A 135,803-nucleotide genomic window follows, 5' to 3' on the forward strand; every position below is an offset into this window, starting at 1 on the left:
CAATCGATCCTAGCATATCTGGACTCTGGAGCTGCCGGAAATTTTATGGTCTGGAGAACTGCTTCTTCTATGAAGCTTACCCTTTCTCCCCTCGCTACGCCACTGGCAGTCTCGGCAATTGATGGCACTGTGCTCCCAGGGGGTCCTATCCGTTTCCAGACGCTACCTATTAGGATGTCGGTAGGGATACTCCACCAGGAGTGGATCTCCTTCCTCATCCTTCCCAAGGCCTCTACCCCCATTGTATTGGGCCTTCCTTGGCTACAGCTCCACTCGCCACATGTGGACTGGGTCTCTGGGCAGATCCTGGCTTGGGGTCCTTCATGTTTCTCGTCCTGTCTTCTCAAGGTGAGCCCCAAGAGGAAACTTCCCATTGCTACCACATCCGTATCGTCTGATCTTCCCGCGGCATACAGCGATTTCCAGGATGTGTTCTGTAAGAAGTCTGCTGAAGTGCTTCCTCCCTATAGATTTTTTGACTGTGCTATTGACCTTGTCCCTGGAGCAACCCTGCCCAGGGGTCGTACCTACCCTCTGTCCATTCCAGAGACCCAGGCCATGTCTGAGTATGTGGCCGAGAATCTGGAGAGAGGTTTCATCGCCTGCAGGAGCAGGGTTCTTTTTCGTTGCCAAAAAGGATGGTACCCTCAGACCCTGCATTGACTATAGACTAACTGATACCCCTTACCTCTAATATCTGAGCTATTCGACAGGTTGAAGGGGGCTTCTATTTTCACTAAGTTGGATCTCAGAGGTGCATACAATCTCATTCGAATACGGGAAGGTGATGAATGGAAGACTGCGTTTAATACTAGGGATGGGCATTACGAATACCTGGTTATGCCTTTTGGTTTGTGTAATGCTCCAGCTGTGTTCCAGAACTTCGTCAATGAAATATTCAGGGACCTACTGTACCAGTTTGTTGTCATCTATCTGGATGATATTCTCATCTTTTCCGAAAATCTGCCTGCTCACAGAAAACATGTACGCACCGTACTTCAGCGCCTTAGAGAGAACAATCTCTATGCCAAGATGGAGAAATGTTCCTTTGAATGTTCCGAGGTCCTGTTTCTGGGATGTTTTGTTTCTAGTGCGGGTCTTCGCATGGATCCCGGAAAGGTCTCAGCCATTACCAACTAGCCCCTTCCCGCTAGCCTCAAGGCCACACAGGGCTTTTTGGCTTCACAAATTATTATAGGCAGTTCATAAGGAATTACTCTTCCATTGCCGCGCCTATTATCGCTTTGACCAAGAAGGGTGCGAATGCCAAAGACTGGCCTCCCGAGGCTGTCTCTGCATTTCACGATCTGAAACAGGCCTTTGTCTCCGGACCTCTCGAGAAAACCAAATCCTGAGGACCCATTTTATATTGAAGTAGACGCTTCTTCAATGGGGGTGGGAGCTGTGCTTCTTCAGGACTTTGAGAAGAAATGTCAACCATGTGCGTTCTTCTCCAAAAAAAATTTGCAGGCAGAGAGAAATTATGCCATTGGTGATCGGGAACTTCTCGCAAATTAAATTGGCGTTGGAGGAGTGGCGTCATCTCTTGGAAGGTTCCCCTCACTCCATAACGATCTTTACTGATCATAAGAATCTACAGTACCTACAGAATGCTAAACGTCTGAACCCCAGACAGGCCAGGTGGAGTCTCTTCTTTTCCCGTTTTAAATTCACGATTACGTACAAACCTGGTTCCTGCAACGGTCGAGCTGATGCGCTCTCTAGGTCATTTGACACTTTGGACGAGGAGTCCAACCCTGATCCTGAGCCAATCATTCCTACCTCATGCATTGTTGCCCATTCTACCACCCTGGAATCTAAAATTCCTCCTGGTAAGACCTTTGTTCCCACAGAGCTAAGAACTAAGATCCTTCGTTGGGGACATGATTCCAAGGTGGCAGGTCATGCTGGGTTCCTCCGATCCTTCCTGCTCATCAGTCGTCACTACTGGTGGCCTAATCTCCACTCGGATGTTAAAGACTATGTTAAGGCTTGTCACGTCTGTGCTCAGTCTAAATCTTCCACTCAAGCCCCTGCTGGTCTTCTCATGCCCTTGCCCATTCCTAAGGAGCCCTGGTCTCATATCGCCATGGATTTTATCACTGATCTTCCACTGTCGGAGAATAATACGGCCATTTGGGTAGTAATTGATCGATTCTCCAAGATGGCTCATTTTGTTCCTCTTCCTGGTCTCCCTTCTGCCCCTGCCTTGGTTCCCATTTTTGTACGAGAGATTTTCCGCCTTCATGGTGTTCCTTCTCATGTCGTTTCGGACAGGGGTGTGCAGATTACTTCTCGTTTTTGGAGAGCCTTTTGCAAATCCCTCGACATTACCTTGGATTTTACCTCTTCTTATCATCCCCAATCCAATAGCCAGACTGAGAGAGTTAACCAGGAGTTGGAGGTCTTTCTCTGTACCTTGGTCTCTGCCCATCATGATGATTGGGCATCACTATTACCGTGGGCTGAGTTCTCCCACAATAATCATGTCAATGTCAGTTCTCAGAAAACACCCTTTGTCACTGTTTATGGAAGACATCCTCAGCTTCCTCTTCCTATGACTTGTTCTTCTGACATTCCAGCTTTGGCTACTGTTCAGAAATCATTAAATTCCATGTGGGCTGACGTTCATGATTCCCTCCAGAAAGCTGCCAACAAATTCAAGAGCTTTGCTGACCGTCGCAGGCATAAGCCACCTTCTCTTCAGCCAGGAGACTGGCTCTCCATCAGGAACATCAAACTCCGGGTTCCTTCTCTCAAATTTGCCCTAAGATTCATTGGTCCGTACACCATAATTTCTAAACTGAATCCAGTTTGTTTCAAGCTCCAGATTCCCAAAAGCCTCAAAATCTCTAACTCCTTCCATGTTGCCCTTCTGAAGCCTTTAGTCCTCAATAAGTTCTCTCGTCCTCTCTCTACCGTAGCACCGGTCTCTGAAGATGATCAGGAGTACGAGGTTAGCCAAATTTTGGATTCTCGACTCTGTAGAGGCATTCTCCAGTACCTCGTGCACTGGAAAGGTTTTGGTCCTGAGGAGAGGTCGTGGATTTTGGCTTCCGAGGTCTTTGCACCTCGTCTGTTGAGGAAGTTTCATTTGAAGTTCCCCTCTAAACCTGGTCCCAGGCGGGGAAGGGGGAGGCCTCGTAAGAGGGGGGGTACTGTCATGGTTATGCAATAGAGTTCGTCTGCTTACCTGTCTCCATGTGTTCATTTCTAGAGACCAGCCGACCCTCACCTGACTGCTTTTATATCCATCCTCTGGCATGGCTCCACCCTAGCTCCTATAAGAGATCTCTATATTAACCTGTGCACTGCAGGCCAGCCCTGCTGATCAACCTTTGTGTGTTAGCTTCCTGTTACCTGCCGTGTGCTCTGCTGTTATTCCGTTACCGACTTTGGCGTGTCCTTGACCATCCCTGTTTGCCTGTGATCCTGACCTTTTGTCGTGTCTCCGACTATTCCTGTCTGCTTGTGGCCTGTCTGCTTGTGGCCCCGACCTTGGCTTTGTCCCTCACCATCCCTATCCTCCTGTTGCCTACTGTGGGTGTGAGCTGATGGACCCTGGGCCAGTTGCAGCCAAGTCCATCCTCACCACTCGAGGCTCTGGTGAACACCTGCTGGCTCTTAGACTCCGCGCCCCAGGGAATCTTATGCTCTAACCCCGGTGGGATCCATCTTGGTGTTCTGGCGGCCCTGCCTTCCTATCACCTTGACCCCCATCCGCAGCAGTCAGCCGTAGGGTCCACAACCTTGCGGTGCACTCCTAATCCCTACGGTGTGCATCTGTCACCTGGCCTCAAGGTGACCTGACAAAAGCCTTCTGCCCGAAGTAGCTACACGATGAAGTCCATTGATATCATCTTCCAAGGTCTTTCTGGGACAGGTAAGGGTCTTAGTAAGCCCCAGCTTCTTGCCAGGCTAGTCTTGCTCCGGGCACAGGTGGTGCAAGATTCCACATAGCTCTTGCAATCGTTTGTCAGCTGAGGCCACCAGAATGCACGCTGCACCAACTCCACCGTTTTCAGAGTGCCGAAGTGTCCGGCCAACTTGTGATCCTGGCAGAGTTCCAGAATTGCCACTCTCAAATTCTCCGGGACCAGAATTTTGTCCTTGTACCACACCATCCTGCGACCTTACATCGTTTTCAACCGATGGGGTCCATCCACAGAGGCTTGCCTAATTCGAGACAGGAGGTCCCCCTGGAGTAACAGGAAATTTCCAGCAGGAAGGATGGTGTCTGGGGGTAAAGATTCTTCAGCATCATGGAACATGAGGGAAAGAGCATCCGGTTTTTTGTTTTTGGAACCAGGTCTGTAGGTGATGTGGAACTGAAATCTGGAGAAAAACAGGGCCCATCTTGCCTGTCGTGGTTTCAATCTCTTGGCTGTTCTAAGATACTCTAGGTTTTTGTGGTCGGTATAGACCAGGATGGGATGTACAGCAACCTCTAGCAAGTAACGCCACTCCTCCAAGGCTGCCTTGATGGCCAGAAGCTCCAGGTCTTCCACATCGTAATTTTTATCTGCTGTGGAGAGCTTGGATAGAGGCCACTGGATAGAGGAGGTAAACAGCTCTTTCAGTTTTTCGAAGGTGACTTGGGCCTTAGGGGACCAACAGAATCGATTCCCCTGCTTGGCTAGTTCAGTGATGGGGACAATTATTGCAGAGAAGCCCCTGATGCACTTCCGTTAAAAATTGGCGAAGCCAATAAAACGCTGAACTCCCTTTTTATCGGTAGGAGCAGGTCAGTCCAGAATGGTGGACACCTTTTGGGGGTTCATTTTGATACCATCAATGGAAATGATCAGGCCAAGAAACTGTGTCAGGGAAATAGGCGTAACCTCGCGAGGTACGATCGTTTTAACGCGCGTCAGCGCACACGGAGGAGCAATGTGGTTCCTAGACGAACGCCCGATGTTGCGTCTGATCGAGTGCGAGTACGCGGTGTAGGACGAACGCATAACGTTACACGTCGTAGGCGTACGAACGCTATGGCGCGCACACGACGTAACCCAGGCACCTTGCCTATTTAAACGTTCACCTGACAGTGCCGCATCGCTGGATTATCGTCAGCTTCTCCTGAGTACCTGTGCCCGTGATTCCTGCTGTCTGATCTCCTGTTTACCGACCCGGCTTGTTTGACCTGCTTCTGTTGTTCTCCTGGCTCCGACCTCTGGCTTGTACCCGACATTCCTTGTCTGCTCCCGGCTTGGCTTGGCTCCTGCTCTCCGGTCTTCAGCACAGGACCCGTTGCTCTGACCTCAGGACTGATCTCCCGTGTTTGACCCTCGGCCTGGCCTTGATCCTGCCATTGGACTTCCTTGCACAGTTGCCCCCAGAGACTGGTCTTCTCAGCTCTTTCATCTGCTGCTGCTACCTGGCAACCTGTGCTACTGTGGGCACTGCATCCCTGTGTCATCTTCAGGGTTGTACTGCACTCGGCCGCAAGGCGAGCCCTCTAAGCATCTCGGCCTCCCTACCTCGATTGTGACAGTATAATCCAGCCATGTCAGAGGCCGACAGAGGTAACTCCCCGATGGAGGCCATCCTACAGGAAGTTATGGCCCTTACCCCAGCGATTGAGGGACTCCAAGAGAGGTATCTCCGGCTGAAGGAACATCTGCAGCACTCTCCTGAGTCGCCCATCCCCTCCGGCCAAGGTTCTACTACGATAATTACAACCTCTCCAGAGCCACGAGTCCCTGCACCAGAGTATTTTCATGGGGACCGAAGAAAATTTAGATCCTTCAGGAACTCATGTTATTTATACTTCTCCCTGCAACCTCAGACTTTTTCTTCTGAAGTAACCAAAGTGGGTTTTACCATTTCCCTACTAAGGGACGATCCCCAGACGTGGGCCCACGGCCTACTAGAGCAACGCAGCTCTTTCATTAATACTTTGGATCAGTTTTTTCAAGCTATGGCTCGCTTATATGATGACCCCTTTCGGACAGCTACAGCCGAAGCAACCTTGTACTCCCTTCGCCAGGGTGAGCGGCCTGCGGAGGACTATACAGTGGAGTTCCGTACATGGTCTACAGATTCTGGCTGGAATGAGGCAGCTCTAAAATATCAATACTGGATGGGGTTGTCTGAAGTTCTCAAGGACGAGCTAGCCAGATTAGAGGTTCCCCCAACACTTGAGGATCTTATCCGACTTACCATTCAGCTTGATAGGCGTCTTCGGGAACGCCAGTCTGAACGCGCTCGGACTCTTTATCCTATCCAGGCTCCACCTTCGGTCTGCCCGACGGCAACCTCTTTTCCCGAATGGCCTGTTCCGTCCCTCCTTAACCACTGAAGAAAGACTCCACCGCCGACAGGCACACCTTTGTTTCTATTGTGGGGAGTCAGGACATCTTATAAACAACTGTCCCACAAGACCAAGTAAACCGATCCTCTGTACTCCATTTCACCTCCAAGTAACGAAGCCCGCTTCGGCCCATATCACCCTTCCTGTCACGTTGATGGTGGCAGGTCAAGAAGTTCACTTACAGGCAATACTTGATTCTGGGGCCTGCAGCTGTTTTTTGGATTTAACCTTAGCTAAGAGTCTTGCTCTCCCACTTCTTCTCAAAAAACAAAGACTGACTGTCCGTCTGGCCGATGGCTCCCTACCTAGCTCTGGCCATGTCACCAGGGAAACAAGACCCATTCTAACGACCACAGATTCGGGTCATCGGGAGTTTCTCAAGTTTGATGTCCTGTGTTCTCCTATGTTTCCCGTCATTCTAGGAATTCCATGGCTGCAGGCACACAACCCTCGGATTGATTGGTTCAAGAAAGAAATATCCTTTACTTCCGCCTACTGCCAACAATATTGTCTGGATTCCGAATCTAGAGACTTGTCCAGTTGTTTGACCGTCCAACCCATACCCAGTCCAGCTCCTAACATACCAGCAGCTTACCAGGAATTCAGAGATGTGTTCGACAAGAAGAAGGCAGATATCTTACCTCCACATCGTCCCTATGATTGCCCCATCGAATTATTACCAGGAGCTCCCATTCCCTTTGGCCGGATATTTCCTCTTTCTGAGACTGAACTTGGGGCCCTGAGACAGTATATAGACGAGAACCTGGCAAAGGGATTCATTCGTCCCTCTTCATCCCCTGCCGGTGCAGGCATCTTCTTTGTAGAAAAAAAAGACAAGACTTTAAGACCATGTGTGTACTACAGGGAATTAAATAATATCACCCTTAAGAACCGCTACCCACTTCCGCTCATCCCCGAACTTTTCCAAAGATTCCACACTTCCCGTATTTTCACCAAACTTGATCTACGTGGAGCCTACAACCTTGTCCGTATCCGGGAGGGGGACGAGTAGAAGACGGCATTCAGAACAAGATTTGGGCATTTCGAATATTTAGTCATGCCTTTCGGATTGTGCAATGCCCCAGCAACCTTCCAGCACTTCATTAACGACATCTTCCGGGAGTATTTAGACCACTTTGTTGTCGCTTATCTTGACGACATTCTTATCTTTTCGACCACTCTGGAACTCCACAGAATACATGTTAGGAAAGTATTATGCATTCTTAGGACCCATGGATTATTCGTTAAAGCCGAGAAGTGCGACTTTGAAAAGGAGTCCATTCAATTCTTGGGACTCATCATCACCACATGTGGAATTGCCATGGACCCCCAAAAAGTGAAATCTATCCTAGACTGGCCCGCTCCTTCTGACAAGAAGGGTGTTCAGAGATTTATTGGGTTCGCAAACTTCTACCGAAGATTCATAAGGAACTTCTCCACCATTGTAGCACCCATCACTCAGACCACTCGTCAGCATACCAAGTTCCTTTGGTCCTCAGCAGCACAGTCCGCCTTTGACCAGCTCAAGACCCTCTTCACTACCGCACCAATTCTGCAGCATCCAGATCCCGCCTTACCCTACGTGCTGGAGGTTGATGCCTCAGAGGTGGCCACAGGGGCGATTCTATTCCAACGTCAAGGCCCCAAGGCATTACTGCATCCCGTAGCTTTTTTCTCACGAAAGATGAGCTCCCCAGAAAAGAACTACGATGTAGGGGACCGGGAACTTCTGGCGATCAAGACCGCCCTCGAAGAGTGGAGGTATCTCCTGGAAGGTGCCGCTCACCCCATTCTGTTTTTTACCGATCACAAAAACTTAGAATATCTCCGCACGGCCAAACGTCTAAGACCCCGACAGGCCCGATGGGCTTTATTCTTCTCGAGGTCCAACTTCCATGTAACCTACCGCCCAGGATCAAAGAATGGCAAAGCAGATGCTTTGTCCCGAATGTTCCCAGATTCCCCAGAAAGAATCCCACCCAGTACAATTTTGTCTCCTCAAAACTTCCTACTAATCCAACCGGATCTAAGAGCTTCAATAGTGCAGGCCTCTAGCCAGTGTACGGAAACAGAAGTTTCTTCCCTGAGAAGCCAAGGAGGTCTTCTATGGCATCAGAGTAAAATTTTTGTTCCTCAGCAAGCCAGGTTACTCGTATTAAGGACCTTTCACGACCATCAACTAGCCGGCCACTTCGGAGTCCGGAAGACGATTGACCTTGTGCAGTGGTCCTTATGGTGGCCTACTGTAAGATCTGACTGTAAGAAGTACGTTGACTCCTGTACAACCTGCCAACGTAACAAGGGGTCTAACGCTAGATCCTGGGGCCTGCTAAGGCCGCTACCAGTCCCAGAAAAACCTTGGAAAGAAATCTCCATGGATTTCATTGTGGAGTTACCTCTCTCTGAAGAGTATACTACCATCTTGGTGGTGGTGGACGGTTTATCCAAAATGGCGCACTTTTTGCCGATGAAAGGGACCCCCTCTGCCTTGGATACCGCAAAAATCTTTATAAAAGAAATTGTCCGATTACATGGTGTGCCTGACAGCATTGTATCGGATAGAGGGGTACAGTTTACCTCCAGGTTTTGGAAGGAGCTCTGTAAGTTGCTGTCCATTAGAATATGTTTATCCTCGGCCTATCATCCACAGAGTAACGGTCAAACGGAAAGAACCAACCAGACACTTGAACAATACCTACGATGCTTCTGTTCTTTTTCCCAGGATGATTGGGTTTCCTTGCTACTTTGTGCGGAATTCGCTTATAACAATTCAGTGCACGCCTCTACCAACCAATCACCCTTTTGGGCAAATTACGGGTTCCATCCTTCATTTCTACCTAATACCATTCCTGAATCCACTGTCCCAGCAGTTCAAGATAGAGTAAACCTCATTCAAGCAAATTATCAAATGCTCCAGGATACCATGAAGAAGGCTCAGGAAGAGTACAAGAGACATTATGACAAGAGGAAGAGAATTAACCCTACCTTTAAGATAGGGGACAAAGTGTGGCTCTCAGCAGCGAATCTGAAATTGTCATGTCCATCTCGGGAGTTGGGACCCAAATTCCTGGGTCCTTTTGAGATTAAACGTGAAATTAACCCTGTAGCATTTGAACTTGCTTTGCCTAAATCTTTTAGAATCCATCCTGTGTTTCATGTCTCTCTTCTCAGACGTGTCATCTTCAGTCCTTTTTCAGGGAGAGAAGAAGTGCCCCCGCCTCCGGTTCAGGTTGGTGACGAAACTGAATTAGAAGTCGAGTCTATCCTTGACTGTCGTCGGAGAGGTAGGACAATCCAATTTCTAATTAAGTGGAAGGGGTATTCTGCTGAAGAGAATTCTTGGGAACCTGCAAGTTTTGTACACGCCCCTAGGCTCATACACAGGTTTCGCAGCCTTCATCCCGAAAAATGGGCTCATTTAGGCATCCGGAGGCTGCCCCTTGGGGGGAGGCACTGTCAGGGAAATAGGCGTAACCTCGCGAGGTACGATCGTTTTAACGCGCGTCAGCGCACACGGAGGCGCAATGTGGTTCCTAGACGAACGCCCGATGTTGCGTCTGATCGAGTGCGAGTACACGGTGTAGGACGAACGCATAACGTTACACGTCGTAGGCGTACGAACGCTATGGCGCGCACACGACGTAACCCAGGCACCTTGCCTATTTAAACGTTCACCTGACAGTGCCGCATCGCTGGATTATCGTCAGCTTCTCCTGAGTACCTGTGCCCGTGATTCCTGCTGTCTGATCTCCTGTTTACCGACCCGGCTTGTTTGACCTGCTTCTGTTGTTCTCCTGGCTCCGACCTTTGGCTTGTACCTGACATTCCTTGTCTGCTCCCGGCACCCGACCTCGGCTTGGCTTGGCTCCTGCTCTCCGGTCTTCAGCTCAGGACCCGTTGCTCTGACCTCAGGACTGATCTCCCGTGTTTGACCCTCGGCCTGGCCTTGATCCTGCCATTGGACTTCCTTGCACAGTTGCCCCCAGAGACTGGTCTTCTCAGCTCTTTCATCTGCTGCTGCTACCTGGCAACCTGTGCTACTGTGGGCACTGCATCCCTGTGTCATCTTCAGGGTTGTACTGCACTGTATGCTTTGGAGCTCAAATTCACACTTCACCAATTTGGAGGAAAAGATTAGGATATCATCCAGGTATACTATAACGTGCAAATCCAGAAGATCATGGAAGATATCATTTACGAAGTGTTGGAACGTTGCGGGTGCATTGCATAGACTGAAGGGCATGACAAGATATTCAAAGTGCCTGAATCGAGTATGGAAGGCTGTTTTCCACTCATTCCCTACTCAAATACGGATCAAGTTGTAGGCACCACGGAGGTCTAGCTTGGTGAAGATGACAGCAGATCCCAGCCTTTGGAAGAGTTTGGGCACAAGAGGCAACGGGTAGCGGTTCTTAATTGTTATTTAATTTAACTCCCGGTAGTCAATACAGGGCTGCAGAGAGTGGTCCTTTTTCTCAACAAAAAAGAAGCCAGCCACAGTCGGAGAGGTAGACGGGTGAATAAAGTCTTTCTTGAGGTTCTCATCGATATAAGTCTTTAGGGTTTCCAGCTCCTGCTCTGTTAGTGGAAAAATTCTCCCGAAGGGGAATTCAGTTCCTGGCAGAAGCTCTATCGGGCAGTCGTAGGGTCTATGCGGGGGTAAAGTCTCTGCCCCCTTCTTGCTGAACACATCCAGAACATCCCAATAGGGTGCAGGAATCGCTTGTTGCAATTCAGGGTTAGTGTCCAGGCAAAGGAGCTGAGTAAGTTTTGCAGGAACTTTGTGCAAACAGTGCTGCTGACAATATCTGGAAAGGAACTCGATTTCCCATGTGGCCCAATTGATGTTAGGATTATGGGCCTGTAACCAAGGCATTCCCAGAATGATGGGAAAAAGAGGTGAGGAAATAGCATCCAGGCATAGGAGTTCTTGATGATCAGAGTCCATGGTAGCCAACAAGGGGACAGTTTCCTGAGTGACAGGGCCGGAACTGAGGATGGAGCCATCAGGTGTACAGCAAGGCTCTGAGGTTATGATCGCATGGGGAAAGCGATGGTTAGCAGCAAAAGTTAGGTCAATAAAACAACTGCAGGCTCCGGAGTCAATTATGACTGGGACTGGTATATCCTTGTTGGGAAGCTGTAGGATGACAGAGAGAGTAAGGTGAGAAGCAGATTTAGGCAAGGTAGATGCATGCTTGGGAGGAATTGGAAGAGACTTACGTGTCTTGTTGGGACAAGATCTCACATAGTGGCTGGGTTTACAGCAATATATGCATGGCTCTTCGGTGTTGTCGTTCCTTCGGAGTGAGGGATGGACGGATGAGACTCAGCTGCATTGGTTTGGGGGTGTCAAGAACAGGAGAAGGAGGAGCAAGAAAGGTCGGCCGGAAAGAGCCGGTTGCACTAGGGACCTTGGGGAGGACCCAGGTGGGCCGAAATTGGCTGGAGGTCTTCTCAGAACGACGTTCCCTGAGGCGTCGGTCAATTTGAATAGACAGATTGATAAGCTCTTCCAGAGACTGGGGGATACCGACCCGTGCCAGCTCGTCCTTAAGCAAATCGGATAGTCCCATGCGGAATTGGTAATGCAAGGCAGCGTCATTCCATTCAGTATCGGAACTCCAGCACCTGAATTTCACCACATAATCCTCAACTGCCCTACGCAAGGTGTGCAAGGCGGCCTCAGTGGTTGATTTTAACTGGGGATCCTCATATAGTTGGCAGCAAAGAAAGTATCCAGATTATCAAGGGAGGTCGACTTCTGCTCCATGAGGCAGTGGGCCCAGGTCTGTGTTTCCCTGGACAAAAGAGAAATTTACGAAGCCCACTTTAGTCGCTTCCAATGAGAAGGTGCGTGGTTGCAAGGCAAAGTAGAGCTTGCAAGCGTTGCGGAATGACCGGTATTTACTGCGATCTCCAGAAAATCTCTCGGGGTAGGTACCCTGGGCTCAGGAGGTAGCATTACTACAGAGGGTGCTGATGCAAGGAAACACCTTGTTGGTGTGTGAGAGAGGACAGAACCTGGATTTGACCTTCCAATCTGGTGTAGCCTTCTTGAAGGTTCTTCACAGCCTGTCTGCACAGCTCCTCCATGGGGGGAGGCTCCCTGCTCGGGCTCGGACATGGCTGTCCGATACTCAGGGCCGCTGATAGGCCAGTACAACTGGCCCTGTTGTACCGGGCCCGGCCAGCAGGGGGGCCTGGGCAAGCTGAGCAGATAAATAATTAATATTAAAAAAAATCCTCCAGCCATGGCCGATCAGAGTCCGAATCAACTACCAACCAAATAGCCCCCACCACCCCCCGGTTATTTTTATGTTTGTTTGTTTTTTTTGTGCAGATAGCTATCTGCAGACTAGGTGGCGGCAGGGGAGGGACTATTTCCTCTATTTCGGGTGCGGAAGAATGCCTCTTCCGCACCCACTCCTCATGCTGGCTGTGGCTCAAGTCCCAGCCAGTGCGTCCTCTATCGTGACGCCCCCCTGGCGCCGTGGAGTGATTCCTCCCCCTCCTCATGAGAGAAGTGTCAGTGAGGCGAGCGGAGGTGGCAGAACACAAAAAAGAAGTAGCTGGCGTTATTGACATCGCATCTGAATGGAATCATTTGTGCACACTCCAGTCCAGGCAGCAGCAGGATCAGGAAAGAAGTGCCTCATGGGGCTGGCTAAAAATTACACAGGTGTGTGCTTGCTTGGGGGGGAATTCAAGATCTACTACTGATGCAGCAGCATATATACATTATGGTATTAACGGCATGGGTGGCACTGTCTGCAGCAGAATATGGCATTGGTGGCATGGGTGGCACTTTCTGCAGGTAGCACATGCGTTATGGCCCATAAGACATGTGCTGCCTGCAGACAGTGCCACCCATGCCTCCAATGCCATATTGTGCTGCAGACAGCGCCACCCATGTCACTAATGTCATAACGCATGTGATGCCTGCAGAGACAGTACCACCCATGCTGCCAATGGCATTATGCCATTGGCGGCATGGGTGGCACTGTCTGCAGCACAATATGGCTTTGGCAGCATGGGTGGCGCTGTCAGCAAGTAGCACATGCGTTATGCCATTAGTGTCATGGCTGGCACTGTTTGCAGCATGTTACGGCATTGGCGGCACTGTCTGCCTGTAGCACATGCATTATGGCCCATAACACATGTGCTGCCTGCAGAGACAGTGCCACCCGTGCCGCCAATGCCGTAATGTGCTACAGACAGTGCCACCCATGCCGCCAATGCCATAATGTGCTACAGTCAGTGCTGCCAATGCTGTAATGTGCTGCAGACAGTGCCACCCATGCCGTAATGTTTATCACTTGTAGACAAACCTGCACTTTGTGTCAAGGCGGAGTCTGGGGAGGGGCCAGGGGCAGGGCGGGGCGGAGCTGAAGGGGGCCCGTCAGATAGGCTGTACAGGGCCCCATGATTTCTATCAGCGGCCCTGCCGATACTGTCAGACTTCATATACCTGACTGATGAGCCCGTCATAGCAGGGGAAGGCCTCACTTACTTGCCTGGTTCGGCCCCTGGTAGTATGGACAGGGGGCACGGGAGCACAGGCACCTGGAAGCTGGCAGCGGATGCAGAGCAGGAGCTGGTGAGGCAAGTCCAGTCACAGACACGGTCGGCAACAGACGGGCAATGCAGTACAAGGGATCAGGCAAGCTCAAAGTCCGGGTCACAGGCAGGGTTGGCAACAGGCAGGCCACGCGGTACAGTGGAGCAGGTAGGTTCAAGGTCACGGACAGGCCAGGGTCAAAGGCAGGCAGCAGACAGGACAATCCAAAGGTCAAGCCAGGTAGTCAGGAAATCAGAAGCTTCAAATGAGGTGACAGGTACACGGGGAGCTGCACATCGGACAGCACCGAGCACATTGCGGGGACAACCTAAATAGGCTGATAGGTGCCAAGCGAAATGCGCACGCGTGCACGCCATGCACTGGCGCACGCTCCCCCACATTAGCATGCACAGGCGCGCGTCTGCGAGCGCCAGCGCCCACCTGCACACCCCAGGTGCCCAGCACCGCGTCCATTCCGGGCATTTCCCTGACAAAACCCCAAATTGGTACCTTCTTCCAAATGTTCTGGGACTGCCCTATCATAGCGACATATTGGGCAGCGGTGTTCAGCTAAATCAATTCTAAATTACAAAAGTCCATCCCGATCTCACCTGAACTTGCCCTACTGGGGGTACATGATGATGAGCAACGTTCCCACCATCTGAAACTGCTTATTTATCTTCTGTTTTATGCCAAAAAGGAAATTCTCCGTAAATGGATTGACTCCTTCCCTCCGTCCCTCCCCGCCTGGGAAGCACAGATCGAGGCAGCCTTGCCCATGTATAGGATCACATATGTGAACCGGGGTTGTCCATGGAAATTTGAGAAGGTGTGGGCTCCATGGACATCTTCCTAATGCCTTCCGATTCACATCCATAGGAGCTTGAGAGGGGGTGGAGAGGGAATACAGGAATTAAGGGACCTATCCTTCCCAATGTACTAGTGCAAATACTTTATGACCCATACCTTGCCTACACCTATCTGATTTCTGTCAGTAACTATGTCTAATTCTCATGTACTGTTATGTACTGTGTCAACTGGTATTCTGTATTTTACCCTTTTATGACAATAAAGCACCTTTGATTGTTAAAAAAAAGAAATGTAATTTTACTGTGGTACTGTTATGAACATGGGAAAGATGTGCTACTTTACAGGCAGACTGATACCCCCCTGGCACAATATTTAACCACTTCCTGACCAGCGCACGACGATGTACGTCGTCAAAATGGCACAGGCAGGCATATTGGCGTACAGGTACGTCCAATATTCAATGCCGCCCTGCCACCGGGGGTGCACCGCCGGCGGCGCGCTCCCGCGCTGGTCGAGACCCCCGTGAGTCCGGTCGCGGGACCCGCGGACTCGATCGCCGCGGGCATCCCCGCGATCGTCTCACGGAGCAGCCGAATGGAGGAAATGCTGTGTAAACAACATTTCTCCATTCTGCCTAGCAACTAGTGACGCTGATCTCTGCTCCATGTGATTGGAGCAGAGATCAGTGTTCACTAAATGAAAGCCCAACCCCCCCACAGTTAGTAACACACCCCTAGGAACACTTAACCCCTACACTGCCACCCACTGGTTAACCCTTTCACTGCCAGTGTCATTTACACAGGAATCACTGCATTTATATAGCAGTGATTACTGTATAAATGACAATGGTCCCAAAAATGTGTCAAAAATGTCCGATGTGTCCCCCACAATGTCGCAGTCACAATAAAAATCGCTGATCGCCGCCATTACTAGTAAAAAAAAAAAAATAATAAAAAATTATTAATAAAAATGCTATAAAACTATCCCTATTTTGTAAACGCTATAACTTTTGCGCAAACCAATCAATAATCGCTTATTGCGATTTTTTTTTACAAAAATATGTAGAAGAATACGTATCGGCCTAAACTGAGGGAAAAAAAATTTTTTATATATATTTTTGGGGGATATTTATTATAACAAAAAGTAAAAAATAATGCGTTTTTTTCAAAATTGACGCTCTATTTTTGGTTATAGAGAAAGAAATAAAAACCGCAGGGGTGATCAAATACCACCAAAAGAAAGCTCTATTTGTGGGAAAAAAAGGACGTCAATTTTGTTTGGGAGCCACGTCGCACGACCGCGCAATTGTCAGTTAAAGCGACGCAGTGCCGAATCGCAAAAAGGGGTCTGGTCTTTGACCAGCAAATTGGTCCGGTCTGCAAGTGGTTAAAGGAATATTTAATTTTTATTGTTTCACTTTAAGCATTATTAAAATCACTGCTCTTGAAAAAACAACCATTTTTAAAACTTTTTTTTGCATTGATACATGTCCCCTGGGGCAGGACTCAGGTTCCCATACACTTTTTATGGCAATAACTGCCATATAAGCCTTTAAAATTATCACTTTTGATTTTACACGTTCGTGTCCCGTAGACACAAATTTTTTGCCTGTTCGAATGTTTTGCTGCGAACCAAACTGGAGGGTGTTCGGCTTATCGCTACACATCATCACTGCGTAATAGAGGGAGTTTGGGACTTTAAAATGAAGCACTAGGATAATGGAGGTAGGTTTTAACCAAATTGAAAAAAAATATATATAATTTTTTATTGATTGTTCAGTAACAGATCATAAAAAATAATAAAGATCGAATTCATAAAGTATATAGGCATAAGTACAGTAGAAGCATGATATATAGTATTCACATATAGCAGCACATAGTAGTAATAAATAAAATAATTGGGTAATATGGCATGGTAGTGCCTATGACAGCAAAACCGACATCAGCAAGTACATCCACATAATACATATGCATCCACTAGATGTAAAACAAAAATAAATTTAGTATGTAGTTAAAAAAGTAAATTCATAACAAATTCATAAAGTATATAGGCGTAAGTACAGTAGAAGCATGATATATAGTATTCACATATAGCAGCACATAGTAGTAGTAAATAAAATAATTGGGTAATATGGCATGGTAGTGCCTATGACAGCAAAACCGACATCAGCAAGTACATCCACATAATAGATATGCATCCACTAGATGTAAAACAAAAATAAATTTAGTATATAGTTAAAAAAGTAAATTCATAATAAAATAAATATAGTTCCATATAAAGTATAACTGGGACATCATTTCAAAAGCTCGACGCGTTTCGTGGGTGTCTCCCCACTCATCAGGAGCTGATGCGACCAAAAAATTCCTATGGAATAGAATAAAGAATAATATAATATACTAACCATATAAATAAAAATAAATTTATGGGGATTTAATGCGTGTAGATGGTTAGCCAGGGCAGACTCACCAATCCGGATGGAAAGTGCAGTGTGCGGCAGTGGGCGTAGGGTGGGCCATGGGCAAGATCCCTCCCCGGGAACTGAGGCGGCATAGACATGGATGCGATATCAGGCGAAACCAAAAAGATACAGCAGTGTTGAAGAGTATCAGATATGGAATGTGTGGCAATTGTTGAAAACATATCTAAAAACAAAATGTTAATAGTATGTATGATTAATGAAAATAATGTGATGCAAAAGTAATTGAAAATTGATAGTGACCCTCAAAGAGTACAGAGAGAGTGCTGGCCATAAGCCAAGTATATACTATGTAGTAAGTATATGCAGATGAATGTAAACAGTGAATGGTGTGCAAAAATTAAAGAAATGTAATAGTGTAAAAAGAAAGTGTGAGTGTGCAGTTTAACAAAAAGTGAAGAAAATTGATGAAGGGGTGTACATAGACCATGATAGACAAGGAGAGTGACAGAATTACCAGTCAGCAAGAAAAGGTGTGAGTAGTAGAAGAAAAAAGATTTTTCACCTAAACATCACTCCTAAAACACCAGCAGACAAGATATTAGGATGAGAGATCCGTCCAGCCGGCGTCCTGCCAATAAGGTCTGCAGACACCGGTCAGGGCGGCTCTGATAATAAAGGCCCCTTTAACTATCCACAGCTGATACTGATTGCACAACCAACATGGAGAGAAAAAAAAAATAATATATAAGGCCGCGTACACAGGGGCGGACTGTTCGTCCAACTTTGTCCGCTGAACAGTGTTTGGGCGGACAGTCCGCTCGTGTGTGGGCTTTCAGCGGACAGTTTCAGCGGACAGTTGGACGGACAAGGTTTTTCGGAAATTCCGTAAAACTGTCCGCTGAAACCTTGTTTCAGCGAACAGTCCGCTCGTGTGTAGGCTTGTTCGTCAAACAAAGTTGCGCGCATGCTCAGAAAGGATTTTCACGCCGAAAGCTATAATGCAGTGTATAGGACGCCGTGTTTTTCGTCCCGTCGTACGTGCCGTTCACGTCATCGCGCACGGTTTCAGCAAACTGTTCGTCCGTCGTGTGTGGCCATGTCCGTCCATGCTAAGTTTGAGCGGACTGTTTGCCGAAACTCTTGGACGGACAAAGTTGGGCGAACAGTCCGCGCGTGTGTACGCGGCCTAAGGTAAACTTTAATGATAGTAATGGTAATATTTATAAAAGCTAGTATAGTGGCTTAAGACAAAAGGTAGTAACCATGAGCATAGGCAGGGTCAAGTACAATCAGAACAGAGATGAAGTGTGAGTAGAAGGAGAAAAGAGATTTTTCACCTAAACATCGCTCCTAAAAACAACACCAGCAGACAAGACGGCCAGTGTGTGCAGACTCCATGCAGAGACCAGCCGCACACACAGCTATCTCCGAGTGGGGTTTAAATATGCCGCCAATGCCACGTGCGTGAAACATAGGGGGAGGAGCCACACCTAACCTGGATAAAAAAACCAGCGACAGGCGCGCCAGATCCCCCCCAATAGAGACACGGAGACGAGAATCACTAAAACGTCGGCGTGATGACGTCAAAGGTGACGTCACATGCACGACGTAGGACGCGTGGTGCCGATGCGCAAAGTAGAGTCCACCCGAACCTCCCAATCAGATGTGAAGGGGGAGGAGGGGAGGACCAACTGGCGCATCGCAGTTCCCGCAAGGAAAGAAAAGAGCCCAGCAACACCCAAATACCCAACCGCCCCACACATAACAATAACTGCAATCGGCCAGCGAGTGTGCACTGGACCCTATTAATTAGATATCCAGGTGGGACGTTTATACGGTGTCGGTAATGCTGTCAATGTACAACATAAACATGAATAGAATAAATGTATGTAGGTACATAAAAAAATACTAAAGACATCAGCAATATATAAATGGACCTCACGCCGGGAAGATAGGGGGACACTATCAATCCCGTATATCCAGGTACTTCCATCCCGATATATATGCAAAAAAGGAGGGGAATTTTGGGACTTTAAATGAAGCACAAGTATGTGCCTCCATCCCGGTAATCGGTACGTAATAGAGGGAGTTTGGGACTTTAAAATGAAGCACTAGGATAATGGAGGTAGGTTTTAACCAAATTGAAAAAAATATATATAATTTTTTATTGATTGTTCAGTAACAGATCATAAAAAATAATAAAGATCGAATTCATAAAGTATATAGGCATAAGTACAGTAGAAGCATGATATATAGTATTCACATATAGCAGCACATAGTAGTAATAAATAAAATAATTGGGTAATATGGCATGGTAGTGCCTATGACAGCAAAACCGACATCAGCAAGTACATCCACATAATACATATGCATCCACTAGATGTAAAACAAAAATAAATTTAGTATGTAGTTAAAAAAGTAAATTCATAACAAATTCATAAAGTATATATGTATATATACATTTCTTTAATTTTTGCACACCATTCACTGTTTACATTCATCTGCATATACTTACTACATAGTATATACTTGGCTTATGGCCAGCACTCTCTCTGTACTCTTTGAGGGTCACTATCAATTTTCAATTACTTTTGCATCACATTATTTTCATTAATCATACATACTATTAACATTTTGTTTTTAGATATGTTTTCAACAATTGCCACACATTCCATATCTGATACTCTTCAACACTGCTGTATCTTTTTGGTTTCGCCTGATATCGCATCCATGTCTATGCCGCCTCAGTTCCCGGGGAGGGATCTTGCCCATGGCCCACCCTACGCCCACTGCCGCACACTGCACTTTCCATCCGGATTGGTGAGTCTGCCCTGGCTAACCATCTACACGCATTAAATCCCCATAAATTTATTTTTATTTATATGGTTAGTATATTATATTATTCTTTATTCTATTCCATAGGAATTTTTTGGTCGCATCAGCTCCTGATGAGTGGGGAGACACCCACGAAACGCGTCGAGCTTTTGAAATGATGTCCCAGTTATACTTTATATGGAACTATATTTATTTTATTATGAATTTACTTTTTTAACTATATACTAAATTTATTTTTGTTTTACATCTAGTGGATGCATATCTATTATGTGGATGTACTTGCTGATGTCGGTTTTGCTGTCATAGGCACTACCATGCCATATTACCCAATTATTTTATTTACTACTACTATGTGCTGCTATATGTGAATACTATATATCATGCTTCTACTGTACTTACGCCTATATACTTTATGAATTTGTTATGAATTTACTTTTTTAACTACATACTAAATTTATTTTTGTTTTACATCTAGTGGATGCATATGTATTATGTGGATGTACTTGCTGATGTCGGTTTTGCTGTCATAGGCACTACCATGCCATATTACCCAATTATTTTATTTATTACTACTATGTGCTGCTATATGTGAATACTATATATCATGCTTCTACTGTACTTATGCCTATATACTTTATGAATTCGATCTTTATTATTTTTTATGATCTGTTACTGAACAATCAATAAAAAATTATATATATTTTTTTCAATTTGGTTAAAACCTACCTCCATTATCCTAGTGCTTCATTTTAAAGTCCCAAACTCCCTCTATTACGTACCGATTACCGGGATGGAGGCACATACTTGTGCTTCATTTAAAGTCCCAAAATTCCCCTCCTTTTTTACACATCATCACTGGAGCCATTTTGGCAATACGCTGTGGCTATGAGAAAATGACTGCCAATTTCTTGTTTATCAGTGTTTTCCCCTCTCTGTAGGCTCATGTTCCTACCTTCTGCAACCTCAGAGTCAAAACCAACATCAGAATAAAGTAATGCCTGTGTATCGTCAAAGAGCAAGTGGCTGACGCTGTGTTTAAATAGCACAGCTGGCTCCTCCATGCATGATGCTGGGGCTATGGCAGGAGTAGCTGTGGACAAGGAGGCAGAATAAGCCACTCTGGCAGCTGCGGTGGACTGCGCACCAGTCTCTGCTTGGGTGATAAAGGATGAGGATGGTTTAGTAAGTCAGTCCACCACCTCCTCTGCATGCTGTGGCTGGATAGCATGAACAGCATCACTAAACAGAGGAAATGGTGCCCTGCCTGAAGACAGACCACGTCTACCTTTGGCTGTGGATGCAGAAGCTGCTGGCCCCCTTATAGTGGCATGGGAACGTCTGCCTCTCTTTATTGGCCTTCCAGACATGAAGGGGGGATTATTACCCAATAGAGAAAGGGCAATGTGTAATTGGATGTACTTTAATGAATGGAAAGTCATGTTTGGTGCACTTTAACCACTTGCAGACCGGACCATTTTGCTGGTCAAAGACCAGACCACTTTTTGCGATTCGGCACTGCGTCGTTTTAACTGACAATTGCGTGGTCGTACGACGTGGCTCCCAAACAAAATTGACGTCCTTTTTTTCCCACAAATAGAGCTTTCTTTTGGTGGTATTTGATCACCCCTGCGGTTTTTATTTTTTGCGCTATAAACAAAAATAGAGCGACAATTTTGAAAAAAAACGCATTATTTTTTACTTTTTGTTATAATAAATATCCCCCAAAAATATATATAAAAACATTTTTTTCCCTCAGTTTAGGCCGATACGTATTCTTCTACATATTTTTGGTAAAAAAAAATCGCATGGTGACTTACTCTGTTCCCAGTGTCAAACATGTTGCCAGAATCAAGGTACAGTCTAAAGAAGGCTGCATGCCTTATTAGTTTAACCACTTGCAGACCGGACCATCAGCACTGCGTCGCTTTAACTGACAATTGCGCGCGACGTGGCTCCCAAACAAAATTGACGTCCTTTTTTTCCCACAAATAGAGCTTTCTTTTGGTGGTATTTGATCACCCCTGCGGTTTTTATTTTTTGCGCTATAAACAAAAATAGAGCGACAATTTTGAAAAAAACGCATTATTTTTTACTTTTTGTTATAATAAATATCCCCCAAAAATATATAAAAAAAATTTTTTTCCCTCAGTTTAGGCCGATACGTATTCTTCTACATGTTTTTGGTAAAAAAAAAAAATCGCAATAAGCGATTATTGATTGGTTTGCGCAAAAGTTATAGTGTTTACAAAATAGGGATAGTTTTATAGCATTTTTATTAATAATTTTTTATAATTTTTTTTTTCCTAGTAATGGCGGCGATCAGCGATTTTTATTGTGACTGCGACATTGTGGGGGACCCATCGGACATTTTTGACACATTTTTGGGACCATTGTCATTTATACAGTAATCACTGCTATATAAATGCAGTGATTCCTGTGTAAATGACACTGGCAGTGAAAGGGTTAACCAGTGGGTGGCAGTGTAGGGGTTAAGTGTTCCTAGGGGTGTGTTACTAACTGTGGGGGGGTTGGGCTTTCATTTAGTGAACACTGATCTCTGCTCCAATCACATGAAGCAGAGATCAGCGTCACTAGTTGCTAGGCAGAATGGAGAAATGTTGTTTACACAGCATTTCCTCCATTCGGCCGCTCCGTGAGATGATCGCGGGGATGCCCGCGGCGATCGAGTCCGCGGGTCCCGCAACCGGTCTCACGGGGGTCCCGACCAGCGTGGGAGCGCGCCGGCGGCGGCGCGCTCCCGATGGCAGGGCGGCATTGAATATTGGACGTACCTGTACGCCAATATGCCTGCCCGTGCCATTCTGTCAATGTACATCGTCGTGCGCTGGTCGGGAAGTGGTTAACTTGAGGACTGCCACTGACAGAAATGTCACTTCAACATACTGCAGTAAAACTGCACTGACACACTTCAATATATTGCAATAAAACTGAACCGACGCACTTCAATATACTGCAGTAAAACTACACCGACGCACTACAATATACTGCGGTAAACTGCATGGACATACTACACTGACACACTGTAATATACTGCAGTAAGACTACACAGGTGCACTGCACTGAAACACCTCAATATAATGCATTAAAACTGTACGGAAGCACTGCACTGACACACTTCAATATGTTGCAGTAAAACTGTACGAACGCACTACACTGACACATGTCAATATACAGCAGTAAAACTGAACTGATGCACTTCAACATACTGCAGTAAAAATGCACTGACGCACTACAGTATACTGCAATAAAATTTCACTGACACACTTCAATATACTGCAGTAAAACCGTACGGACGCACTACACTGACACACTGCAATAAAACGGCATGGATGCACTACATTGACACACTTCAATATACTGCAGTAAAACTGCACCGATGTACTACACTGACACATGTCAAAATACAGCTGTAAAACTGTGCAGACGCACTACACTGACACACTTCAATATACTGCAGTAAAACTGCATGCACATACTACACTGACGCTGCACTATTACTATACACTACAATGACCCTCTACACTCACAATACCACACTAACTTGCTAGTAGCAATGCACAGAGCCCTGTTCTATCTATCTCCACTCCAATATCATGCTGCAAATGGTTCCTCTGGTAAAGAACCTTTTATATTGTGGGATGGGTCTATGAGCAATTAGCCATGATTGGCCTAAGTCAGGCATGTCCAAAGTCCAGCCCGCTTTTCGGTTTCAAACAGTCTGCCTTGTAATATGGACATGTATATCTTTTGTGGCCCTCAACGATTCCCCGAGCATCGGGGGCCATAAAAAATGTATGCTGGCTGCCTTGGAGGGGACAGGGAGGGGGCGGGATGAGGAGACATACAGGAGAATTTCCTGTTTACACGGTGGCCTCTGTAATAGGAAGTCCCATATTAAAGAGGCCGCTGAGAAAACAGATTCTCCTGTATGTAATTTGTTGGCAATTGTTTCGCCCCCTCCCGGTCTCCTCCAAGGCTCAAGATGGGCATAGATCAGGCTGCACTGAGGGCAATGGTGAGTTTGCATTCATGGCAATGGGGGTGCTGCATTCATGGCAATTTGGGTGCTGCATTCATGGCAATGTGGGTGCTGCATTCATGGCAATGTGGGTGCTGCATTCATGGCAACGGTGAGGCTGCATTCATAGCAGTGGTCGGACTGCATTCATGGCACTTGTGAGGCTGCAGATGGGCACTGATTAGGCTGCATTGATGGGCACTGACCCTTATTTTGCTTCATAGTTCTTTATTTATTTATTTTCCTAACACTTGCATCTTAAAGTAAAGGTGCGTGTTATATGTCGATAGATAAGATATATCCAAATAACATGCCCAAGCTCATCTCTTCACCACACAGTCACAAATGCAAGAGAATTCTTGTTGGGCAGTTTATTAGTGCTCAGACGAACACACTTAGACCGAATTTTAATGGTTCAAAGAATGTCAGTAAAGTGGTCGGCCCTCATTTCATCAAATCTGGCCCTCTTTGAAAAAGGTTTGGACACCCCTGGCCTAAGTCATCATGACTTTCTCCAATCATGGCTCAGACAGTGTTCTGTGCCCTAATTGGGCAAAGCCTTCATTGCTTCAGCCAATCAGGGCTTAGAATGCACTGTGCAGTGCGCAGTGTATTGTGGTGCATTTGGTGAGTGAATAAACGGTCAAACGCCCTGCCAATTCAGGTGTTCGCCGAGCGGACGAAAAGCCAATGTTGGGGCGGAACTTATGCTCAACGCAAACCGTTCGCCCAACACTACCCACTACATGGGAGAAAAAAAATTGCCCGGAGTTGGGCTTTAAGGTAATTACACAGGACAAGAGGGACACACTTCATGTATTGTGTCATTTTAGATTTAAAGCTAACGTTTATTGATTTTTTGTTTTAATAGCATCGGGGCAGTACTTACCATGAATGAAGAGTGCCCTGGATGCCTGTGGCTGCTGTGTTGAAATCCCATGATACAAAGCGTTCTATCAATGGAAGATGAGTGGAAAATGTTTGCCTCCAATCACAGGAATCTTTTTCATGTGGGAACCAGTAGTAAGGCTTCTATGAATGGAGCACGGGGGTAGAAAGGGTGGGCTCAGTTGGCACTTGACATCACATGTGCAACCACTTACATTAAACCCACACAACACCGGAAGATCACTACTGTGAGCTGTAATGTTTGGGGTAATTAGCTTTAGTGTAGAGATTACCAGTGAGCTGAGTCCATGCCAGGTATCCATTTTAAGGGTTTGTTGGTCCACATTTATTAAACAAAAATAAACAGTCCATCCAGGATTCCCACCCAAGGGTTTCAACTTTACACAGCAACAATGTTAACAAAAAAACACCAAGCCATCTAGCTCTCTGGTCTAGGGTTGCCACCTTTTCTTCAAGCTAAACCCGAACACTTTAACAGCGCACAGCAAATTTTTACCTCTCCTTAGAGACCCCCCATTAAAACAGAGTGCCCTTATATCAGTGCCCTATTAGATTAAAGACCCCCATTATATGAGAGTCCCTTTATATCAGTGTCCCCTAAAGACTTCCATCAGTTCAGGAATCCCCCTTTCACATTAAAGTCCCCTTTAGATCAGGAGTCCCCCTTCATCAGGTTTTGGGAGTCTGGAGTCCCCCTTTACACCAGGAGTCACCCTTTACATTAGGAGCACTGTACTGAGCATCAATGGTCCCCCTATGAGATCAGAGTCCCCCCCCCCCTTCACATCAGAGTCCTCCCTCACAACAGCAGGGGCTTGTTATATCAGTAACTCCACATATCAAGGGCCCCTTTACATTAGGAGCCCTCCTTAAATCAAGAGACCCTCTTTCAAATCTCAATTTACATTAGTAGTCTTCTTTACATCAGTACCCCGGTGTGAAAGTAGGGGGCAGAGTGATAGGAGGGTAGCAGAGTGTGACAGGGGGGCACATAGTGACAGGAGGGGGGGCACAGTGTGACAGGAGGGGGGGCACAGTGTGACAGGAGGGGGATGCAGAGTTTGACAGGAGGGGGATGCAGAGTGTGACAGGAGGGGGATGCAGAGTGTCACAGGAGGGCGTGCGGTGTGACAGGAGGGCGTGCAATGTGACAGAAGGGCGTGCGGTGTGACAGGAGGGGGTGCAGGGTGTGACAGGAGGGGGAAGAGTGTGACAGGAGGGGGTGCAGTGTGTGAAAGGAGGGAGTGCAGTGTATGAAAGGAGGGGGTGCAGAGTGACAGGAGGGGGTGCAGAGTGACAGGAGGGGATGCGGTGTGACAGGAGGGGGTGCGGTGTGACAAGAGGGGGTGCAGAGTGTGACAGGAGGGAGTGTGGTGTGACAGGAGGGGGTGCAGAGTGTGACAGGAGGGGGTGTGGTGTGACAAGAGGGGGTGTGGTGTGACAGGAGGGGGGTGAGGTGTGACAGGAGGGGGTGCAGAGTGACAGGAGGGAATGTGGTGTGACAAGAGGGGGTGCAGAGTGTGACAGGAGGGGGTGCGGTGTGACAGGAGGGGGGGGCAGAGTGTGACAGGAGGGGGAAGAGTGTGACAGGAGGGGGAAGAGTGTGACAGGAGGGGGAAGAGTGTGACAGGAGGGGGTGCAGTGTGTGAAAGGAGGGGGTGCAGTGTGTGAAAGGAGGGAGTGCAGTGTGTGAAAGGAGGGAGTGCAGAGTGACAGGAGGGGGTGCAGAGTGACAGGAGGGGATGCAGAGTGACAGGAGGGGATGCAGTGTGACAGGAGGGGGTGCAGTTTGACAAGAGGGGGTGCAGAGTGTGACAGGAGGGGGTGTGGTGTGACAGGAGGGGGTGCAGAGTGTGACAGGAGGTGGTGCGGTGTGACAGGAGGGGGTGCGGTGTGACAGGAGGGGGGGCGGTGAGATAGGAGGGGGTGCGGTGTGACAGGAGGGGGTGCAGAGTGTGACAGGAGGGGGTGCAGAGTGTGACAGGAGGGGGTGCAGAGTGTGACAGGAGGGGGTGCGGCGTAACAGGAGGGGGTGCGGTGTGACAGAAGGGGCGCAAATACAGAGGAGGGGGGCAATTACAGAGAAGGGAGGGACAATTACAGAGAAGGGAGGGACAATTACAGAGGAAGGGGGTGCAAATACAGAGGAGAGGGAAAATTACAGAGAGGGGGCAATTACAGAGAAGGGGGGGCAATTACAGAGGAGGGGGGTGCAAATACACAGGAGGGGGTGGCAAACACAGAGCAGCGTGGATCGGAAGGGGAGAATGGGTCAGCCAACTTCACAGACTGACATATACAGCTCTGACATGTACAGTGAGTGGATTGCTTTTAAGCATTTATTTTATTAAAACCTTCCGCACCAGCAGCTGTCTGTCGCCCGCTCTCTCTCATATGTTTTGATTGCTCTGTAATTGCTCCCCCCGCCCGCCGCTCCGATGCCCCTGCTGTCCAGGTCCCCCTGTGTGCTGGGGCTCGTAAAAGGAGGCCCCATGGTACCCCTGTCAGCTGGAAATGGTGTCCGGGTGTGAGGCAGAGGGAAACCCGGGCACAGCCTCCTAAACCCGTACTGTCCGGGTCAAAACCGGACAGGTGGCAACCCTACTGGTCAGCATTACTGTTCAGGCTTTGGGCCTCAGTCCTCTTGACCATGTAACAGTGTCCCTGTTCTGTACACACTCTGTACCTCTGTTGACAGTCTCTTTCACAGCTTCCTTGCTTCTCCAGCCCATAGGCTTGAGCCCGCCGTCTTCTCGATCAGACTGCACCATGCAGATATGCATGCTTCTCCCTTGCACTTGTGAGGCTGCAGTCTTGTCCAGTTACAAACACCATAAGAATAGGCTACTCGGGAGGGTGGAGCCCAGAACCCTGGTCCTGACTTTTACAAAAAGATCCACACACACCCAATATAAATCCTGGCTATTCCCAAATTCTGGTCCCTGGACTGGAGATTTCTTCCCACCCAGATTCACCCAGGAGAAATCTCCAGGCTCCAGGTCCCCAACTGGATTTTACCAACCACAGAGAAAACTGATAAAACAGATTCCTCCAAATTAAACAATCATCATGTAGCCCCCTCAACCCAACTGGTTGAAAATCCTGGGCGACACACCCCATCACAGCTAACTTCACTGTCACATATCATCCCCCCGTTTCAACCTGGATGGAGAAATTCACTTCCCTTCTTTTGGCACCTCTGTGTGCAATCCTGTCTGATCTCACTTCTCCTAAAGGGGAACGCTACCCAATGCCCCCACAGGTGTCTCTCTCTAGGCTCCACTGTCACTCTGCTACGGGCTCTAATGAGACAGTCTCAATTCTTTTTCCAGGTGCACTTTCATAAGCATTTCCTCTCCTGAAAATTAACAGAGCCCCCCTGGTCTTTCTATCGATCTTTCTGCCTCTTTTTTTCAGGCTCCCGGCTTTCTCAATACCTCTCTCAGCATTATTGTCCTGAGGCTATAGGGGGCCTATTCTTATGGTGTTTGTAACTGAACAAGACTGGGCAGCCACTAATTGTTTCCAAGTTTTACCTATACCTTCATGGGTACCCTTGAACAGCAAATTATAATGAACCATTAGAATATTATTATTTTTTGGATATATTCAGGTCAACATTACACCTATCAATGCTATCTTTTCCAGAATGTGTTAAGGAAGTGTCTGCAGAGGGAGGGCTGCCATCACCCACGGGAAACTCACAAGATCCACCTCCCTGGTGTCACCCATCCTGCAGGCAGCTGTCCTATCACCTGACCCATTTTTTTCATCTATATTGCTGGGAGCTGGCAATACATTACAGCTGCAAGCAAGTTTAAATTAATTTTTTTCCTTTAGAAATGTCATTATTGCTGAGGCAGGTTCTACATCACACAAATGTACCACTTTACAGGCAGACTAAGGGGACCCCTGGCCACAATATTTAAAGAAATATTTCATTTTTATTGTTTCACTTTAAGCATCATTAAAAATCACTGCACCCTTAAAAACGATCGTTTTAAAACAGGCTTTGTATCTGGGCAGTACCTGGGGCCCCATACACCTTTTATGGCAATAACTTGCATATAAGCCTTTAAAATTAGAACTTTTGACTGTTCCTGTCCTATAGACTTTAACCACTTAAGCCCCGGACCAATTTTCAGCCAAAGGACTAGGCCCCTTTTTGTGATTCGGCACTGCGTCGCTTTAACTGATAATTGCATGGTCATGCAAAGTGGCACCCAAACAAAATTGGCGTCCTTTTTTTCCCACAAATAGAGCTTTCTTTTGGTGGTATTTGATCACCTCTGCGGTTTTTATTTTTTGCGCTATAAACAAAAATAGAGCGACAATTTTGAAAAAATTCAATATTTTTTACTTTTTGCTATAATAAATATCCCCCAAAAATATATAAAAAAACATTTTTTTCCTCAGTTTAGGCTGATACGTATTTTTCTACATATTTTTGGTGAAAAAAAAATCGCAATTAGCGATTATTGATTGGTTTGCGCAAAAGTTATAGCGTTTACAAAATAGGGGATAGTTTTATAGCATTTTTATTAATATTTTTTTCTACTAGTAATGGCAGGATCAGCGATTTTCATTGTGACTGCGACATTATGGCGGATACATCGGACATTTTTGGGACCATTGTCATTTATACAGCAATCAGTGCTATTTAAATGCACTGATTCCTGTGTAAATGACACTGGCAGTGAAGAAGTTAACCACTAGGGGGCAGTGTAGGTGTTATGTATGACGTTATGTGTTTTTTTTTATTGTAGGGGGCGTGGCCTGCCATATGACATCACTGATCATCCTGGGGCATTTTTCAGGCGCTTTTAGAAAAAATCCTGCAAGCAGAGTCTTTCGGGCAGTGGAGGGATGGTGTATACACCGCTCCTGCCCACTGAAATGAATGGGCACCGCTAATGAAGCGCTTGCAAAGTGCTTCGGCAGCGGCGATACATGGGCGATACATGGGCGCATTTAACCCTTTATTTGGCTGCTAGCGGGGGTCAAAAGCACTCCGCTAGCGGCTGAACAGCACCGCTAAAACGACGGTAAAGTGCCAATAAAACTAGTGGCGTTTTACTGTTAATGCCCACCCCAGTGTGAAAACAGCCTTAAAAGAACAGGATATTAACACTAAAAGTTCATACACTTAAGCTCAAAAGAGATGCTTTTACAGGCGTTTGTGCTTTTTTTTTTCTGTCTCTAAACGCTTCTCCATGTTAGCCTATGTGTCCATGCACATTATAGGCATTTACAGTAGTTCAGAGGTAGGGGTGTTTAGAGGCAGAAAAAAAAAACACTCAATAGTGCCTAAACAAGAGTATAAGCATGTATTATTGCAAGGTGTGTATATGTGTGATTGTGCATTAATACATTCTAATGGCCAGAATAAATTATCATTGTAACCAATAGAATGGATTGAAAGGAAAAAAAAAGTCCTGCGCTACTGCATCTAAAGTAAATAAAAACCACTTTAAGAAAGACAGCAGCAGCTACATTGTTTAACCACAATACTTAAAGTGACTACTAATAAAGTGTTACTCTACTGTAAATAATAGTACACCCTATCACGTATAAAAGTGACTTCAGGAGATGAAGTTATGTGATCCGTGACACAATGCATTTGGCGGAGCCTAGCTGACTGCGGAATGGCAGTGGTATTCAATATAATACAATTGCGGTAGTTTTTAGATTTGTTTTCAAATGTAAGCCCAATTTTAGTTATTGTGAGTGCAGTTAAAACTTAATAAAAGTTACTTGTATTCATACTAGCTCGTTGGAGACAATTTTTTTCTATATTTTGACATGTCATCTGAGCCACCCAATATGGCAATGTGAGAGCCAAGCAGCCTTAAAAGGGATCTATGCCAATACACAGGAAGAGACCCCTTGAGTGGATACGCACACCCTAGTGGACAGGAGGCTTTAACAACCCCACCACAGGGGCACTCATGTGCATCACATGTGTGTATTGACTTCACATGTATTGTAGGTCACACTACCAAGGTAAGAGTGGTGTGAGCACATTGGTGTCAAGGAAAGAAAGAGTCTGTCACTGCACGTTATTGCATGTTGATTGACTATGCATGGCTGGTAACTTTTTCCACACACAAGCAAAGTTCTCAACTGTCCCTAATTTGGAGGGACTGTCCCTGATTTGGAATAAAGCCCCTCTGTCCCTATTCATTTGTCCCTCATTTTGGTCTGATCGATATAGTTGTGCATAAAATGCACTTTTTATCTTTCAAAAAGTGTTTCCCAGTTCTAAACCTTTCATCCAATTTCTAAATTGCTACATCTGTAAATTTCGACATTTCTAGTATAAAGGAATAGTAGTGGTAAAAAAAAGCACTTGTGGGTTTAACTAAATTTTTATTGTATAATTCTAGTTTAAGTGGGTGTGTCCTATGCTTATATAATTTTTGCTAACAGGCGCCCCCTCGGTTCCATCTCAAAAAGTTGTGAGGTATGCATAAGACTGTTTATGGACTTTTATTTAATATATTAATACAGTAAACCCTTGGTTTGAGAGTAACTTGGTTTGAGAGTGCAAAACAAGCAACATTTTAAAATAAATTTTGACTTGATATACAAGAGATATCTTGATATACAAGTAGCGTCATGTCACAACTGAGTAGTATAAAAGAGAAGAGAGGCGGAATGTGTCCGATTGGACCGTTTTGTCGGATATTCCAACTGTGTGTGGTCTACATCGGACTTGACGGACCAAGTTTTCCAACTTGTTGGTACATTTTTCCGACAAAATGCTCCGATCGGACATACTCTGATCATGTGTAGAGAATTCTGATCGGACAAAGTGCCACGCATGCTCAGATCAAATTCCTACACCAAAGCTATTGGCTACTAGTGTGAACGTAGTCCCGTTGTAACGAAATAACGTAATCACGTCGGATTTTCCGACAACTTTGTCTGACCGTGTGTATGCAACAGTTTCGGACAAAATCCGTCTGACAAAATCCGACCGTGTGTACAAGGGCTTAGTGTAGCAAAATGGTTACGTTTAATGAAGGTATAACATTTAGCAAGTCACATGGTTGATGATTAAAACAGGCACATCTAAGTATGCAGGCATCCGGAGTAAAGCTGTCCACATAAACCATCCTCCTCACCGCCATCGACATCATCCCTTCCACTCTGAGCTCCATGAGCGGTTCAAGACATGCTTTCAGAATGCTCTACTGCAAGCTAAATTTTCCGGTCATGATTGCAGACTGACAGCGGGGAGAGCTGGCAGTGTGGGGGATGGTCTATGTCAGGGGTAAGCAACCTCGGCCCTTGAGCTGTGGGGAAACTATAAATCCCATCATGCCTCTGCCTCTCATGGGACTTGTAGTTTCACCACAGCTGGAGGTTGTCTACCCCTGGTCTATGTGGACAGCTTTAACCTAGGTGCATGCATACTTAGATGTGCCTCTTTTAATCATCAACCACGTGAGTTGCTAAATGTTGTACCTTCATTAAATGTAACCATATTGCTACACTAATGCCGCGTACACACGTAGCGGCCTATCCCGCAAACTTCCCGCCGGACTGTCCGCTGGACTTTCCGAACGGGCTACTTGCCCACACACAGCACTTTTCAGCGGACTAATACGGCGTACTAAGTCCGCCGGACTATCCCCCGTACTTTTGAAATGAACGGACTCGCCCACACACGCGGAGGAAAGTCCACTCATTCTCCAGGTAGGCGGGGCCCGCGAAGGATGCGTCGCTGGCCCCGCCACCTGGTATGGACTTAAAGGGGAACCGCAACGCCGAAAAAAATCAGCGTGGGGGTCCCCCCCAGGTCCACATCAGACCCTTGTCCGAGCACGCTACCTGGCCGGCCAGGAAAGGGGGGGACGAGCGAGCGCCCCCACCCTCCTGAGCCGTACCAGGCCGTGTGCCCTCAACATGGGGGGTGCCTTGGGGAAGGGGGGGCCGCGTAGACCCCCACCCCAAAGCACCTTGTCCCCATGTTGATGAGGACAAGGGCCTCTTCCCGACAACCCTGGCCGTTGGTTGTCGGGGTCTGCGGGCGGGGGGCTTATCGGAATCCGGGAGCCCCCTTTAATAAGGGGGCCCCCGGATACCGGCCCCCCACCCTATGTGAATGAGTATGGGGTACAATGTACCCCTACCCATTCACCTGTAAAATAAAGTACAAAAAAACACAACACACAAGGGTTAAAATAGTTTATTGCACAGCTCCGGGGGTCTTCCGTCTTCAGGGGTTTTCTCGCCGGACTCCTCCGCTATCTTCTTCTAGCTCTTTTACTAGCGGAGGAGCCCGGCTTTCTTCCTCCCCACCGCCCTCTTCTTCCGACTTCGGGGGTCTTGTCCCCCTCTTCGGTTCTTCTGCCGGGCCACCGCGCCTTCTTCTAGCTCTTTTACATGACACCGACAGGCACAAGCACGTACATGTACGTGCTCGCCTTCCAGAGCGTGGGGGTCCGATCGGACCCCCTCCCACTGGATGCGGCGGTCCGTTTCGCTGCAGGACCGATCCGGGATGAGGGGATGGCCGTTGGTTTCTGGCCACCCCCTCTCGATCGCTCCTGGCGAATGAGAAGCGTGAAGTGATGTCATTCTCCTCGGGCGGTCTTTTTGACCGGACTACGAGGGCAGTTAGTGTTAGGTCCAGGGTAGCCCCCTACCACCCCCCAATAAAGGTTTAACCCCTGATTGCCCCAAGAGTTAACCCTTTCACCCCCTTTTGCCAGTGTCACTAAGCGATCATTTTTCTGATCGCTGCATTAGTGTCGCTAGTGTCGCTAGGTAGCTAGTTATTTTTTTAGGTTCACCGCCAGGTTTTTATAGCGCTAGGTACCCCGATATACTACCCAATAATGGTTTTAACCCCCTGATTGCCCCTAGTTAACCCTTTCACCCCCTTTTGCCAGTATCACTAAGCGATCATTTTTCTGATCGCTGCATTAGTGTCACTGATGCCACTAGTTAGCTAGTTATTTTTTTAGGTTCACCACCAGGTTTTTATAGCGCTAGGTACCCCGATATACTACCCAATAATGGTTTTAACCCCCTGATTGCCCCTAGTTAACCCTTTCAGCCCCTTTTGCCAGTGTCACTAAGCGATCATTTTTCTGATCGCTGCATTAGTGTCACTAGTGTCGCTAGGTAGCTAGTTATTTTTTTTAGGTTCACCGCCAGGTTTTTATAGCGCTAGGTACCCCCATATACTACCCAATAATGGTTTTAACCCCCTGATTGCCCCTAGTTAACCCTTTCACCGGCGATCACCGTATAGTATAGTCACTGGTGACGCTGGTCAGCCAGTTATTTAGGTTCCCCTTCAGGTTTTTATATAGCGCCAGGGACCCCCATATACTACTACCTAATAAACTACTACCTAATAAAAATTTGAACCCCCTGATTGCCCCTAGTTAACCCTTTCACCAGTGATCACCGTATAAGTGTTACGGGTGACTCTGGTTAGTTTGCTTTTTATAGCATCAGGGCACCCACCATTTATTACCCAATAAAGGTTTAACCCCCTGATCACCCGGCGGGTGATATCAATTAGGTATTAGGGTCAGGGTCTGCGTCGCCCCAGGCAGCGCTAGGTTAGTGCCAGTACCTCTAACACCCACACGCAGAGCATAAACCTCCCGTAGTGGTATAGAATCTGAACAGATCAATATCTGATCTGATCAGATCTATACTAGCGTCCCCAGCAGTTTAGGGTTCCAAAAATAAACATTGTTAGCAGGATCAGCCCAGATACCTGCTAGCACCTGCGTTTTGCCCCTCCGCCCAGCCCACCCAAGTGCAGTATCGATCGATCACTATCACTTACAAAACACTAAACACATAACTGCAGCGATCGCAGAGTCAGGCCTGATCCCTGCGATCGCTAACAGTTTTTTTGGTAGCGTTTTATATTTAAATCCGGAAGGCAGTGCTTGGTTTTCGGGGTCCCGTACACGGCTAGGCTCCCAAAAAGTCCCCCACATGTGGTATCCCCTTACTCGGGAGAAGCAGCAGAATTTATTTTGGGGTGCAATTCGACTTATGCCCATAGCATGTGTGAGCAATATATCATTTAGTGACAACTTTGTGCAAAAAAAAAAATTTAATATTCCTGCAACTTGTGGCAAAATATAAAATATTTCATGGACTCAACATGCCTCTCAGTAAATAGCTTGGGATGTCTACTTTCCAAAATGGGGTCATTTGGGGGGGGGGGGGTTTGTGCTATTTTGGCATTTTATGGCCTTCGAAACTGTGATAGGTAGTGAGGAGTGAAATCAAAAATTTGCACCCTTAGAAACTCTGAAGGCGGTGATTGGTTTTCGGGGTGCCGCACGCAGCTAGACTCCCAAAAAGTCCCACATATGTGGTATCGTTGTACTCAGGAGAAGCAGCAGAATATAATTTGGGGTGCAATTCCACATATAACTATGCCATGTGTGAGCAATATATCATTTAGTGACAACTTTTTGTAAACTTTTTTTTTTTTGTGTCATTGTTCAATCAATTGGGACAAAAAAAAATATTCAATGGGCTCAACATGCCCCTCAGCAATTTCCTTGGGGTGTCTACTTTCCACAATGGGGTCATTTGGGGGGGGGTTTGTGTTATTTTGGCATTTTATGGCCTTTGAAACTGTTAGGCTCAGTTCACACAGGGGCAACACGACTTTTGGAGGCAACTTGGACGTGACTTGAGGTGACGTGACTTGACGTGACTTGGACACGACTTACAGCACTACTTTAAGTCGCCCCAGGCCAGACGACTTGCCGTGGCCAATCAGAGAATGAGCTCTCAGGGGGGAACTCCTTTTGAGAGCTGATAATTCTCTGAGAGTCGCCTATGTATAGACGGAGATCCGACTTGGAGGCGACCTCCATTGAAATCAATGGGTACCAGCCGCCTACAAGTCGGATTGAAGTAGTACAGGAACCTTTTCTGAAGTCGGAGCGACTTCAGTAGTGTGCATTAAGACGGCTCTCATTCACTTACATTGATTTCTACATGTTGTGTGACCTGAGGTGACGTGGGGTGACTTGAAGTCGGATCTGAGTCGCCCCTGTGTGAACCGGCACTGATAGGTAGTGAGGAGTGAAATCAAAAATTTGCACCCTTAGAAATCCTGAAGGCAGTGATTGGTTTTCGGGGTGCCGTACGCGGCTAGACTCCCAAAAAGTCCCACATATGTGGTATCCCCGTACTTTGGAGAAGCAGCAGAATATATTTTGGGGTGCAATTCCACATATAACTATGGCATGTGTGAGCAATATATCATTTAGTGACAACTTTTTGTAAACTTTTTTTTTTTGTGTCATTATTCAATCACTTGGGACAAAAAAAAAATATTCAATGGGCTCAACATGCCCCTCAGCAATTTCCTTGGGCTGTCTACTTTCCAAAATAGGGTCATTTGGGGGGGGGGGGGGTTGTACTGTCCTGCCATTTTAGCACCTCAAGAAATGAGATAGGCAGTCGTAAATTAAAATCTGTGTAAATTCCAGAAAATGTACTCTAGTTTGTAGATGCTATAACTTTTGCGCAAACCAATACATATACGCTTATTGACATTTTTTTTACTAAAGACAAGAATTTTGCCCTAAATGTATGACTAAAATTGAGTTTATTCGATTTTTCTTAAAACAAAAAGTAGAAAATATCTTTTTTTCTCAAAATTTTCGGTCTTTTTCCATTTATATCGCAAAAAATTTAAATTGCAGAGGCAATCAAATACCATCAAAAGAAAGCTCTATTTGTGGGAAGAAAAGGACGCAAATTTCGTTTGGGTACAACATTGCATGACCGCGCAATTACCAGTTAAAGCAGTGCAGTGCGAAATTGTAAAAAGACCTCTGGTCCTTAGGCTGAAAATTGGTCCGGGGCTGAAGTGGTTAATAACTGTATTAACACCGTAGAGAAACATATCTATCACTACTGGCACATTATCACTTTTTATTGATGTGATCATAGATGTTGCTATATTCACCAAGGCATTTCTTGCACTTTATAAGAGCACTATTTGTTGCATTGTACTACTGTATATTGATTTGAAAGTACCATTATATTTATTTAGGTAGTTTGCTTTAATGCATTCTTTATAGGTGATAGGGTGTACTAATATGTATAGTAGCGCTGGACTTTATTAATAGTCACTCAATAGAATTAACTAATGGCCAGATGTGTGAATGTGCAGGCAAAAACGCAGGTTTTTACCACATTTTTCTGCTGCTGGGCCCCTGTAGGAGAAGAGGTGTCATAGAGAATACAGTGTGATTGTGGCCCTAGGACTCTTTCACACTGGTGGATTCCACCAGTTCAGCAGGGGATCTCTCCACTGATCCCCACTGAGCAGGTGGATGACAGGTCCGTGATCACTTCACTGATGCAGACCAGACAAGGACACGGCTGGAGTTGGTCCCCGGTAGGGATGAGCTCAGGCGTGTTTGCATGGAAAACGTGCAGAGCCCGCCAGGAAGTCGGTGCAGCGCTGTGCTAATCACAGGCAGTAAGACATTGCCCCGATGTGCGGCTGCAGAGATCGGGCAATGTCTCACTGCCTGTGATTAGCGCAGCGCTGCACCGACTTCCTGGCGGGCTCTGCACGTGTTCCATGCGAACACGTCTGAGCTCATCCCTAGTCCCCGGTATGTGTATGAATGTGTGGTTGGCTGAGGTGACCGTAAAGGGTGTAGCCACAGGACACAGCCCACGTTCCTATATGGGTGGTCGGATGTAGGTCATTTAGATATGGCTGTCATTCGATCTAATCAACCAGACGGATGAGGAAAGGATCCCTAGCCACCTGTTTTTAGTAAAGAAGATCGGATCAGATGTTGGCGGGTTTCAATGCAAACACCAAGCTTTATCGCATGCAATAAGACTTCTTTCACGCTGGGGAGCTTTTCAGACATTTTAGCGCTAAAAATAGTGCCTGAAAAACGCCTCTCAAGCCAGTGTGAAAGCCCGAGTGTTTTCACAAAGGGGTAGTGCGCTTGCAAGATGGGGAAAAAAAGTCCTGCAAGCAGCATCTTTTGGGCAGTGGGGGAGCGGTGTGTACACCGCTCCTCCACCACCCCTGCCCATTGAAATGAAAGGGCAGCGCTGCTGAAGCGCCGGTACACAGTGGCTATTAACCCTTTCCTCTGCTGCTAGCGGGTGTTAAAAGTGCCCACTAGCAACTGAAAAGGGCCGCTACAACAGCGGTAAAGTGGCACTAAAACTAGCGGCGCTTTACCGCTACCGCCTGCACTGCCCCAGTCTGAAATGGCTCTAAAGGTATCCTGTAACTAATTTGCATAAATCATCGCATGTGGTAAATTAAGTCCAATTCACAAAAAAATTTAAATAAAATAGCAATTATGCAGTGCAGTGTTTAACGAAAAAAAATGCGCTTAAAAAGCTCTTAACCACTTGCCATTTGAGGGTGGGTTTCTCGTTCTGTGTGGACGTTATATGACGGCTTCCCAGAACGGTCGCTTTCACTAGGACACGGCGCGACCCCCATCTCTGTAAAGAGCCACGTCTGCAGCTCTTTAACCATGTGATCAGTCATGTGCAATCACAGCCGCTCATATGTAAACACAGAGATGCCGGTAATCGGCGCTCCTCATCTCACACTGACAGAGTATGAGGTGAGGAAAGCCGATCAGCGGCATCTCCTCGCAGAGGACATCTAGGAATGTAATCAGGGCACTGATCATCAGTGCCCTGATTACAATAAAGCCCCCACAGTGCCAGCAATAAGTGCCCACCAGTGCCAGCAATGAGTGCCCATCAGTGCCAGCAATCAGTAGCCATTAGTGATGCCAGTCAGTGCTATCAGCGCTGCCCGCCAATGCCCATCACTGCTTCCCATCAGTGCCATGTATCTGTGCCACCTATCTGCACCCACCAGTGCCGCCTATCAGTGCCCACAAGTGCCACCTATCATTGCCCACTGGTGCCACCTATCAGTGCCACCTATCAGTGCCCATAAGTGCAGCATATTTGTGCCTCCTCATCAGTGTCCATAAGTGCCGCCTCATCAGCACCCATCAGTGAAGGAGAAAAATTACTTATTTACAAACTTTACTAACAGAAATTAAGAAAAAACTTTTTTTTCAACATTTTCAGTTTTTTCTTTGTTTTTAGGAAAAAAATAAAAAAAACAGAAGTGATTACCACCAAAGGAAAGCTCTATTTGTGTGAAGAAAACGATAAACATTTCACATGGGTACAGTGTAACATGACCGCGCAATTGTCATTCAAAGTGTTGTAAAGGCAGAAGGTTTTATTATCTTAATGCATTCTATGCATCAAGATAAAAAGCCTTCTGTGTGGAGCAGCCCCCCCCCCCCCCCAGCACCCATAATACTTACCTGAGCCACCTCTCTCTCCAGTGATGTTCACAAATGTCTAAGGTGTCCGGGACAATCCTCTTCATTGGCTGAGACACAGCAGCAGCGCCATTGGATCCCACAGCTGTCAATCAAAGTCAGTCAGCCAATCAGGGGAGAGAGGGGCGGGGCCAGGGCTGCGTGTCTGAATGGATACACGGAGCTCTGACTCGGCTCAGGTGCCCCCATAGAAAGCTGCTGGCTGAGGGTGCACTCGACAGGACGGAGGGGCCAGGAGCAGCAAAGAGGGACCCAAGAAGAGGACGATACAGGCTGCTCTGTGCAAAACCACTGTACAGAGGAGGTAAGTATAACATGTTTTTTTTGTTTTTTAAACAAGACTTTACAATCACTTTAAGTTCTGATTCACAAATGGACAAGAGAGTAAAAAAGCATGTGATAATTACCACCAGGGTTTAGCTGGCCAAGGGACCCCCCTGCTGTTTTTTATCAAATACCCGGTTGCTAAGGAGGGGGCTGGGAAAGCCAGCTGCCGAGTCCTTAACAAACGATAACTCATCAGCTGTCCCCGTTGACAGCTCACTGTAAAAATAAAAGGCCTACAATTAAAAATTAATTGGATCTTAAGGGAAACCCCATGCTAAAATGAAAAAAAAAAAAAACGGCATAGGGTCCCACCCAAAAAACATACCAGGCCCTCATCCAAGCATGCAGCCTGGAAGGCTAGGAAAGGTGGGGCAAGCGAGTGACCCCCCCATCTCCTGAACCATACCAGGCCACATGCCCTCAACATGGGGGGTTGGGTGCTTTGGGGCAGGTGCCCCCACACCCCAAAGCACCTTGTCCCATGTGGATGGGAGCAAGGGCCTCATTCCCACAACTGTGGTCGGTGGGTGTGGAGGTCTGCAGGCAGGGGGCTAATTGCAATCTGGAAGCCCTCTTTGAGAAGGGGGCCCCCAGATCCCATGCTCCCCCTCATGTGAATGAGTACCGGGTACATAGTAACCCCTACCCATTCACCAAAAAAAGAGGGCCCCCCTTTGTAAATCCAGTGTCAATCACGCTTCCGCCATCGATGGCTGCTGACTGCCTACTGCAAGCTCCGTCTGACATTTCTTATATAGGTAAGGGGTGGGGCCAGATCACCTGGTGGTATTGCCCTTTGTGGCATCACCAACCCAGCATGTACCAGTCCGTGACATCACAAGGTGTGGGACCGTCAAAAACTCCGTTTTTTTATTATGACTTTTTTTGTGAATGGGTAGGGGTACCATGTACCAAATACTCATTCAAATGGTTGGGGAGGCGCGACCTGGATTCAATACCAATAAGCCCCATGCCCGCAGACCCCCACAACCACCGGCCATGCTTGTGGGGATGTGGTCACACAGGACATCCGGTTCTCCTGGCTAATGGCACAGTGGATAGTATGGACACGCTCTGTATTGCAGCTAGCCCTAGAACAACGCCAGCAGCCCCAGTGCTGGGGGAAAGGCACTTTTACAAGTAAGGAGCCATTTGGCTGAGTACTATTTTTAATTTTTTTATAAAATTTAATTATGCTATGGAGGCTCTCTATCTGTTTTCTATATACCGCACTTGTCTGTGAGGAGGAAGGTTGAAACTATCTACAGGTTAAAAGCATGTGAGCAGGCACAACCCTAAGAGCCCGTTCACACTGAGGCAGCACGACTTGCAGCGCGACTGCCTCAGGCGACCGGGATCCGACTTTAGCGGCGGCTTGTGAAATGACTTCTGTATAGAAGTCAATGCAAGTCGCCCCAAAAGTCGTACAGGAACCTTTTTCTAAGTCGGAGCGACTTGTGTCGCTTCGATTAGAACGGTTCCATTGCATAGAGCGGGACGCGACTTGTCAGGCGGCTAAGTCGCCTGACGGGTCGCCCCTGTGTGAACCGACCCTGAAGAGGCGATTACTAACTTTTTTAATAAAATGGTCAATAAAATCTGGTATGCTGAATCATATTACAACCACTTATTGGGTGTGGATTATCGAGGTTGTGGTGAAGGATCACGTGGAAGGTTGTGGCTATTTTTTTCTACACTAAAGATCTGTCATTGTCTTGTGTGTGGCAATCACATTACATCATAAAGGAACTTTTAACTGGAGCAGTTTGGATCACAAGGACTTTTATATTATAGTTGTTGCAGTAATTACTGCCACTGGGGTGTTATCACATGATATGTGTGAATTGTAGATTTTTTTATATATTTTTTATATATGAAGTTATTATGGGTAGTTGCACATTTGATATTTGTTGAAGAGTGGCAAAATATTGATTGTTGATTAGAGGGAAATAATCACGTTGATAATAATTTTTGCTCAGTAGCGTCCCCTGCATTTTATCTAAATCAATGTGGTAATTACCGCTAAATGGAACAAATACCGCATTTGGTATCTAACTCAAAATTCTTAGTGAACATTTTATTAGCCTTTATTTAACTCTTAGACCCCTTTCACACTGGGGCAGTGTGGGAGTTATTGTTAAAGTGATGCTAGCTTTACCACTTATAGCGGCGCTTTTCATCCCCCCATGGCCAAATAAAAAGGGTTAATAGTGCCCATGTCGTGCCTCTGCTGAAGTGCTTTGGCAGATCTGCCCATTCATTTCAATGGGCAGGGGCAGTTTGGGAGCGCTCCTGCACCACCCCAAAGATGCTGCTTGCAGGACTTTTTTTCCCGTCCTGCAAGTGCACTACACCAGTGTGAAATCACTTGGGCTTTCACACTGGGGTGGCTTGACAGGCGCTATTTTTAGCGCTATTATGCCTGAAAAGAGTCCCAGTGTGAAAGGGGTCTTTGAATTGACCCCTATATACCTTTATAGGATGACCTAACTCCCACTGAAACAAAGCTGTACACTTTAGCTCAGCCATCTGGGCCACTCCTTTCTTGTCTTCACTCTTCAGGAGCATGTTGTTGTTTTTGAATATGCAACACCATTATCAGCCTAAACCCTGTCTTGCACCTCAGTGTAGAAAACAAAATAAACTGTCGTAGCAAGGTAAAATAAATGCAAGGCTTGGATGTGTCAGCTACCCGCCGTGTAACACAAGCTTTCTCAGGCAAACCTTTTTTTTCCGCTCCGTCCCTTTTTTTTTTTTTCTGCTGCAGCATTTGCTGGCTGAAGCTGCCATGACGTCCTGCGACCAGCAGGGGCGGTGTCCGCGTCTTTTTTATTTTATTTTATATTTCTGTGCTCTTTTTTTTTTTCCCTCCATGGTTTCTCCTCCTCGCTCTTGTGAGTAACTTGGCGTTTGGTGTCAGCGGCTTCCACACGTTTCCTATACAACAGAGCGCTCACACTCTTCTCTCCCTCCACACCTCGGGCTGCTGCTCTTTTTTTTTTTTTTTACAAGCGGAGCAGTGTGCAGCCCTCCCACCCCCACCCTGCCAAACTTTTATTTCTCGCTTAGATCACCTAGAGGGGAAAAAAGAGAGAGCGCGAGCTCTATCCCAGATCTGTAGACACAGCGACTAGTGAGGAGCAACGACATGGACATGAAAAAGAGAATTCACCTGGAGCTGAGGAACAGGACGCCGTCTGATGTAAGATCTGATCATTGCATTCACATTGTACACTACACTAGGAGGAGAATGGTGACGGGCACCGCTCACCTTCTTTTCATCCTCCTCCTGCACCTACACGGATCACTTTGTGTTTAGACTTGGAGAGCACATGGGCTCGCCTTATTTATTTATTTCATCTTTGCTGATCGCTGCTGTGACCTCCCTCTCCAGCCGATCTGCTGTGTGTGTAGACGTCATATCATGGACAGATTCTCAGGATTGATGTGTGATCGTGACACACACAGCACTGAGCTGCTGAAGTAACTAGTAAACTTTGTGTTGTTTTTTTTTTTTTTTTTTTTTCGATCGCTGGGATGTTTGTTGGATGATGGTGTGAGTAGGAGGAAGGGATGGCGGTGTGGTGAATGAGATGGACGAGGAAGGAAGGGTGTCTTTGTACAGGTCCCTGTGTATGTGATTGCTTTCTCAGTCCCCATGCTGGGAGCCATGTTTTCAGACTTGTACCTGGTCACTGTGCTGCTCAGAGGTCTGCCTTCCACCATGCTGAGTGTTGGGGAGGGACTGATCTCCACCTACGGAGCTGCTAGTTCCCTCTTCGTGTAATGAGAAGTCTCCTGTGCTGCTGATAATAATAAAGGAGTCAGTGCTGTGTGTTGGCACAGGCAGAAGTGTGCTGGGAAGTTTACAGTGAGAAGTATTTAGGAGGACAGTCCAGGCATGTGTTGTGTGCTCACTCTATATATCACCCATCTGTCATTTCCTGCCACCATATTAGATTGCAAGCTTTACAGGACACTCATTCCGCCATTTCTACACACTTCCCATTTATACCAGAAGCCGGGTGCTGCTCACTGCCTATCCTACACCATGAGAGTAGAAGGTTACTGCCTGTCTGTAGAGGATTTGAATGAGAGTGCACTGGGGGCCCTTTTCATGTGGCTGCTGTGTAAGACTAATCATATCTCCCTATAATAAATGTGTCTGAGGGGAGAGCACGTTACCCCTGGATTATGTGGGGACCCACCCTCTGTGGTCCTTCCATGTATGACACCAAGTGGCCGCTTTCATAAATGTAACGTGTGTGTGTGTGTGGCCCCTGTTTCCATAGATATCCTATTTATGGCATCTAGTGTGGCCCTTGTTTCCAGGCAGCATATGTATGATACCCAGTTATGCCCCTTGTTTTCAAACAGCAAGGTGTGGCCCCCTAAAGGTATGATACCCAGTTGTGGCCCGTTTCCAGGCAGTTTTTTTTTTTGTTGTTGTTGACACCCAGTGTCGTCCCTCTTCATAGACCTTCTATAGAAGTCGCCCAGTGTGGCCCCCTTTTTCCACAGTTGTCCTGTGCTTGACGCTCAGTATGGCCCTTTTCCCCCATAGACCTTCTGTATAACTCGCCGAGTGTAGCCCCTGTATGTATGGCACTTAGCATGGCCCCCTTTTTCCACAGAAGTCTTGTGTTTGACACATAATGTGACCCCTGTTCTTTAGACTTTCTACATAAGTCACACAATGTGCCCCTTATGTGTATAGCACTTGGTGTGGCCTATTTAATTTTTTTTTTTTTTACCCACAGACATCATGTGTTTGACACCTGGTTATATAGCCTTACCATAGAAGTTGCCCAGTGTGGCCCCTTTTGTCCCCACAGATGGCCTGTGTTTGAAACCTAGTATGGTCCCATTATATAGACCTTCCATACAGGTGAAACAGTATGGCCCCTAGTTATCTAGACCTTCTATATGTCACCCAGTATGACCTCTAGTTATATAGACCTTCTATATGTCACCCAGTATGACCCCTAGTTATATAGACCTTCTATATGTCACCCAGTATGACCCCTAGTTATATAGACCTTCTATATGTCACCCAGTATGGCCCTTGTATGGAACTTGGCGTGGCCGCCCCCCCCCCCCCCCCCCCACAGACATCCTGTGTTTGAAACTGTGGCCCCCGTTTTCATAGAGCTTCTATATGTCACCCAGTGAGGCGCCTTTGCCCACCACAGGCATCCTGCATTAGACACTCAGTATGGCCCCCAATTCTATAGACCTTCTATATGAGTCACGCAGTGTAGCATCTATAGGTATGGAACTTGGCCACCCCCCACAGATGGCCTGTGGTTGACACTCGGTGTGGCCCATTTTCATAGGCCTTCTAAAGAAGTCGCCCAGCATGGCCCATTTTTTTTTCCCCCACAGACACATCCTTGTGTTTGACACCCAGTGTGGCCCGTTTCCATAGACCTTTTATATGTCACCCAGTGTGGCCCTGTATGTATGGCACTTGCTGTGACCTGTTTGACTCCCAGTGTGGATTTTCATAGACCCTCTATATAAGTTACCCAGTGTCGCCCCTTTTTCTCCACAGATGTCCTGCATTTGACACCCAGTTATATAGCCCCACTAAGAAGTTCCCAGCGTGGCCCCTTTTGTCCCCACAGATGTCCTGCGTTTGAAACCCAGTATGGTCCCCAGTTATATAGACCTTCTATATGTCACCCAGTGTGGCCCCCAGTTATATAGACCTTCTATATGTCACCCAGTGTGGCCCCCAGTTATATAGACCTTCTATATGTCACCCAGCGTGGCCCCCAGTTATATAGACCTTCTATATGTCACCCAGCGTGGCCCCCAGTTATATAGACCTTCTATGTCACCTAGTGTGGCCCTGTTAGACCTATATGTCACTAAATTATGTAGACCTTCTATAAGTCACCCAGTGTGGCCCTTGTATGGAACGTGGTGTGCCCCCCCCCCCCCCCCACACACCCTGTGTTTTCATAGACTTAATATATGTCACCCAGTGTGGCCCCTTTTCTCCCCACAGGCGTCCAGTCATATAGACCTTTCATACAAGTCGCCCAGTGTGGCCCCTGTAATGTCCGTATTTATGAATGTGTGTTTGGCTGAGGTGACCGTACAGGGTGCAGACCAGCACTGTACAGACAATGTATAAAGTGCGTGTTCTGTGATCGAGAGAACGTGTATATGGAGACATATTCCCCCCTCCTCCCCCTCTTCCTCCTCTGCTTGTCGGGCGGGAAAGCGCTAAGCAGCAGAGGGGGAGGAGAATGTGGCGTCCTAATCACACATACAAACATATAGAGATCTACATAGTAATAAATAAATACAATAACCGTACTAATGGGGATAGTGTGCCCCCGCCCAGGTACACGCAGCGTTAGCCGGCCTGGCGTGTTGTATTCGACGTCCCTCAGTCTGGCAATGTCAGAGGAGGAGACATCGCCATGTTGTCCTCTCGTCTTCCTCCTTGCTCACTGTGCTCCATGTTGAATATGTCGAGCTGTCTGTGCTCTCCTCCTCTGGTGACAGCTGCAGTGCCCGCCTTCCCCCTCCATCTTGCCCCGTTGTGTGTGTGTGTGTGTGTGTGTGTGTGTGTATAGAGCGGGGGTGGCCGGGCATTTCGTCTGTGACTGAGCAGCTCTGTGCCCGGCTTCCCTCCTCTTCTCAGCGTCTCTTTTGTCTTGTGTGCGTGTGTGGAAGGTGGCAGCTCCTGTGAGAGGGCTCAGCACTGGCGGCTGTTCCTTCTTCCCTGCCAGGAGTTTGTAAGAAATGTCCCCACTTGAGGAAACGAGCATTACTATATGATTTTATTGTCTCCTCCTCAACTGGGTGATATCTCCTCACACATTACGTCTATCTCTAAAAAGGGCTGCCATATGATAATCACCTGACTTGTCACATCCCTACCTGGAAAAAAAAAAAAATATATATATATATATATATCTATATATCATTTATAATTAAGGACATTTTTGAACATATTCTCATGACCTACATTTTAAACGTAAAACAAAATCAATGTTTTTACACCCCAAAAAACAAAACAAAAAAACGAAATGCCCAACCTGCATGTATATTGTTGCTGAAATGTATTCCCAATTAATATCCTAAGCAGTGTTCTAAATGTCAATGTTCACTCCTGACGACCCCATGGAGAGGGTTCTGTCTTCTAATTGGACCTTCAGTCTTTGACATGGTGTTTACATGCTTTCCATGTCTGGATCCAGCTACGTCATTGCTGGTTTGCTTTTTCTTTCCTCTACAACTTTTCCTCACAATAATTCTCTTCTCATTCATAGTCTGTAAATCTGGCCTTTTAGTGAACGGCTGGCCTTCATTTGTTCAGTGATCCATTTTTGTTTTCCTCGCTGTCTACAATATTTTTCGAAAATATTTTCTAGCACTGAAGTTCAAAGTCATCTCGACTTTTCCTGTCTTCCTTCTTCATTGTCTAGCTTGCCCATTCATGCTGTGACCAAAAGTTCTATAGTCTGGGCCAGCCCTTCTCAACCTCTGCACTTCAGAGGGCCCATCCGTTTTTCAGATCTCCAGTGACTCCCGTTAAAGTTAATTTATTGGGTCTGTATAAAAATGTCCCCTTACATTGGTGCTCAGGAAGAATTCCCACTTAACATTGGTGCTTAGAAGGAAGAATGCCCCCTTAACATTGGTTTTCTGTGGCAAGAATGCCTCCCTACATATAGTTAAAATGATCTTTGGTTTCATGCAGCTGGCTCTGCCAAATGACATTGAACCTGGAACTATGCAGGCACCACCAAATGGGAGGTCAAGCAGTCATTTCTCAAGGAACCTCTAGCAACCTCTGGAAGAACCCTAGTTGGGAATGGTTGGTCTAGATCAGGGGTCTCCAAACTTGCGGCCCTTTATCTGGCCCTTGGGGCACTAATCCTCCCACTGATAGAAGACCCTATTCTGCCATCTAACACCAACAATGTTGCATCATTTCACTGACACTAATAATAGGGCAATATTCCTCCTTATATCAACAATGGGGCACTATTCCTCTAACCCAGGGATCTCCAAACTACGGCCCTCCAGTTGGTCAGGAACTACAATTCCCGTCATGCCTAGTCATGTCTGTGAATGTCAGAGTTTTGCAATGCCTCATGGGACGTGTAGTCCTGCAACAGCCGGAGGACCGTAGTTTGGAGATCCCTGCCCTAACCTAATACCAAATGTGGTGATGTTTACTCCTACTGATACCAGAAAAATTTCCACTCCCGCTTGCCACGATCTGGCCCTCCTGAAGTCTGAAGGACAGTAAACCGGCCCTTTGTTTAGAAAGTTTGGAGACCCCTGGTCTAGATAATTGTGATCCGTGTTCTTAGAGACACATAGACACCATACATTTAGGCTTCATGCACACAAGACGCTGTTAAACGCGTGTTCAGATGCAGTTGGACACTTTTTTTTCAACTGCCCCTGAACTCATTCAATGTTATCCTATGTGTCCATGCACACAGTCTCGTTTTTTGCCGTTTTTATGCAGTTGCGTTTAACCTCTTTTTTTTCCAGAAGCAAAAAAATGGGTTCAGACGCAAAAATTTCCACGTTTCAGATGCAAAACGCGCCACCCGCATTTAGCCGCGTTTGCGTTTAAGCGTTTTTAAAGGAACCCTATTTTTTGGACCTGAAAACTCAGAAATATGATCTGAGAATGACATTTTGCTACCCGACTTTGGGGGCCCATATCTTGGGGCCACTTATTGCCAGGAACCCCAAATTTGAGGTTCCTATCACCAAGTGACCATGAGATAGGGGGCCCCAAAATCGGGTCACTTTTCTGCATCAGAGAATGACCTTTTGTAACCCGACTTGTCATGTTTGAAATATCCAACAGACATTCGCTGTCCCATCAACGGATGGGTCCAATATCGACGAGCTCTGACTCTGGACCTCTCACGAAATTTGCGACGATGTTGCTGTCTCATCAAGAGCAACATCAGGAGCATTTCCTGACATATATTCAATATGGGATCCATTTCAAAATATATACCACAGAAAGAGAGGCAAATGCAAGTGTAAAACTGCTCTCTATGCTGCTGCTGCTCACTCTGATCAAAATAGCAGAAATAGTTAAAAAAACATGCTTTGAGAGCTTGGGGAAGGGTCTACATGATGTTGTCTTTATAAACGTGGCAAAACGCGTATTTCAGCTTTTTTTGAGCAGAGTTTTCACCTGCGTCTCATGTGCATGAGGCCTAAGACCCCATTGACATTTGAGCATAGCAGGAACTTTTTTTTTTTCATTTTTTTGCATGCGCGTTTTGGAGTGTTTCTGCTCATCGTGCATAGGGCAGTCTATTTACTTGAATGGGCTGCTCTATGTGTGACAAACATCCAAAAGGAGCTCCAAAACTATTTATTTTTGGAATGGAGCATGGTGCGTGTGTAGCATGACAGAACACGTGTCTGCTACCAGCACTTGGCATGCCATCCATTTGCAATACGTTTCTGAAATAAACAGGCATTTTCTGTGGCTCTTTCACACATTCCAGAAACTCCCAGGAGTGAATGCAGCCTTGATGATATTTTGTAGATTTTTGCATAGTGTTTCAAGTTGATACTGTTTCCCTTTTTGGATGCAACAGTGACAGAATAATTATAGGCATCCAACCAGTATCCAACTTGCCTGTCCAGATGCAAAAGATCTGTTGGGGGGGGGTCATACAGGGTGATGTATGTATGTATGTGTGTGTATATGTATGTGGATCAAGGCTTCAAATATTTTAAATGAAATCTTTTTTGTTTGTTCCTGATCTAACAGCATTTGCTACTTAAAACATATAGCTATAACACACACCGATCATCCAAAACCTTACTGACAGGCTACGTGAATAACAACATTTATTATCTTGTATCTAAAAGTCAGTAGGATATATGAGACTGCAAGTAAGTCTGTTGATATGTTGAAAGCAGAAAAAATGGACATTGCAATTTGTTGTATATGGATGCTGAGAAGCAGCAGACTGGTTAGAGTGGCCATGCTGATCTGTGTCCATAGTCCAAAGTGAGCATCAGAACTAGACCATAGCAATTGAAGAAGGTGGCCTAGTCTGATGAATTGCATTTTCTTTTACATCATGTGGATGGCCAGGTAGGGGTGTGTGTGTCACTTACCTGGGGAAGAGATTGCCTTAGTATTAAGCATAGGAAGGAGGCAGTGTGATGCTTTGGGCAATGTCCTGCTGGGAAGCCTTGGTGCCTGCCATCCACGTGAATGTTACTTGACATGTACCACCTACCTCAGGGGTAGGGAACCTTTCAGAGGTTGAGATCTACCTGGACAATATGGAGAAAAGCAGATTCCCCCATAGCGTAGCTGTGTCCTCTGCCCTCCCCCTCCCCCATAGCGGTGTCCTCTGCCCTCCCCCTCCCCCATAGCGGTGTCCTCTGCCCTCCCCCTCCCCCATAGCGGTGTCCTCTGCCCTCCCCCTCCCCCATAGCGGTGTCCTCTGCCCTCCCCCTCCCCCATAGCGGTGTCCTCTGCCCTCCCCCTCCCCCATAGCGGTGTCCTCTGCCGCCCTCCCCCCCCATAGCGGTGTCCTCTGCCCCCCCTCCCATAGCAGTGCACTCTGTCCCTCTTCCTCCCACTCCTCCATAGCAAAAGAATAAGAAGCTGCTTGCCAGGACTTGTTTTTTATTATGTGCTGCCAGTGCAGATGAGGCTTTTTTCAGGCACTTTACAGGTGCTATATTTAGCGCTAAAGCGCCTGAAAAACTCCTCCAGTGTGAGACTGCATTCACACCTGAGCGTAGCGTTTTCAACCGTTTTTTGCGGCGTTTTTACCAAGATTTGACGCAAATTTGTGCAGGGCAAAAGGTCACCAATGTTAAAAGAAGAAAAACGCCCAAATCACCCCTATTAGCTTCAGGCGTAGGGCTTCAGGCGACTTGGAGTGGAGATGTGAACCATCTCCATTGAGAATAATGGATTATTTCCCCTCCAGTGCATCAAGGCCAGTTGGGGGTGCTGCATTAAACAGGCCATTCAAAATAAATGTGCTGTAATACTTCAAAACTTGAAAATGGCTCATGCTGCATTTTTTTGCAGAGCACCAGAAGACCCCTTTCAGACCCCATTCACACCTGAGCGTTTTGTAGCTTGACTGTATAAATGCCAATGGTCCCAAAAATGTATCAAAAATGTCCGATGGGTCCCCCACAATGTCGCAGTCGCAATAAAAATCGCTGATCGCCGCCATTACTAGTAAAAAAAAAAAAAATAATAAAAAATTATTAATAAAAATGCTATAAAACTATCCCTATTTTGTAAACGCTATAACTTTTGCGCAAACCAATCAATAATCGCTTATTGCGATTTTTATTTATTTTTTTATTTATTTTTTTTACCAAAAATATGTAGAAGAATACGTATCGGCCTAAACTGAGGGGAAAAAAATGTTTTTTTTATATATTTTTGGGGGATATTTATTATAACAAAAAGTAAAAAATAATGCGTTTTTTTTTCAAAATTGTCGCTCTATTTTTGTTTATAGCGCAAAAAATAAAAACCGCAGGGGTGATCAAATACCACCAAAAGAAAGCTCTATTTGTGGGGAAAAAAGGACATCAGTTTTGTTTGGGAGCCACGTCGCACGACTGTGCAATTGTCAGTTAAAGCGACGCAGTGCCGAATCGCAAAAAGTGGTCTGGTCTTTGACCAGCAAAATGGTCGGGTCTGTAAGTGGTTAAAGGGTAATTCCACTTTCGTGGAGAAAAAAAAAGCATAAAATAAAACATAATACGGTGTATAAAATTGCGACACAAGTCATATTGTAATTGAATGTTATTAAAAATGACCTTTCCTTTTCAATCTGCATCACTCTAATTTTCTGGAAAATGCAATATGGCAAGCTGGAGGTGTTCTGTATAAAGATGTACAGAACCCCCCCAGGAATATTTCTTGCTTGTGTGATTGGTTCACTGATTTTCCCAGAAGCCTACACTAAGATGCAAGTCAGATTTTTGGCATCCTCTGCAACAAATGTGTTATTTTTGGTAAGATATTCCCAAAGGGAATTCATACCGAAGGGATGCAGACCCTACCACTTTCCTCATTAGAGCCCTTAAGGTACAACAGCTGATTGGGATAATTAAAAAATCACTCCCATACATATTTCACACATGGACACAAACAGTTATTGGTAGGAATCTGCAACAAAGTTTCTCAAAATCCTTGCAATGTACATAATTACCCAGAGGGGAATGATTTTTTTATTTACTTTTTTCTCAACAAAAGTGGAGTTACTCTTTAAGTATCTAAACAACCTTTAGCCTTTACAACCATTTTTTTTTTTTTCTTCTTATTTTGAGAAAAGATAAAATTTAGACACAGAGCACCTGGGTATGCCCACTAGGCTCTGTTCTATCGATACATCACATAAAATAACCTACATTCAACGCCAACTCTAAGGCCCCTTTCACAGTGGGGCAGTGAGTGCGTCGGCGGTAAAGTGCCGGTATTTTTAGCGGCACTTTACCGTCAATTTCACAGTGCTATGCGGCCACTAGCGGGGTGCTTTTGCCCAACCCCCGCCCTCCCCGTGCTAGCGGCCGAGAGTTAAAAGCAGCGCTATGCCAGCGGTATAGCAGCGCTGCCCCATTGATTTCAGTGGACAGGAGTGGTGTATACACCGCTAGCAGGACTTTTTTTTTTATTTATTTATTTATTTATTTATTTTTTAAACCGTCCTGCAAGCACACCGCTCCAGTGTGGGGCTTTCACACTGGAGACACAGCAGCGGCTCTTTCGGGGCGCTTTGCAGGAATATTATTAGCGTTCTAGCGCCTGCAAAGTGCCCCAGTGTGAAAGGGGTTCTTGTGCTTTAACACTAAACTGGTCCGTACAGCCACTTTAAGTGGAGTTCACTTGGTCTTTGGTTCAGTGCAGAGTCCAGATCACTTGGAAAGCAAGTCAAAGTAACTCTCAGTAGTTTTGATCCTAAAACGAGAGCCCCAGCTGCCCCAGCAGGTTTTCCTTGTCCCTGGAAAAGGTGTCACAGCTGACTCCACCCATCAAAGGGTCTGAGGGGATCTGCAGTAGGTGTACTGGATATTTTATTATGCCCACAGACTTCTCCTTGGGCTCAGTTCACACTGATGCAATGTGGGAAACGCATAGGAATTGCTCCTAATATAAGTGATAATAAACTCTCCAGTTTTTTAAGCACTTTCAGGATCTGATTTAATCACTTGCTGAGTATACAGCTTCTTTATTTTTTAGTCCTTGCCTGTGTTTAACCACCTTCAGACCGGACCATTTTGCTGGTAAATGACCAGAGGTCTTTTTACAATTTGGCACTGCGCTGCTTTAACTGGTAATTGCGCGGTCATGCAATGTTGTACCCAAACAAAATTTGCGTCCTTTTCTTCCCACAAATAGAGCTTTCTTTTGATGGTATTTGATTGCCTCTGCGATTTTTATTTTTTGCGATATAAACGTAAAAAGACAGCAAATTTTGAAAAAAAATGATATTTTCTACTTTTTGTTATTAGAAAAATCCAATAAACTCAATTTTAGTCATACATTTAGGCCAAAATGTATTCAGCCACATGTCTTTGGTAAAAAAAAAAGTCAATAATTGTATATTTATTGGTTTACGCAAAAGTTGTCACATCTACAAACTAAGGTACGTTTTCTGGAATTTACGCAGCTTTTAGTTTACGACTGCCTATCTCATTTCTTGAGGTGCTAAAATGGCAGGGCAGTACAAAACCCCCCCAAATGACCCCATTTTGGAAAGTAGACACCCTAAGGAAATTGATAAGTGGCATGTTGAGCCCATTGAATATTTTATTTTTTTGCCTCAAGCGATTGAATAATGACAAAAAAAAATTTTTTTATTTTTTTTTACACAAAGTTGTCACTAAATGATATATTGCTCACACATGCTATGGGCATATGTGAAATGACACCCCAAAATAAATTCTGCTGCTTCTCCTGAGTACGGGGATACCACATATGTGGGACTTTTTGGGAGCCTAGCCGCGTACGGGGCCCCGAAAACCAAGGGCGGTTTGCAGGCGCTGTAGCGTTAGAAATAGCGCCTGCAAAACGCCTTAAAAAAGCTGCACCATTGTCTGTAGTGTGAAATCCGGAGGGCTTTCACACTACAGCGGTGCGCTGGCAGGACGTCAGGGAAAAGTCCTGCCAGCAGCTTCTTTGGAGCGGTGAAGGATCGGTGTGTTTACCTCTCCTCCTCGACCGCTGCTCCCCATTGAAATCAATGGGGCAGCGCCGTAATACCGCTGGCAAAACGCCGCTATTGCCCGCGGTTTTAATCCTTTCGCAGCCGCTAGCGGGGGGTAAAAGCGCCCCGCTAGCGGCCGAAATGCGCCACAAATCCGGCGGTAAAACGCTGCTAAAAATAGCGCCGTTTTACCGCCCACGCTATCGGCGGTGTGGTGTGAAAGGGGTCTTAGTGTCACCACTTTTAACAAAGGTAGCTCCCATTACCATGGGAGTTATGGTATATGAATTGAAATTGCGGGTCTGAGACACATGAAAGTTCAGCTTTAGGTTAATATAGGTCACTACCCGAAGTCTCGCAGATGTGTATTCCTCAAACTGTTCTTCAGGCTTTTTATAACAGGGCCTAATGTGATGTCTTTGGAAGACCTTGACTTAGACCGGGTGCACATGATCCCAATATAGGCCGGTTCAGCAAGAACCAGCTGACATTCGGATAGTGCGTACAGCTGTCTGCCAAACAGAATCCAGTCCAACGACCAGCTTTTTTTGTCAAATTGACATGCTGGAAAACTAGCAACTATGCATCGCATAGAAGTCCATTATGTGTCACTTACTTGACACAGGAGCCAGCGAAGTCACCGCTGTCCCCTGTAGTCCGCAGCATCCATCTTCTCCGTGGGTCTCGCTGCTCCACCGCTGTCATTCGAAGAAGCCGCAATGACGTCACTCCCGCGCATGCGCACGGGGCCACCACTCGCGCCATATCGCCGTTGACAGCGGCGCGTTCAGTGCGCCTGTGCGCCTGTGCGCCGCTGTCTACGGCGTATGCGCCGTAGACAGAGGTGCCTGTCTTTTGGCAAATATCTCCTAAACCGTATAGGTTTAGGAGATATTTCTTGGACCTACAGGTAAGACTTAATCTAGGCTTACCTGTAGGTCCAAGTGGTTTGTAAGGGTTTACAACCACTTTAAGCTGGACTGTTTTTTTTTTTTTGTTTTTTTAATTAAATGTCATCTTGCCTAACACAGATATTTAAAGCCTGCAATTTTTTTTTTTTGTTATCTACGAACTTTGGGGAAAATATAAGTGGTACAGGGCTCAGTACCACTCCCCTATTCTCTTCATATAGTTTGGTGTTTAACAGACCACACTATTGTCATGCTGCAAACTCTGAAATAATGCAATAGGCCCCTTTCACAAGGGGCGGATCAGTAATGATCCGCCCCGTGATGATCCGCTTGCTCAATGGGGATCGTTCCGTTGTCCCCGCTGAGCCGGCGGATAACAGGGCGGTCCCAGTTTTTTTTTTTTTTTTTTTTCACTGTAGGTCATCAGTAATGTACTTGTATCAGCAGGGCGGGCTTACTTCTTTTTGTTGTTTTTTGTAATCTACCTTGCTCTGTTTAAAGAAAATATATTTTATATGTCTTATTGTGGTCGGGACTAAAAAATATAAAAATGCTATATTTTTGTAAATTATGTATATTTTTTTATTTTTTATGCAGCAGCAGGTGGAGCTCTTGGCTTCTAATCACTAAAGAGGCCCAGTCAATACTGAGGCCATACTGCCTCGGGGGGCGGAGTCCAATCTCATGACTTGTTAAAGTAACGTGACGTGTGTGTGTTTGTGGGTTTTTTTTTTTTTTTTGTCATTCAAATGAATATGAATTTATTGTCGGCCCCTTTTTAGTGCAAGAAAAGCTCAAGAAACGTGCATTCTTTTAAACTTTGTGTGTCTTCACACTGGTCCATTGCGCTTCCGTTGTGGTGTTTAAAAATCTTGCTTGCTGTATTTTTGGTCAGTTTTAAAAAAAAAACTAACCAAAAACACACCTTCCTGTTGAAATGCATTGAAAAAACAGCAAGAATAAAAATGTAACGTGTGTGTGTGTTACTGATGCAGTGTGTTTTTTCTCAGTCACCTGACCTATGAAAAACGCACCATAAACATAGTAAAATCGTGTAAATTTCACATGCCTTTTCGGTGCTGTTCTCGGCACCCTATAGACAAAATACTGATTAACACAATTTTCAGCTATGTATCGGTGCATCTCTAGTGTACGCTTCAAGTGCTGCCGCAGCAGCCTGCATTTTATGAATTGCTTGTAAAATTCCAGTGCATTTGTGTGAACACTGTGTTTAGCAGTATCTGCTCTTGGCTTTAACCATCTAAGAACCGAGCCTATTTTTTAGATAAGTTGATATGTTATGTTGTTTACAAGTTAAAAACAGTTATTTTTGCTAGAAAATTACTTGGAAACCCCAAACATCATACATTTTTTATTTTTTCTAACATCCTAGAGAATAAAATGGCGGTTGTTGCAATACTTTCTGTCGCACTGTATTTGCGCAGCGGTTTTACAAGCACACTTTTTTGGGAAAAAATACACTTTTTTGAATAAAAAAAGACAATAGTAAAGTTAGCCCAATTTTTTTTTTATATTGTGAAATATAATGTTACGCCAAATAAATCGATACCCAACATGTCACGCTTCAAAATTTCACCCGCTCATGGAATGGCGACAAACATTTAGCCTTAAAAATCTCCATGGTGATGTTTAAAAAAATTCTACAGGTTGCATGTTTTGAGTTAGAGGAGGTCTAGGGCTAGAATTATTGCTCTCGCTCTACTGATCGTGGCGATACCTCACATGTGTGGTTTGAACACAGTTTTCATATGCGGGCGCTACTCACATATGCATTCGCTTCTGCACGTGACCTCAGCGGGAAGGGGCACGTTAAATGAGAAAAAAAAACTTTTTTAATTTTACCTTTTTTTATTTTTACAATGTGGGGGCCATCTTCCCCTCACTCGTCTCCATGCACAGCCACAGAGAGGACCCGATGGCCTCCGCTGCTGCTGACGGCTCCGCTAAGTGGTGGAGGGCACTAGAGTATGGCGGAAGGGGAGGGGTCCCCCTCTCCTGCTGCCAATAAAAGTGATCTTGCTGTGAATCTGCCACAGAGGCCACTTTTATCTTGTAGCAGACCACTGGCCGAACACAAGGATACTGGGATTATGGTAGCTAGCTGCTGCCATAACGATATTCCTCCTCAAAGTAAGGACATATATTGGCATGCAGCGGTCCGGAAGTGGTTATAGGAAGCAACTTTTGTGCTCTTCAGAAAACCTGTGGTGCCCTGGAAATCCTTTGTCACGGGTGCACTTTATAATGTTAATTTGTAAAACGTATGATTGTGAATAAACTTTAAAAAAGTTAGACTGTTAGTATGTTTAGATTTGAGGAAAATGCAGCTGTAAATTTTTAGCATGACTTATGGTTGGTGATGGTGCGATTAAAGGAAATCAGGATCCTGGAAGTTGCCATCCTTGATTTCACTAGATCAGGGGTCACCAAACGTTCTAAATAAAGGGCCAATTTTCTGTGCATCAGATTTTAAGGAGGGAGGCAGACTGGCCAGTGGGAGTTGAAAACACCCCATCCATTGGTTTTAGTGGAATCGTGCCCCTTTGGTCTCGGTAGTAATAATAATACCTCGTTAACAGTGGGAGAAATGGCACCCCATCATTGGTGTCAGTGGGAGGAATGGGGCCCCATCATTAGTGGCAGTTGTGGATGGAATAGTTCCTCAAGGATCAGATTGAGTTAAGCAAAGGGCCACATGCAGCCCCATGGCTGCAGTTAGGAGACCACTGGATTAGAGCAAGCTCCAGGACAGGCATCCTAATCCTTTTTACTAACTGAATCTTTGACCTGACTTTGAGCAAGTATTGCATCTTTGTCTTCACTTGTTCCAGGTCAGTGACTCACTTTAATGTAGTAAAATAATGAGAACCTTGCAATTTTGAAGTGGCTATAAATCCTAACTAAATAATAATTAGCTTGCTTAAAGCAATGACTATAATTGGCAATCGCCTCTATTTAAAGTGGTTCTAAAGGCTCAAGGTTTTTTACCTTCATGCATTCTTAAAAAAAAAAAACTTCTGATTGCAGCAGTCCCCCGTAATGCTTATCTGAGCCCCTTCTGGATTGGCTCCCACTGCTGTCAGTCACTGCAAGTAAGCCAATCTGAAGAGGGAGGGGGCGGGGCCGAGCCACGGCTCTGTGTGAATGGAGACAGAGCTGCGGCTCAGGCGTGAGCCTGTTTGGGTGCCCCTTGAGCAAGCTACTTGCTCTGGGGGCAGGATGGAAGGGCCAAGAATGCCAGCGGGTGGTCAGAAAAGAGGAGGATCCAGGCTGCTCTGTGCAAAACTACTGCACAGAGCAGGGAAGTAATATGTTGTTTTTCTTTCTCTTAAAAATAACAGACTTTAATATCACTTTAAGTAAAACACTTGGTTTCACCTTTTTTCATCAGTTATTGCATCCTAGTGACACTGATTTCCTGCAGCCACTTTATTCCTTCCTGCAAATGTAATGGGGGTTGAAAGAGTCACTTGTAGGCTCCATTGGGAGGCAATATGACCGAGTGAGAACACAGGGGCACAGTTAAGACTGTCACAGGGGTTGATTAAGGTTAGGCTAGGTTCACACTGTTGCGATGCAGGAACCACAGCGATTCCTGTGTGGGCTCTCGCATCGCATCTGAATCTCGGGCAGATCACACTGCTCTCTGTGAACTGCTGTGGGTGTCAATATAAAGTTGACACCCCCAAATCGGTTTGCAGAACGCAGTGTGAACCGTGAAATCAGATCACATGGGTCTGAACACCCAGGCGATCCGATTCCAGTGCAGACAAAAAAGGGTCCTGCACCATTTTGGTGCAAATGCGATTTTAGCCATGCAATGCCATACCTTGTACCGCATAAGACCTGATTCACACCTATGCATTTTTAGTGCTTTTTGAATTTTGCAGATTTCAACTACAGAATATTTTCCATAGGAAACCATGTTGAATTGATTGTAGTGTAAAAGGCACTAAAAATGCATAGGTGTAAATCTGGCCTCACTAAAATTGGAGAGTGCAAAATCTGGTGCAGCTGTGCATAGTAGCCAATCAGCTTCTATTGTCAGCTTATTCAGTTAAGCTTTGATGGAAAAACCCTGGAAGCTGATTGCAGCTCTGAATAGAAAACAATCAGCTTCCCGTTTTTTTTTCCATAAAAGCTTAATTGAACTACCTGGGGTTCGAAGCTGATTGGCTACTATGCACAGCTGCAGCAGATTTTGCACTCTCCAGTTTTAGTAAATAAACCCCTCAGGTTGTTCCCACCTCAAAATAGCGCCTGTGAAGCACCTCTCCTGTCACTCCAGTGTGAAAGCTCGAGGACGCTTTCAACCCTTTTTCGGTCACTAGTGGGGGTTAAAAGCGCCCCGCTATCGGCCGAAAAGCACATCAAGAACTACGGTAAAGCGCCGCTAAAAATAGGAGCGATTTACCACCAAAGCCCGCCTCAGGGTGAAAGTGCCCTAAGTGTCTGCACAAGGCCTTCATGGTAGAACCACCGGGTATTATTTTAACTTGTTCAGAGCTGCGCTATAGCTGAATGACAGCTGCTTTGCTGGGGGGCTGTCAATAGACCTCCTCCCCTTTGTACGCTCTGATCAACTGAGTTAATGAGACTCGGGTGATCACAGATCGGAGTAAGGGGTCGATCCTGACCCCTTACCACATGATCAGCTGTCAGCCAATGACAGCTGATCACGTGATGTAAAAGAAAGATCGGTAATCGTATTTTTATTTTTTTTTCTTCTCACGCTGAGAGCGAAAGCCGATCACCAGCTTCTGTTGAAGGGACGTTGGTCCCGAAGAGGAAGAGGCAAAGCCGCCTCATATGTGATCACCACTACTGCCTGCCAGTGCCCACCAGTACATAAGTGTCGCCTATCAATGCCCACGAGTGCTGCCCTTCAGTGCTGCCCACCAATGCCACCTATCGGTGCCCATCAGTGCAGCCTCATCAGCGTACATGAATGAAGGAGAAAAATTACCAGTTTGCAAAATTTATTAACAAAATATAAAGCTGTTTTTTTTATTTTTTATTTTTTTTAAGAATTTGGTATTTTTAAATTTGTTTAATAAAAATATCCCAGAGATGATCCAGTATCAAAAGAAAGCTCTATTTGTGGGGGGAAAAAAATGATAAAAAATTTATTTGGGTACGGTGTTGTATGAAAACTGAAAAATGGGCCGGGGGGGGGGGGGGGGTGGTTGGTTAGGTGCCCAGTAAGCAAGTGGTTAAAACCTGCAAATATTACGTTTTGAAGCTTTATTAAAATATCAAAGCTTATGAGATTTTGGCGATTGGGTGTACATACACTAGTCAACAACGGCAGCTTCAGTATTTTTGATCTGACAGATAAATGCCTTTCTTAGCAAGTGGGAAAAAATGGTTATAAAGTTGAGCAATCCTGGAAGTATAGAGTCTGATGTACTAGATATCAAATACTACTCCCACTTCAAGTAGTGCAGCTCTTTGAATAAAAGCATAATGCACATTTATTGAATGGATAAATGTTGCTACAATGTGAATGTGTTTTTTCTTTCATGTTTGAGGGAAGGCGTTCTAGTCCTATTGCGTGGTATGCCTTTTATTTTATGTTTCATTGATCTATAAAACACATGCATCATTTCGGAGGGCAATGAGATTGTTGCAGAAGTAAACTTGTGAAAGGGGATTTAGGTATGGTATGTAAAAGAACGGACTAGAACGCTAAGCTGATTTAATATTTGTTCAGTGCCATTTTTGTGTTGAAAAGTTCAACAAGCTTTTTTTTTTTTTTTTTTTTTTTTTTTTTAATGGAAAAGGTGAAACAGTTATAAATTGCAATCTAATTATAGGTTGTATAAAAAATACAGTAATTATAAAAGTTGCGTTGGTGAAAATCTTAGGTTATGAATTTTGTTTCCATTGCAATATAAAAGTACTTATTTTACCAGTAAAAAAAAAAAGTTTTTAAATTATTACACGCTAAGGCAAATATTGTAATTCAAAATTCCAACTTTAGTTCAAGGGTAACTCTATGTGCAAAATGGCAAAAAAAAAAAAAAAAAAGCATATACTGTACAATTGCTATACAAGCCTAAGGGTCGCCATAGATGGATCGACTTCTTTCCTGCAAACACTGGTTGCTTGATTTCCCCCATCAACATGGTCTGTTTTGATGGGGGAATCCCTCTGGTTGGAGCCATTGTATTCTCCCAGCCGGGGGGCGTGTGGCAAGCTGCCCTCGCTGGGAGAACAGTGGTTATTGCTGGTATAACAGCCACTAGCGATCATATGTAAAATCCGACAGCCTGCCCATACATGCTTTGAATCTTGGCCGATTCCTGCTGAGCCAGCCAAGATTCGACCCTTCTATGGCTAGCTTAATCGTAATTTTAATGTTATTAAAAATAATTTTCCTTTTAATCTGCTGTCTCTGTAATTTTCTGTAAAATTCAATGCAATATGGCCAACTGCAGGCCTTCTGTAAACATATGGTGTACTTCACCAGAAAAGTCACCACCTGGCAAGCCAGCTGCACAGCACAGGACCTGGAAGGTGGTGGAGATCACTGAAGTAGACACTGCTACTCTAGTGGTTTTTAGCTTCCAGGGGCATTGGCCAGGTATGGCATAGTTTTCTTTGGTCCAAATTGAACCCATGTAACTATGAATAAACTTTCTCTACCTGGAATTCAACTTGAACTTAAGGCTGGGTTCACACATGTCCGAATTGTAGCTCAGTTTTCACAGCTGACTGACAAAGTAGTTGTTTAGCGTTTTCACATCAGGATTGGGTCAGGATTGCATCAGTATCTGGTGAGGTTTACATCGGGATCAGGATTTTATCCTGTTCACAATACAATGCATTCTGATGCGTTCCCATAGAAGATAATGTGCTTGAAATTCGCACCGCAATGCCCAGAAAACGCACACTTTTTTTGGGCAATGCGGAGTGCGAATGCAACCCACATATGTGAACCAGCCTCATTCAAATGAACATATTTTAAAATGTCATGTGAATTGGATGCGGTGTGGACCGGGCCTAAAGCTGATCTCCAGGTATGATACCTGAGGGTCCACTCTAGAAGATGACAATTGCTACTGAAATAGTCAAAGCTACTATAGGGATCAGTAAGCCGTTTATGAATGATCAGATTATCGAACGATCGCTTCAAAAAGTGTATTTTATTTGTACGATGTCCTGATTGTGTGTAGTAGGCCTAAGAGGCTTTTTTGAATAAGTATATTGGCTGTACACATTGTGTAGCCTAGTCATATAACATTGCTACAAGTTCATTTACCCCAGGTTAGATTCCACAAAAATACATTGGATAAAAAAATGTATTTTACTATCTTACTGTTTAACACATACTCTTTTACTAACTAATTTCTGATCCACATCCTTAATTTTATTTTTTAATTATTATTCCCGTCCATGTTGTAAAGAGTCGACTTGCAAGGCCCATTTACTATCTGACACATGTCCACATGCCATATCCCAAGTTCCGCCTGTATTCTATCCATTGCCAATTGTGGTGGAGCAAGGTCTGGTGTGCACATACAATCTTCTTATGAAAGGTTAACATGTAAAGTCAGATTATAAAACAAATTCAAGAATGTTTCACTGGTACATGCTAACCTTGCCTATTACAGATCTAAGGACCTGTTGATTGGCTTTAGGCTTGTGTTGATGGCATCCGTTTTGAGACCCTTCTAAGATCATTTAGAATTCATTGGCATGTGCATTTGACTTGCTTCAAGAGGGTTTTGTGTGCCTACAGACTTGTATAGGAATACAAAACCCATTTAACTCAAACAAAAGTCCATCAGCACAGGTCCTTTAACCATTTCATGTACTGTATTTAGCTTATTACATAAGACATGACTTCCTTTAGCTGCCTCTCTGTCACTGGTGCTGTTGTGAACATGGCCGCCAAGTAGCCTGAAAGATGGGAAGCAACATTTACACCTAAATAATGGGTTACAGTAAAGTGTTAAATATTTTTCAATATTATATCTAGTGCAATTATACAGCGACATTGTTTTTGGTAAGCAATAGTCAGTTTTCTAGATCTTAGATTTGTTCTATGCTGTAATGTCATTTTTATAGGTTGCATCAATTCTGTGATGAAATCTTTGTGCCCTATATATACATTTATGGCTGGAGCCCTATGGCCGATACGTATCTGAACAAAACAAGCTTATCATGAGACACCTTCTATGAAATGGACCTGAAAGTGTGCCCTGGTCTAATGGACGGTATACCAAAATAAGGGGGCATACCCAGTAATTAGAATGAATATGATTGAAGAGAAATGTTTTTTGATAAATGCACTAAAAAGGGGATGGGAGGGAGGGTATTGCGCACCGGAAACCGACAACCACCACAGGCGAACGGGCTGGTTAAATACCCCCCGGGCTCCTCCCATAAATTCAGGCCACCATACTGGCCTTCTTACTTATGGCTGGAGCCCTATGGCCGATACGTATCTGAACAAAACAAGCTTATCATGAGACACCTTCTATGAAATGGACCTGAAAGTGTGCCCTGGTCTAATGGACGGTATACCAAAATAAGGGGGCAAAACAGTCAGGTAGGGATAAGAGAGTTTTATTGTTTCCTGGTTAATTTTTATTGAGCCAGTTGAGTGAATGCTCGAGACATCTCCACCTGTGGGTTAGGGATGTACCGAGTGAAGCAGGCCGACTTCCACCTGCCCAACCTTTTGATGACGTGGTCCGGGACCCCATGCCGGGATGCGGATGAAGCTGCTCCAATGCGGAAGGAGTGGCCGGAATACTCACTAGGATTGAGGAGCAGGTTGCGGAGGAGAATCCTGATATGCTTAATAAATTGTTGGTTAGTTAGTGGTTTCACCGGGAAGGGCAAAAGTGGGCTAGAGTCCGGGAGCTCGGGCAGCCGAGCGAGAAACTGTGTAAGCATCGTGACCGGGCACCAGGCATTGTTGGTTTTGTAGAGGTGGATGTCTACGCCGGTGCCTGTCTGCTGGGTCTTGGTTACCGGGAGGTGGAGGATGAAATGGTCCTGGTGACGGAGCAGATGACGTCTGCGGAGGACTGGGCCGTGTAGGCTGTTGTGAGTGAACTCACCGGGCCGAAGGAAGCCATAGAAGGCTAGGTAAATGGCTGCCTGTATGACCAGACTGGGGAGAACACCAAAGGGGTAGCTGTTGAGTATGGTGGACATGTCCCTGAAGATGGCACTGGTGATGGTGAGCCGCTTGACTTTTACTGGCGGCTGTTGCTTTTGGATGCCGCGTAGTATGGCTCGGACAGCGTGGGACGAGAAAACAGAGGGTTTGGTAGGATCCTGGATTGAAAGGAAGTGCTGAACACCAGCTAAGTATAAGCGAATGGTGTTAAAAGACAAGACCAGTTGGTTGTGGCAGTACGAGATGAAGGCTAGAATGTGTCTAGTATCTGTGGGGGTGCCTACTGAGGAGGTGACCAGAAATGCGTTGAAGGTTCTCCAGGCTACCTGGTAGGCTTTGAGAGTATTGTCCGATAACGAACGGTTGATGAGCTGCGTGGCTCCTAGTAAATGCGGCTCTAGTCCAGGGTCAACTGCGACCAATGCGGGATAGGCGCTGACGCGGCATCTGCACTGGGAACCTGTAGAAAGAAGGACCGGAAATTAAAGCGGGACAGGGCGTCAGCTGGCCGGTTATATTTCCCTGGGATAAACATGCAGATGACGTTAAATTGGTGCTGTAGTGACAGCTGCACCAGCCTGCGTAGGAAGGACATCACGGAGGGGGATTTAGACCTGCCTTTATTGACAATTTCGGCTGTGGCCTGATTGTCGGTGGTGAAGCCTACCGTTTGTCCGGACCAGGTAGGGCCCCAGAGCTGGGCGGCTGCAACCATGGGGTAGAGCTCGAAGAGTGAAGAGGATTGACTAAAGCCCGGGATGCTAAGTATCTGAGAAGGCCAGGGTCCGGCGAACCAATGGTGGCCAAAAATTGCTGCAAACCCTGTAGAGGCCGCGGCGTCTGTGACTACCTGTGGTGAGAGAGGTGAAATGCACGGGATGAAAAGGGAGATGCCATTCCAGTTGGACAGGAACTCGTCCCACATTGCCAGGTCTGCTAAGGCTGCGGTGTCTAGGCAAAGGATATGATCCGGGTCTTGAGCCTGAGACAGGTAGACCAACAGTCGTGAGATAAAGGAACGGCCTTGTGGGATAATGCGCATGGCATAATTGAGCATGCCCAACAGTGACTGCAGCTGTCTCCTAGTACATCCCCTGGTCCGAGTGAACTCGTGAAGTGCCGCCCTGATGCGGGTTAGTTTGTCAAGGGGCAGGCTGGCTTTCATGGAGCCGGCGTCTAAAATAACACCAAGGAAGGTGATTGAATGTGCGGGTCCGTCCACCTTATGTTCAGCGATGGGAACATTGAGGTTCCCGAAAACGGTCCTTAACTTGTCGAGATCTCTGGGAGGTGCGCCTGGCCGTTCTATCAACAAAAAATCATCTAAGTAGTGGATAACTTGCTGACAGCCGACCTTGTGTAAGAGAATCCACTCGAGAGATTGGGCAAATATGTCGAACAGCCACGGGCTGCTTTTGGAGCCGAACGTCAACTTCGTGGCGAAGTAGTATTGATCCTTCCACTTAATCCCGTGCCAGCACCAGAGGGACGGGTGGATAGGTAATAGTTTAAAGGCGTCGGATATGTCCGCTTTCGCCAGCCATGCGCCTGTGCCTACTTTAAGGATGGCCTGGATTGCCATGTCCACTGAGGAATATTTTAAGGAGAATTCTTCAGAAGGGATCAATGAGTTTAAGCTAGGGATGTGAGAAGAATGAGGCGCAGACAGGTCATACACTAAACGACTTTTATTGGAAAACTTGCCCTTGACAAGCCCAATAGGGCTAACTCTCCACATATTGAAGGGGGGCTGAGTGAAGGGGCCTATAACGAAGCCTCGATCCACCTCGTTCTGCAGCAGTAGGTCGATGGCCTGTTCGTCAGAGGCTGCTGAGCGGAGGTTTCTGCACTCGTGGGTTTGGTGAGGTAGGGAGATGAGGCCGGTGTGAAAACCTGCGGTGAAGCCGCCTATGAGGAAGGTGGTTAGTGAAGGAGTGGGGTGCGTGTTGAGGTAGAAGCCCAGGCAAAGTATGTCTATACGGCTCAGTCATGAACCTTTGTGCGCTTTGACCTCGCACAAATTCCTGGGGTGCGCCCTGTGGCATATAACGCAGATATGCAGTAGACGGCACTGGCTGTAATTACAAGAACCGTAGTTAAAGTTATTGCAGATGGCCGCACCCCCAATGGTTTGGACCGTGCGTCCAAACTTGTCCACCTGGTTTTTTGGTGCCGAGCCTGATGGGCCTGGGGCTGCGGCAGAGGTGGAGGGGAATTCTACCGGGCGAGTAGCCGGTATGTTGGCGCACCAGGGAGCGGTATGGGTGGAGGACTGGCAGACGGCACACGGGTGAACGAAGGCCGGCAAAATGCCGGCAGAATAGTTCCGTATCCATCAGGCTCCAGTCTGTGAGAGACTGGAACTGTGCCAGTTTGGCGGCTGCTTTCGCTGAGAAGGAACGATGGTAGTCGTAGAATGCAAAGCCACCATATTTGTACCCCAGGTCCACCACCGTGTGGAGATACAAATCTAGTTCAACCCTCCTGGCAGGAGAGGCTGAGCAAACGACATCTCTGAGCATGCCGAAGGCTAGGGTAAACTCGGGGATGGATAGCTTCCGGTTTAGCCTGGGGTCCTTAGCTTTGAGAACTACGGATACATCCCCCCAGGTGTAAGCCTTGTTCTCTGCCAGGTCATGCACCGAAATGAGCAAGGAGGCAAGGTTAACATCCTTGCCGTCCAAGATGTCCTTCCTAATGCTGGCCGGCACAAGATGTGCTGGACAGACCACGGGACATGTGCCTTCGGTACCTGTTGGTAGAGGAGACGGGACTGCATCCGGAACAGTGGTGGCTGTAGCTGGAGGTGTTTCTAAGAGGGTCACTCTGGTTTGAACATCCGTGACCGAGCTGGACAGAGACGACACCATGGTATGCAGTTGACCTATGGCCGAAGAGATGGACTGCAGCGTAGCCTGAGGCGGGGTACTAGGCCCGGCGGTAGCTGGGGGGGCAGAGAGGAGCCTAAACAGCTCTGCCTTCCTAGCTGTGGCTGGGAAGGGAATGCCCCTGCGTCTGAGCTCCGCTGACAGCCTAGGGATAGTCCAGCCCCTGAAAGACTGAATGCTGTCGCCCACTGAAGGCGGGCGAGGTGACAGGGGGGCAGTAAGGTCTTCACTGCTGGTCTGGGACATGGTTCCTGATGGATCGAGCCCCGGGAGTGATGTCCTATCTCTTTTGGGGAAGATAGATGGACGACCGGAACCTGGGAGACGACGTCCAAGCTGGTGCAGGGTGGACCTACTAAGCTTTGACTGACCTGGAGAGAGAAACAACAGATGACATTTGTTTGAAGGAGCCTAACAAGGAAAACTGGCATGTGACGTAAGCAGTTGGCTAACACAACTGAAGTGCACCGGTGAGTAGATATTTCTCCGCCATGATTCCTAAACCATCACGCCGTTATTCCCTCATTGTTTCTGTTATCCTTTTGAGATTTCCGTTTTTTTTTTTTTTTTTTTTTTTTTTTTTTTTTGGCCCAGCGCCAGACAACCTGTGGAAAAAATAAATGAAATGTGGCTGTTCCCTCTGGGGCACGCCGAACCGTATCGATGCATCATAGATGCTACTGGATTCGGATCGGAGCGCTATAAGTGACCATGAAATGAAGCACGATTTGCCGTGACAGAGGCACAAACTGGTCGTGTCGTTAGTACAACTGACAGCAGAACGGACTCTGGAGCACGTACTGAAATGAGGGCAACAACCTGGGGGCGAACCGGAACGAATCGGTGCATCCGATCGTGCGACTGGATTCGAACCGGAGCGCGGAATGTGACAGTGAAATGAATTGAAGGACTACTGTCATGACAGAGGCCTGGGATGGCCGGCCCCAAACTGAGGCTGGAACCAACCCGGATTTCTGGAGCATGCACTGAAATGAGGCCGAAAAAGCTACAAAATGTGGGACCGTCCGGGCGAATTGATGCAAACGAAATGCGACCGGATTCGACCCGGGCGAACTAGATGAGGATGAAATGTTTTCCCATGGTAGAGCTGCGACTCGGAGAGGACGCGACTCGCAACCGTCAACGAACGGGCTCTAGCGCATGTACTGAAATGAGGCCAACGACAACTGGGACACGTCGACCAAACCTGTGCGTTTTTTTTTTTTTTTTTTTTTTTTAAAACGACTGGTATTGATTCGAACGTAGTGGTGACGTGAAATGAATCCCATGACAGGGCCCGGGTTGAAATGGTAACGCACGGGCTCTGGAGCATGTACCGAAATGAGGCCAAGCTATTTGGGACACGTTTAATCGAACCTGTGCGTTTTTTTTTTTTTTTTTTTTTTTTGGCAAACGACTGGTATCGATTCGAACGTAGTAGGTGACGTGAAATGAACCCATGACAGAGACCCGGACGGTTGGAACGAGCGGACTCTGGAGCATGTACCGAAATGAGGCCGAATACCTAGGGGCACCCCGGGACGAATCGGCGCATTTAGGTGATGCAACTGGATTCGAATCGGAGCGTAGTAAGTGACAGGTGAAATGAAGAAATGGCCTACGTGAGCCAGTTTGTGGCAGAGGCATGGGTCGTTGTGCCGCAAGATACGACTGGCAACGATATGACTGCGGAACATGACGAACAAGATTATGCAACCGGTAGCTAACAAGGTATCACAGACAACCTACCGAACGACGCCCGTGAAATGAAGGGCGTGTGCGGGCAAGTGCGACATGAGTGATAACAACCCGGTATCATCCCGAACGATGTGACATTTTTTAGGGTTTTACGACACTCAAATAAAATAGAAATGAATAGAAATGAAGGTCAATCGAGACCCCTACCTGCGGCAGTCGAGCCGGCGAGATTTGTACAAAACCGGACGGAACACGAAAACTACGAGACTTCCAAGAAGGGAGACGTTTGTCTGAATGGTAATCAAATGGTGATCAACACGAGCTGTCGGCCTAGTGACGTGGTATTGCGCACCGGAAACCGACAACCACCACAGGCGAACGGGCTGGTTAAATACCCCCCGGGCTCCTCCCATAAATTCAGGCCACCATACTGGCCTTCTTGCATATATTTCCCATTTAATATTCCATTGTACCATTGTTTTCTCAGTAAATTCTTTCCTTGTGGTTTTAAAGCTTTCATAGAAGGTCACTTGTGAGGCAAAGGAAAAACTTAGCAAGACTATGTTCATGTCCTTTTGACATTTTCTTCACATCAAATAAGAAATCTAAAGTCTTCGGGATACACCCAAGTTGATTTTATTAGGTATGCTGTTAAACAGTAAGATAGTAGTACCTGTTTTTTCCTTTTTAAAATGGGCGCTGTCATCACAAGCTCCTGCTTGTAAAAGCATTGTGGACCAAATTTTACATTTCATCCTATATGGTGATTGTGCACATACAAACTCCATGTGGATAGTGTCCCCAGCACTTTTCCCAGGGCTGAAAGTTACAATAACCACTATTCACACTTGTCTATTCTTGGGAGATGTGGTTTCCATCTAAATAAATGGAAAACCCCTCAAAACATGAGACGCATTACACATGAATGCGAATTGGTGTGTACTGGCATGGATTTTAAAGCGTGGCTATTGGTATTATTGTAAAACAAATGTGTCACAGCAAATGGGGGGGGGGGGGGGGGGATTCTAAATGAGCAGTTGGGCAATTGGCTGCCCATGCTGTGCAATACTTTTGTGCAGAGTAGTACAGCTGGGCTAATATTTATGTTCTCCTTTTGGAGTATGAGGAGGCTAAACCTAAAGCCACTCCCACAGCTGTCAGGTAAAATGTTTTCTCTACACCTTAAAAGCGAAAACCACATTTATCTGAAAATATAAAATATTTTGAGTCTATGTTCGATTAGTAAAATACTCTTAAAGCGGTATTAAAGCTTTTGGGTTTCTTTTTAATAACAGCCGAGGCTATAATTAACATTGCTGGATTGGCGGGAGCTTCGGTAAGGATTGGAGGGGAGGCACTGCACAGTTGTGTGTGTTTGTTTTTTTTTTAACTTCATGCTTTCTTTGCATGAAGGAAAAAAATTCAGCCTATAGAACCACTGTTCATAACTATCATAGAAATTCTTTCTTTGGACTTTGTACAGATTTCTCAGGGAAATATCTGTTTATTTGGTGGTGAGCCTAGACACCAAATCTAAACCGTGTAACTGCAACCTTCATAATTCCCCAGTGCCGTAAAACCTCTTTCCTAGTCCTTGTTGGTACTTCAGCTTTTACTGAATTTTTTAAAATTATAATTTTTTTTTTTTTTTTTTTTTACATTTTAATTATGACATTTCTATGCATAATGTGTAAGTCAAGGTTTTTGTGTGTGTATGTATATGTATATATGTATGTATGTGTATATATATATATATAGTATGTGTGTGCATGTATAATTTTTTATATATAATTTATTTTTTTTTTATTTTTTTTTTGTAGATCTTTCCTTGATATAAACAATTGACCCAAGTGTAATGGTACAAACAGCCTGCTCTGTCCTTGAGCTTTAGTCCAATTTTTTTAGCTATCCAAGAAAATCAGTAAACAAACAGTATTGAAACAGTCAAGAAAAATATGTAGACAGCCATTGCAGACTACTTCTGAAAATAGTAGTTGCTTGGCTGTTTTTGTTTTTCTAACCCGCATGCCTTAGGCCCCTTTCACACGGGACGGATCCATAATGATCCGCCCCATGATGATCCGCTTGTTCAGCGGAGATCGCTCCGTTTATCCCCGCTGAGCCGGCAGATGACAGGGCGGTCCCAACACACTGTGCGGGGACCGCCCTGTCAGATCTCCGCTCTCCTCTATGGGGGGATCGGATGAACACAGACCGTCTGTCCGTGTTCATCCGATCCGCTCTGCAGACGGATACAAAAATAGGATTTTCATCCGTCTGCAGAATCGGACCACTGCGGAGACGGACGATATCGGGTGTCTGCGGATGTTCATCCGCAGACACCCACTATCCCATAGGAATGCATGTATGTCCGTCTTTCATCCGCAAACGGATGGATGAAATACGGACATAATGTCCGCATGTGTGAAAGGGGCCTTAATCTGCTAAGAATGTTTTTTGCAGAATTAGAAGTTTCCTTGATACCATACTTCAATACCATCTGAGGTACTGACCTGGAACAGGTAAAGAGATAAATATTTAGATTTTTCTCTGAATTTTCCTTTTTGCTGTGGTGTGTAGGGTTTTTTGTTTACTGTATTTATTTATCAGTGTATAACACGCACATTCATTTTAAGAGGGAAGTTTCAGGGGAAAAAATAATAATTTTTAAATGAGGAACTTTGAAGCAAAATAAGGGTCAGTGCACATCTGCAGCCTCACAAGTGCCATCAATGCAGCCTCACCATTGCTGTCGGTGCAGCAGCCCTCACCATTGCCATCTGCAGCTTAGAGGGGACAGGGAGCGCCGACAGAATACTTAGTGAGAATCTCCTATGCTAGACAGAACAGTGGCTGCCCAGAAGAAGGGACTTCCTATTACAGAGGCCACCAAGTAAACGGGCAGCTAAAATTGAAGTATTGGCATATAACACGCTATTTGCACCCAATTTTCAGGGTGAAAAAAGTGCGTGTTATACGCCAATAAATATAGTAATTTTTTTTTTTTTTTTTACAGGCCAGTGACTCGGCATTGAAGCTGGTCACAACCAGGCAACTATTAATGTTTTTTGGGTGGAGGGCAGGAATTGCCCACCTTTTTCTCTTTATATATGAGATGTGCTTCACATAATTCCCCTACAACCTAAATGTTAAGCTGTGTATGTCGAATGAAAGGATGTGGTGCTTAGGTTTGTTCATGATTAATAAATTGTGAATTAAATGACAATTGTCAAAATAGCAAGCATAGCAGTGTCCATGTGTGATAATAATCCCAACACTCCTAGTTCTTCCACGCGTGATCAATGGGAAGGTCACCAGCGGTGTTTGACCCTTTTTTACAGGATGGTCAAAATGCGCATTTGGAATACCAGATTCCACTGTCAGCACCACTCCGCTCCAATAGTTGCATAGTTAGTAAGGTTGAATAAAGACTCCAGTCCATCCAGTTCAACCTAAGTGTCTACAATTGTCCCTATCCCTGTACATTGCACACTCACATCAATGATCTCTCAGGATAAAGCTAGGATGTATAAAAGGGACTTCACAGGCAACAAGGGTAAAAGTCTCATAGTATAGTATATTTGTTCAAGATAAAGAAGCAATGGGGTTTAAAAGCTGCACTCAAATGTATATGTGCCTTTTCCTGGCACTAGGTGTTTGCAGAGTGTGCAGATAGGCTATTCCTCCAGCGATGGTATGCTGGCCACGTCCCGCTCTGTGTGGGATGTCATACAGGACCCAGAAATGACGGATCAGTCCTGTATGATGTCAGCTTGTTCAATTAGGCTTTGGCAATAAAATCTGGAAAGGAATTGGTTTCTATGTAGAGCTGCACCAGTGCACACTCCAGGTTTAGTAAATCACCCCCTACGCTTGCTATTTTGACAATTTATTTGATTCAACATTCAGTGTTGGATTTCTATGATATTGTTTTATACATTTTTATCCCAATTTATTTATTACTCATGAACAATCAAAGCGCTACATCCTTTCTTTCGATATACACAACTTCTGGGTGAATTTTTTCACCCCAAAGGGGCAGCTTTTACACAGGTTTTGTTCACTTTCACTTCTAGGATGCCAATCTTTGGCTAATTCTACACTAAATGTTAGGCTAAAGGTGGAAGTTCCAGATTTGTGAGCCAGTCATACTCTTTTTGCATTGTGCAGTGCTGTCCTACTAAAATGTTTTGGTCCTAGGGGTACGATATTATCTTACAAAGAAGGGGGTGCACAGAAAGAACCTTAGCAGTGTGGTAATACTCTTGCGTAGATGCAGGGTAAATGAGGTAATGTAAGTTGCAAAGCTGTATGTTCTGTATAGACTTATTACAGCGGCAAGACTCAACAAAATTATTTTTTTAAATATAATATACAGTAGTTTTACGTCTGCATAGTCCAGCTTTGTAACTAGCTGTTCATATGCAACGTTGTCCTCTGTCATTGCCATTGAATACCCTTCACCAACAAGCAGCAAAGTCATGCATCTCTAAATATGTTGTATCTCTTTACATGCATTGTTTTGTTGGACTGCCATGCCATCTAGGTACTCTTACCACACAATGTTTTTTGTAAAAGTCTTTTGAGTTCAGATGTGGGTAAGGTTATCTCACCACAGAAAGCACTGTGATATGTTACATATTCTTATGGAAGTGTTAGAAGGTGCTTGTTGTGGTGAGGCTTCATAAGAATTCTTCACTACTTGCTATTGGCTAATTGACCACCTACATGTTAAGAGTTTATTCATTTTGTGACCAGAGGCTGTTTATGCCTGGACCCAGGCCAAATGATGTTAGCCAAAAGCTATAGAAGATTTTTTTTTTATTACATGTTTGTGTTTATTTCATGTATTACATGAACACATAAAAATGTAAAAGAAAATCTAAAGTGGATGTAAACCCCCCTCTCATCCTTTCTAAACTACTGCAATATTGGTTATCTAGAAGGATATGCATGCCTCCCGCATGTATACTTATCTGTCAGATGTCTCCCCTCTGTCTGCTATGAGACCCGAAAAACTGCAGATTCTGTGGGTGGGTCTGTTTTCCAGGGCTCAACGGGTGGAGTTGTGATGTCAGTAGACTTCCCGCCAACCTCTACACTCCCCTCATCAACATGCATTTTCTCCTGTGTATTTCTTACACTGAACTTCTGCTATGATCACTAACATCCAGTCAAAACTCAGAAAAGTCCCCCACATGACTTCAGCATGCCAAATCATGCTGAGGTGTGGAACAGCCAATCCTTGCAGAGCAGAAGAAAGGAGTGGGAGGGAATTAAAAAATATTGCATGTCTCTTAGGCTAGTGCATGAGAAATGTAAATAACCTGTCACTCACAGCAAGGGGGAGGATTTGACAAAGTTTTTCTCTGGTTGTCAAGATTTCTCTCGCTGAACAATAAGAGGATTGCTCAGAGCTGGATTAACTTTGTGGCAAGACTGGGCTCAAATGATAGAAAATCTTATACTATACATTATGACATTTAATCTTTTATACTGTAATTAGATCCAACAAATACAGTATTAAACAGAAAAATGCTGCCACCTTCAGGTTGGGAACAGGATGGATTTGATTTTTTCATGATTTAATTCACTAGTAAAAAGGCTCAATTTAACCACTTGACCACTGGGCACTTAAAAACCCTTATTAGCCAGACCAATTTTCAGCTTTCGTTGCTCTCACATTTTGAATGACAATTACTCAGTCATGCAACACTGGACCTATATGAAATTTTTGTCTTTTTTTTTTTTTTTTTTCACACAAATGGAGCTTTCTTTTTGGTGGTGTTTAATCACCGCTCGTTTTTTTATTTTTTGTGCTATAAAAGAAAAAAGACCGAAAATTCTGTAAAAAAATAAATAAATAAAAAAATGAATTTTCCTTCGTTTTTGTTATAAAATTTAGCAGATTAGTAATTTTTCTTCATAAATTTTGGCAAAAATTTATACTACTACATTTCTTTGGTAAAAATAAGTACAAATTGGTGGATATTATTTGGTCTTTGTGAAAGTTAGAGTCAAGTTATTACAAGTTAGTAAAGTTATTATCACACCTGAAGTACTGACGGCCTATTTCAATTCTTGAGACCCTAACTTGCCAGAAAAGTACAAATACCCCCCAAATGACCCCTTTTTTGGAAAGAAGACATTCCAAGGTATTTAGTAAGAGGCATGATGAGTTGAAGTTGTCATTTTTTTTTTTTCCCACAATTCTTTTTTCACAAAATTGTCATATTAGTATATTTCTCACAGCATATGCATACCACAAATTACACCCCAAAACACATTCTGCTATTACTCCTGAGTATGGCGATACCACATGTGTGAGATTTTTACACAGCGTGGCCACATACAGAGGCTCAACATGCAGGGAGCGCCATCAGGCGTTCTGGAGCACCCAGGACAATTCTGACATTTCTCTTCTACATGTAAAAATCATCATTTATTTGCTAGCAAATTACATCGAATCCCAAAACATTATATATGTTTTTTAGCAAACACCCTGGAGAATACAATGGTGGTCGTTGCAACTTTTTATCTCGCACGGTATTTGCACAGAAATTTTTCGAATGCTTTTTTTTTTTGGGGGAAAAAAAAAGATTTTGTGCTTTTAAAAAAAAAACAGTAAAGTTAGCCCAATTTTTGCATTATGTGAAAGATGAAGTTACGCCGAGTAAATAGATACTTAACATGTCACTCTTCAAAATTGCACATGCTCATGGAATGGCGCCAAACGTCGCTACTTAAAAATTCCCATAGGTTACGCTTTAAATTTTTTTTTTACTGGTTACATGTTTTGAGTTAGAGGAGGTGTAGGGCTAGAATTATTGCTCTCGCTCTAACGTTCGCAGCGATACCTCACGTGTGGTTTAAACACAGTTTTCATATGTGGGCGGGACTTACGTATGCGTTCGCTTCTGCATGCGAGCACATGGGGACAGAGGCGCTTTTAAAAAAAAAAATTATTTCTTATTGTTCATTTTACTTTATTTATTTTAGTTTGACATTTTTTTTTCCCCAAAAATAAATTTTTTGATCACTTTTATTCCTATGACAAGGAATGTAAACATCCCTTGTAATAGGAATATGGCATGACAGGTCCTCTTTACAGTGAGATATGGAGTCAATAAGACCCCGCATCTCACCTCTAAGCTGGGAAGCCTGAAAAAAAAAAAGATTCTGGCTTTGATCGTATTGGCGAGTCGGTAGAAGTACCGGCGGGAGGGGGGGGGGGGGATGTCTATGGCTGGGTATTGCAGGGTATCTCCGGGTATTGCAGAGTATTGGCGGGTACTGCAGAGTATTGCCGGAGAATTGAGGGGTTAAATTTTGGTGAGCAGCGATGTGGGCACTGCAGATGCAGCCCACATCGCTGCTGACACCGATCTCTTCCCCCTCCGCTGTACCAATCGGTACAGAGAGTGGGAGGGAGGAACCGACGTCATGTCATTTGACGGAGCGATCATGTGGTAAACGGCCGCTATGAGCCGGACCCGGCGGTCACGGATGCTCTCGAGTGTGCGCGAGAGTGGAATTCTGGGAGGACGTCATATGACGGCCTCCCAGAGTTAAACAACCGCCCAGTAGCCGTCATTCGGCTATGGGCCAGTTGTTAAGTGGTTAAATGAACTCGATTTTACATCATAACTTTTAAAGCGTTAACTGTCATCTCTGTCCCGCTGCGGCTCCTCCTCTGACCTGCTGTTGACTCCCCGACAATCCCATTCACTTTAATGGGATTGCTGGTGATGCGGTAGTGACAAAAGTTGAGGGACATGGTGTCAGCAGGTGAGTGGACGCCCACTAACAGGCGCTGCCATGATCGATCTGAAATGACAGGTGCTCTTTAAGTGTAAGAACTTATTCTTGCTGATAGAATCTTTATTTGCAAACAAAATGAAAGGGGTTGTAAAGGTAAACATTTTTTCACCTTAATGCATGGTAAGGTGAAAAAACATCTGACAATACCTCCACAATTCCCCCCCCCCCCCCCATTTTACTTACCTGACCACCCCTCGAAAGTCCAGCGCTCGCCCCCAACATCCTCTTCGCCGCTCACCCTGGCCGTTAGTTGGCTAGAGTGGATGGATTGAAGGCAGCCATTTGTTTGCGCTGCTGTATCACGGGAGCGCGCCCACAAGCACTCCACACTATGCGAGGGAGCTCGCATTAAGTTGTGGAGTCCTTGTGGGTGGGAGCCGAGACAGCCGCCGAGGGACCCCAGAAGAGCGGGTTTGGAGCCACTCTGTGCAAAACTAGCTGCACAGGGGAGGTATGTATGATGTGTTTGTTATTTAAAAAAAAAAAAATAATAAATTTTGCCTTTAGTGATCCTTTTTAAGGTTTCCTATTTAGGATAATAAGCTTTCAGGTTAGTGAAGCCTTGATATCCGAACAAATTTAATCATACGGTTTGTAGTGTACATACTGTAGATTTGCAAAACAGTGGGATAAAGGTATTCCTGAGCCTTGTTTTATCTCATGGTTACTGTGACTGCACCAATGCGATGCATGTTATCTCCGCTTGCAGAGCTTGGATTCATTGAATGGGTTTACAAAAAATGTAAATATTGCAGAATGTACAGCCTCGTGTTGCATAACTAAATTGGATTTCATGCTGAATATATTAATGTATCTTCAATAGAAAAACTAACTTTACTTTTAATTTTTACTCCAAAAGCATTTTATTAAAAAAAATTTGATAATCACAAAAAATTATATTCATTTTTTTTAAATCATTGATTTTTATCCACCCTGGTTGAGAACTATTCTGATTTGTAATCAATATAAATATATAAATTGTATAATAATAATCATTAATGAGGTCCAGAGCTGGAGCGTTAGGACTGAGAGCTTACCAGCTGAAAAAAGCCTTAGGCTGATGCCCCTAAAAGAGCACATTTTTTTAACAGTTCCTTGGCATATTGTACTGGGGGAATTTTCATATACAAATTCTGGATAGGAAGAGGTTAAGCTGTACAGTGTGACAAACTTCTGAGCTAAAGTAGTGTACAAACTTTCTTATTGTTAAAAAAAAAAAAAAAAAAAAAAAAAAAAAGTGTTAAGTATGGGTAGTCGAATGTCAAAGACAATATTCAAGCTGTGTTGAATTTAGTCCATTTTGACATGTCATGCCAAATCGGCTGCTTTGCCTGGCAGTGGCACCATCTGAATCAATGCCTATGTTAGGCCTTTATTACGCACTCGCATCAGATGGCTATTTCCATATAGAGGATTCCAGTATTTGTATTGATCAGAGTGTTTGTCCACTTGGTGTGCCAAGCCACTAGAGTGTGTTTAACCTCCCTGGCAGTAATTCAGAGTGTGGCTCGGGGTTAATTTTCATTACCATTATCGGCAACCCCGAGTCACACTCTGGGTTGCATTGCAGAATCCAGGCACAGGTTACTTACCTTGTCCCCAGGATCCTGCAGTGTCTTCCGCCTGGTGTCCTGTGTGCCAGGCTTCCGTTGCCTGCGAGCATCCTGACACGTGGGGGTAGAGCCTGGCTGCAAATTCAAAAAGTACAAAAAAATAACTTACTGTACACTGATACATTGCTGTATAAAATCATTTCACCTCACTTTTGTCCCTAGTGCTTTGTCCAGTGCCCTACACACACACACACGCACGCAACCACACATGCACCCCCGCGCGCACCCGTATATATATATATATATATATATATATATATATATTATAGTTTAGTTTTAGTTTTAGTTTTAGTTTATGATTTCTTGTTTCAAACTTTATCCTACCCGGGATGTCTACTAGATTCTTGTTTGGACAGATTTAAGTGAGTTATTCCTAGGAAATGCACACCTACAATATACTTAATGTGATTGTAGCCGTATTAGTGCAATTGTGACAGATAAAATTGAGTCATGTCCGTGATACTTTTTTTGCACTAACATACAATTTTTCAGGACAAGCTTTCGGGGTATGTCCCTTCTTCAAGGTCCAAGCAGTACTGATTTACAAATTGTTAATCTGCTTAACAATTTGTAAATCAGTACTGCTTGGACCTTGAAGAAGGGGACATACCCCGAAAGCTTGTCCTGAAAAATTGTATGTTAGTGCAAATAAAGTATCACGGACATGACTCAATTTACACCTACAATATAAAAAGCCAAATTTCTATGCAAAAACAATGTATCGCTGAGATGCAAAAATCAGACATCATACCACCAGGGGAGGCTACCTAAAGGATCCATTGTGTTAAGTTCACAGGATTACAGGAACTTTGGACCATCAATGGCCTAGTTTTGGCTCTCCTTTTGAGATTAAAGTGACTCACTGAAGTGACTGTCCTCAAGTGAATTACAAAGATTAAACAAATTCTCCTACGTAAGTTGTACCTGTTTATCTACAGCAGAATTTACACAGCTTGTGGATGCTTCCAGAAAGCAGAGGGTGGGGAGCAGATGTTGTTCCCTGCAGAGCTCAGTGAGAGCTGATTGGAGGGAAGGGACGCACCCCTTTACACAGCACACGAGAACATAGCTGAAGCTGTCAATCACAGGCTGTGTGCTGGTGCTCCCTCCCTTGTCACTTTTTTATCTTTTGGTGTCAGGAAAACTTTTCAGAATTCATGCTGATAGCGGAGGAACAAGGCAGTAGACAAAAATAACACTGTGTTCTGGATTGATATAAATCTACACAACAGGGATATGCTTTGTTCATATTTCATGCCTGAGGTTAGCTTTCGCTTAAAGCAGTTGTATACCCCTTTTGGTGATTTTTCTGAAGGTCTGGCATATTGGGCCGAAATGGAGAGCTCCTACGTGCATGCACTGTAGTGAAGTCATCGTGGCTCTGGCCACTCGGTGACAAAGGCCATGAACCCAGAAGAAATGCTGAGGGAACATGTCCGCCCCCTTGTGCGATGCTGTACCCAAAAAACAAAAAAAAACAAAGCTCTTCATCAGTTTAGGCCAATATGTATCTTTACATATTTTTGGTAAAAAAAAAAATCGCAATAAGTGTATATTGATTGGTTTGTGCAAAAGTTATAGCGTCCACAAAATAGGGGATAGATTTGTGGATTTTTTTTTTTTTTTTTTTTTTTTTTTGCGGCAGACAGATCACTTTTCTCACTTTTTTCGGGAACAGTGACATATATGCGGCGACCGGTGCTACAAAAAATGCACTGATTACTGTATAAATTACACTGGCAGAGAAGGGGTTAACACTAGTGGTGATTAAGGGTGTTAAATGTGTTACCTGGGAGTACAGAGAGATTGCTGTTCCTAATAACTAGGAACAGTAGATCTCTCTACTCTCGTCAGAATGGGGATCAGTTTGTTTATATTGACAGATCCCTGTTCTGGCTCTGAGTGATCGCACATCAGAAACTGTCATGTCACTAGGCAGAACAGGGAAATGCTTTGTTTACATAGGCATCTCCCCATTCTGCCTCTCCGTCTCATGATCCGGGGCCGCCAGCAAACATAGTTTGTGGGGCACGCTGCTGAGGCGAGCGCATGCTGTGCCGCAAGGTAGCAAATTCAAAGAGATGTACAGGTACTCTCATTTGCCTGTATGAGCCATTCTACCGACATATGTGTGTGCGGTGGTCGGCAAGTGGTTAAAGGGGCCAACATACCGGAACGAGCCGACCTGCCGCTGTATAATGGCAGCTGGTCGACAAGTGGTTAAAGTGGTTGTAAAGACAAAAGCATTCTATGCATTAAGATATGTCCTGTGTGGAGCAGCCCCCCTCAGCCCTCCCTAATGCTTACCTGAGGTCCATCTAGATCGGTGGTTCTCAACCCACTGTCCTCGGGACCCACTATCAGGCCAGGTTTACAAGATAACTTAAATGCATTACAGATGATTAAATTTTCTGCTCAGTGATTGCGGTATTCTAGTCTGCATCTCCCCAAGGTAATACTTAAAATCTGGCCTGTTAGTGAGCCCTGAGGACAGGAGTTGAGAACCACTGATCTAGACCCAGCGATGTTGCACAAGAGATATGGCTGTCCGAGACTCCCCTCCCCCCCCCCCCCCCCCCCCCTTGGCTAAGACAGCAGCACAACGCCATTGACTCCCGCAGATGTCAGTGAGCCAATGAGGTGAGGGGGGACGGGCCGGGCGACAGCAACCTCGGTTGCCCCCATAGCAAGCTGGGAGGGGCCAGGAGCACTGAAGAGGGACCCCAAAAGAGGAGGAACGGGGCTGCTTGGTGCAAAACCACTGCACAGAGGAGGGAAATATAACATGTTTGTTTATTTTTAATGAAAGAAGAACGAGACTATATCACTTTAAATTGTATTTTGGATGCCTGTCTGCAGTTCAAATGTTTTTAATCCTATACTAGATAAAATAACCAGTGGCTAAACAGTCACTGCAGACATGATACAGTTCTTATTTCTACAGTCTTCTGGGGAATGCTGTTACCAATGTTTCTCCATATGCTTTTTTTTTTTTTCCTTTTTTCTGTGGTTTGTTCTTTGCATGTCACTTCTGTTTACAGCTACTGTTCATATTTCACATTTTTACATTCTGGTTTTCTGTAGTTCTGAAAAAAACACAACCGCTATATTTTGGATTTTTTTTCCAGAGAAAAATGATTGAATGTGATTATTGTAATGGGTTTCCTATTCTATTTTGTTCAATATTGACTCTTTAAGACTCCTAAATTAATTTTTGTCCCAATTTTTAAAGACTTGTCTCTGCTTCTACACAGGTACGGGAACTAGTTTTGGATAACTGCAGGGCAAAAGAAGGCAAAATCGAGGGTCTAACGGCAGAGTTTGTCAATCTAGAGTTCCTCAGCCTTATAAATGTTATGTTGATGTCCGTTTCAAACCTTCCAAAATTACCCAAGTTAAAAAAGGTAAGACTTATTTTAATTTTGTTGTAATAATAATTTTTACTTTTTTAAAGACCTGGTAATTTCCACTTTTAATACATCTTTGCTACATTAGCTTTTCAAGTAAAGTGAGAGAGAACTGTCTGTATTAGTAGCTAACACACTGGGTTACTTTGAAGCAGTCCTTGATTTTCAGTTTGAACAGCCTGAATAAAAACACATTTTCTGGAAAATATATTAAATGGTTAAAAATACTTAGTGGAACTTTGTCCGCTCCAACCTCCTAGGCGATTTGGAGCAGAAGTTTGGAAGTGGAGTTATGGATCCCTGCTGACCCATTTGTGTACAAATAGAAGCTGGTGAGATTCTGTCACTATTTAGGGGTAGTGCTACTACTGAAAAATGACACATTTTGTGTACTAGCCTCAGCTGGGAGTCGAGGAGGGCCAACTGCCAAAATATTGCCAAGTTATTCATTTAATTTCAAACCGGTTGGGCTTGGGTAACTGTTGCTCAACCTGCCGCTCGTGCTTACTCATGGTCTATCTGCGCATCAAGGTGTCCTGTAGTGGCTCCAGTCATGCAAACGTTTCATGTTCATGTATAAGTTCTTTAGTAAAAGTAAAAACATGCATGCTGGGCTTGTGCTTTTCTGCCCCTAAAAAGCATGTCCCAGCAAGGGCACAGCTGGCCCAAAAGGTTAACTACCTCCCGTACGGAACATGCACCAGATTTTTTTTGTGTGCACAATGGTGTGAATGTATTGTGTTGCTGTATTGATGATACAAACATTGGGGGTTATTCACTAAAGGAAAATCCACTTTGCACTGCAAGTGCACTTGGAAGTAAAGTCGCTGTAGACCCGAGGGGGACATGCAAGGAAAATAAACAGCATTTTAGCCTGCACATGATTGGATGATAAAATCCCCTCATTTGAGATCCCCCCCTTTAGATTTAGAGCGACTGCACTTCCAAGTGCACTTTCATTTCACATTCAAGTGCACTTGCAGTGCAAAGTGGATTTGCCTTGCGTAAATCACCCCCATTGTGTTTTTTAGTCTAAAGTTATCTTTCTCGCCATGCACAATTCAGTGCATGTGAGCTAATGTAAGGCTATTTAGCGCAATAAGAGTTTTTGCAAACCATTCAGCCGGATTTCATTTTGTTGTTTTTCATTTGATGCACCTGTATGTCACACTGCCTAATTTATTGTGTGAAGGCATCAACCTTTACCACATCTTGAACTTTTTCTGTAGATACTTCTATAGATAAGTGTTTCTCAACATTTTTTCAGTCAAAGCACCCTTTGCCTATAATTTTAAAGGGTGCCTCGAGATTAAAATTATAGACAATTTTAATCTCGAGGCACTCTTTAAAATTATTGACACTCTCGAATCACCCCATTCTAAAATGTAAAAGCTAATCAAATGGTTTTACATAATGCATAAACATCCATACACGTAGGACACCCAGGTGATTCATTCTTCCAAATCAAATACACTTTTGCACACTAGTACTGACTAGTATTCCAAAGTTTCTCTTCTTTATCCGTATTTCTCACTTGGCTAATGTGACCCCAGGGCTGATGGAGAGGGGCAGGGGAGAATCAAACAAGAATGCTGTGCAGACAACATCCTCTTTATCAACTGATGTCATTGGTTGTTAGGATGCTGGAGGCTAGAAGGTTGTAATGGTCCACAATGAAAACCTGTGGCTTTGTGTAACTAAAAAGCAGGCTTGGTCCACCTGCAGGCTTGTATACAATTTTTGGGCATTTTGCCAAGGCACCCCCCGGTTGAAAAAGGCTGCTAAAGATGCTTTAGGAACGGGTTTTGCAGAAATAGTTTTTCAGTAAAGCAAATAAAAAAAAAAAAAAAAAAAAATACAAATGGCCTCCTATTCTTAATAAAATGGCCACAGATTAATTCTGACTGGTTACTATGGTTTACTTTTTTCATGTGTAGGCCCATTAGGAAGATTTTTCCATCCTACTTTAGAGAGTTGTAACTTTACAAGGTGTCTGTCTGAGATTTCCCCTCACCTTTTGATTAAGGTGACAGATTTTTGTATAACTGTCACTTTCTGCTCCAGTGCAATAAAAGACTTGATTAGATGCTATAATCCTTCCCTTCTTTCCTGGTGACAGTCACCAAGACAGAAAGGGGAAGAGGAAAACTAAAAAAAAAAAAAAAAAAAGTTTCCATTCATTTCTCACAAAAAAACAACAAAAAACATTGGATGGAGTTTCACTTTAGTATTGGGCCTGGCCTATTACACAACTTATTAATTAGACTATTTTGAACACATAGTGTTTCTGTATTTTTTGCATTGAGCATACTGTAGCAGGATCAGAAATACAATAAATGAATGTGTTCCACCATGCACAGAACGTGATAAAAAATTGTGATCATAATTGTGCTACTTGCTATATAAACGACGTACCAAAAAGTGAAAAAATCTGCATACTAATAATCCACAGTAGGGCAGACAAATCTTAATTGTAAAAAATATATAATCCTACAAAAATCTGGATAATAAGAAAATATATACAACAAAAAAAAAGTCCAAGCCGTAAAAGTACACATAGGTGTCACACACCAGTGTGAAATCTTTTAAACACCACCATAGTGATAATGTGTGCCCTTCTCCCTGAAAGCGTTTAACCCCCAAAAAATAAAGATCCTATTCCTTTAATGCATGTTATACAGCACAGTGCTTGTGCTTTGTCATTTGTAATACCTGGCTGATCCTGCCTGGCTATGCCCTCCCCTTTGTAACCTGACCACGGTGTATTATGCCTGCTGAGCCCTGACATCGTGGTCAGTTTACATACCTTTGTCATCTGCAGCTTGCCATCTTTCTCCTCTGTGCTCTCCCCCCACCTCCCTGCCAATCAGCTCATGACACTGCTCATCCCCACAAATCCTGCTGCTCAAATAACTTTTACATCTTCATACCATCCCCTGTGTGTTTTAATCCTGTGTGCCCTTGTGTGAGTGATAAGATATATAGCAGATTTTATTTCAGATCTCTCCTTAGCGAACACATGATCGGCTGGCGCTCTCTTGCCTCTCCTCCTCCTCCTCTCCTGGGGGATGTCAGCGGTGGAGTCTCGGCTCCCGCCCGGTGCATCTATCAGACTGAGAGAGCAGAGAGCCAGCCAATCATCAGTATGTGATCGCTGAGAAGAGCTCTGAAATGAGGTATAGCAGGCTTTTTTTTTTATAAATCACTCACACAGGATTAGAACAAAGAGGGGATAGTATGAAGATGTGAAAGTGGCTTAACAACCACTTTAAGAATAAAACTCACCAGACCAAATTGCCATCCATTCTCATGAGTAGGCAATAGTTCTTAAACAGTTATGACTCCTTTGGAAGAAATCCAGATTGCCTATCCACCTTCCTTGTAACATTAGCGCTCATCAAATATATGTAGAAAAAAAGAGAAAATCGGAAGGCCCCCAATAGTGTATTACTTAAAACACCAAATTTTTGTTAAGTATCCACTCACATTTTAAAGCATTTAAACCAGGATTGAATAAAAGGCAGTCCGGTAGCGGTCCTAGAGCAATCTCGCCACCTCCCACGCTGGTTTGACTACTGTTGGAACCTCGCCCCTCATTCCCCTGGCATTAATGCCTTGCATCTGGTTTCCACGTAACCGCGCTCTGGCACATTTTGTCATATCCAACTTCAACAAATGACTTTTAACAAAGAAACCCATAACTTAAAACATAAATAAAAACTAGAGGTGCATTGAATGGAAATTTTGGTACTGAAACCAAAAATTCAGCATGCACTAGGCTGAAACGGAAAATGACAGTTCTTAAAATATCAATATATAATTTGTACTATATACAACTTTTTAAATTTTAAAATTATGAATTTAAATGAATATGAATGTCGAGCCATTATTGGCACCTTTTTTTTAGAGCACGAAAAGCTCAAGAAAAATGCACCCCTTTAAATTAGGTCTCTGTGTCTTTACACTGGTCTGTTGCACTTCCATTGTAGTGTTTAAAAATCTTACTTGCTGCATTTTTGGTCAGTTAAAAAAAACGCACCAAAAGCACACACCCATGTTACATTTTTGATGCGGTTTTTGAGTGACCTGACCTATGAAAAACACACCATAAGCACAGTAAATCATGGCAAAATTGCATGCGTTTTTGGCGCCATTATTGGCACCTTTTTCTCTATCTGAAAAATAAAGACCATTTTCGGAAAAATATGTTTCAGCAACTGAAATTTTGGTGCTTCTCTAATAAAAACAGCTCAGCTATTGCAGCTTGACCGGTATTTAAACACTTTCATAAAATAATTTACTGTCCCTAAATAGACAAGGGGTCTGTAAACCAACAAGCCACCCTGTCTACAAAACTTGCAACCCATTTGCAGCCATCACTGTGCATGTCTGGAAACCCGTATTTCGGATGTCTAGTCCTATTTCTGAAAGGCCGACTCAATCTTCCTATATAGAGGCTCATTATTCCACCTTTCAGTTCCTGGTGTCTATAAAAGGCATAGCATCATTTTTTATTTTATTTTTTTCTATAGCTCTGTTAATCCACTTCCTAAACTTCTTCTCAAGAGGTTTCAACATAATGGAATAAAGCCATGGAAGATGACAAATGATCTTTTATTTTATGTACCTGCAATTCCAGCTACCTGCCTGTAACTTTTCACTAGACATCTGTACAGATTTCTCAATGGCTTTGTACATTATTATTTGTTCTTATTTTTACTTTTGTGATTGTAAGAAGTGGTCAGGAATATGTTTTATGTAGTGTGTAGTTCACGTCTGAGCAGCAGAAATGTATGCATTGAGCTTCAGTAGTATGGGTAATGTCATACAATTTTCCTCCTTTTTTTTTTTTTTTGCACTGCCTTACTGTGTAAGAAAGATAAATATTCCTAATTTTACACTATATTGACTGCACTGTACATGCAGATAAACGTATATCTATTGTAAATGTCTGCCATACAATATATAAATAAAATAATCAGCTAGCTCAGCAGAGGTTTCAGGGCTTGTGAACACATTCCATTAAGGAGCATTCAATGTATGTTTGTAACTTGCTGAGCACTCCCTGGTGCCCAGAGTACAAAAAGTGTATTGAGCCGAATGGATGGAAATGACTATTGCCCATTGTGTTTGTGTTTGACAGGGTAAAATACATATATTTGCGTCATTACATTTTTTTTTTTTTTAATGGTCACCTTTTACAATTGACTATTCTTTGTGCTTTGTCATTCCTGTGTTTTAGCTTGAACTAAGCGACAACAGGATTTCTGGAGGTCTAGATGTACTAGCAGAGAAACTCCCAAACCTCACACATCTAAATCTCAGTGGAAATAAATTAAAAGATATTAGCACCTTGGAACCATTGGTAAGTAGTGTAATTCTGCTGGTCTAGAGCTCTGTATAATTTATAACCCTTGTGATGGAAACCTGCTGGACTATAGTGCCTTTCCTATAATGAATATTGTTTTATTATTGTCATGTAGTTTAAGAGGACAGTTTTTTGATGAATTTAAAATGCATTACAGTTTCAAGGCCTCATGCACGCTGGACGTTTTTATGCATGAGAGGCCAGCATTTAGGTGCAGGCGGAAAGTACAGGCGCACTGTCCAGCCCCCGTTATGACAGTCTGTAAAACTGAGAGGCTGAAAGCTGCTTCAGCTGGACGAGGCATAAAGAAGTACTAACTTTTTAGGATGGTATGCGCTTAGGGATGAATTTCTAGAATGCAAGAAATCTGCTTTCTTGGCATTTGTTTCTGAGTGCATAAATGCCCTAAATGTTAATACTGCTTGGTGCCCCATCCAGCTGCAGCTGATTTCAGCCTCTCACAGAGCTATACAGGCTGCTGTTCCCACAAATAGAGCTTTCTTTTGATGGTATTTGATCACCACTGGGGGCTTTTTTTTTTTTTTTTTTTTGCTAAACAATAAAAATTTGGAATAAATTGTTATAAAATTTTGTAAATAAGTTTTTCTCCTTCACTGATGGGGCATTACTGCTGCACCCTGATTGCCACCTGTAATGGGCACTGACAACCCTGGTGGCCCTGGGTGGGCATCCTCAGGGGAGCTACACTGCGTACAAACATATATATTTTACATTAAATCTTTATAAATTGTTGGCAATAATATGCTATGGGTGGATTTGTGCCAGTCAGTCTGTGTCACTCCCCTCCAGTCTGTGTCTTCGCATGAGAGGGAGGTGAGCCACCATTAATTTACATCCTAATATCCCACCCCCATTGTGTTTAGCTGGTTTGTGGGCATAGGGGAGGAGGGCTGTCATTTACCACTGTGTATACACCCACATGTGTGACTCATGGACATGGGCTACTCAGATGTGATAGGGAGGAAATGCTCCGCTTAGAAATTCACTGAAAACTGAGCATGTACAGGAGTTGCAGCTGTGGCGGCAACATCCTTAGCTGAATTGGAGACATGGACAGAAGGGGGAGATGGAGAGCAGCAGGTTCAACAATGCTTTCCGTGTTCTTCAATAAAACATCTCATAGTGACTCAGTGAGCCTGAACAATATATAATACCCCATGTATTGATGGTTGTGTTTTATTTTTTATGTGGGTTCAGTGAAACTTTAAGTTATATTTACTTTCAAATGCCTTCAACTACCACTTACATTATTATGTTCTGTTTAGAGACCTTATAGTTGGTGAAAATTAGGTTATTATCAATTTAATAGTATATCAGTATACAATTATAAGTTTTTTATAATATCCAAATCTAAAGAAGGTAAGGGTTTGTTTTATAGGTCGCTGTTTATGTAAGTGCTTTTTAGTAACATCCTTGGGGGGGGGGGGGGGGATATCAATCCCCTGTTACTAACAACTGGAAGCAGGAAAGTTCTGAAGATTTCGATTGGAAGGTACCCTACTGTGCTCACCACTACTCTGAATACTAATACCAAAAATATATTATATCCTGACGTATAGTATTTTAAATCTAAAATACATTTCAAAACGATGGGCTTGTTTTACATTTCTGCAGTCCTGTCATTCCTCTTGCCCACGCATATTTGGGGGGGGGGGGGAGGAGAGGGAGACCAGGAATGGGAGAGAGTGCAGAGTATAAAATGTATGGAGAACAGTAGCTCTCTGTGCATTAAGGCATGCCCTGTGCACAGACAGCCTATGAGAAACAAACTCTGAAGGAAAGGTGGGGAAATTTGCAAAAATGACAGCATTAAAAGTACAAAAAAAATGTTGGCAGATAAAATGGGAAGATGAAGCAAAGTAAAATTGTTAAAAAAAAAAAAAAAAATTGTATGTGCTTTTAAAAAAAAAAATTCTTGACTCTTTCCTAAATTGTTCTTTTATCCATGCTTGCATGGCCTGGTGTCACTTTCCTGTCTACCCACTTCCATTTTACATATGTTATGCACACCATATCAACGCTAGTAAAAAAAAAAAACAACAAGAAATCAACTTGTGCACCCCCACGTAAATAACTAAAATATAGCCACCTGATGCTACAAGGGACAACACTCCACTTGTTTCAGAAACAATGAATAAAACAATCTAGCTCTACAAATAAACCAATAAACTTTAAAAAAAAAAATCGTACCTACCTAGGTGGATGCTGCATCAGTCCCCCACCTGCTTTTAAGACGTAGAACTGAGCAATCAAACACCGCCAACCACTCAGAGAGCTGGTGACTGTCAGTGGGCTGTGTAGGGGGGGTGGGAGCAGCCAGCTCAGCCTCTCAGCAGCTCGCTGAAAGGCTGAGTCGGGGTGCCAGTCCAGGCATGTGGGCAGATCCCGAATTTGCCACGATCTTGCCCACGCCTGCACTGACTGTGACGTCAGCCCACTGTCTGCTGAAAACAGGTCATAGGAGTGCAGAACACACTTAAGGCTCGGTTCACACAGGGGCGACTCAGATCCGACTTCAGGTCGCCTCAGGTTGGACAACATTTAAAAATCAATGTAAGTGAATGAGAGCTGTCTTAATGCACGCTACTGAAGTCGCTCCGACTTCAGAAAAGGTTCCTGTACTACTTCAATCCGACTTGTAGGCGACTGGTACCCATTGATTTCAATGGAGGTCGCCTCCAAGTCGGATCTCTGTCTATACGGAGGCGACTCTGACAGAATTATCAGCTCTCAAGAGGGAACTCCACGCTAAATTCATGAAAAAAAATTGGCGTGGGTTCCCCCTCCGAGAGCATACCAGGCCCTTAGGTCTGGTATGGATTTAAAGGCGAAAAAACGGCGTGGGGTCCCCCCCCCAGATCCATACCAGACCCTTATCCGAGCACGCTACCCGGCCGGCCAGGAAAGGGGTGGGGGACGAGTGAGCATCCCCCCCCTCCTGAGCCGTACCAGGCCACGTGCCCTCAACATGGGGGGGTGCCTTGGGGAAGGGGAGCCACACGCCCCCCCCCCCCCACCCCAAAGCACCTTGTCCCCATGTTGATGAGGACAAGGGCCTCTTCTCGACAACCCTGGCCGTTGGTTGTCGGGATCTGCGGGCAGGGGGCTTATCGGGGATACCGGCCCCCCACCCTATGTGAATGAGTATGGGGTACAATGCACCCCTACCCATTCACCTGTGGAAAAAAGTAAAAATAAAACACAACACAGGGTTAAAATAGTTTATTGCACTGCTCTGGGGGTCTTCCGTCTTCGGTCTTCTCGCCGGACTCCTCCGCTATCTTCTGCTCTTTTGCTAGCGGAGGAGCCCGACTTTCTTCTTCGCCGCCGCCCTCTTCTTCCGACTTCAGGGGTCTTGTCCCCCTCTTCGGTTCTTCTTGCCGGGCCACCGCTTCTTCTTCCAGCTCTTTTACTAGCGGTGGCCCGGTCTTCAGTCGCTGCCGCCTTCCGTTCTTCTTCTGACTCTGACTCGACGCTCTCTCCGGCCGCAATGCCAGGGACGCGGTGCGCGGCGACTTGTATAGGGACAAGGGGCGGGTCACCGGTTGATGTCACATGGTGACCCCGCCCCTTACGATGTCACAGTCCCAGCATCCTCCGGGACTGTGGCATAAAGGGGCAGGGTCACCATGTGACATCAACCGGTGACTCCGCCCCTTGTCCCTATATCAGTCGCCGCGTCCCTGGCATTGCGGCCGGAGAGAACGTTGAGTCAACATCTCCAGAAGAAGAACGGAAGGCGGCGACAGAAGACCGGGTCACCGCTAGTAAAAGAGCTGGAAGACAAGACCCCCGAAGTCGGAAGAAGGCGGCGGCGAAGAAGAAAGTTTGGCTCCTCCGCTAGCAAAAGAGCAGAAGATATCGGAGGAGTCCGGCGAGAAGACCCCCGAAGACGGAAGACCCCTGGAGCTGTGCAATAAACTATTTTAACCCTGTGTTGTGTTGTGTTTTTTATTTTTACTTTTTTCCACAGGTGAATGGGTAGGGGTACATTGTACCCCATACTCATTCACATAGGGTGGGGGGCCGGTATCCGCTGGCCCCCTTATTAAAGGGGGCTCCCGGATTCTGATAAGTCCCCCGCCCGCAGACCCAGACAACCAACGGCCAGGGTTGTCGGGAAGAGGCCCTTGTCCTCATCAACATTTAGCGTGGAGTTCCTCCTTCAGAGCTCTGATTGGCCACGGCAAAAGTCGCCTGGCCTGAGGCGACTTCAAAGTCGCGTTGTAACTCGCCCCAGGTCGTGTCTAAGTCGTGTTCAAGTCCTCTCCAAGTTGGCTCACAAAGTTGTCCTGGAAGTCGTGTCGCCCCTGTGTGAACAGAGTCTTACTCCTGTGATCCACCGGAGAAGTATAGCTCAAAGGACCTTTTAAAGTGTAAACACTTTGAGATGCTTGTACATAAAAGTGCAATCAATGACATTTATAAAGTGTCAGATATGAAACAGATGGATATCTGCCTTCCAGTAGTGTGACACACTGCTTGCAATTACATCTACCATAGCAGAGGCTTTTTTTATAAATTCAAATGTATGTATGAATCTGAGTTTGTCGCACACGATGGTGCTAACTATGAAAACGTGATGGGGTTTATGAATTTGGAGCAAGTCTTCCGACTACATTCACAAAGCTAGAAATATGTCACAAAGGCCTTTAGTGGATCGCTCTCTATATGTGTTAAATTTCAGAATGGTGCCTTTTTAAATATATATTTTCTTCATTATTTGCGGCTAAAAATATTGCTTTTGTCTATGGTGAGATTTTTTTTTTTTTTTTTTAATACTGCAATATTGCCCCCTAGTGAGTAAACTGCTAAAATTTGTTTCTAGAATATGAAGTAGGTAAAAGTGTCTGCAAGTCAGTGAAATGCAAGTGTGTGGATGAAAGCTAAGTTTAGAGATGCATTTTTATGAACCAAGGGAACTGAGATGACTTCAGAACATTGAGCTATTGTGCATTCGCATGCAAAATCTGACTCTCCTATTCACACCCCTAAACCTGTGTAATAAAGTTGTAGAAACCGACTTTTGACTCCTAAGCTGCAAGGCACTGAAACTGAACCACAACTTTACCATGACTGGCAAGAATGACCGCATCTATTTTACATTTGTCAGAAAAGTATTTTTGCTTCCTGACAAAATCCATTTTACGATGATGCATTTGTTGGCCACAAGCTTTTTTTTTTTTTTTTTTTCATTCTTTTTTTTTTTTTTTTTTGCTTCCGTATTCAAATTCATTGCTTCTGAGAGCAGCTATGGCAATTGTTGTGTGGTGTTTTTTTTTTGTTTAATAACCTAGAATGCTGAACTTACCTTTTCAGTCTTCTGTTTTAGATATAATTATGATGTAAATTTTCTGAATGGGGTATCAAAATACTTGGAGGACAGATATATTGGTCTATGAAATTATTTAATGGTGGATTTTTTTTATTTGGTGTAATTTACAAGTGGGGTATAGCTTGAGAACTTGAGTAACGCTTGGTATGTAAAAATCACTGCCTAATACTGGTCAATATTTACACACACACACTAAGGCTACTTTGACATTGGGGTGGGGGCTTTTCGGCCACTGGCGGGGTGCTTTTTTTTAACCCCCACTGGCAGCTGAATAAAGGGTTAAAAGCACCTTACAGGCGCTTTGGCAGCTGTGCACATTAATTTCAATGGCAGGGGCGGTGGAGGAGCGGTGTATACAGCACTCCCGCACAGGCCAAAAGATGCTGCTTGCAGGGATTTTTCTAATGTCCTGCAAGCACACCGCCCCTGTGTGAAAGCACTCAGGCTCTCACACTGGGGCTGCAGGGGAGGCATTTTTCAGGTGTTTTACTTGTGCTATTTTTAGCCCAAAAGTGCCTGAAAAAAACGCCCCAGTGTGAAAAGTGGTCTTAGTCCATAGGGTTCAATATTGAGTATAACCGCTTTAACTCTTCTGGGATGGCTGTCCACAAGGTTTAGGAGTGTGTCTATGGGAATGTTTGATCATTCTTCCAGAAGCGCATTTGTGAGGTCAGGCACTGATTTTGGACAAGGCCCAGATCGCAGCCTCCACTGTAATTCATCCCAAAGGTGTTCTATCAGGTTGATGTCAGGAATCTGTGCAGGTCAGTCAAGTTCCTCCACTCGCTCATCCATGTTTTTATGGACCTTGCTTTGGCACACAGTCGGAACAGGAAGAGGCCATCCCCGAACTGGTCCCACAAAGTTGGGAGCATGAAATTGTCCAAACTCCATAATTTCTGAGGATTTTGCTTTGGCAAATTCGACACCCTCTATGAAAGTAGTAGCATGAACATTTGCTACGCATGAGTAATATGTCCTTAGTAGCAAAATCCAAATAACTAATTTTCAGATGTCCGTTCCCTAACACATTTCTAAGCACTTCCAGCTAATGGTGTTAAAGGGCAGTGCACATTTTACTGCAGTCATGGATGACCTTTACCCCAGCTGTGTCATAGGCATACACACAAATATGATGTTTGACCAAATTCACAGAATGCAAAGCATGGGTGAGGCTGCGCACTCTGGGCTCTCAGTTTCAAAGATTTCTAAGTGTGTTGGTGCTTAGTTTTCACAAGAATTTGACATCCCATTGGTTTTAATATGATATGATATACTGTATGAGGTCAAAAGTACATGCTTATATAGTGGCTGTTTTGTTTTCTAAAGAATACAGGCATTTAACAAGCGTAAAATGCACTTGCTTATAGCAACCAATCAAAATAAATATTTACTAATCTAACCATAGTAAACTAAAGCTGGATTATGATACTTGGCTCACTTGCACTATCTTGGATAAGCTTCACTGTGATGTATGCATTCATCTGTGTTCTTTGTAAATTGGACATTAATAAAGGAAATTATTTTAAGAAAACCTTTTTAATAGAAGATGGGCCTAAATTTATGGCATTTAAAGCGGTAGTAAACTCAAATCCATTCCCCCACCCCCCAATAGGCCCCTACAGGTTTGTGCCACAATGTGTGTGTGTGTGTGTGTGTGTGTGTATATGCACATGCTGACACTTTGCTTTCAGATGGGTCCAAACAAGCCCCTCCAGCGCTGAGCTGTCACTGCTCCCACTTTGCAGCCGCTTGAATGGCTGGGCTTGCCCACAGGAGTCACCATCATGGAACTCTCTGCATGCAGGGCACACCTTTGCCCTGAATGCAGCGCACACTGCACATGGCTGAAGCCAATTTAGAGATCTAATAAACGGTGCAAGTTTAATAGATATTCACAGTACCTACAGGTAAGACTTATTATAAGCTTACCTGTAGGAATAAGTTACATTTCAGACTTTACTAGTTCTTCAAGCCCATAGTTATCTAATATACATGAAAGTTGACTCTACCAGAAGGAGGATATTATGCATTTAATTTCGTCTTTTTGCTGCTCATTTCCTGCACTTCCCTTTAGGCTGTCCATTGATGGTTCCGATACAAACAAACTCAAGGATAAACCGAGGGGAAAAAAAACAAGCTTTACTTACCACCAGCCCACAGACAACCAAATAACCTGTCTAACAGTATGCGTTAAAAGCAGGGGTTTAGTCTGCACACATTTGCAAATGCATGCGTAAGCCGCAGAGCCCCGTAAAGGCACCCTGGTATCTGTGGTACATAACACTAACTTATAAGTGTCCCCACAATGGAGGCATAGGCATTCTGATAGGTGAGAGCAGGTGGACTGAAGGAGAGCCACCCCTTCTTAAAGGTGCAGGAGCACACTGAACACCCAGCACAGTGGCAACAAATGTGTCAGTGAGATGCCTGACCAAAAAACACAACAGTGATACAAAGACGCCACTTGCTCACACCTATAGCTGGCTATCGCAATAAGACGCTTGGAAGGCTACCGACAGATACAAACAAACCCAAGGATAAACCAAGGAAAAAAACAAGCTTTACTTACCACCAGCCCACAGACAACTAAATAACCTGTCTAACAGTATGCGTTAAAAGCAGGGGTTCAGCAGGAACTGGCTAAGATTACACCATCTATGGGCAGACTGATTATAGCCAAGTCGATCCACTAGCAATAATCGCTGTGTTCTCCTCCTTACAGGGAAAGCTCCCAACGCCTCCCTGCCAGGAGAACACAGTAGCTCCACTCGAAGTGCAGGAAAGAAAATTGTATCTATGGCCTGCCTTAGACTCTTTTTTTTTTTTTTTTTTTTTTTTTTTTTTTGAAACGGTCACTCCTAGCAGGTCCACCTGTCAGTTTTTCAGGTGGATGTAAACAGACAAACGTCCATTACCTCCCAGGTCTGTCTAGCCACTAGACAACTGGGCAATTTAAACCCCCTTCCTAACCAGACCAATTTTCAGCTTTTGGTGCTCACATTTTGAATGACAATTACTCAGTCATGGAACACTGTACCCATGAAATTTTTGTCTTTTTTTTTTCATACAAATAGAGCTTTCTTTTGGTGGTATTTAATCACCGCTGAGTTTTTTATTTTTTGCGCTATGAATCAAAAAAGACTGAAAAGTCAGTAAAAAAAAACGTTGTTTCTGTTAAAATTTATTGCCAGGGTATCGCACAATATTGCAGAGTATTGCACAGTATGGGCACAGAGCAGCGCTGTGGGCACTACAGATCAAGCCCACAGCACTGCTAAAACTTATCTCTCCCCTCGCACTGTACCAATCGGTACAGAGAGGCGAGGGAGGAACCAGCGTCATGATATGACGCTGGTTTATTTAAAAGTGATCGCTCCGTAATTTGACAGAGAGATCAAGTGGTAAATGGCCGCTACAAGCGGGCATTTACTGTGATCCGTGATGCCCCGAGTCTTCCTGAACCGGCGGTCACGGATGTTTGCGGGAGAGCGCACCACGGGGGCGTGCAAGAGCAGCATTCTGGGAGGACGTCCCAGAATAAGCCAACCGCGCTGTAGCCATCTTTCGGCAATGGCCCGGTCGGCAAAGAAAAAATATATAAAGGTTTATATCCTTCCCTTTTTTTGGGGGGGGGGGAGAAATGTAATGAGAAGACGCTTAACTTCAGCGTTTCCCCTTTTTTTTTTTTGTGAAAGTCTAGCAAAGATTATGCTTCTTTTGAAATGTCACCTATTGTTCAATTTTCCATGTGGGGCCAATAAGTGGTTACCCACTTCCCTGTAAACTGCATAACAGTTGGTGCAGCAATTTCCTAAATGAATGTTCAGATGATTTACTAAAAGTCAGTATGACAGCACCCGACCATGGGCCTTTTAAACAAATCAGCAGGGCCAGTACCCACATTTTTATTGCCACAAAAGGTAGGTCTATACAGGGATGAGAAAATCTATATACAATTTAAATGTCATTCAGTTTGACTTAATTTTGATAAATGTTGTCCTGCTGATGAGAAATGTATTGCTTTATTTTCAGAAAAAATTGGAGCATCTAAAGAGTCTTGACCTATTCAACTGTGAAGTAACAAATCTTAATGACTACAGAGAAAGTGTATTCAAACTCCTTCCTCAGCTGACTTATTTGGATGGATATGACAAAGATGATAAAGAAGCCCCAGATTCAGATGCAGAAGCTGATGGGGATGGTGTTGATGAGGAGGAAGAAGATGAAGGTGTGTGATTATAAACATGACATTTTTTTAATTTTACCAGTGTTTGTTTTTATAAGGCTGTTTTTATTATGTCAAGTTTTACAGAACTGTCTTAAAGCGGAGCTAAACGCACCTATCTTTTACAGTCAAAAGAAGCTTCCATCTTAGCTTTTGTTCGATCTGCTGTCGTCCTGGTGCTGCACATGTGATCAGTTATGACACCAGCCATTTGATGGCTTGACAGTTTGGTTGAGAGAAAAAGCAACTGTGACCCTTCTTAATCCCGGCATGCCCTGAATGTACCTGTTTTGGGCCTGACACTCAGACATAAACCAGTTCCGGACCACCTTTGGCACGTTTACTGTTTTAAGGTAGCCTGACTGCACGAAATGACTTACCTGTACATCGCTTCATGCAGTAGCCTTTGGGGGCACTCACTGTGCGTTCAACACCCCCCCCCCCCCCCCCCCCCCCCCCCACCACACCCTTCCAATCAGTGGGCCCAGCGGACGCGATGTCTGCTGGCCACCCACAATCGTTCCCCAGAGGCATAACGGCCATCTACCTATGTAAGCAAGGCAGATTGCCATTCTGAGAGGGGGAGAACATAGAGCTCTTCTGTTCAGGAACACGGATCTCTGTTTTCCCCCCCTAGTCAGAGCAACGCCTTAGGGACACACTTGACCCTTTGATCACCCCTGGTGTTAACCCCTTCCTTGCCAGTGTCAGTACAGTACCCATGCATATTTTTAGCACTAATCACTGAATTTATCACTGGTCCCCAAAAACATGTCAGTTGGGTGTCGAATTTGTCCACCACAATATCAGTCCTGCTAAAAAATCACTGATCACCTCCATTACTAGTAAAAAAATAAATAAAAAATCCATAAAAATATCCCATAGTTTGTAGACACGCTTTTGCGCAAACCAATCAAATATATGCTTATTGGGATTATTTTTACCAAAAATATGTTCAGAATACATATTGGCTTAAATTGATAAAGAAATTATATATATATATATATATATATATAATTTAAAATTTTAACCACTTGCCGACCGTCGCACACAGATGTACGTTGGTAGAATGGCACAGGCAGGCAAATAGGCATACCTGTACGTCCCTTTGAATTTGCCACCTATCAGGTCTCAGGAACTCTGGTTGGCCGGTGACCGCTATTGTAAACAAGGCATTTCCTTGTTCTGCCTTGTGACATGAGAGATCCACTTCTCCCTGTCATCGGGAGCAGTGATCGCTGTCAAGTCAGTGGTAGCCCCCCCCCCTACAGTTAGAACACCTCCCTAGGACACACTTAACCCCTTGATTGCTACCTTCTGTGCCAGTGCCATTTACACAGTAAGCATTTTTATAGCACTGATCGCTGTATAAATGACAATGGTCCCAAAATGGTGTCAAAGGTGTCCGCTGTGTCCGCCATAATGTTGCAGTCACGATAGAAATCGCAACTCGCCGACATTAGTAATAAAAAAATGCCATAAATCTATCCCCTATTTTGTAGACGCTATAACTTTTGCGCAAAGCAATATATATGCTTATTGAGATATTTTTGGTAAACAATTTATAAAAATGTAGAAGAATACATATCGGCCTTTTTTGAGGATATTTATTATAGCAAAAAGAAAAAAAATTGTCAAATTGCATGCCAAATCTCATCAATGTAAACCAGGGCTTAATGTTTGCAGACGTTTGTCTCAATGTTTGATTTGCAATTATGTGTGTGTGTGTGTGTGTGTGTATATAGGGGCAACCGTATTTACTCTTTATGTATACAAACATTGCTTCCTGCTTTTTTTTGTGCTTCATTGCATTTATGCTTTACTACTATTTTCCGCAGTCTGATTCAGCCAACTCTTTGAAAAAAAATCCCTCTAGTATCTTACATTGGCTGTTAATAGAGACCTAATCATTGCACTAAACTACTGAGAGATCTCTTTCTCTGTAGTCGATAATCTAAAAAAAAAAAAAAAAAAACTGTTCTTATTTACTTTATAAGATAAAGTTTACTTCCGTGCTAACTTCTTTTTTTTTTTTTTTTTTAATCAAATCCTTTTTATTATTTTATATGAAAACAACATTGACATGATACGGCAGACAAAACCACAAAAATAGAAATCGCACCAAACCCAACCACCTTCCTTCCACAAACCCTGTCATCCTACCACCCCCTGCTCACTTGGAGTATATAGGACACATGAAAAAAAAAAAAGATAACAATATCCAGTTTTACGAAGTACAATACCTATTGGTTGACATGATACCCAAGTCAGATTGAAGCCATCTAGACCAGATAACATCAAACTTATTCAGGGAGTTCCTTAGGAAATATGTATGCTTTTCATGCTAATTAGTAATTAGAAACGTGCCTAGATTCAACACTCCACTCCAGGTCTTCAAGACCTGCCAAATGGATGATAATAAAGACCTGATAACTAACTACTAACTCCCTTTTTAATAATCAGATTTTAATAATGATCTCTTCCCTTCTTTTGATGAGCTCTTATTTTTCCAATAAATAAGTGGGGCAATAAACCCTCACAATGCAGATCCTCTTGACCTATATCACTGTCAAATGAAATCCTTTTAACAGTCCGACGCCCACACAGTTCCTCGCACGTGGTGGCATCTACTCCCTGGGTTCTTCCAGGTGTCAGTCTTTGGCTGCTTTGATTGTTTGGCAGGGGATGATATCAGTCCTGCACATGTAAAAGCAATGCTGTAAATGACAGCGGTCACAGATGCTTGTGCTGTTGGCTGAACTGTTGAGGGTTTCAAGTGTACCTAAACTGATCAGTTAACCAGTTTCCCAGAACTGTTACATTCAAAACATGCAGTGAATAACTGCCACAGTTGCTTGTGCTTTTAACTGAACTGTCAAACTATCAAATGAGTGATGTCATAGCTGATCATGTGTGCAGTACCATGGTAGGGTCAAATCAAACAAAGGTTAAAGTGGTAGCCTCCATGGTTGTAAAGGATAGAAGAGTTTAGCCCTGCGTAAAATGTATACTTTTTTCAGAGGAAAAAAAATAAATCATACCGGTGTTTTTGTATGTATGTTAGGTTTTGTCTTTGTTTCTTTTGAGCTGTGTTTTATCAGATATAGCTACAATTTTTTATATTTTTATTAAAAAAATAATAATTTTGTTTACGCCTATGCAGAGGGGGGGGGGTGTGTGTGTGTGTGTGTGACTTTTCATGTGTCTTGCTTAGGGCAGCCCATTCTTACAAAAGTGCATGACCCCCCTTTTTTTTTTTTTTTTTTTTTTTTTTTTTGGCACAACACCAAAATGCATGGTACTTTCTGTTTTGTGGTGCCATTAAATATTGATGGCACTGGCATACCCCTACAAAAGGGATGTACTTTTTTGGGGCGTTGCTGGAATGTATATGATTTTGCGCATGTTCCTGCAATGGACAAATGTGAGCCTAGCATAAGGGTTGATATTGTTCCACTCTTTCTATGCTAAATGGGTACTAATCTAATTCTTAAAATCCAAACCATATTTACATTTTTCTATTTGGTGGACACTAAATCCAGCTAGTAATACAGTACATAAAACGTGTTTTTATTTATATTTTTTATTTTATTTTTTCTTACCTGTGGTGCTGTTTGTCAATGTGATAACTGCTAGAAATGAATTCAGTAAAAGATATATTGTGAGCTTTAATCATGCCATGTACCTTGCTTTCCAGAGGGCGAAGAAGAGGACGATGATGAAGAGGAAGAAGGCGAAGAGGAAGAAGACATAGATGAGGAAGAAGATGAGGATGAAGAGGAGGAAGAAGTGGGAGAGGATGACGATGAAGATGCAAGCGAAGATGATGATGTAAATATAGTTTTTTAATTCTCATTTATATAACGTTGTATACCATGGTTATGGCAACAGATAACTGCCATATACCCCGGTATATTTTTACACAGTGGGCAATCCGAAGTCGAGTGAGGGCAAGACGGCTCGATGTCAAACATCACTTCCGCCCACTAGCTTTAAAGTGCTAATTTTTATTTTTTGTGTAAAAGTAAAATTAATTAAATTTTTTTTTTTTTGCTTTTTTTAAGTGTAAATGTGAGGTCTTTTTTACCCCAGATCTCACATTAGAGGCCCTGTCCTGCTTATTTCTTTTACAGGGGATGTTTACAATTCATGTAATAGGAATAACCGTGATCACATTTTTTTTTTTTTTTTTTAAAGAACAGTGTGCCCCTAAGCACGCAGGATCAAACGCATACACAAGTCGTGTCCACATATGTAAACAGTGTTCAAACCATACATGTGAGGTATTACCACGAACGTTCGAGCGAGAGCAATAATAAAGCTTCGCCTGTGGAGATTAAGTACTGTAGTTTGTCGCCATTACACGAGCGTGTGCAACATTAGAGCATGGAATGTTGGGTATCAATTTACTCGGCGTAACATAATCTTTCACATTATACAAAAAAAATTGGGCTAACTTTACTGTTTCTCTTATTTTTTTTAATTGCATTTGTAAGATCGCTGCGCGAATAAGATGTGACATAAAGTATTGTAACAATCTCCATTTTATTCTCTAGTGTCTAAATAATGATTTTAACTTCTAAACCTCGAATGTCAGAAATAGGCTCAAGTGGTTACATTTCCACCAGTTTAATGTACCTGTATCAAAGCCCAACTCCAACTAAAAATGTTAGTTTTATTTAGCCCTTTTCTGGCAAGAACTTAATGCCTGGATACCCAGACCAAATTTAGCAGCGTCCACGCGCATCAGTTAACTTGGCAATAACTTGAAATTTTTAGCAGAATTATTGTCACCATTATGATAAAGCAGCATCAAAATCATTGATATGTTTTAAAAGCTAATGGGCATCCGCACCTTGTTGGTAACACCGGCCTAAGGTATATTTTAAATCTATCTACTGTAGAAATACACAGAAATGCATTTCCTTTTATTGTGTTCAGCAGAGTAAGTAAAGAATTCCTCCAAACTATTTATTGGTTGGCATGTTCCTTATTGTGGTTCATTATCATTCTGTGTACCTGGGTATTTTCCAGATATGTAAAGAAAATACTGCACTATAACTCCCAGCAGTGAATTAATTGGACCTTTAGGCCCTGGTTGGGGCCTATTTTATACCTCCCCTCATGCCCCTACCAGTTTAATAGTATCATTCATAAGTAAAGGTTATTATACAGGATTTATATACCGCTAACAGGTTGCATGGTGCTTTACAATGTTGGGTTATAGGTACATGGGTATCTGTGTCTATGAGAATAAGAAGGCTCGCTTACTAACTGGAAAAAAAACTGTATTTGACCTAGTCTCCGTTCACATGAGTCGCACAGAATCGCATGACAATGGAAATCGCATCATCTTCAATGGTGGCCATTCACATTAATGCAACTCGGCATGGTGTGATTTCGGTAAAGGTTCCTGTAATGTTTTGGTGAGATTCCAGTGCAATTTTGGCCACGTAGCATATGCAAACCACATCCATGTTGCACTAGATAATCGCACTGAAAATCAGATGAAAATTGGATCACAGCAGTGTGAACTTTACTTGACTATAAACAGCACTGAAGGGCATTTTTTTTTTTAACCATCCCCTGAAGTCTCGGGCCACAGGCAGACATTGTTATAGTCCACCAATGATCCCTTCTCATTTACTTCCAGTTAATTCTTTTATTGCTTTTGTATTCAGCCAAGTGATAAACTGTTGTTTTGCCATTGAAATCTGCATGAATCATTTAACCTCATTTGTCTAAATGCATGTTGAAACTAAAGATAGAAGGGTACTAATCCTAAGCAATTTTTTTCAGGAGGAAGTGCTTGGACACGAAGTAGAAGATGAGGAAGAGGATGACGATGAGGATGATGATGAAGGTTAGCCTGAGTCATATTTTTATTTTTTCTTATACCAATGTGAGCTTCTTTCTGACATGTCACTCACAGGTCAAATGTTACCAATATTACATGGCTTTTCTTTTACATTTCTTCAGTTACTTCCTGGTTTCTTGCCTAGGCAAATTATGTAATCCATGCCTGGAGGGTTTTTCTTTCTTTCTTTTTTTTTTTTTTTTTTCAGCTAAGCACACTCTCCTGCATGCATGGCTGAGCTAAGAGATGATGGGTCCCAGGAATTAAATGCTACATCAATCATTTGCCCTTAATCAAGATGGCTATGGCCAAAAATGCTGGGGAGTTGTTTTTAAAAGTAGTTTCTCAACAAAATAAAGCATGGAGACATGGATGGATGAGGGAGTTTGCTTTCAATATTTAAAAATAAATGAAATAGTGTTTTTGGTTTGTGGTGCTCAGATGCAGTGCAGATCTGCTTTAAATAACACGTACAATGACTGAGTGTAGTGGTTTAAAAATTGCCTTAGTTGTCCAGCCAGTCTTAAGGGTTTGGCAGGTAAAAATGGAAGTTCTGCTTTAATGCTTTTACTCTTCTTTTTTACAAATTGATTGTATCATATTGGCATTTTTTGCCAATATCCTTTGTTTAAAAAAAAAAAAAATACTATATTGGCATGTTTAATAAAGCCATCCAAGATCATTGAGTATTTATGTGCTGCAGTAACCTATAGCATTTACTGTGTTTTCATTTTATGGGCATCCAATTTGTTAAAGCATAGGTTCCCATTTGTCCTTTTTGGGTTACTTTAAAGCAGCCATAGCCATTAAAATTCACATGACCTGATTGAATATGGCTGATATTGTTGTAAGCTTGTTGCAGTTTGATAATTCTTGTTCCGCTTGTTGGCTGTACTGCTGTTACACCTAAATGGAGTCAGCCAGTCTATGTTAATTACATCATACAATGGATATAAAAAGTCTGCGATTTGAACATCTCTGGAGAGATCTGAACATAGCTGTGCACTGACACTCCCCATCCTACCTGACAGAGCTTGAGAGGACCTGCAAATAAGAATGGGAGAAACTGCCCAAAATTATGTGTGCCAAGCTGGTAGCATCATACTCAAAGACTTGAGGCTGTAATTGGTGCCAGAGGTGCTTAAAGTATTGAGCAGAGGCTGTGAATACTTATGCACATGGTTTTTTTTTTTTTTTTTTTTTTGCGAAGATAAACTTCTTTCACATTGCCATAATGGGGTATTGTTTATAAAATTTTGAGGAAAAAATGTAATCCATTTTGGAATAAGGGTGTAACATAACAAAATGTGGAAAAAGTGAAGCGCTGTGAATACTTTCCGGATGCACTGTAATGTTATAGGTTTTAAGCACTGTTTTCCTGTTCCTGGCAAGATGGGGTGTGTGGAGGATTAGAGTATGGAAAGCATTTATTTGCTTTGGTGGAAAACCATGTGAATTGCTTTTTGTGTGGGTTGCTTGCTTACGAATAATCTTTTTTTCTCTTCACCCCCCCCCCCCACACAGAGGAAGAAATTGGAAAAGGAGAGAAGAGAAAGAGGGAAACGGACGATGAGGGTGATGAGGAAGAAGACTAAAGTAATTTGGGAAAAAAGGACTTTATTGGATTATACAGTATTGATTGAACTGGCTCCATTCGTGGAATATTGAAAAACAGGCTACAAATTGTAACAATGAAAACGAGCCCTATCCCTGAACACCCAAAAAGAGCCAAAGAGTCGTTACTGTGACATTCCTACAGCCAATAAACCCTACTGGAAGCTTACATCATGGTTTATAGTTAAGTCTCAAAAAGAAATAAAAAAATTATATATATATATATATATATATATATATATATATATATATATATATATATATATATATATATATATTTTCATATTCTCAATGTCCAGCTAAACCAACTGGGTCAATGCTTTTACTATTATGTTGAGGTTCTTGAGGGTTAACAAGTTGAGGGTGTGATTGGTGAGTCATGATTGTCAATGGCTACCTATTCGACATTGGAGCACCATTTTTACTTTCTGTACAACAAACAGCAAAAAGAGGAGAAAAAAAAAAAACTTTGTAAATAAAATCTTAACATTTTTGGGTCTGTTTTTCATGCTTTGCTTTTTTCCTAACAGTTCAATATTTTTTTACAGTAGGATGTTTTTTGCGACAACTGCAGATGAACTATTTTTAAGAACATGAGTGAAATAAACATGTTACTATTTGGTAAATCCTAGTTGTATGTTTACATTTCTGAATGAGAAGTAAATAATTCTTAAACATGTAGTCCTATTTTTTTCAACTATGTGTTTTGAACACTTTTTTTTTTTTTTTTTTTCTGTGGAAAGTTTTCAGTTACTTATAACAGTATATATATATATATTTATAATAACAGTCTCTGTTATTAATTTAATAGTTATTTTTGCAAAAAAGGCACTGAGCCATGTCCCGTAATACAAAAGAGTGATAACGAAAACAAATGCTACAAACAGCGCTTCTTCGTCCTTCAAATTAATGATGCAGGACAGTTGTGTGTGTGTGTGTGTGTGTGTGTGTGTGTGTGTGTGTTTTTTATTCTTTTTTTATTGCTTTTTTTGGAAGAGATTAAATATGTATACGACACATAAAAATGAAACCCCACGGATGTCACCATGTTTACTACATACATATTCTTAAAGCTTATTTAAACCCCAAAACAAACATTAAATATATTGCAATTTACCATTCTTTTAGATATGGTAGCTGCAATCCTTTCTTTTTTTTTATGCCAAGAACATTTTTCATCAAGTACAGAAAATACCTATTGATCTTCCAGGAATCCTTGTTACATGCTTAAGAGAAAGCACAAACCTTTTTTTTATTGTGTATACTAGTCTTCAATCAATTCACCATGTCATGATAATAAACAAGGTAAACATGTTTAGCAAGTATGACATCTAGGACTGTCCCATAGATCAAAGTGGAGAAAAAGGTTTTGACATGAAGGGACAGCAAGAGTGTTGTTAACAGGATTACCAGATAAAGTAAATATAGCAAATGCAGCCACCACATCTAGGCACTGGCAAGCTGCAATAAATTAAACTTTTTTGTTTTTGAGTTTAGATGTGCTTCAACTAGTTCCTGACTACGCTATAGCCAAAAGACTGTTCTGGGAGGACATCCGTCAGGCTCGCTCTGTGACCACTGTGTCCATTTGGACACAGCTGATTGCAGTAAAGGGCCAATCACAGCGGTCCTTTACCATGTGATCAGCTGTGTCCAATCACAGCTGGTCACATGTAAACAGACTTGCCGGTTATCGGCATTCCTTTCCTCACACGCTGTCTGTGTGAGGAAAGGAGAGCCAATAACTGGTAAATCCGACAAGGCACAGTGAGTACATTGTTTTACACTGATAATCAGGGCACTTATCAGTGCTCAGCCGAAAAATTACTTATTTGCAAAACTGAAATTGTGTTTTTTTTTTTTTTTTTTTTTTTTTTTTTTTTTATAATGTATTTTTTTTTTTCTTTAGCAAAAAAAATAACAAACCCCAGTGGTGACTAAATACCACCAAAATAAAGCTTTATCTGTATCAAAAAAAGTAATAAAACTTTCGTATGGGTACAGTGTTGCATGACTGCAGAATTGTCATTGAAAGTGTGACAGCTCTGAAAGCTGAAAATTGACCTGCGTGGGAAGGGGGGGGGGGGGGGTGAAAGTGGCCAGTATTGAAGTGGTTAAAAAAAATACCATAACTATTTTTTCTCTTTGGTGCAAGAAGTATTCTGCCTGAATTGTAAACTGAACATATGCTTGCATTCCAGTGGTGTTGTACATCCAGGGCTTTAAATATTAGTAATAATTTACACGTCTATGCCAAACTTGCTAGCCAAAAGATGGCTGTCATCTGGAGATGTATTAAATATAACTCTGATAAAATTATCAACAGTGGTTTTATAATGTACCATATAAGCTGGATTTTTCAGCACATTTTTACGCTGAAACATCCCCCCCCCACTCTGTTTTTTTTTACTTGAGTGAGGGTGGTATCAAAGGTACGGCTGCAGATGGGCACTGATAAATAGTTGGGTCAGCCTATACTCAAGTATATAAAGTAGTTGGTATTTAGTGGTCTTAAAGCGGAGGTCCACCCTAAAGTGGACTTCCCGCTCATCGGAACCCTCCCCCCCCCTCCGGTGCCACAATCGGCACCTTTCAGGGGGGAGGGGGGTGCAGTTACCTGGATAATCCAGGTAACTGCACCCACTTCCGGGACAGCTCTCTGCGGAAAGGGGCGTAACTTACGCCCCTTTCCGCAAGTGCCCGCCCCTTCCCGCAAGTGCCCCGCTGCCTGCTGGGAAACGCACAGCTCCCAGAGGCAGCGGGGAGCGTCCTTATTGCGCAGCGCAATTCGCGCATGCGCAGTAGGGAACCGGGAAATGAAGCCGAAAGGCTCCATTTCCTGATTCCCATACCCAAGATGGCGGCGGCAGGACCCGACAGACGACCTAGCGATCGGCTTCGGGTGCCGACATCGCGGGCGCGCTGGACAGGTAAGTGTCACTATTTTAAAAGTCAGCAGCTGCAGTATTTGTAGCTGCTGGCTTTTAAAAAAAATTAAAAAAACGCGGAGTCCCGGTGGACTCCCGCTTTAAACTAGGCTTTAATACAAAAAAATCTGCAACTTTTTTGAGACTACCATTCATTTGGTGTTGGTGTTCAGCATTAGTGTATCTAAAGCCAAACGTGTGTGAATGTGGAAGGGTTAGGACCCTTGTTAGGTTTTTCTGCCTGTGTCCTAGCTAAGGGAGATTCACCTCAATTTTAAGTGGATGTAAACCCTCACATATACACAGTGAAGTGAACAGCCTCATGATACAGAGATGAAACCAACATAAGTTTTCCATGTATCTTCATCTTTACATATTCTTGAGAAAGTTCAGATTGGGTTAGAAGATTTTCTCTTTCTGTTCAACACTGCAGTGAAGCGTGGACATACAGCTAAGATGGCTGATTGAAGGAAAGGCATATACCCCCCTCTCCTAGTAGGTAGAGACTGTCAGAGCTGATGGTTGAATAGTTCAGCCCTGTACTAATCTATTTATAGCATCATCCCCAACACAAAACTCCGGCTGCTTTTATCTCGGTTGATGGAGAACATGTCAGAAGTTCTGCTGCTAACAGAAGAACAGAGCAGGAGAAAGCCATGGGACATGTAAGAAAACACTGCAGATATATATGCCCAGCTCAAATTTCATGAATCTGGTTTACATCCACTTTAACCACTTGCACTACAGCCGAATGACGGCTGCCGAACAGTCGGATAACTCTGGGATGGCGTACTATGAGGTCCTGCCAGAATCCCACTCTCGTGCGCCCTCTGGGGTGTGCATCTGAGAACATCCGTGACCTGGACCCTGTGCATCATGGTAAACTGCTGCGAATAACGGCTGTTTACCATGTGGTCACTCCGTCAAATGATGGAGTGATCACTTGTAAACAAGCCGGCATCACGTTCGGTTCCTCTCTCCCCTCCCTGTACCTATTGGTACAGTGCGAGGGGAAAGATCACTGGCAGCAGTGCTGTGGGCTGGATGTGTAGTGCCCACAGCGCTGCTCTGTGCCCATTCCAGCCATCCATGCTCATTATACCCATCCATACTCATCCATCCATGCTCAGCATACCCATGCATACTCGGTATGCTCATCCACCCATCCATGCTCAGCAATACTCGTCCATGCTCAGCCATCCATACTAGGCTTACTCATCCATCCATGCTCACCTATCCATACTCTGCATACTCATCCATCCATACTCAGCGTGCTCATCCATACTCGGCATACTCATCCATCCATACTCTGGAAATACTCTGCGTACTCGGCATACTCATCCATGCTCAGCCATCTTTCAGCATGCTCATCCATACTCGGCATACTCTTCCATCTATGCTAACCCATTTATACTCAGCATACTCCTAAATCCATCCATCCATGCTCACCCATCCATACTCACCCATCCACACTCAGCATACCCATCCATACTCTGCATATCCATCCATCCATGCTTACCCATCCATACTCCGCATGCTAAGCCATCCTTACTTGGCATACTCCTCCATCCATGCTCAGCATACCCATCCATACTCTGCATACTCATCCATCCATGCTCAGCATACCCATCCACACTCATTATACTCCTCTATCCATCTATGCTCAGCATACCCATCCATATTCGGCTTGCTCATCCATCCATACTCATCCATCTATCCATACTCGGCATACTCATCCATGCTCAGCCATCCATACTCAGCATATCCACCCATGCTCAGCCATCCATAGTGAGCATACTCCTTCATCCATCCATACTCGGCATACTCATCCATCCATGCTTGGCCATCTATCCTCGGCAGGAGTAGGAGAATCTATTTTGGGGTGTAATTTCTGGTATGTACATGCTATGTCTTAGAAACATTGTGTAAAAAAATAAAAAACTTGTAGAAAAAAATGACATGTTCAAAAGACTCGATATGCCTTATAGATTATACATTGGGTTGTTTTCTTTCCAAAATGGGGTCATTTTTGGGGCGTTTTCATTGTCCTGGTTCTCCAGGGCCTTCAAAAGTGTAAGAGGTAGTCAAGAAATTATATGTGTAATTTATGCTCTAAGAATGCCTGATGGCACTCCATGCATGTTGGGCCTCTGTGGCCACGCTGTGTAAAAGTCTCACACATATGGTATTGCCATACCCGGGAGGAATAGAAGAATGTGTCCTGGGGTGTAATTTGTGCTATGCATATGCTGTGTGTGAGAAATAACCTGCTTGTATAACAATTTTGTGAAAAAAAGATATCTTGAGTTTTGAAAATAATTGTGGGAAAAAATTATAACTTCAGAAAACTCACCATGCTTCTTACTAAATACCCTGGAATGTCTACTCTCCAAAAAGGGGTCATTTGCGGGGTATTTGTACTTTTCTGGCTTATTGGGGTCCCAAGAAATGAGATAGGCCATCAATACTTCAGGTGTGATCAATTTTCAGAGATTGGCACCATCGTTTTTGGACTCTCTAACTTTCACAAAGACCAAATAATATACACCAATTTGGGTTATTTTTACCAAAGATATGTAGCGGTATAAATTTTGGGCAAAATATATGAAGAAAAATTACTAATTTGCAAAACAAACAAATAAAAATGCATTTTTTTCACAGAATTTTCAGTCTTTTTTTTCTTTTATAGCGTAAATAATTTAAAAAACCCAGCGGTGATTAAATACCACCAAAAGAAAGCTCTATTTGTGTGAAAAAAAAAGACATTTCATATGGGTACAGTGTTGCATGACTGAGTAATTGTCATTCAAAATGTGAGCGCACGAAAAGCTGAAAATGTATCTGGTTAGGAAGGGGGGTTTAAGTGCCCAGTGGGTAAGTGGTTAAAGTCAAATGTTAACTTTGCCCTGGTAACCCCAGGACTCAAAGGGAGAATTCCTTGTTCCTGTGTCAGATAATTTTCCTAATTTTTGTGAGAGATCTTCTCAATTCCTGTTGTGTCTACAGGTCAGGCGCTAGATATGCTTGTAAGGAATCCTGTGATATCATGGAGATATGGATGTTGTCATTGGTGGTCTCCTGAAAAATGCAAATTCCGTAACTGCAGATCCACTGGCTTCATTTTTAAATGAATGACACAGAATAAGTCTTGATGCAATATGGAAACAGGTCTGTGGGGCTTATGTATAATGAAACGGCAGAGATGAAGGTTTTTCCACAAAAGTCATGTCAATAGATTTTTTATTTTTTTTCTCTTAGAGTAAGATGAAAACCGAAATGGTCATTGTGAATACCAAAACATTCTGAGGAGGTCAGCAATTGTAGCATATTTCTCTTCCCTTTTTTTTCTATGCCAAAAAAAAAAAAATTCCAGTTCAAAGGAAATTTGCCTTCAAGCAATCTCAGCATAGCTCATTAGTCCTTCATGTAATGTTTAGTCTCTGATCTGCTTTGTGCTGGAAAAAAGGCTCTCAAGATGCTGTGTTCCATTGGGACAATTTTTCTGAGAAATATTTTCTGATAACTGTATTAGGTTACAGTATTCACTATATAAATCAGTTTTTTTGTTTTTTTTTTAGTTGCCTTTATTTTTTTCCCCCACATTTCACAGGCAGACAAAATTGTCTTTTACAAGTAACTGTTACAGGGGTTTGAACAAATTGTAACGCTGCCTGGGGTAATTATTATTATTTATTTTTTTAAATCCTTTATGACATCCTGCATGTACACGGATCAAAAGGCATCACCATAAGGTTACAGATAAGACATATGGCATAGAGTCTCCAACATAAAAAGTAACCCGCAAAGAGACAGAGAGCAAGAAACATCAATCGTATCCAGCATAGCCTGTGTATAGGGGGGCTCCATATTAGAATAGTTTTTTTTTTTTTTTTTCAGTTATTTAGATCATGTGAATAAAATGTATCAGCAGAAAGCACCCCTGGCAATGTTATTAGTACAAATCTCTTGTCACTGTTCAGACTAGACAACATAGTCTGGATGCAAATGTGGAAAAAAAAATATATAAATAAAAGCATGTTCAATTAAATATACTAATTAATATAATTATATTCAGTAGCTGCATGCAATTTTATAGTATTTTTTGCAATGGCGGTTCTGTTTAAGTAGTATAAAATAACGGTACCACTAGTTTATTACAAAGAGAAGTATCACCGGTATTTTTAACAGTAGCTGGCTAGTGCATATTGCAGTGATTTTATGCATTTTTTTCCCTGTATAGCTAAAGCAGTTAATCATTAGAAAAACAAATGTCTGAATCGATGTGAATGAAGACATTCAGTAAAAAAAATAAATAAAAGAAAATCATCTGATAGTCTAATAATATCAGGATCATACTTCTTGACCTAAACGGCATAATCTGTTTGGTACAAAAGCTATATATTTCCTCGTTCAAAAGATTTATTTGTTTTAGAAATAATAAATAACAACAAATACAGAATATTTGACAAAACTAAAATATTAATATATAACATTAAAGTATAGATGTTATATAAAAATACATAAATAAATATGTAAATAAATAAAAATAAACACACTAAAAGCAATATATTTCATCACCACCCTCCTTCACCTAACATCAGGAATGGTGAGCGGTTATATTATTATTAGAAGAGATTTATATAGTGCCAACAGTTTGCGCAGCATTTTATAATATAAAGTGAGTACAGTTACAATACAATGAAATACAAGCGGGTAAAGAGGGCCCTGCTCATAAGAGCTTACCATCTAATAGGGTGGGGCAAATGGTACAAAAGGTTTTAACTGGGGGGGGGGGGGGGGGGGGGGTGATGGAAGTGATAAATATATGATAAACTATATGGGGAAAAAAAGAAAATCCAATGATTGACCAGTGATTCTCAAGGAACTCTGTGCACAGAAATCCCTACTGGGAATATCTGATCTATAATTAATTATGTGTGAAAGGCTGATTAATTACATCTTGGCTTTGCACTGGGATGACCATAGCTGGAGGTAGATGTGGGGGCAGCCTGTAATCTGAATCCTGCTTTTGTCTCTCATCTAGGCATGTGGTGCAACGTGTTGCGTTAGCTGTGGAGTGCCGTACAGGAATCCAGTCTCTGCAGTTTCCTCAGGGACTTTGCCCGCTGACTGGACGAAGATAACTAAGACTAGATTGCACCTAACACCCTGCCTATCTGCCTTGGGGGAGCTTCAAGATTGAAGACCTCTGTGGTAAGTAAAGGTCCTTTTAAAATTGGGAACTGGACCTTATGAGGATATACTAGTGTTCAAGGACCCTGTGGATAAATTACTGGAATACCTGTCTAATGCCTTGATTCCCTTTGCAGGCTTTCCAATGTAACCTTCTGTTGCAACCATTTCCATCTGCCAAACCCTGGTTGTCTAATTCTAGGCAATGTCTTGGGATCCTGGTTCTATACTGATAGATCCTTCTATCAACTACAGATTCTGCGCTGTTGTGTAGACAAGCTATCAGATATGATCTGACAGATATCCAGAATGGGCCTCCTTACAGTGCATATGCTGAGGACCTTTAGGATTAAATGTTTGAAACTTTAGGGCAAGAAGTGTCTTTGCGAATGCCTTTTGGGCAAAGTTTTGACAACTTTATCAAGGAAATCACAAGGTTAAGATTGCCCTTTTGCTGGTATTTTGTTTCTAATACAACCCATTTGCTTTTCAGTTAGTGCTTGTAAAGGTAAAATGTTGTTTTGTTTACCTCAATGCATTTTCTGCATTAAGGGAAAAAAAAACTTTTCAATGCCCCCCCCCCCCAATACTTACCTGAGCCCGATCTCAATTCAGCTATGTGCATGTCTGCAGCAGAATTTATCCTCTCTCCCTGCTCTGGCAGGCTGCGAGCAGTGGGAGCCATTGACTCCTGCTGCTGTCAGTCTAACCTTGTAAGCAGACAGTGGGGGATGGGGCAGAGCAAGACTGTGTATCTAAATAGATGCAAACAGCCCAGCTCGAGAACAAGCAAGTATAAGTGTGGAGGGGAGGGGCCAGGGTGCTGGTGGGGGGACCTGAGAAGAGGAGGATCCGGGCTGCTTTGTACAAAACCATTGCACAGAGGAGGTAAGTATGACATGTTTATTATTTTAATAAAAAAAATATTTAAAGCTTTCAATCACTTTATTGATAACAGTGTACCAATAAATGTCATATAGCTGATGCAAACGTTCTTAATTGTGGTCTACAAGTATATATTTCAGTAAGAGCACATAGACTTTTATTCAGGTTTTAATTTCCATCAATACATTGTTTATAAAATAGTAATTGTCATGTCTTTGTTCTTTAAATAGTAGATGATACAACTGGGCTGCAGCATTGTAAAGGCTTTTTCATTTCATTATTTGCGTATTTATACTACTGGACCACACATGAATGTACAACTGAAGTACACATAGTTATAATTAAGATATTTTTATATACGGTGGAAAAAATGTTTAATGTCAGTAGCTGATGTTCTGCTTGTTTAATTTTATAATCATTGGGAAATGTTACAGTACAACTACTGTATATTCATGTTCTACAAGCAACAAGTGTAGTTTCTTTCTGGTGCTTTGTTCCTCTGTTATCAGCATGAGTCACTTCTGAGAGATTTTCCCAACACATGAGATAACATGTGGGTGGGGGTGGGAGAACTCACAACTGAGCTTGACTATTTATAACACAGTTCTTCTGCTGTGTCGAGGGGGGTGTGTGCCTTTCCTCCAATCAGCTCTCACACACTTTAACTGCAGTCTCTCTGCCCCCTCCTCTGTGCTCCTGACAGATGAAGAAATATTTTAAGACTTTTCTGCCCTTTTGAAGTGTTGTAAACAAGAGAAGACAGCAGATAAACAAGTAAAACATATTTAGGAGGATTTGTTTAATCTCTATGTATCATCAAGGCTATTTACACTTCACTGGGAATATGTTACATAGTTAGTAAGGTTGAATAAAGACACCAGTCCAACCTGAGTGAGGTGTCTACAATTGTCCCTATACCTGTACATTGCACACTCACATCGGTCCCTACCCTCAAGGAGCCCACAATCCAAGGTCCCCACTCATATACTAGGGCCAATTTTGGACAGAAGCCAATTAACCTACCTACCTGCATGTCTTTGGAGTGTGTGAGGAAACCGGAGTACCCGGAGGAAACCCATGCAGGCACAGAGAGAACATGCAAACTCCAGGCAGGTAGTGTTGTGGTTGGGATTTGAACCAGCGACCCTTTTTACTGCTTTGCGAGACTGCTACCCCCACTACACCACCGTGCAGCTCATGTGAGGGTTTGCATCCACTTTATTAGGGTACACCACAGCTCTCCCTGAGATGGATGTTATTTTAGGTGCATTTATCAATTTATTAGAGGTCCAAGGTAGGGATGGAAAATTTAGATTACCGGAATCCTGTGGAAACAAGGAAAGATTCCCCTGATGTCCTGTCAAAAACAGCACTTTTAGAGGAGTTTTTTTTTCCTGCCCCTAAACACCAATCTGTTAGCCATGCACACATAGGAGTTTAGAGGCAGAACAAAAAATGCACCACCGGTGCTTTTCGGGAGAGGAGCATTTCAGCAAAGAAATGTCAAATACACGCATTAATACTAGAGAGTATAGGCACATTTGTGTGTTTATACATTAATGCATTTCAATAGCCAGAATAAAAAAAGGCATTAAACCGAGAAGGAAACATTTATTATATTGCAGCTTACCAAATTTTAGATGGGATGGTTGCATTAGTTTTGCTTTATAGGCTTTCTTTCTTCTATTTTCATCTGGTGATCTAGTCAGTAAGTCTCTTGTTTTTCAAAAGAACAAGCTCTCTTGCAGATGCATCAGCTACAGGAATGAGAGAAACCAAACAATACTGACAAGGGGTTCTTACAATGATCAGTTTTATTGATGTAAATTCTTTATCCCAAAAGGAAAAAAAAGATGTTTGCTGTAACTGCTTATAAAGTGCTAGCTGGAGTTCAGCTTCAATTTGTTAGTCTATTTAAAGTTTCTAGTACGTCTAACACTCCCCTCCTCTCAGACTGACAATGCTGCTGTCGGTGCCCCTGTACTATTTCATCCAGAGTGGGGAACTCTAATATAGGAGGTGTGTTACTGGCCAGATCACCAGGTGAAAACGGAGGGGGGAAAAAAGCCTAAATAAAGAAAAGTGATGTAGCTACAACATCTAATAAATTGGTAAGCTGCAATATATTATATTTTTGGTTTTGGGTTTAATACCACGTTAATGTTCTTGCCACGAGAATGCATTAACAGCAAACATGCATGCAAAACGCAGTTTAACCCGAAGAGCAAATTGTGCAAGTAAAGGCGCAAAAAAATATAGAAAATAATATCCTATTACTGTTTGTGCTAGAGGTGATTTCCACAAAGTCCACAGTTACTGTAGCAGTTAGAGGGGAAAGTCCACAGGTGTCCTCAAATGGAACTTGCTTAGTAAGTATGGGGGGAGTGGAGAGGGGGGAAAGGTGGGGATAATCCACTCTCAGGGTTGCCATCGCTGGGAAACAGAAACCATGTTCCCAAAAAAGCTGGAAAGAAAAGAGGGAGAAGAAGTGGCTCTGGGTGCAGATTTTTTACAAGTTTTAATATGCAGTAAAGTTTTTCATATAGTAAATTCACATTTTAGTAGTTAAAAGAGGGCATTTGGATAATATCCCAAAGATATGGGGTTGTCCTCAGTGGAGTCGATCCCCCTTGGCCCGTCTGTGTCCTTTGTCTTGCCTTTCTTGTGTACAGCTGGATGATGTCCTGCCGGCTGTGATGGGGTCTCTCGGCTATGTGCGTGTCCTGTGCTTCAGGCGCCTCTAGGGGAAATCCAAAATGAGGGAATCCCTTTCACCAGACTTCCCATCTAATACTGTTCTGGAAAAAAAAATTTTTTTTTAGATTTTTTTAATTTATACTTGCAGTGATAATGGTAAACATGAGAAATAGGGAGAATCTCCCAAACAGGAGCACAGCCAGCAATAAAGACCAGACAGATGTTCTAATCCTTCTCCATTATATCAAAAACTAGAAAAAGCGCTGCATTTAGTTATAAGTGAACCTAACAAAGTAATATATACTTTAATCAATGTTTACAAAGTGGCCTAACTGACCTTGATATTCCCAGGTACATAAAAGAGGTAATGTCAGTCAATGGGGAAAAAGGCCAACACTGCTAGGGATACAGTCACGCTTGAGTTACAGAGAAGGGAAAAAATACAGGTAGTATGGAGCATAGCAAATAAAATACAGTTACAGCCATAGAACAGAGGGAGGAGGGAAGGGGAAGCATTGCTCAGTCACAGGCTATCTGGCCAATTACATTCTTGAATACAGCACAATATTTGATGCACAGAGAGTGGTGAATGAATGTGCCGGGTGTTGGGCAGGGCCGTCTTTAAGGCAGGGCAAAAGGGGCAGCTGCCCAGGGCCCCAAAGCAGCTGCCTCATACTTGCCAACTATCCCAGTTTAAATTCCCTTGTAGTTTTAGTCCCGTGATGTGTCCCGATATCTCAGTGTGAAGTGCCGCTACTAATGCTGCCCAGCTCTGCCCTAGTGTTGTGTACAAATGACTCACCTGCAGACCCTGTGTTTACATGTAAATAACATGCATTCATATGTAAATAGAGACATCATTCATATGTATATCACCTCCCCTGAGGTTATATTCACCATCATCTATACTGAATGCTGGCCACTGGGGAGACGAAGGGGCATGCTTGAAAGTCCTGCCTACAACTGTGGTCATTAAGCCTAACATTAGCCTCTTCTGCAAAGGTAAGTAAATTTGTGGGGGGGGGGGGGGGGGGAGAGTAGTGTGGGGTGTGCAGAAATAGGCAGAGAAGGAATTACAGTTTGGGGTGCACAGGTGAGCTAGGAGGGGATATATAGAGGTAAGGAAGGTGGGTACAAAAATGAGGCAGGTAGATTTAAAGGGGTGGAAGGTTGGAGTGGAGAGGATGGGGGAGGTTTGGGGTGCAGAGGTTAGTAGGGGTTTTAGGATGCAAAGGTGTACTACTGACTGGGTGGATAAAAATGTAGGTCACGTGTAAGGCAGTCCATTCATTTCAATGGGCTGCTCTGTGTGCTAGAAATGTGGAAGAAAGTCCCTAACGCTTTTTAAAAATCACGGTTCCACTGCACATATTAGCAGATGTGTGAGGGTGTCATTAACAATTAATGGTACTGCTGTGTATTTGCTAAAGGGCAGCACATTCCCAGGGATTCAGGAAAGCGATTTTGCATGCATTACAGACACACGTGAATGTAGGCTAAATGTCTCAGTTACGTTGGGGGTCAGTGTAAATCTTCTCATTACATTGGGGCTTGGTATACAATCCTTTCATTCACACTAGTGGCCATTAGTGGCCCTCCTTACATTAGTAGTCAGTGTAAATCCCTCCTTAAATTGGTGGTTACTGCGAATGCTTATATTATATTGGTGGCCAGTGATGAAACTCCTCTTTTTGTAGTCGGTAAAAAAAAAAAAAATATCAGCATTGCAATTAATCACACCCTACGCCCCCCCCCCCCAAGCACTGCCATTGATGCCAGGAGTTCTAGGATCCCTGAGAGTTTTCTGTCTGTTGATGGGTCTGCTCACCTTCCCAGTCCATGGTGTGCAGGCAGTGAGAAGATGATGTGCTGTAACCTCTAGCAACCAATCAGTGAGCAGTAATGATGTGCAATAACCTCTAGCAACCAGTGGGCAGTATTGATGTATAGTAATTTCTAGCAACCAATCAACAAGCAGAAATCATGTGCTGTAACCTCTAACAACTAACCACTGTAACCAGTGAGCTGTAATGTGTGCTGTAACCTCTAGCAACCAGTCAGTAAGCAGTAATGATATGCTGTAACCTCTGGCAACCAATTGCAATCACTGCCTGATCTGATTCAGTAAACTGATTTTGAGTAGCTGCTATTTATTGTATGTCTCAGGGCAGGTGGAGAGCGAAATTGCATGGGGGGGGGGGGGGGCAAGAAATGGTTGTCAAATCGCTATTAAAGATGGCCCTGGTTTTGGGTGTAATTTTGGACAGTGTAAGAGAGAAATAATGTTTCAGATTTTATTTTATGAGAAAAATTGTAAGCAGACTCAGCTAAGACTAGGTTAGCTTGCAGGTGTATTTTCTTAAAGGCAAATACAGGGGCATTTTGTGAAGACAACCGTTGCAATACTTCAGGATGTACAATACTGCAGGGTACATAATATGGCTCTTGCTCAGGTTCTTATATTAACTGGCACAAATCAGTTCCGCTTCCTCCTAGACCAGGGGTATTGAAATATGATTCACAGAGTTTTGGTCAATAACATTTTTATCCAGCAGAGGTCAGAGTCTCATGTTTGTGCGATGACTCGGATCCTTCATATCACAGCCCCACACTCTTACATTACAGTTTCCTCTTTACATCATTCCTCCTCTTTACATTACAGTGCCTGCTTTACATCACAGCCCCCCTTTGCATCCACTTCAGCCAATTTACATCACAGTGTCATCTTTACTTCAGTGTCCTCTGTCCCTCTCTTCACATCACAGCCTCCCTCCTTGCATCACAGACCTCAACCCTTTACAACAGTGTCCTCAGCCCCCACCTCACATCACAGTCCCCCTCCCCGTCACATCAGTGTTCACTGTCACCCCTTTACATCACAGCCTCCCCCCCTACTTGTATCCCAGTCCCCTTCACAGCCCCCTCTTCTTTACACCAAAGTCCCCATCACAGCCCATCCTTACTTGCATCTCAGTCCCCTTCACAGCCCCCCCTTCCTTGTATACTAATCCCCTTCACAGCCCCCAATCCTTCCTTGCAACCCAGTCCTCTATGTGAATGCCCACCCCTTATATCACTTTTCCCCATGACAATCAAAACCCTCCTCCAACCTTACCAATCCTACCTCACACAGCCAGTAGAAGGCAGAAGGCACAGAATGCCTGGTCAAAGGGCAGGAGCTGTTCATGCCCTTTTCATATTAACAGGCAAGTGATTGGTTGCTAGGGCCACTCCGCAACAAACAAACAACCAGCTTGTTAACCTGAAAAGTTGGACAGCTCCCACCCTTTGTTTCTACCTGCTGTTAAGATAAATGCTGTGGCGGCACTGGGCCAACGGGCTGAATGAAAAAAAAAAAAGTAACAGATTCCTCTATCCACACAAATGAGATGGATGGAAGAATAGCCCCACCAGGTCATTGTCTGACAGCAGCTCCCATTGGTCAACAAAATGATCTAACTTTTCTGTTAAGCAGGGATGGCCACACACAGATAAAATATTGGTTGGTACCTGCTGAACCACCTGAATTTCAGTCTATGGCCAGCCACTTACAGCATCTAGCAGTATGGGATAGGGCTGATCCAGAAGACCAAATTTATGGGCATCTGTTGTCTTGTCACCTTCAGGTACAACCCCAAATATTGTATAACTCACAATATGAAGAGCTTGACAAGCTACAGGTCTTGAATTCTGATATTACCAAGGCATGCACTATAATTTCAAATTTTATACACTATATACCTAAATCTCTCCACTATGACAGATAAATTCACATAGAAGGGTATACAGTACTTCAAATACTAGTCTAAGCAGTTCAAGGTGCCAGCAAAAGGAGGTCTGGTGGCTATGGAAGTAGCCGAAAAGATGCAAGTGTCTCCTCCACACAACCTTAACTAGCATACTGACATCAAAAATACATGGAAAATTGACTAATTATTTTCGAAAGCTTCCAGGCCCATTATTAAAAAAATACTCATCTCAGATGGCTCATTTCATAGCTCAAGCATCTTCAAAGTCACAGGGAGCCCTTAAGGAACAGACTGATACTGTGTTTTGTAAACCAGTGTACCACACAATCTTTCTACTCCAACCCCATAATGAACATTCTTCTCCTCCATCATAGTTCACATATTCAAGCTGCACCTTTGGTAGCCAGTATTAGTAGTCCTGTGTATGACACAGAACCATCAGAATCTGGTTAGCAAGAAGGATGCAACTGAGCAGGATGAAGGCTGCTAAATGTTAAAATGAAACCAGTTTTCTGTAATAGGTCACTGTGTGACATTATTACCACAAGCAAATATACACCATAAGGGCAAGGAACCTTATAAAACTTTCACAACTAGCCAAACTAAACTCAGCAGGCAAATATATATCATTCTTCCCATCCTCTTCAGACTCTGACTGGCGAGTGCTTACCATTCTCCTACAAATAGACACTGTCATTATGAGTTTACTGGACAGCCACAGGCCAGGAGAAAATAGCTAGCTGGTATTCTTAAAACCGCATGGTGTCCAGCAGCAATATCATCACCATCTGCTTCACTCATGTTCCCCAGTGGCAGATGTAACAAAGATTTTTTGCATTTCCCTTGTTTTACACATTTTGCAAATGGGTTTGAAAATATGTGAATCTTGGATAAAAGTGCAAATCTTGGGTGAACACATTGATGACCCCTAAACTGTTGGCAATACCATGTGCCAACCTAACTGATATAAGCAGGCAGCACACAGATACAGCATGTCAAAACCATTAAGGCTGGACTTATGCCTCGTACACACGATCAAACAATCCGGTGGAAAAGTCCCGCTGTGTGTGGGCTCTGGCGGACTTTTTTTTACCCAAAAGTCCAGCGGACTAAAAGTATTTTTGCACTCCAATCTGTCCGCCGGACTCGCATTTCGGCGGACAATCCGGCCATGTGTGTGCCAGTCCGCCGTACTTTTGAAATGAATGGACTCGCCCACACACGCGGAGGAAAGTTTTGAGCGAGTCTCCAGGTAGCCGGGGCCAGCAAAGGAGGCATCGCTGGCCCCGTCACCTGGTATGGACTTTAAGGGGAATCCCTACGCCAAAAAATCGGTGTGGGGGTCCCCCCCTAGGTCCATATCAGACCCTTATCCGAGCACGCAGCCCGGCTGGCCAGGAAAGGGGGTGGGGACGAGCGAGCGCCCCCCACCCCAAAGCACCTTGGCCCCATGTTGATGAGGACAAGGGCCTCTTCCCGACAACCCTGGCCGCGGGCGGGGGGCTTATCGGAATCCGGGAGCCCCCTTTAATAAGGGGGCCCCCGGATACCGGCCCCCACCCTATGTGAATGAGTATAGGGTCTTTGGGGGTCTTATCCCCCTCTTCGGTTCTTCTTGCCGGGCCACCGCGCCCTCTTCTAGGTCTTCTGTCGCTGCTGCCGCTGTCGCCGTCTTCTGTTCTTCTCTTCTTCTGTTCTTCTCTTCTGGAGATGTTGCCTCGTCACTGCCTCCGGTCACAATGGCAGGGACGCGGCGCTCGGCGACTTATATAGGGACATCACCGGATGATGTCACAGTCCCAGCATCCTCTGGGACTGTGACATCATAATGGGCAGGGACATCATCCGGCAATGTCCCTATATAAGTCGTCGCACGCTGTGTGTCCTGTCATAGTGCCTGGAGACAGCGACGAGGCAACATCTCCAGAAGAGAAGAATAGAAGACGGCGGCAGCGGTGACAGAAGACAAGAAGAACCGAAGAGGGGGACAAGACCCCCGAGGTTGGAAGAAGAGGGCGGCGGCGACGAAGAAGAAAGCCGGGCTCATCCGCTAGTGAAAGAGCTAGCAAAAGAGCAGAAGATAGCGGAGGAGTCCGGCGAGAAGATCCCCGAAGATGGAAGAAGACCCCCGGAGCTGTGCAATAAACTATTTTAACCCTTGTGTGTTGTGTTTTTTTTTTACTTTTTTTCACAGGTGAATGGGTAAGGGTACATTGTACCCCATACTCATTCACATAGGGTGGGGGGCCCCCTTATTAAAGGGGGCTCCCGGATTCCGATAATCCCCCCGCCCGCAGACCCCGACAACCAACAGCCAGGGTTGTCGGGAAGAGGCCCTTGTCCTCATCAACATGGGGACAAGGTGCTTTGGGGTGGGGGGGGCCGCGTGGCCCCCCCTCCCCAAGGCACCCCCCATGTTGAGGGCACACGGCTCAGAAGGGGGGGCGCTCGCATGTCCCCACACCCTTTCCTGGCCGGCCGTGCTGCGTGCTCGGATAAGGGTCTGATATGGACCTAGGGGGGGACCCCCACTCCGATATTTTGGCGTAGGGATTCCCCTTTAAGTCCATACCAGGTGACGGGGCCAGCGACGCCTCCTTCGCTGGCCCCGGCTAACTGGAGACGCTCTCAAAATGAGCGGAATTTCCTCCGCGTGTGTGGGCGAGTCCGTTCATTTCAAAAGTACGGCGGATTAGTACGCCGTATTAGTCAGCTGAAAAAGTGCCGTGTGTGGGCAAGTAGCTCGTTTGGAAAGTCCGCCAGACTAAGTCCGCCGGATAGTCTGCTACGTGTGTAAAGAAATCGAAAGCGATGTTTTTCCTATCCTCATTACAAATATAGTCATCTCATAGAAACATATTTACACATTGTCACGATAAGTAAGTTTATGACCAGTAAAACAAGAAACTGTTCAGTTAGTTGGTGTGCCTTGTGGACCTACAAGCCCCAGTAATGAAAAATCCAACTCTGTTAAAAGTATATGCAGACCCAGTCGCAATGATCTAAAACATGTTAATGTATTTTCAAAAAATATATTCAATCTTTTTAAATCTATATTTATTTAATGGATTCAAGACATTAGTTACTCACTGCTGTTACCAGCAATCAAAATGTCGGCCATGTAAACATGGAGTTTATGAACAGTGTTTGTAAGCACTGTTTAGAAGCCCAATAGAGAAATACAATGAAACATTATTGTTACTTTGTATTTATTCCTATGCAAATCAAAGGGATAATCTTTGATCTACATATTGCATCAGTTAAAGCAAACTTTTAAGTAAAAATATGTTCCTGTTCATCTCCTTTTCTTTTTCATACATCATGGGACACAGAGTTAGGCTAATATTCATTACCTACTGGGTTATACGCCATCTCTAGGTGAATGGATAATGGTAGACAAAGTCTTAGACAGGAAGTGATCCCCTATATAATCCCTCCCATACAGGAAGTACATCAGTTTTTTACCAGTGTCTGCAAATTGGATGGGCACGTTTGTTTGAGCTCCCTGAGCTCCAGATCTTTAGTCCCACAAATGGTTCTTAAATGAATCAAAGGAGTGACCAATCAGATCCATTTGACACAGGCTCTATATGCTTAGATAAATGGTACCCGAGCCTCGCAAAGAAGACACAAGATCATGCAAGGTTTTGCCTGTCATGTGACCTCCGGGCACTGGACCCTGCAAAGTGAAATCCTGGACACCACAGCACTAAGGCATTCCTGCAGGGTGCTGTACAGGTCCTATTAAGTGGACCCTAAACATTAAAAGGGTACCCAGTCCTTGAAGGTCTTCAAGTTACACTAATGCCGCGTACACACGATCAAACAAGCGGGTGGAAAAGTCCGGCAAACTGAAGTCCGCCAGACAAGCCCCCCGTGTGTAACCTCCGGCATACTTTTTTGACCCGAAAGTACGGCGGACTTAGAAAGTAGTTTTGCACTCCAATCTTCCCGCCGGACTCGCATTTCGGCGGACAATCCGGCCGTGTGTGTGCCAGTCCGCCGTACTTTTGAAATGAACTGACTTTTCCCGCCCGGAGAAAAATCCGCACATTTCGAGTGGTCTCCAGGTAGGCGGGGCCCGCGAAGGAGACGTCGCTGGCCATGCCACCTGGTATGGACTTAAAGGGGAACCCTAACGCCGAAAAAAATCGGCGTGGGGGTCCCCCCCAAGTCCACAACAGACCCTTGTCCGAGCACACTACCCGGCTGGCCAGGAAAGGAGGGGCGAGCGAGCGCCCCCCCCCCCTTCTGAGCCGTACCAGGCTGCGTGCCCTCAACATTGGGGGTGCCTTGGGGAAGGGGGGCCGCGCGGCCCCCCACCCCAAAGCACCTTGTCCCCATGTTGATGAGGACAAGGGCCTCTTCCCGACAACCCTGGGCGTTGGTTGTCGGGGTCTGCGGGCGAGGGGCTTATCGGAATCCGGGAGCCCCCTTTAATAAGGGGGCCCCCGGATACCGGCCCCCCACCCTATGTGAATGAGTATGGGGTACAATGTACCCCTACCCATTCACCTGTAAAATAAAGTACAAAAAAACAACACACAAGATAAAATAATTTATTGCACAGCTCCGGGGGTCTTCCGTCTTCGGGGGTCTTCTTGCCGGACTCCTCCGCTATCTTCTTGTAGCTCTTTTGCTAGCGGAGGAGCCCGGCATTCTTCTTCGTCGCCGCGGCCTCTTCCGACTTCGGGGGTCTTGTCCCCCACTTCGGTTCTTCTGCCGGGCCACCGCGCCTTCTTATAGCTCTTTTACAGGCGGTGGCCCGGTCTTCTGTCACCGTCGCCGCCTTCCGTTCTTCTTCTCCTTCTTCTCCTGGAGATGTTGACTCAAAGCTCTCTCCGGCCGCAATGCCAGGGACGCGCTGTGCGGTGACTTATTTAGGGACAAGGGGCGGGGTCATCGATTGATGTCACATGGGTTGATGTCACATGGCGACAGTCCCTACAGCATCCTCCGGGACTGTGACATTGTAAGGGGGCGGGGTCACCATGTGACATCAACCCATGTGACATCAACCAATGACCCCGCCCCTTGTCCCTATATAAGTCACCGCGCAGCGCTTCCCTGGCATTGCGGCCGGAGAGAGCTTCGAGTCAACATCTCCAGGAGAAGAAGAAGAAGAAGAACGGAAGGCGGTGGCGACAGAAGACCGGGCCACCGCCTGTAAAAGAGCTATAAGAAGGCGTGGTGGCCCGGCAGAAGAACCGAAGAGGGGGACAAGACCCCCGAAGTCGGAAGAGGCCGCGGCGACGAAGAAGAATGCCAGGCTCCTCCGCTAGCAAAAGAGCTACAAGAAGATAGCGGAGGAGTCCGGCGAGAAGACCCCCGAAGACGGAAGACCCCCGGAGCTGTGCAATAAATTATTTTATCTTGTGTGTTGTGTTTTTTTTTGTACTTTATTTTACAGGTGAATGGGTAGGGGTACATTGTACCCCATACTCATTCACATAGGGTGGGGGGCCGGTATCCGGGGGCCCCCTTATTAAAGGGGGCTCCCAGATTCCGATAAGCCCCTCGCCCACAGACCCCGACAACCAACGGCCAGGGTTGTCGGGAAGAGGCCCTTGTTCTCATCAACATGGGGACAAGGTGCTTTGGGGTGGGGGCCGCGCGGCCCCCCTTCCCCAAGGCACCCCCCATGTTGAGGGCACGTAGCCTGGTACGACTTAGGAGGGGTGGGGGGCGCTCGCTCGCCCCTCCTTTCCTGGCCGGCCGGGTAGCGTGCTCGGACAAGGGTCTGTTGTGGACTTGGGGGGGGACCCCCACGCCGATTTTTTTCGGCGTTGGGGGTTCCCCTTTAAGTTCATACCAGGTGGCGGGGCCAGCGGTGTCTCCTTCGCGGGCCCCACCTACCTGGAGACGCGCTCGAAATAAGCGGACTTTCCTCCGCGTGTGTGGGCGAGTCCGTTAATTTCAAAAGTAGGGCGGATAGTACGGCGGACTTAGTACGCTGTATTAGTCCGCTGAAAAAGTGCCGTGTGTGGGCAAGTAGCCCGTTCGGAAAGTCCGACGGACAGTCTGGCGGGAAGTCCGCCAGTCTAAGTCCGTCGGATAGTCGGCTACGTGTGTACACGGCATTACCTGCCGTGATGGGTGAAGATTTGGCTCTTAGTTTCTAAGCTGCCCTGCACCTGGACGGGTAAGTGAAACCCCCCTATTTACTTATTGTGGGGTGTCCCAATGATTGTAACAATCAGTCAAGCTATCTAGAGGCTAGACACCTGTGTGCGGTGTCCATACGGGGGAGTTTTGGGCTAGCTGTGGGTGTTTGTAAAGTGTACCTTTTTTTGCTTGTCTAGCTGTTTTTTTACCTTGAATGGATGGCGCACGAGGCGGCGCCATTGCGCATCATCATTCGGGCAAACGTCCATTCACCAAAATACTCAGCAGTTTGGCGGCCATGGCGTATGTGGCTTCGTTCAGAGCCACGCATGTACTGTAGCCTAATCTGGGCACATGAAGATTTGCGTCGTATGCAAATACAGCTGCGCCCAGGACCACACACATGCGCAGAATGTCCGGCACACAGCCAGCTTATTTAAGCTGTGTATGCCAAGCATGCAGTGCTTCCACAAGGCAGCTGTGGGACACAGAGCAGGCTCCTAACCCAAGTATGTGCAGCGGTTCATTTCTCCTTACCCAGCTCACATGAGTCACCAGGTGTTGCTTGGCAGGCTAAGGTGCTTAGCAGGATTGTTGCATAAGAGCTTGGTGAGCCCTATTAAACGGTCTCACTTTTGAGGTGTGTTAATACTATGCCCAGCTACTCCCTTTTTGTGGCTTGTAAATATCTTCAAAAAAGAGGAGCAGGACTAACACTACAGGGAAGGGAACACCTATGTCGTCATGTAGCTCCTGATGAACCTAGTCGTATCCCTATTGTTGTATCCCCTGAAAGACCAGAGGCTTTCGGGCAATCTGAGTCGCTGCACTTATCTGGTATGGTGCCTACAGTTAACGCTGCTGCTTCACCCTTTATCACCAAGGATGAACTGTCCTCTCCCCTGGCCTGGTTAGAGCACAGGATTGTTGGCATGATTGCCTCCATCCCGCAGAATGGCAAGAGGCGTGACAGATCCCCCTCCCCTGAGCCTCCTAGTTTTGAGCAGGAATGGGTTGAGCATGGGGAAGAGCTAGAAGCTCAAGATTCTGTGGAGGGCCTGGCAGATGATTTCGGTTTTTGAGCAATCTGGACAAGAAGATATCCAGGTGGTGTCTGCCTCTCAGTCACAGAGGTTTTTGATCCAGACTCTTACCAAGATGGATCAAAAGGTCCTCTTTGGGGTCTCTGAGGCCTCTTCAGGCCACACAGGCTTTCCCCTTACACCCACTGTTGGAGCAGGCGGTGTATGCTGATTGGGAACATCCTGACATTTTGTTCCTCCTAAGAGTTTTTCCCTTTTATATCCCATGGATGAATGGTTCATTAAGAAGTGGAGCATGCCAGCCGTAGATGCAGCAGTCTCTTCCTTAAACAAGAACTTGTCCAGTGGATAATGCACAGGGCTTGAAAGACCCTGTTGACAAGAAACTGAAGTCATTATTAAAGACTTCCTTTTCGTTGGCCAGTTCAGCTATTCAGCCATCTGTTGCAGCAATTAGTATCTGCCAGTCCATAAAGGATCAGCTCAGATGACCTGACAGGCCTTGCTGAAAATAAGACAGATATTCCTCAAGCGCTGTGTTTTTCTGTTGATGCTTAAAGGATTCAATACAGCAGGTTTCTCCTTTGGCTCTCTAGTCTGTACATATATGCAGACTTTTGTAGCTTAAGAACTGGTCAGCCGAGCCTCCTTGTAAGAAGTTATTAGAAGGTTTCCCCTTTCATGGGGAATGTTTGTTCGGGGATGATTTTGACAAATATTTCCAAAAGATTTCCAGAGGCAAGAGCTCTCTACTTCCTGTAAAGAGAAGCACCAGGCGTCCCCCATTTAAAACCTCAGGGACTGCTTCCTCAGGTATCTCAACGCCAAGGCAGTTCTGCCGCCAACAGGATGCTAGAGCCGGGGCAAAAAGCCCTGGGTCCAAAGCTCTTCTAAACCCGACACCAAGCCCTCCTTTTGAGCGGACGATCCCACTCTATCAGGTGGGGGGAAGGCTGCTGCACTTTGCGGACATTTGGAGAACAGGTTTTTTTTCGAAAATTCTGACAAACCTAGAAATAGAACGTTTTAAATATTTCCGACGGAACCAATTCCTATTGGGAAAACCGCTCATCTGTATGCAGTTCTGACGGACCAAAAATGATGCATGCTCGGAAGCAAGTATGAGACAGAAGCTATTGGCTACTGGCTATTGAACTTCCTTTTTCTAGTCCCGTCATACGTGCTGTACGTCACCCTGTTCTTTACGATCGGACTTTGGTGTGATCATGTGTACGCAAGACAGTTTCAGCAGAACTCCGTTGGAAAACCTTCAGAATTTATTTTGATGGGAAAACCGGTCGTATGTACGCGGCATGACAATAGACGGGCCATGGATGCTTCCATGTCGCCCCGATCTACTGTCTCAAGGTCCTATATTCCACCCCAATTTACAGTCTCTAAATTTGACGGCATGGCTATTGAAGCCAGGGTGTTGAAGGACCATGGCATCTCGGGACCAGTGGTATCTACCCTGGTGAATACTAGAAAAGCTGTCACTATGAAGATCTATCATAAGGTCTGGAAAACTTATATTGCTTGGTGTGAAGCCAGAAAATGGCATCCTCGGAAATACGAATACTCTCTTTTCTACAGTCAGCTGTGGAAATCAGATTGACTTTGAGTACAATCAGAGGACAGATTTCGGCCCTGTCAGTATTCTTCCAAAGGCCTTTAGCCTTCCATTTGCTGGTCTGAACCTTTATGCAGGGGCAACTCCTTGGGACTTGTAAGGCTGCTACCTATTCTTCAGTGCATATGTTCACAAAATGTTGTCAAGTGGATGTTCGAGCAGCAGAGGATTCGGCTGCAGTGTACTGTGGGTTGCCGTATAAGGTCTGATGGCTATTGTTTGGCAGGGTCTCTCCCTCCCCTCAAGGCTATTGCTCTGGGACGTCCCAGTAGGTAATAAATATTGGCCTAACTGTGTGTCCCATGATGTATGAAAAAGAAAATAGGATTTTTTGTCACACCTGTAAAATCCTTTTCTTTGAGTACATTCATGGGACACAGAGATCCCTCCCCTCTTTTTTGAGGATTCAGTGCTTACTGTAAAACTGATGTACTTCCTGTATGGGAGGGATTATATAGGTGATCACTTCCTGTCTAAGACTATCTATCAGTGTCCATTGACGTAGAGATGGCGTAGGTAATCAATATTAGCCTAACTCTGTGTCCCATGATGTATTCAAATAAAATGATTTTACAGGTAAGTATGATGAAAAAAAAAAAAAATTACTACTTGGTTATCACCAAATACCGCATACAGGCCCATGGCAGAAATAAAAAAAAATGCTCTGATCTATAAGAGGTATACAGGTGGCAGAGCCAAAGTAGTTTAAATAAGTACAATACCATACAACACCCACGCTTATATGACAAGTGACAAATTAAGTAAATTAAAAATCATTAAATAGAAGTGATTAAGAGCTGCTACCTTGAAGACATAATCAATGTCTTCAAGGACATAATAACAGTCTCCTGTAGATATGCATAGGTCCTTATATTCTAATATAGTAAATATACTTAACCATAAAATAATACATCAATGCACAATGAATCTTATATGTCAATCAAAAAAAGTCCACATGAAAATAGTGCTCAGTGATAATACAAAAAAAAAATGCACACCTGCTTATGAAGAGAAAACATGTGTCTTCCAGTCTGCTGTGCTCTTGGACCACACACTCCACTTACTCACTCAAAAAGTGCAGTTTTGTATGGGATCTCTACCACTATAGGCAGTACTCCAATGAGCCTTTAAGGGCCTCTCTCAGCAACTAGGGTTGTACAAGGACTATTACTATGGATAATGTTATACTGTCCCTTTAAGAACCTCTTGTGTCAGCAGGAGATGCGTAGTAGAACCATTAAAGGAAAGGGGAAAAGCCTCTCATAGTGCAATACATTTTATTAAGACTAAATCCCCAAAAAGAAATGCACTTACATGTAAAAAAAAAAAATGGATTTTTATAACAGCTTACCTGTAAAATCCTTTTCTTAGAGTACATCACAGGACACAGAACACCATAATAATGACTATCTGGGTTATACGCTACCTTCAGGTGATTGGACACTGACAACCAATAGTAAGAAAGTTCCTCCCATATAACCCCTCCCACATGGAAAGTACCTTAATTTTGTAGCAAGCAATGAAGATCCCAGAAAAAGAGGGGAGGGATCTCTGTGTCCCCTGATGTACTCCAAGAAAAGGATTTTACATGTAAGCAGTTATAAAAATCCATTTTTATTTCGCGTACATCACGGGGCACAGAGCACCATAGTAATAACTAGCTGGGATGTCCTAAAGCAATACATCTGAGGGGAGGGAATACACTATTCCTAAGCCCCCTTATGGGTAAAAGACTTATAATGCTGCCTGCAGCACGCTGTGGCCAAATACAGCTTCCTTTTGAGATCTAACATCCACCTGGTAAAATCTAGTGAACGTATGAACTGAAGACCAAGCGGCCACTTTGCAAACCTGAGCCATAGACACCTGATGGCGCACTGCCCAAGATGCACTAACCCTTCTGGTGGAATGTGCCCTTAAACTGCCAGGTGGAACCTTGCGTTTCAAGTCATAAGCCTGGATAATGACCTGACGAATCCACCTAGAAATAGATGAACCTGTTGCGGCCTGTCTTTTCTTAGGACCCTCTGGCAGAACAAAAAAAGAGTCAGTATTTTGAAACAGAGATGACATTCTTAAATAGAATCTGATCACCCTCACAACATCAAGTGAATGAAGCGACCTTTCCTCCGCTGACCTAAGATTCAGAAAAAAGGAGGGCAAAATTATATCCTGATTCAAATTAAAATTAGAAACTACTTTAGGTAGAAAATAGAGATGAGGACACAAGACCAACTTGTCCTGATGTAAAATCAAAAAAGGCTCTTTGCAAGAAAGGGCGGCCAATTCTGATACCCTTCTTGCTGAAGTTCTACCCACCAAAAAGACACATTTCCTAGGCAACAGGACTAAAGGAATATGCCTAATAGGTTCAAAGGGCTGCCTCTGCAGAACTGATGGAACCAAATTCAAGTCCCAGGGACACAAGGGTGGTTTAACCGGCAGCCTCAAACGTGTCACCCATTTGACAAAAGTTTGCATTAACGAATGAGATGCAATTGGTCTCTGATAGAAAACCGACAAGGCCAAACTCTGTCCCTTAATTGTCCCCAAAGCTAGGTTCAAACCCACCCCTGTTTGAAGGAAGGCAAGAACCCTCCCAATTCAATACTTGTGAGTAGGGATGAGCCGAACACCCCGCTGTTCGGTTCGCACCAGAACCTGCGAACAGACCTAAACTTCGTGTGAACTTTAGAACCCTATTAAAGTCTATGGGACTCGAACGTTCACAATCTAAAGTGCTAATTTTAAAGGGTAATATGCAAGTTACTGTCCTAAAAAGTGTTTGGGGACCTGGGTCCTGCCCCAGGGGACATGGATCAATGTGAAAAAAAGTTTTAAAAACGGCAGTTTTTTCAGGAGCAGTGATTTTAATAATGATTAAAGTGAAACAATAAAAGTGCAATATTCCTTTACATTTCGTAGCTGGGGGGTATCTATAGTATGCCTGTGAAGGGGCGCATGTTTCTGGTGCTTAGAACTGTCCCTGCACAAAGTGTCATTTGTGCAGGAAAAAAAGTCTTTTAAAATCACTTGCAGCTAAATTGTCGGCTCCCCGTAATACAGAGAACACTCAATGAGTGTTCTCTGTATTAGCCGACAATTCATTCATTCATTCATTCATAAAAAAAAAAAAAAAAAGCGTGGGGGTTCCCCTAAATTCAATTACCAGGCCCTTCAGGTCTGACATGGATATTAAGGGGAACCCCGTGTCAAAAAAAAAAAAAAAAAATTGACGTGGGGGTCCCCCTAAATATCCATACCAGACCCTTCAGGTCTGATATGGATATTAAGGGGAACCCCGCATCAAATTTAAAAAAAATTGACGTGGGGATCCCCTTAAAAATCCATACCAGACCCTTTATCTGAGCATGCAACCTGGCAGGCCACAGGAAAAGAGGGGGGGAGAGAGCGGCCCCCCCCTTCCTCCTGAACCGTACCAGGCCACATACCCTCAACATTGGGAGGATGCTTTGGGGGTCTGTGACCCCTCAAAGCACCTTGTCCCCATGTTGATGAGGACAAGGGCCTCATCCTCACAACCCTGGCCGGTGGTTGTGAGGGTCTGCGGGCGGGGGGCTTATCAGAATCTGGAAGCCCCCTTTAACAAGGGGACCCCCAGATCCTGGCCCCCCCTGTTTGAAATGGTAAGGGGGTACAAAAGTACCCCTACCATTTCACAAAGAAAGTGTAAAAATGGTTAACCACTTGAGATCCGCGCTATTGCCAAATGACGGCATTAGCGCGGACCTACATTTCCGGGACTATGTCTATTGACGTCGTCCCGGTTACGAGGGGCGCGCGCGGCGCGCTCTGTGATCGGCGAGTCCATGAGACTCGCCTGATCACCGATCCGTGCAAGGGGTCGATCCCGACCCCTTATCACGTGATCAGCTGTCAGCCAATGACAGCTGATCATGTGATAGAACGGAGCCGGTAATCGGCTATTATTCCTCCTCGCGCTGACAGCGCGAGGAGAAAAAAAAAAAGCCGATCACCGGCGGCCGTGATCGGGACATCAGTCCCGATCACGGCCATCAATACAAGGGACCACCTGCCACCTGCCAGTGCCCACCTGCCTCCCGCAGTGCCATCCTGAAGTAAAATAAAACGCAAAAGTAAGTGCCCCCCGTCAGTGCCCCCCGTCAGTGCCCATAGTGCCCACAGTGCCACCCACAGTGCCACCCCACAGTGCCACCCACAGTGCCACCCAATCTGCCTCAAAGGTGCTGCACCCCAGTGCCGCCCATCAGTGCCCAGCAGTGCCGCCCATCAGTGCCCAGCAGTGCCACCTATCAGAGCCACCTATCAGTGCCACCTATCAGTGCCCATCAGTCCCATCTATCTGTGGTACCTATCAGTGCCCATCCGTGCCACCCATCCGTGCCACTTATCCGTGCCACCCATCCGTGCCATCTTATCTGTGCCCATCTTTGCCCATCAGTGCCGCCTTATCTGTGCCCATCGGTGCCGCCTTATCTGTGCCTATTAGTGCCGCCTTAACTATGCCTATCAGTGCCCACCAGTGCAGCCTATCAGTGCCCACCAATGCAGCCCATCAGTGCCCACCAATGCAGCCCATCAGTGCCCACCAATGCAGCCTATCAGTGCCGCCTAATCAGCGCACTTCAATGAAGGAGAAAAATGACCCGTTTGCAAAATTTTATAACAAACTATTAAAACATGATTTTTTTTTTTTTTTTTGCATCTTTTTTTGTTTGTTTAGCAAAAAATAAAACTCCGAGCTGTAACTAAATACCACCAAAAGAAAGCTCTATTTGTGGGAAAAAAATGATAAAAATTTCATTTGGGTACAGTGTTGTATGCCCGCGCAATTGTCATTCAAAGTGCATCAGCGCTGAAAGCTGAAAATTGGTCTGGGACTGAGGGGGGTTTAAGTGCCCAGTAAGCAAGTGGTTAAATAAGACAAACACTTTTGAAAAATTCCTTTATTAAAAAAAAAAAAAAAAGATTCCAGCGGGGCTAATCCACTCTTGCTATCCAGCGACGGATCTCCGGGATCCAGCGATGGATGATCATATCCAGCGACGGGGGATCTCTCAGTCCAGCGCTGTCCATACATCCGTCTTCTGTCTCCAGTGCGGAGACACTGCGGAGATCCCAGCGCTGACGTTTCTTATATTAGGAGGGCGGGGCCACCCGTCACCTGACCCGCCCCTCTGACACTGGAGAGGGAAGCCAGGGGTTCCCCAGTGACGTGTGGGTGACCCCGCCCCCTCTGATGTAACGCAGGTTTCCGTTACATCAGAGGGGGCGGGGTCACCCATATGTCACTGGGGAACCCCTGGCTCCCTTCACCAGCCTTAAATTTGATGCGGGGTTCCCCTTAATATCCATATCAGACCTGAAGGGTCTGGTATGGATATTTAGGGGGACCCCCACGTCAATTTTTTTTTTAATTTGACACAGGGTTCCCCTTAATATCCATGTCAGACCTGAAGGGCCTGGTAATTGAATTTAGGGGAAACCCCACGCTTTTTTTTTTTTTTTTTTTTTATCAATGAATGAATGAATTGTCGGCTAATACAGAGAACACTCATTGAGTGTTCTCTGTATTACGGGGAGCCGACAATTTAGCCGCAAGTGATTTTAAAAGACTTTTTTTCCTGCACAAATGACACTTCATGCTCCCCTTCACAGGCATACTATAGATACCCCCAGCTAGGAAATTTAAAGGAATATTACACTTTTATTGTTTCACTTTAATCATTATTAAAATCACTGCTCCTGAAAAAACAGCCATTTTTAAAACTTTTTTTTGCATTGATCCATGTCCCCAAACACTTTTTAGGACAGTAACTTGCATATTACCCTTTAAAATGAGCACTTTAGATTTCTCCCATAGACTTGTATAGGGTGTTCCAGCTTTTCGAATTTGCTGCGAACAGCCCAAATTGTTCACTGTTCGCTGAACAGGTGAACAGGCAATGTTCGAGTAGAACATGAGTTCGACTCGAACTCGAAGCTCATCCCTACTTGTGAGGGTGCCATCCTTTCCCTTCGCACCAGGAAATGTATGATTTCCAGACTCTATAATAAATATTTATAGAAACTGGTTTTCTAGCATTTATCAGAGTGGACAAGACCACACCTGAAATACCACGGTCCTTTAGGACTCTGGTTTCAATAGCCACGCCGTCAAAATTAGCGACTGTAAAGTAGTATGGAATAGAGGTCGACCGATATGGGTTTTTCTCTGGCCGATGCCGATGCCGATATTTAGAAATCATGGCGGCCGATAGCCGATATATGATGCCGATTTTTTTGGGCCGATATGTTAGGCCGATTTTATTTTATTTATTTATTTATTTTTAATCCCCCTTGATCTAACACACCTTTCCCACTGGGGCGTTTTAAGGCGCTTTTGGGCTAAAAATAGCGCCTGTAAAGTGCCTGTAAAATGGCTCCCCTGCAGTCTGTGTGAAAGACAGAGTGCTTTCACACTGAGGCGATGCGCTGGCAGGATCTTAAAAAAAAAGTCCTGCAAGCAGCACGTTTGGAGTGGTGTATACTGCTCATCCAACACTCCTGCCCATTGATATGAATGGGCACCACTGCCGAAGCGCATGCAATGCGATTTGGCAGCGGTGCTTCATGGGCGCATTTAACCTCTTCCTTGGCCGCTAGCTGGGTTATATGTGCCCCACTAGCAGCCAAATAGCACCGCTAAAATGATGGTAAAGAGCCGCTAAAACTTGCGTTTTACCATCAACGCCTGCCCGCTCCAGTGTGAAAGCAGCCTTCATAAGTGATACAGAAAATTTCTTACACTTAAACATTTATTAAACAAAACAAACCTCCAATCAGTTTACTTGTATGTATGATTTAGATAAAAAAAAAATATATTAAATAAAAACAGGTAGTCAAAACTTTTGGACAAAAAAAAAAAAAAATGGGCTAACTTTACTTTTTTTTATTTTATTTTTATTTTTTAAATGGTGTATTTTTTTCCCAAAAAAATGCATTTGAAAGACCTCTGTGCAAATGCCGTGTGACATAAAATATTGCAACAACCGCTATTTTATTCCCTAGGATCTCTGCTAAAAAAATATATATAATTTTTGGGGGGGTCTAAGTGATTTTCTGGCAGAAAATACAGGATTTTTTACTTGTAAGCAACAAGTGTCAGAAAAGATTTAGTCTTTAAATGGTTAAACTGAGAACTTCTACACACAGAGATGACTTAATTCATTCAGTGTAAACATTGTATCTTTCTGTTCTTTTCTTGGCAGCCTGCCCAGAGTGGAGGAAAGGGTTGCTATGACGACTCAGTCAACTTAGACCATGCTATACAGAAGTCATTTCAAAGTCCCACTGTAGTTCTAAATCGGCTTTTTATCAGCACAAATCGGCCGATGCCGATTATTTAAAAAACGGCAAATATCGGCCGATATATCGGCCGGCCGATATATCGGTCGACCTCTAGTATGGAATATGGGTCCTTGAGACAGCAGGTCTGGATGGCATGGAAGGAACCATGGGTCCTCCACTGCCAATTTTACAATCTCTGCGTACCAGGGTCTCCTGGGTCAAGCTGGGGCCACCGGGATTATAGGTTTCCGCTCCTCCTGTATCCTGCCTAGCAGGCGCAGCAGAATCTGCAGTGGGGGAAAGGCATACATCAGAGAAAACTGGCTGTTGGAACAGACGTGTCTGTTCCAACAGCGAGTGGATCCTTGGTCCTGGATACAAACCTTTCCAGCTTGGCACTGAAGCTGGACGCTAACAGATCTACATTTAGGGTCCCCCAGCGCTGGCAGATCTGAAGAAACACTTTGGGATGAAGAGACCATTTCCCCCCGGCAACCATTGTTGGCAACTCAGAAAATTTGCCCGCCAATTGTCCCCCCCTGGTATG

The 135,803-nt window shown here is 44.3% G+C and overlaps 1 protein-coding gene and 1 long non-coding RNA gene across 2 annotated transcripts; both read left to right on the forward strand.

The window, feature by feature from the left end:
- Positions 1–19,574: 19,574 nt before the first annotated feature.
- Positions 19,575–20,648, forward strand: LOC143976022 (uncharacterized). Its single transcript, XR_013272456.1, has 2 exons — positions 19,575–19,923; positions 20,026–20,648. It is a non-coding gene; the product is annotated as an uncharacterized LOC143976022 (long non-coding RNA).
- Positions 20,649–42,568: 21,920 nt separating this feature from the next.
- ANP32B (acidic nuclear phosphoprotein 32 family member B) lies at positions 42,569–104,372 on the forward strand. The gene is made up of 7 exons (XM_077475303.1): positions 42,569–42,775; positions 81,120–81,269; positions 86,515–86,637; positions 96,032–96,227; positions 99,922–100,055; positions 102,024–102,087; positions 103,606–104,372. Exons 1-7 carry the CDS (start codon positions 42,722–42,724, stop codon positions 103,674–103,676), a joined length of 792 nt encoding a protein of 263 aa, XP_077331429.1. The 5' UTR covers positions 42,569–42,721; the 3' UTR covers positions 103,677–104,372.
- The last annotated feature ends 31,431 nt before the right edge of the window (positions 104,373–135,803 follow it).

This window comes from Lithobates pipiens, unplaced genomic scaffold, assembly GCF_037356315.1.
Source record: "Lithobates pipiens isolate NorthernLeopardFrog02 unplaced genomic scaffold, aLitPip1_a1.2 Scaffold_13, whole genome shotgun sequence".
NCBI lineage: Eukaryota > Metazoa > Chordata > Amphibia > Anura > Ranidae > Lithobates > Lithobates pipiens.

Excerpts from the sequence above, each read along its gene's own strand:
- ANP32B (XM_077475303.1), top strand. The coding sequence starts at position 42,722 with ATGGACATGAAAAAGAGAATTCACCTGGAGCTGAGGAACAGGACGCCG. Across the intron at positions 42,776-81,119 it reads GGAACAGGACGCCGTCTGAT|GTACGGGAACTAGTTTTGGA; the intron begins GTAAGATCTGAT and ends GCTTCTACACAG. Across the intron at positions 100,056-102,023 it reads ATGCAAGCGAAGATGATGAT|GAGGAAGTGCTTGGACACGA; the intron begins GTAAATATAGTT and ends AATTTTTTTCAG.